Here is a 144,179-nt window from a genome sequence, read left to right on the forward strand (position 1 = left end):
TCTTGGGAGCTTGCAGCCATTTTAGACTTCATTAGCATATATGTAAAGCTGCTAGGTTGTTGTTGTTGTTGTTTTAAAAAAATCTTAATCCCAGTGCACATCATATTGCCATTATGCAGCCCAATCATCCTGCCTGGAAAATCCTTTTACCAATGTATGTTTACTTAGAAGTAAACCCCTTTTAGTTTAGTTGGATTTAGGCCCACATAAGTGTGTATAGGATTGCAGCCTTAGAGTTTTTTACAGCCTGATTAGGATTTCATAATCTGACCTGCAAACATTTGGCTTCCTCACCTGAACATCCCTGTGCAAATAGCCCTGCCTACTCAGTCCTCAGACTTCCCCTGCAGGGAATTTCTGCAGAGACCTTGCATGATTGGGGAACCAGCTTTATCAGGATTCCCGGTTGTGCAGAGGATTCTACTCATGTTGCCTTGATTCCAGATTATTTATGAATCATCTAACTATCGCAGGACAAATTACTGAACAAACCCACTGGACGATAAATATGATAAATGATAAAAGGGCTTGTTAGTCTGCCTTAGTGGTGCTGTCTACTACTACTGCTGCTCCTGTATCTCTTCCAGCAGCCTGATATATAAATTTATTAGATGAAAGTTTTCCTGACGTGGAAAAAAGCAAGCTGATGGTGAAAGCACCAGCAGTTCTATGTTTGGGACTACTGCAAAAGGCACAGAGGGAAAAAAAGTTGCAATATTGTCTGCCATGCAAAAGGAGAAGTGATATGGTTGTTGCCTCCATTCCTGACAGATACAGAGGATTTAACAGGGACATGACAAAGATGTATTCAGCAGGTACTGCTTTTCTTGTGATGGGAAAATGTGAAGAGAAAGCAACACCTCTTTTCATTTCTCACTATCATGCAGCTAACAAAGGCATAGCAGCCTTTGTCAGGAATGAAGGTGTCACCACAGCATTGATTACAGAAATGTCATCAGCACCATTGTCTACAGCCTGCACTTAATGCTGCTGGCACAGGAGTTTCATCCCCTGGATTGGCCAAGAACTGTTGTGAATGTAGCCCGTCCTACATCCAAGGATCCGAAGGAAGCCTTTATGGGGTGGGTGTGAAATATTCCTTAAAACAACAAAGCAGGTAATCTGAGATATAGTAAGTGGCCCAAGTCACCCAGTGAGTTTCATGGATGAACAATAATTTATTTATTTTACTTATTCACTACATTTATATACAGTCTTTTCTTGCATACATTGTTCTTTCCCACTCAATTTTATCATCACAGCAAATCTGTGAAGCAGGTATGGATGGGTGGATATGTCAATTTTGGCTAGGTCCTCATTTTTCCAATCTTAAGTTTGGTTCTCCACATTTCCACATCAGCTTCCTTAAAAAAAAATGCCTTTGTGAAAATCCGTCAGTGTTTTCCCTACTACACACATGTTCAAATGCAATTTTTGCCTAATAGACACATTTTTGCAAAACATTTTCTCCTTTATGTATTGCCTTTTTTGTATTCTTTGTTCACTAACATATGCATTTTTATGTGCACTTAAGCCTACAATCTACAATTTTGTACACATTCCTTGACTGGAGAATTGCACTGCAAAATTCAAAGAAGTGCAAATTTCAAAGGACGGCTGCATTTGGGTTTGCATATTGTTTTGGAAAATTGCAAATTTGCTTAAGTTTGCTTTTAAGTAAGAATTGAGTGAAGTTTCTTTCCCATCCTTAGAAGTAAGTTAGGCTAAGAGGTGGTGACTAGCCCAAGGTCATCCAGTGAACTTCATGTCCAAGTGTGGATTTGAACACAGGTCCCCCCAGACTTAGTCCAATACTCTAATCCCTACTCCACACTGGCTCTCTGAAGCCGGATCTCCCAGATAAAAGCACAACATCCACTACACCATTAACTCTCCCAGCTTGTCTTTTTTATCCTTCCATTTCCCACTTTTCCTTTTTAGATAACCCCATTAGCTGCAAATAGGAAGATTAATTGGAGTAATTAGCCTGGGATGGAGCTCAGCAAGCCAAGCTCCGCAGCTGGGTATTGCTACTGCCCCATCTATGCTTGTCACTCACTATATCTCTCCAGCTGCTGATTGCTGTAGAGATTAAAGCTTTATTGCCTTTTTTTCAAGCATAAGACAAAAGCATCAAAGAACCCACAAAACCAACAATTTTGAGTTCTACCAGTTAGTAAAAGTGGAGAATATAGCTCAGAATGACAGTTGCATATTTCTTCTATTTGTCTTGATGAAAACAGTTTCTGAGCGCTGCTCTGATGTTCTACTCCATTAGCAGAAGAATTACTGTACGAATCTGCTTTATACTTATTCAGGTCCAAAGGCAAGAGGTCAGCACTATAATGTACAGCACAGCATAGGACCTTGATGGGCATACACACATATATTCAGCTCGGGTCACCTCATATAGATATCTTGAGCTCAAGAGAGTTCTTCAGTGCACCAAGTTGTTGCTGGATCATCTCTACAGGGCAGGAGCAAAACATTTTGCTGCACAAAGCAGACAAGATGGTGTTCATTCCCCATTCCAGGCACAGAAGCTGATTGGATTGGTAGATGAATCTTACTTCAGCACTGATGCTAGGATAGCCTCTTCCGCCATATCTGAGGCAACGGGCTAGTTTAATTGTGGGGAAGTGGCTTGGAGGGAGAGGATCTGTAGCATACACAGCTCTGTTCTCCAATAGGAATGGCTGTGAGGCTTAGGAAGAACAGTTGGAGGACTGATCCTGCTTCCCCCCCATCATTTGCCACTTGAGACGGTTGCCTCCCTTTGCCTATTATCCCTGTGTCTGCATTGCTAGAAGCATGGCATAAATAATTTTGCTCCAGGTTCCTATGTTTGGTAAAGTTTGGGGCTTATACATTTTCTGAAATTTCCTCCTTGGTGGAATGGGCCGTCTATATTAGTAATTGTTACCGGATGAGTGGGGCATGTGGAACTGGTTTGAATCCAAGGATTGTTCAATCAAATTTGTACTGATTTAAATGGTCCTATGCACATAAGGAGGCACTCCCACACCTTCCTCCTCTGAGAGAAGTGGCAACTGGATGCCTCAAATCCAAAATGATAAACTAACGTAAAACTTGGATTATTTCAGAGGAAGAGAAATGAAATGATGTGATGTAGCTGGAGATTCAATGTGACCATTTCCCCCGCTGTGCTGAATATATCAGTGAAATTTCATAACATCAACTAATTATGCTTTTGCTGTTTTCATAACACAGGGGTGGTGAAATTGTTGTCCTCCAGATGTTGCTCAGCTACAGATTCCATCATGCCTGACCTTTGGCCCTCCAGGCTGGCCTAATGAAAGCTGAAATCTGCCAACAATGGGAGGGCCACACGTTCCCCAACTCTGCCATAATGTTTTTAGAACTAGAACAAGAGTTGAGGGAAGGAATGGGAGGAGCTGTTATTTTTTATTTTATCTCTCATTTTCCCAGTCTTAAATTCAGTTCTCACATCTCCAAATCAATTTGCGATTAAAGAAAAAAAATCCTCATGAAAATTCATTAGCACTTTACTACGAATTTCTCCTGATACAATGCATTTTTTTACATTATGTTCACTACTACTCTATGTACATTTTTATGCACACTTTACCATGGTGCATTTTTACATGCACCACTTGGCTGGAGAACTGCATTTGCAATGGTCAGAGAGGCATGGATTTTGATTGATGGCTGTGTTCTGGTTTGTGTATTGTTTCAGAAAGTGAGGATCAGGTAGGTTTGGCTTTAACTGCAAACAGAATCAAATTTCTCCTTCATCCCTAGTTGGGATGTGTGTGTGTGCAGAAAATGGACATCTGGGGAAAAAACAATTTCCTATGCAAGCTGGGAAACTAGCAAAAAGAATGAAAAAGCTAGAAGCTAGTGTGGTGACTGATAGCAAACACATTTCTTCGTGTAGTTCATACATGAATAGCAGCATTTTTCTTTCCTTTTGAGAAGATTAAATATATTAATAAAAGAGCCCCACTTGGGCAGCCTTGTTTGCAAGTGCTGTCAGCTTAACAAGGCTGTTTAACCAAAGCCACATAAAGTAATTTTACATGCTCCCATCAAGACTGTTTAAACTCCAATCATTCATGTTTGCACATCTAGCCATGAAAGGATGAAGCTGAGGTGCTTTATGGCAGACAAATGCTTAAGTAAGATCAAGGGCTACGTCAATTTCCAGGGTGAGTGGAGAAAGGAAAGACTTGGGACTTCAGAGGAAAATATTGAGAGAAAGAGAGAGAGAGAGAGAGAGAGAGAGAGAGAGAGAGCAAAGCATCAGGGGAACTTAGATACTTTCTGTTTTGGAAAATGAAGTTTAAGCATTTGCTCCTTTGTCGAATTTTTCCAAAACCTAGCAGCATCTTCAAAGCTTTTCAGACTCAGAAACCAAAGTCATCTGCAGGAGTCAGTATGATGGTAAACAAATACTGCATTTATCTATGTCCAGACACATGCAGCCACCAAGAATGTTGGGGTGCTTTTTATCCTGTCTGAAAACCTGGAGAGCCAATGCCAGCCAGTGTTTGCAGTGCTGAGCCAAATAGACAGATGGTTTGACTTGGTATAAGGAAACCTCCTATGTCATATGTTTGGGTCTGTGGCTTGAGCCCAAAACTTTACAAAGTTTCGCATCATGCATCTTTCTTTTTGTGGCTTTGTAGAAAAAACAAAACAAAACTGTTCTGTATGTCATGGGAAGTGTGGGTTTCTAGTCATGTTGCTTCTAACTTTTTTGCATCTGACAACATTGTTTCTGGCCAGGAAATCAAACGATGAGTTTTGCCTTGGGGGCTGCGGTGTCCATCCAATGTTTCTCCCTGGTGTGAGACTCAATCCTACCAGTGCTTTTCAATCTTGGTGAGCTAGCAGGTAGCTCCTGATCCTGGTCCCCATGAGCCACCAGTTCTAGTTCCTTTTCTTCCTTGTGCATGAGACTCTCTCCTTGGCTACACTGCATGGATCATTTGAATGGATACTCATGGCTCTCGAATCCTTTCCCTGAGTCACTCATGGGTTCTCCATGCATGCTTCTTCCCAATGGACCTATGTGGTTGGCGAAGCATGATCTGAAGGCCCAACTCTCTCTTTTGCTGTGTTATTTCCATGTGTAAGCTTGGCATGGTTGTCTGAGTTGTCTGGATATGTCTGTGCTACAAAGAAGTCCAAGATCTTTCTGCGGAGAACCCTGGAGTCCAGGGCTATTGACAGCAGCTGTTGGACAACTGTGACTGTTTTGCTACAGAGGTCTATGCTTCCTTGGATGGTGTAGTATCTCTGTGGTTGCCCTTTTGTATGAGTCCTAGAAAAGGTGGCATCCTGGGGTCACTCTGCATCGATCAGTCCCTTCTGTGCATGGCTAACATGGGAGCATTGTTGATGCACACCACCAAGACTGGAGGGTAATAGGAGAGCTGTAATGGAAACCATAACAGGATGCTGCTATGTTATATCTCCTTTTAAATGGTATCATCTGGCTGTCTGCTTTGCTGTTTGAAATCAGTAAGATGAAATGATGAAGCTACACCAATGTTGTGCTGGTGTTAGTGCCGAATAGCACAGCAGACCGATGGGATTGTACTGCCCAAATGTGAGCTGCTCCTGGACACTTTCTTATACACATGTTGGAGAGCATCATGACCACACATGTAACTTCCATGCCATGGGTTTTTGTTGGTGGTCTTTGCATGCTGAGCAGCTGTTTTGATGCCACCTCCATTAATGTCCCTGATGAAGGGATGCAGCTCTAAAATAGGTGTGGCTACATTAGGCACCCCAAGGACTAGGGAATGGCAGGGATAGATACAACAGCATCTTGGCCTTTGGCAACAAGTGTTGCCAAGTGTAGAGAATTATTGGTAACCCACATCAATAATCTCTAAATAGGGATGGCAGCATTCCTGGGTCATCAAAGAGGCAGATTGTTAGAAGCCAGAAAGTGTTGAGCTGATACATTCTGGTAGGGTTTTTATTAGGACTGTGTACTTGATTTGGCCAAGGCAAGAGCCCAGTCAGGCATACTTGGAGGCATACTTGCACCCTGAAGCTCCCACTTACCTTGTGGGGGGAAACATGTTACCGATATAGTAGTGGCAGCTTCTAAAAATGAAGTTGACATGGAGGAAATGGCACGGGATGAAAAGGTTAGCCTGTCTCTTCAGCACCATAGTCCCAATTAAGATCGCCCTGTGCCTGCTTTTATGTATTTATTTAAGCAGGAGATCCTGTTCACTAGTCTTCTGTGTCTTGCCTAGTTTGGTTCTGTTTAGGGAGGTTTTTAATGTATGATGTTTTATCGTGTTTTTAATATTCTGTTGGGAGCTGCCCAGAGTGGCTGGGGAAACCCAGCCAGATGGGCGGGGTATAAATAAATAATAATAATAATAGTAATAATTAGTAGTAGTAATAGATAATGGTTAAATGCCAGTGTGGCCAATGAAAATGTTTGCTTACGCAGCAAATGCACAACTAGCTTGCATGAAAGGAAGCTACAGTTGAGCGGCTCCACTGGAGAAATATGCATAGATAAACAGAGAGACTGTAGTGAAGCTGGCCTGGTTTATATCCACTGAGGCTCTAGACCAGCTGATTGTACACAAAGAGAGCATGTAAAGAACCTCTAAGGATTAAATCAAATTTGGTTTTTTTATGCTACACATGGTGTTCCTAAGAAAGCAGAAATGGATATAGAATGCACTGTGGAGGAACCAGCATACTGACATGGTCTCTTCTGGACCAGCAAAGTAAGAAGAAAATGACAGATATTGGACACCATCACACAATGGATTCAGTTTTTTTATTATTTTGGAGCAGCCAGTGACCCATTGCTCTGTGAGATTTTGCACCATCTTCCCTCATAGCAAGGAAGATGAGGAAACCAGAACTCATCCTTACCCAATAAATAAATAAATAGACACCACAACTTTAGAGCAGCACACATGGAAGCCCAGTGTGTCTTAATTTCACAGGCAACATGCCCTGCAAAGCCCCAAATCCCTTCTCTCCCCCCCCCCGCACATGATATTTAGGAATCTAATGGGTTGAAAGCGGTCCAATGAATAAGAGGCTCATGCTTGCACAAAGTCCATGAGAGCAAACGGCAGTACAATCACTTGTCATGCACAATGGCAAGAACACCAGCTTCTCTGCTGATGGATAGCTTCATTCCCCCTTGCAGTTGATAGCATGGGTTTCTCCTTCTCTTTTGCTGCAGACAGTAGAAGGTCTTTTGATCCTTAGCAATATTGCACACTGCGTCAAAGGGACAGGACACTACACACACAGAAGCCTCAATAATTCATGGTTTGGCTCCAGGCATCTTTTAAATCTTACGGGACAAAGCCCTTAACATAATCATCAAAATGAAGAACCTTTCCTTCTGCATTTTTAAGCTGACTGTTGCCTTCCAGGCTGAAACAGATTACATTTGAAAGCTTTTTTTTTTTTTTTACACCTCAGAGTTGTTAATGTAATATACAGGGAATTGAGTTTTGTTATAAAACCACAACTTGAAAGATTCTCCCCTTTTCTGAAACCACCCTTGGCCATCCAACTTCGACTCCAGACTCCTCACATAAGCTTCTCTGGCAGTGGTCTGTCTCTCCCAAGTATTCAACAAGGCTTCTTTCCCCTTCCTGCAAAGCCTTGGAAGTGTCTCCTGGCAGAAGGGGTTAAACATCATCAGCACTTGGAGCAAGCTGAGTAGTCAAGGCCAGACATCTCAAGATTCCAAAAGAAGAACGCAGGCATCCTATGATACCAGGAGGTTGATGCAGAAAGCTTAGCTTCAAGAACAGTATATGAGGGGTGTTTGGTTGCTTACAAGTTCTTTAAAAAAAATATTTGAGAGAAGCTGCCTTTCAATCTTGGTCTCTTGGGGTCTCTTGAAATTGCACAGAAGTCAATATTACTGAGAACTGCCTCTGAATAAGGGCCTTGGTAAACGTTGAGTCAATTTTTTTGAAATCCTACCACAAGGTGATTATTCACTTCTGTCTTTGTGAAACCACTTGGCTATGGGGACAAGTGCTGGCTTGGGGAAAAGTTGGCGAAATACTTCCAGGAGCAGAAACCAGCTTTGAATGTGCACTGAAAACCAATTTGGCTTTACAAGAGTGCTCCTCAGTGTATTACTTCCCAAATTCTTTTCACATTTGGGCTGCATAATGATCCCGTCCCAATCCTAGCGATCTGCTGGCTTCACCAGGAAGCCAGATATTTGATGTCCCTTCCACAAGTAGACTAACAACAAGATGGGAAAATGTCTTCCCAAAGCTTTTCAGCTCCTTGAGGATATTTCCAGCGGAGACAGTGTGGGTGAGTTAATAAAATCATTAACTCTTCCCCTGCTTCTGGAAACTCATGTTCTTCAGCTCTAGGAAAGCCTTTCATTATTGCACTGCGAAGGCTCCACCAATCCTATCTCAAGCAGTAGTTACACAGAACTGATTTGGCTTCTCACAGCTGAATCCCCGAAATGGTTCATTCACTGCAGTTTTCTTCACAGCCTGGAAACTTGGTTTGCTAGCTGTCCTTCCCTTCATCCCTGTGCAAAGGAATGTGAAGTTCCTCTGTGCCAACAAAAGTAAAGCAGAGCTTAGACTTGTCTCTTCATGAGCTTCTGAGAGTTGCAAATGGTTAGGAGGGCAAAAGCTTAACCCGTTCAACTTTCAACCATTCCAGGGCACCCAGGGATCTCTGCAGAGGAAAGAGAAACACAATCTGGTCAGCTTGGAGTATGGAAGCACCCAAAGGGTGATGTGTCACAGTTAACATTTGTGCTTCTGCCCCCATTCACGACACTGATTTTGGTGGCATCACATAACAACTTCTAATGTTTCTTTCAAACCCCAAACTGGGTCTGTAATGAGAAACCAACATTCAAAAAAATGAGAATCCAAATTCAACAAAAGCAAGACCTCACATACAGGGTTTGTTTGGTCTGCCATATCTAATGCATTGCCTCAACTCAGCATTTCCCAGCTTGGTCCTCTCTGGATGCTTTGAACCGCAACTCTCATCAGCCCTAGCTGCGTTATGGGGCTGCTCCTGCACAAAAAGACATTGACTAAGATTATGAAGGAACTTTCTGAGAGAGGAAAAACAACTGGGTTGAACTGGGTTGGATAATCAATGGTAGGAGAATGATAGAGCACAGGAGTATCGATAGCAGGTTAAATTTAAAAAATTGTGAACAGACCTAATGGCTTACCTAATGACAATCAATGTTTCGGGATTCAAAGCACTTCTATATCATCAATGAATGCTCTGTGCAAGAGGGAAAGGGATATTTTGCACCATATACTGTAGGTTTGCTGTTCCTGCTTTAGGTATGATGTTTGGTATAATTGTATTGAATAGCAGGACAACAAAACCTCCAAGTGTCCCTATTTTCCAGGGACAGTCTCAGATTTACAGAAGCCATCCCATTTTTTGATTGATTTGACCCCGGGATGTCTTCCTCTTCCTTAGGGTGTCCCTATTTTCGTTGGAGAAATGTTAGACTATTTGCTCCCCAAACTGGTTGATATTATGCAGGCAGGAGCTCAAAAGTATAGGAGTTCCAAGGCCATGACCTCTCTGCTGCAGCTGGGTTCAATAGGTCACCCAGAAGAGAAGCACCACTATGATGTTAAGGTTGCTACAATATTGATGCAAATTAGGACATATGCTTGTCAAGTTTATGGAGATAATTAAGACAACCTTTTCATATTCCCCTGCAGCACTACATTGACATCCTGCTTGTATCTTTTTGTGCATTTTAATTAAACACGTTTCTGCTTTAACGCATTCAAGCAATAGCATGCTGGAATCTTGAGTCACGTAATGCAACCGCTATCTGTAATTTCTCAGTATATTACTTTCTCTTTTTATCACTTTCTTTCTCTTTTTTGCTTCTTAATAATTGGACCCAGTCTCATATTCAGTTCTAATAAATTCTTGTCTCAGTACTCTGCCTTCCTTTGTTAATCTTTCTAAGGATTGATTTTCAGTTATTACAATTGTAACAGTGGTCCACATCTGTGAAAGCATTTCATACTTGTGGAAGAGAGGGGTGGAAACGAGTTAATCATTGTTCTCTTCTAATTTCCATATACGTTAGACCAGAGTTGGGGAATCTATGGCGCTCTAGATGTTGCCGGACTACAGCTTCCATCTTCTCCGACCATTGATCATAGAATCATAGAATCATAGAATCATAGAATCATAGAGTTGGAAGAGACCACAAGGGCCATCGAGTCCAACCCCCTGCCAAGCAGGAAACACCATCAGAGCACTCCTGACATATGGTTGTCAAGCCTCTGCTTAAAGACCTCCAAAGAAGGAGACTCCACCACACTCCTTGGCAGCAAATTCCACTGTCGAACAGCTCTTACTGTCAGGAAGTTCTTCCTAATGTTTAGGTGGAATCTTCTTTCTTGTAGTTTGGATCCATTGCTCCGTGTCCGCTTCTCTGGAGCAGCAGAAAACAACCTTTCTCCCTCCTCTATGTGACATCCTTTTATATATTTGAACATGGCTATCATATCACCCCTTAACCTCCTCTTCTCCAGGCTAAACATGCCCAGCTCCCTTAGCCGTTCCTCATAAGGCATCGTTTCCAGGCCTTTGACCATTTTGGTTGCCCTCCTCTGGACACGTTCCAGTTTGTCAATGTCCTTCTTGAACTGTGGTGCCCAGAACTGGACACAGTACTCCAGGTGAGGTCTGACCAGAGCAGAATACAGTGGCACTATTACTTCCCTTGATCTAGATGCTATACTCCTATTGATGCAGCCCAGAATTGCATTGGCTTTTTTAGCTGCCGCGTCACACTGTTGGCTCATGTCAAGTTTGTGGTCAACCAAGACTCCTAGATCATGCTGGCTGGAGTTGATGGGAGTTGGAGTCCAACAATTTCTGGAGGGCTGCAGGTTTCCCAGCGTTGTCTAAGCATGTCTTAGACCAATACAACCTTTCTTCCGAAGGTCTCAAAGACAGTCTCTCATTGAGGTTTTCTTCTCTCAGTGTAGGAATACCCCATGTACATTCACACCCTGCAAAGCATCTTGAGCATGTGGTTTGCTCACTTATTTACTAGCTGTTGTGTCCATGGCAAAGAATGCCTCACCATGGGCTGCTGACGCCAAATTATTTAGACTGGTATAAAGCATCAAAGCAAAGAGCTCCAGAAGAAGCTCTCCAAACTGGGTGCTAATTGGAACAATTAAATGGCAAAAATAGGTAAGCTGAAACCAATGTGCATTGGGCCCAAACATACTAACTTGACATATACACTGATGGGGGGGGGAGTGAGAGTGGAGGCCATTTGCAGCATGTAAACATATGGGTAGGAATGGTGCCAGTTTTGTTTAGCGAATCACCCTACAGGCTGCCACTGAAAGTAAGTCAGTGAGACCTACTCCCAGCTAAGCATGCCTAGAATGGCAGCCTTTGATTCATAAAAAAAATATAGTACTGAGGAACGCAATGACAAACAACATACATTGTGGTGCTCCTGTCTGTGGTACCCAACTTGTGGAATTCTCACCTTAGAGAAGCTCACTTGACGGATATCTTAATCATTTTTAAGTACTATATTTTCCCTTTTCTCATACATTAAACCTCTGGTGTTTCACTTCTTCTGCAACTGTTTTTAGCGCTGTCTTTTACTCCCCCTAACCTCGTTATTGATTATTGCTCTTTTATTGTGTTGTATGAACTATGGTAAACCACCCTGGATTTATTTATTTTTAAATGAAAGGGCAATTCAGAAACGTTTTAAAACAAATACACATTCGGTTATTTTAATCTACTTAATGGTAACAATTGCAACCTCCACTGCAGACTAAGAGACTAGGATAGCGTCCAGATGTTATTTTGGAACAGTAACACTGATCTTACAACCATGCTGGGGCATCACTCCAATGATAGGTAATAGATTTGAGATAGGTCCTTTGTGAACTTGGAATAAATGGATGCTAGTGTAGTCAAATAGCATGAAAGGTTGGGAAAAGTTAACAGCTGGAGCGGCCAAAAATTGAATGCTTGCTGGGTGAACTTAGCAAAGCAAGTTCCCCTTAAGATCTAGGTTTAAGCCTTTGTACTCCTTAGTTTTACATTGCATGTTTTCAACCTGTGGGGTCCTAAGATAAGTTTCACTAGCCCCCGTGGAAATGAAGTCATACATATATACAGTCCTTTATATAGTTGACACATTATATCATCAAATTCAGGAAATATACATAAATTTAATGAAGTATAAAGTTCACAAAATATGCATCAGATCCAGGAAATATAATACAATTCCCAAACTATGCATCAAATTCAGGAAATACACATATTTCTGATGGCAAATCCTGAGGTCCACTCAAAAATATTTGGGGAGGCCTTCATAATCATTCATGCGTCTAGAAATGTTCTCATCAATGCCCTCTATTGGGCCTGACTTATGCTTTCACCAAGGCGCAGCATGCTGGCGTAAACAGATAGCTGCATCAACCTATGTTGGTACAATAAATCTGTTCTTAACGAAGGAAGAGGAAGATCAGTTGACTACCCCACTCTCCAGAATCCAGATTTAAAAGGTAGATATCCAAATTCAGGAAAAAACAAAAATCCAGTGTGCCAGTGAGTTTTGACGCAGAAGCAACATGATTCATTCATTCCGAGCTAAATGCCTTTGTGTCCCAGGGTGCCATTTTATTAAATTTCGAACCTGCCTTTCCTCCCAAAGGTCTTCAGACACTTTGATGCCATGCCTATTTGTATGAATTCCATCATATTAAAGTTTCCCACACCATGAAACTTGTGAAGCAATCAAGACTGTTTTTTTTAAAAAACAAAACAATAATGATGATAACAACAAAAAGGATCAAGCTTTTAGTATTCTAAATTATTTGAAACTAGTCTTCTGTACATGGGCGTTAGTGGAATTATGTGTGCGCGCATGTGTTTAAGGCAATAATCCAATAACTAAAATGATAAACTGTTGTGCCTTGTTGCTGTATATGAATGAAATTGTTTTAGATCTTAAAAAAATGTGGATTAGGCACATTCTGTGTATGCCAATGACATACTACAGGGATGGCCAACTCCCAAGAGACTGCGATCTACTCACAGAGTTGAAGACTGGCAGTGATTTACCCCCTCTTGGGGAGTTCAGGTCAAAGTTATTGAGCTTTTTAGGGAGGAGGAAAGCCCCAGTTTTTTGGGGTGCAGGGCAAAAATGTTGACCTTTTTTTTAGGGGAACAAAACTTGTTCCTTGTTCAGCTTCTTTGGGGTGAGCCAGTGATCTACTAGTGATCTACCACAGATGTCTGGTCTTCTACCGGTACATCACGATCTACCTGTTCGATGTGCCTGACATAATGTGTTTATAGAAAATGAGAATGTTCATTTAAAAGCAAAAGATATCAGAATGATGTGTGGCATTTCTCCAACTTGAGTGTTTTTTTCTTTAAACATTCACCTTTTGGCAGTTTCCTCATATATTTTCAGTTTGTCACACACACCCCTCCTTTTTTGTGCAACGGCTTCTTGTTATTCTTTTTTTAAAAAATAGTTTATTTGTTACAGATCATTGAGTTTGCAAGGTAGATTACAAAAGGGAGAATAAGAAGAAGACAATATTACATAGACAGCTGACAGCTTAATTCATAAGTTAGGTGGGTAAATATAAACTTAGTAAATTTAATGCATATAAATACAAAAATCCTTATATCAGACATTTCAAGCTTCTTCAAAACACAATAAAGTGCTTGATCTGTACTAAATGTATAAAGTTTTCTCTAATGTCTATATGTCCCTTAACAAGGAATAATGGTTTATTTGCTCTTGCACCTTGCATATAGTAGAAACAAACCCCATTTTCCGGTAGAGTTATATTCTATTTGTATGTCTTCTCTTACTCTTATTAAGAGTTGTAACTTTAGTCATAAACAGTGGCGTAGCGTGGGGGGTGCCAGGGGTGCCGGCCGCACCGGGCGCAACATCTGGGGGGGCGCGAGTCCAGAGGGAAGGGACAAGTTCCTTCCTCCGCCGGGCTCCTCGCCGCCACCGCCAGCCTTGCGCCCTAGCGCGCGCGCGCCCCCTGCCGCCGCCGCTGCGGCTGCGCTCCACTCACTGCTCGCAGGAGGAGCAGCCGCTGCAGCAGCGCCGACGCCGCCATCGACGCCTGGCCAGGCACGGGCAGCCTCCGCGCCCCGACGCCGACGCCATCCCCTCGGCCCAGCCACAGGCGGCGGCTGCTTCTGCCGACTGGGAGGGAGGAGAGCTCCGAGGGGCCTCGCTGCGCCCTGTGGTCCCCAAAACCCTTCGAGAGGAAGCCGGCGGGCGGGCGAGGGTCTCCCGCGGAAGGGGGTGCCGCTGGCTCCGTCTCTCAGCGCAAGTCTCAGCCGTGGGGGGGGGGCGAGGACGGAGCGCGGCTGGAAGCCCCCGGACCCGGCCGGGAGGAGGAGAGGCGCTCGCCAAGCCCTCGGCCCGCGGGGGCTCCGCAAATAAGAAATTTAATAAATTCCTGCTGAGCCTTTGGGGGGGTCCTTGGCTCCTTCGCTCGCCCCCAGCCCCAGTGGCATAGCGTGGGGGGTGCAGGGGGGCCAGCCGCAACATCTGGGGGGGCGCGTTCGCAATCGAGTGCTAAAATCCACGGGTTAGGGGGCGCAAATTACTTGCCTTGCCCCGGGTGCTGACAACCCACGCTACGCCACTGGTCATAAAGGTCATTTTGCAAATTTTTGCTGCAGTTAATAAATAGGCTACCAATTTTTGACTCTGGAATGATGCTGTTGAGATATCCAAATATTGTGAGAATAGGAATCATGGGGCGGACTTAGCCAAGGACATTATCTCTTTCTGTTAATACTGACTCCAAAAATAATTTAATAATCGGACATTCCTCCAAGTACATGACAAATAGTCACATTTGGAGCATCTGCAACACTGATTATTTATTGTTGGATATATTTTATGAAGTCTATCTGAAGACAGATACCAATGAGTCATGATTTTATAGATTTTAAACTCCTACAAAGTGTAAATCTGGAAATGTTTCTCCCAGAACCAGGCCCATTTTTCTTGAGATATATTGCTAGGCATATCTGTATCCCATTTTGATTGACATCTAGGATGGGATGATTCCACTTCTGCAGTTATTTTATATATATCTCCTATGATTCCTTTTGAGTGTTTGCTTTTTGAAATTAATATTTCAAACCTTGTGTTTTCTCTCAGTGTACCAAATCTTTTTAATAAACAGGTTATGGTGTGCCTTATCTTCAAATACTGGGGTAAGTTTACCTGTTAATTTTTCAGCTGTCTCGTGTGAAAGGCTTTACATTAATATATGAAAGCTTTAAAAAAAAAATTCCATTGTTAACTTGCTTTGTTTTATTTTTGTAACCATAGAGCTTTCAAATCAGATTTTCAGAAGACCACAATCCCCTTATGAAACAGAGAATGACCGCTAATATTTTGTGAAGGGCTGTTCTGTTCCCCAAAGCATGAAGACCAGGCTGAAAACTAAATGCTTAAGGCCCATCTACATCTAAAATAGTCTAATTGCTATTCTCTCACCCTCCAGGGAAATGTAGGGGGCTATAAATTTTCTCTTTATAGATCTTTGAAGGCATAATCAGCTTTCCTTTTCCCTCAGCTGTCACCTGACAGCAGCCATTCCATCAGACTGCAGTCAAGGGGGGAGGAAGGGAAGCAGGGTCACTCCATTGGCTCAACTGATATACCAACCACATTTGGCTCACGCTCTCTTTGAACTGTTTCCATTCCAGCTTGTTATTAAAGCTTTATAAATAAGAACTAGTGTTTGAGTTGGCTTTCCCTGCTCCTATCTCCTATTCTCTTTTCCCCCTTTGTGCCACTTTCAGATTATAAATCTGAAACCACCCTGGAAGCTTTCTTTGGCTGAAGAGTGGCATTGAAAATACTTTAATAAATAAGACATAATTAGCAGCCTCAGCTAGCTGCAGGTTCTAGGATTATTTATGCAAGTCATGAGTGTTAAACTGGTATAAAAATCAACCAAATTTTGTAGCAGATGTGCCTAGTTCTCTATGTCAGTGAACCATACAATCGTTCTCTGGTTTCGCCTTTTCTTCACTGTATAAAGGGTAAATAAACTATCGCCTTCTCCTCCTCAGTGAACACTATTACCCCGTAAAACTACAGCAAATGATGTAAAAATTCCATTTATTGGATTGTGTTGGAAACAGATTATTAAGAGTTTGACAGCCTAATTATTACGGTATTTTTCTTTTTCTTTTTGCTGTTGTGCATGAACGAGGAATGAAAAGAAGAGATGCAGAGTGAGAGAGCGAAAACACAACAGATGCTTTTGCCCTAAACATCTGTCTCATGAAGCAAAAAATCAGATGTTGAGCTGGAATTCTAGCTATCTGCTGCTCTGGGTAACCCAGTGAGAGATTTAGGTTCCATGACCTCCCATGGCCATGCTTCTTGACCCATGAATGACACTTGGCCAAATTCATTCACTGAGTCAGACCCAAAAACAAAAGCTTGCCTATAGTTGACCACAGATCGCTCCTAATGCAAACCTGCCTTTGCTCTAGGGCCAAATGATCCCTCCCAACAGCAAGGAGCGCAATCTAAAGAACTGAGCAGCATCCAAGAGCATGCATGAAACCATTCAGAACAGCCATAAAGACTGACTCATAAGTACATCTCTCAATACATTTTTGTTCTTCTTGATGCTTGGTCCTGTTCTTTCCCTGTATACTTCTGCTGACAGCATGCAATCCTTTCTGCCTTTAGGACAATTGCTTCCTACACCACCACCACCACCACTCCCTGCTTTCTTCACTCACCGTTCCTTTAGGTTCCTTTTTCAGCCCACTACTGATTCATCTAGATCAGTATGGTCTATTGGCAGTGGCTCTCCAGGGTTTCAGGCAAAGCTCTCCTCCAGCTCTACCTAGATCTATCCTAGAGCTCACCTATCCCTATCTTGCCTTTTCTGCTCTTTATGACAACAGTACATAGCTCCCCTAAGTCTCTTTTCCTCTATCCATTCTGATGTTCCACTTCCCTCACATAAACTGCACACATAAACAAACATTCTATTGCTCAAATATCACCCTGAGTAGTTAGGGCAGGACCAAAGGAACGTCCAATGGAAACTCCAGCATGAAATTGCTGAATTGTCAAAAAGTTCAATTCTATTCATTTGGGTCTGAATAGAGACAATGGTATTCTTCTCTGCTGCTGCTGTTAAATGTACTCAGCAGTGCTAAGATGATGCTGTTATCCCCATCATCACCATTGCTGTTGTGAAGGGTATCTGCACTCACTTTTAATAATTTAAACTCCAGTTGTATTATCTAAGATGAGTGTGGTGTTGCCAGTTGCTGATGCTGTGAAGGATCAGTTTGCATATATTTAACGGAATGGTCACAGATGGAACTTTTTGAATTCATTGTCATTTAACTCCAACTTTAACATTTCTCTTTACACCCTTATGTAGATATATAACTGACCAGCAAGAATTACACATTGTGCATCTGGTGAAGTGGACTCTAGTTTAAAGAAGCTTATGCCATTAAAAAAATGTTCACGTTTAAGGTGTCAAAAGACGTTTTGTTGTTCTTGCTGCAACAGACTAACGTGGCTACCCCTCTGGAATTTGGACATTATGTGACTGTGATATATTGTCAATATATTTAAGAATGCTACTTCCTGTCCCTCCTGAATATCTCAGGGTATATATATACCTCTCATTATTTGACTCTCTCCTCCATTCAGTTATGTTTCAGGCTGAAGCTGGAATAAACATTGCTATTCAGTCAAGATTTTGACGCATCCACCTGATTACAGACACTTTCTGAAAGCTGAGCTACTGTATGTCCCCTGAATCCAAACATAAGCAAGTATACAATAGCACAGCCTTTCTCAAGCTTGGGTCCCCAGTTGTTGCTTGACTACAACTTCCATTATCCCTAGTTAGCAGGATGATGGGAGTTGTAGTGCAACAATCTGGGGACCCAAGCTTGAGAAAGGCTGCTATAATGGCATAGTTCAATCTGGCCAATGGTGGAGAGGACACCAAACTGTTATAATCCTACTGCTGCAAATACAAGATGTAAAGAAAAGAAGTTTAATGGGAGAAACTCTTCCGTTCAGTTGCGATTAAGTGAACGGATGATAGGGCAATGAATGAAGAGAACTTAGAATAAAGTATATGCATGCAAAACTGTCCAGGGAACTTAAGGAAAACCATTCCGAAACAAAAATGGGATCTCATTAATCATAGAGCACTGTTCCAAAAATGTAATTAAGCTGAAAATTAAGCTTGGGCCAAATGCTCCCACTGAAGTGCATGAATGGGATTTGAACATGCTCCGTTCCAGTGGGATTGCATCCAAAGTAGTGTGACTACTTCTGCATTCCCAAAGGAGAGGAAATGCCTCACTAAAAAAAGATGATGAAGATTTGCATATGCCAATTTTATATGTGTACAGATGCAAATTTAGAAATAATTACTATAATTGAAATAGAAATTCAAACAATCTCACCATAATGGGGAAGACAGTGCCCAGATGGCCTTTGGGCCTGCTGAAGTTGCAGGGGAATAGCCACACTATAAATTCAAAGCACATCCAATATGCACTTGACTTCTCCCAAAGAATCCTGCGAACAGCAGTTTATCCCTCACAGAGCTACAATTCCCAGGACCCTGAACAAGCTACAACTAAAAAGATGCTGCCACAGAGAAAGCCAACCCTCCTTGTTGCAGTGGTGCTCTTAGAAAGGCCTTTACCACAGACCATAAGCTATGGTTTGGAGCATATGGAGACTCAACAGCTTGGGTCTCAAGTCATATAGAACTTTATATACAATCACTTTTATATATACGAGCTCAATCATTTCTTCATTGTTCTGTGATGTTCCCCCAATGTTGTTTTATTAATGTCCTCTGGCGGGACATTCTTGGTGTAACAAAAGTGGGGCAAAAAAAATTTAAAGCAAAGTAGCTACGGGGGGGGGGGAGTTAAAGGATTTTAGCAGGATGGTATGGGATACGCACCAATTGGAAATGAAGCCATATGCCTGCCTCAAAATCTTTGGAGGCACAAACAGTACCGAAAGCAGCGTCATGTATAACTGCCCTGATACCACCATAAGCACAAACGATAATAAAAAAGGAGATTTAGAGAGGCCCAAGACTGTTGAATAGTTTGTTTAAATGTTAGGGTTCATTATTGTTCCATAGCGTGTGTACCACTTTAAAAGCCAGAGTGCAAATCCTCTGCAGTATATCAATACTGTCTGTTAAGAAAGGTTTGGGGAAGTCCCCATTCTCAGTTTGAGGCAGGAGACGTTGGCTTGCCATAAAATTCTTATTTATTTACAGTAACTTCCATGGCTCTGCAGCAGAAAACAAGACCAGTTTGTGCGCCATTCAGTTTGCGCTCCTCATATTTTGAGAAGTCGTTTCTTTATCCTCTTCCAAGCATTTAGCACTAATTCCATGGCAGATTAGAACATCACCACTTGGTGGTGCCAATATGCCAGGGAAATAGAAAAAACCCTGCAGACAAATTGAAGAGGGTGGGGGAGGAATTTAAAAAAGACAACAATGTGTACCTTAGAATTTAGAGTTAAGGGATCTTCTTTCTCCCCCATCGACAATAAACAACTCTGTGGTTTATTCAGAATGTGGAACAGATGCAACACAGCAGGGGCTGGGAAAACAGAGTCCCCATATATCTCCCCACCTTGTTTACTGTTCTTGTAGAAACAAAAAGGGAGTCTTACAGCACCTGGAAGGCTAACAGTTTCATTGTGGCATAAGCTGTTGAAGTGGGCTCTGCTCCACACACAAAAATGGTTAGGACTCTATCCAGTGGGGTTGCTCAGCTGATGCCTGTAAGATTTCTATCAGTGGAATTAGGATGACAGCAATTTTGGGGGATCCCCTCTCTTCTCTACAGCCCCCTATCCTCTGTAAATCAGCACCAGATGATTGGTAGCCCCTCTAGAATTTGCTGCCTAAAGTGATTGTTTCACATTGATTTGTGACAAGGCCAGTCTTTGCCTTGAATTTACATTCTTTTTCTTAAAAATGGAAACAAAATGGGGGGGGGATGTCTACTTCCTAGCTGGAGAGAGGGAGAGCACGTAGAATGACTACATGAAGCCTTGCCAGCATCAGCTGAGCAACACCATTGAACAGAGCCTAACAGTATCTTATGAACTAATGCCGGCTTCAACAGCTTATGCCACAATAAAGCTGTTAGCCTTTAGGGTGCCATCAATGCCTACAAGCCACAATGGTTATGCTCTGTCTCCACAGTGGGAGGCAATATGTCTCTGGACATCAGATGCTGGAAGCCACAGGAGGGGAGAGTGCTGTTGTGCTCAGGTCTTACTTTGGGGGCTTCCTGTAGGTACCTGGCTGGCCACAGTGAGAACAGGATGCAGGACTAGATGGACCACTGCCCTCATCCTGCAAGGTGGTTCTTATGTTCTTAAATAAAGCTAATGGATCATAATGTGGTGGTGGTGGAGTAGATGGTTTAAAAAGACAGGGTTTAAAAGAAAAACAATCAATTGTTTCCAAGATACAAAAAAAAATCATAATTTGAGTGACTAGTTGGGAAATGTTACAACACAACACTGTACCTTTGATCATTTGAGAGCTCACACATGCATGTCAATGCCAGTGTATTATTAATCAGCCATTCTCATATATGAAAATCTCTTGTTGTGCTACTGCAGGAGAGGAAAACAACAACAATAATTTTCACCCAAACGGCTTATTAACTTTGCCCGGAAAGGGAAGTTCTTTGTCCATCCAGATTTTTTACCTGCCTCTTTGAAAATACTAGTTCACCCCCCATCTATGTTCTATCCACCATTCAAATGAGATCTGAAACTGAGGGGATGAGGTGGCTGAAAAGCAGTTGATTGAACCAGGAATGTCAGGGGATTAAATACAGTACTTTCAATAGCTGATTATTAGCTCGGAATATTGTTGTGGCTCATATATGAGAGGCTAATTGCTTTCATCTCCTCCTGCCATGGTTACACAGTGAGTCATTAAGTGCCAATTGTCACATTTAATATTCTTGCAAAAAGCCTCCTCTTTGATTACTGCTAGCAACCCTTTGCCATCTCACCTCCAGGCAAGCATTCACCTCCACCTCCATGCTAATAAAACATCACAATGCTTTTGAAGCTGGCTGGGAATGATCATTCTGGAGCAGAACCCAAAGAGACACCTGAATTGCAATTTCAGCCACAGGCTCCTGCTGTTTTTTGCAAACTGTATCAGCACAAACCCTTAGCTAGTGCCACTCAGAATGGAGTGTGATCACCTATGCAATATTACATAATTACCATCCTTTGATTAAACTCTTAACACTTGAGCTGTGTTCATGTTACCAGCTTAAAAACACAGCTAAGACCTTTTCTCAAAGCACAGTATTTCATACATAACAGGATAGATATAGATTTGGCTAAAGTGTGTACACCGCTTCCCAAACAAATGACGGGAGAGCACTGTATGCAGAATAAATGGGAGCGTGTACACAGCTTTATTTATTTACTACAGCATCTATTTACTATATTACTGCTGGTTTTTTAGATTTATTACGTCCTGGTGAATTTTGTATTTTACTTTGCTTCATGGCAACTGCCTGGCGTAAGCTGCATAGCTCTGAAAGGCAGTGTATAATAGGTAATAAATAAAATAATAAGTACTAGACCTTTAGTGTCTATTTGGCGCATGGCAAATTTGGAAGCGCATTGAAGGGAGACACTTTGAATGAATAGCTTTGCACAATTTAAAATAAGAAATTCATGCTGCTACAATCAATGCTTCTTTTTGAGTATCTAGACCAGATCGTTTTGGACATGATGCAAAGAGTAGTGGTAATGAAGAGGGATGAGACGAGAGATTAAAGGATATGAAACAGGGTATCCTTCCTTGCCTGGCATATGAACATTTAAATGCTTGCAATAAATTGTTTTCAAATCCTTCAGATTAAAATGGATTCAGACTCTTAGTGAGGAAACCTTTGTAGACACTTGGCTCCATGTGATGGAAATGTTTCTCCAGATGTAAGGCAATTGTTTGTGGAATTTGAAAGAGCTGTGATTCCCACCGGCTGACTAGCTCCTCTAACCCGTTCTGGGAAATGTTACTTCCTCGTGATCAAACCCCTCGGTTTCTTTCAGATGACATGTTTATGAAATGCTGGCAATCACCAGGAAATCTATGTGAGGTCTTTACAACACAATACTGTTCTGATAGCACTTGTTCTATGGTATGTGTTCCAGGCTCTTGATAACCATTCGTGCATACCTGTTTGCATGGTCTGGTACCAGGACCCCTCCTTTTCCAATTCCCCAAGTTGCTCTACTAGAAATATTTATAGACTTGCTGAGATGCATACCCAGTTTCTTAACTTTTCTCCAGAAGAATGGAGAGTGAATTCTAAGACACTGTCTCTCAGGCATTTGCATGCAGGTATAAACCAAGAGCATAGTGAAAGGGTATTTTGACAACTGCAAATAAGCAGAAAGCATCACGGGAGTATCACAAGGCAATTTACCTCTACATTGCCATAAACTACTATTTGAATGCAATCTCTACAAAACTTCTTACTGCCTTACCCCACTATGTTACAATTAGCAAACAACCCCTTCATTAAGTGAGGCTATGGATGAGGCCCTCCAATCCCTTTCTCCCATCTTACTTTCACTTTCACCTTCTCTGCCTCTCCAATAGGCTCACATTTTTAATGCTATTGGCTGATTGACTGTGATGTCACAATGAAGCATTGTTGGCAGGAGAACTATGAGCTGGATCCAAGTCAGTTGTTGCACTAGCAGATTCCAGTGCAGGTGTCGGCAATGTTTACCTGGCCTGGGCCGGTTCACTCCAGCGGAGATCCCTCCATGGGCTGGACTGCACGCACATGTAAGCACGCGCACCCACGATTTCCAGCATCTGCATCTGCACAGATTCATTTTCCGGTGCCGCAGAAGCAAGTCCTCATGCTGTGCCGTGCCAGTTTACCACAGCGTGCAGAGACTCGCCGAGCGGATAGCTTGGTTTGGGGGTGGCTCGTGGACCAGTTAAATGACCCCTGTGCGTTGCTTGTGGCCCATGGGCCTTAGGTTGCCTACTCCTGTTCCAATGCTACAGGTCCCATTATCATGACAGGACTCTCCCCCTTCTTCTCCCTCACCACACAACTCCTGTGCCCTCCCCCAAATCTTATTGGGAGGGTCAGAAAATCCCCCAGACATGGATTGGGGAAATTGTTCTGTCTGGCAAGCAGAAATGATTTTGCGGATATTGCCTTAGTGCAACATTTAATTCTATCCTGTGACCCTTTTGGTGGTCATTCACTTATCTGCTCTGATGTTACAGATGGCCCACACAGCTGAGTGCTGGGGGTGCATGCTTTGGAAACCCACTCCCCTTCTTTGGCAGGGTGCCACAGGCTTTCCAATGACCACTTGAAGGTCTCACCTGAGGGGTCTCAGAGCCCATTGCTTGTAAATGAGAAGCAATGCTCGGTGCTTATTAGGTAGGATGGAAACAGCAGGATGGAGCCAGCAGAGAGGCTTACTTTATGAAATTTCTATATTGATTGACAGATCTGTCGACACACAAGGTCAGTGCACCATCTACTTATAGCCCATTTTACTAACTCTCTACCACTTGGGAAATCATGGATCCTCTACATGGTGACATTAAGGGGAGGAATGAAGTGGTTTGTGTGTGTTTAAAGCTGTGAAAGGGTGACAATCTACTGCCAACAATTTTGGATCTCAAGTCTGTTGCTACAGGGATGACATGAGACACAGCATACCCTCCTCTTTATGCACCAATGTATTTTCAGAAGAGCCTGGGGGCAAAGAACATGCAACAAAATTACACTTTTAAAACTGGTGCTTTTAAAGTGGAACTTTGTTTTAAAGCAAATATGCGTCCCAGCAAGGATACTGTATTATTAAAGCAGATTGTTGCATTTTGAGTGACAACACTGCCATGATAAACAAAGGCCATTATAATATCAAAAGAGCATTTAGAGTAACACACACAGGGTGGAATCCAATCAGTGTTGCTCTGCTGATAGGAGGCAGATTTTTGGTCCCCCTCCAGAGCTGATTTAGAGGATGGCAGCGGGTAAAAGGGAATTTGCTGAATGCTGCCTCCTTCACCTGCTCAGCTGACAGATGCCTTCTGTCTGAAAATGTGTACACACCAGTATTCAGCACATTACACTTTGTTTCAGGGTTGGCCTGCTCTGTCTTTGAACAAACACATATAAAACCTCCAGGAAACAGTAACGCACAGAATTATAGTCTACTACTACTGGAAAACAAAACCTGTGTGCCAAACAGATGCCACCATGGCATTTAATAGGCATAACTGGGTGGGACTTATTTATATAAATAGTTGCAAAAATTCAGCTTTCGTAAAGCACGTAGAGCAAAGTAAGCTGATAGAAGCCTGTGACACTTTCGGTTGCATGTCAACTATCAGTGGAAGAAACTGCCTACTGTACTCACTCTAATTTCAAATGGTCAGTAGTCAGGGGGATGAGATGGGAGTGCTGAGCTCCCTTTGCAACATCAGCATTTGCTGCTGCTTACTGGGATGGGGCAGGAGCCAGGTCAGGGTTGTGAGGGTTGTGGATTGGCTCTTAAGGTGTGTCCATGCAGCCCTGCCCTGCCCAGGAAGCAGTAGTAATGCCCCAGTCAGCAGCTCAGCTCTATGGCATTGCCCTTCTAGTTCATTGTACTTGAAATAAGCTGCATGCTGCTTTCAGAAATTCAGTTAGTAGGTGGGATAGAAACAACCCACACATATAGATAAAATAAACATCACATGAACAGATGTTTCCCCCTTGTTGATTTTTTAAAAAAGATATGAATATAAGGATTTGGAGTTTGGGTTTTCAAAAAATATCTCAGGCACATGAGTAGCAAGCATTTGCCCTGGCAAATGTACTGGGTTCCAGTTTTCCTGGGAGTGGGAAGGAGGGCTTGACTCAATAGGATTAGGAGAAAGAAGATAACCCTGAAATCTTTGAACCCTTACAGTGTTTTCCACTCTGTGACAGTGCATCTTCCTCTCAGCATTTTAGACTCCAAAGTTTGACTACTCATAATAAAACTGGATTTGTGCAATTTCACCCATATATACCCCTTGATAAATCTGAGCAGGTTAGTCAAGCAAGGGGTGTGGGGATCTTGAGATGAGATTGAAAAGGTGGTTGGTCACTTACGTTGCAAATTTCAGCTGCTGCTCCCCTCTCCCAAGTGACATTTACAAGGTGTAAAACAAGAAGCTACATTATTATAGCGAGCAGGAGGGGCGAGGTTCCTGTCCAATGAAAGACTTGTGCCCAGGACCTTCCCAGAGAAGCTAATTTCTCTTGAAGGAGCAACAAGATTCCACATGAGGCAGAACATAAATAGATGACAGATCTTGGCCAAGAGGAGCAAGGCAAGATACTGGCCAGTGAGACACTTGTGTCCTGAACCTTCCCAGAGAAGCTTGTTACTCTTTAATGAGGAACGGGGTTTTGCATGGAAAATATAATGACATGCGGAGCATAAATAGTGGAGAGCTCTTGACATGCAATGTGGCATGTCCCTCTCCTCTGCATAAATATCATTTGCGTATCATGCAAAAATGCAGATGCATCATGAAAACAAGCAACCGGAATGCTTAAGCCTTTTCTGAACCTCGATAGCTATGAACAGGCATGTGCATTTACATAAGACAGGTTCTCTTTTACAGTCACCACATAATATACTGTTGCCAAAGCCAACCTAGGATGCAGGAAACTTGAAGAACACAAAGCATATGAATCTAACATTTGCCAGCTGGAACCTGTTTGCCCACATTTGAATGGCTGAGTCCTTTCCTTTACCCATCATCCTGAATGTTAGCAACTCATTGATTTGATTGGATTTGGGTAACCAGATATATTGGGATGATTAAAGCATTCACTATAGATTTTTTTTAAAAAATCAACTCTGGAGTTATTGGAAGCATTTTGTTGGAGACCCCACCTGCAATTGATCTAGCTCAGTGTTTCTGAAACTTGTGTCTCCAGCTGTTTTTGGACTACAGTTCCTATCATCCCTGACCACTGGTCTTGCTACCTAGGGATGATGGGAGTTGTTGTCCAAAAACAGCTGGAGACCCAAGTTTCGGAAACACTGATCTAGCTGGAGCTTTCACTGCTCAACAGCGCAATCCTACATATGTCTACTCGGAGGTTGTGGTGCTTCCTTCCAGGTGAGTGCATATAGGATTGCAGCCTGAAATGGGTACTCTTGCAGGATCCATCCAAGATCAAGTCCAGAGGGATTGCTGTTTGGAAAATGGCAGCTGCATGGGTGGATGTGGACTCCTGCTGGGAAAACATTTGAGCCCTAAATCTGTTTGAAGCATTTTTTTAAAAAAGAACAGTGTTGTGCTAATGGAATAGAGACATTTGGAAGAAAGGGACACATAAGATTACAGTGACCTGGGATTGGGTGGGGAATATTTTATATTGTGTCATGGAATAAAAACACTCAGCTAACAAAGCTCACATTCCCCCGTCCTGCCACTTCTTGAAAGCAATGAAACCAGACATGTTTGCCCTCTCTTCATCCAGTCAGCTTGCTCTCCGCAGAGCCACAGTTGGTGATTTTATACAATTTGCACCCCACAAATCTTCTTTTCTTGCCAATGAAAGGATACATAAGTTAAACATTGCTGAGCTGAACAACCGTTCCAGCACAAAAGAGGTTCTAAAGTCTCGCTCATGCCAATCTCTATTAGTATATTATTGCTTCCTTCCCTTTTACAAACAGTTCCCCAGGATCTGGACTGCAGGAAAATTGTAGGAGGAAAGCATCATTCTTTAGTAACACCCTTGTTACAATGTCCTATTTGAATGTTACAGCAGTGGTCCCAAAAGAAAGCCAGTGTTTGTGGTCTCCCTTGCTCCCCTTCCCCATTCCCCCTGGGTGACAGATGGAACCATGGCTATGAGGGAAAGATAGGAGTTTGTGCATCCTAAGTGAAAGATAGGGGTGGTTTGTTTGATCCCCCCTTCCTGTTTGCCACAGGGTTAATAATAATAATAATAGTAATAGTAATAGTAATAGTAATAGTAATAATAGTAATAATTTATTTATACCCCACCCATCTGGTTGGGTTTCCCCAGCCACTCAACAGAATTAAAAGCACAATAAAACATCAAACATTAAAAACCTCCCTAAACAGGGCTGCCTTCAGATGTCTTCTAAAAGTTAGATAGTTGTTTATTTCCATGAAATCTGATGGGAGGGCATTCCACAGGGTGGGCGCCACTACTAAGAAGGCCCTCTGCCTGGTTCCCTGCAACCTCACTTCTTGCAGGGAGGGAGCCGCCAGAAGACCCTCGGAGCTGGATCTCAGTGTCCGGGCTGAATTATGGGGGTGGGGATACTCCTTCAGGTATACTAGGCTGAGTTCAGAACACATATCAAGTGTGATTGATTGGCATTTTGTGATTGTGGCATTTTTTGTTGTTTTGATCCATTTGTATTATTTATTTTTTTGTATTAATATGCTGTATACCTCTGGGGGAGGGGGGCGTCTTTGACCAGGAAGTGGAATATAAACAAACCATAATGTAACACCACACATTTCTACTAAACCCCTAATCCCTTAAAGGGTGGATCTTCCTTATCATTTGCATGTTCCCATACGCAAAGAAAGACAGGAAAAAAGCTCTGTGAGGTGGGGGGCATGTCTTGAGGGGTAGCCCTCATCCACAAGGGTAGGTTTCTGGAGAGGCCAGCTTAATGAACCCTTCACATCTCTTGTCATCTCTCTTCAATGGAATCAAACTCAGAAACATCATTGTTTAGCCTGAACGAGTATGCAGTGCGATGCAGTCTCTCACATCTACTGTCACTGTTGCTTGTGTTTGCAAACGTTATGAAGAACTGTTTGCAGACCTGAAAACTCTCTCCAGCATATCTGCAAACAGGATATGCATAGAACGTACACATATAAATCCTTCTTGTAACTTGCTTGGGGGCTATCAATAGGGATCTAGTGCCACATAAAAGGCCATTTTAAGGACAATTGGGGAAAAGGAAATCACTGACTCTGAATTAATCAAGACTTGCCTTCTCACAATAGTTTCAAAAGAAGTAATTTCCTATCAGTATGTTGGAAAGGGAATCTCAAAAGGCTCCAAGGAGAACAAAGGGAGATTTCCTATGCTAGAACCGAGGCTTCCAGGGGAACTGGCACTCTAGAAAAGTCGAGCCAGTCATTTGCAGGGCAGAGGAGCAAAACACAAATTCAGTGGCTGCAATCCTGCAGTCATGTACATGTGCTTAAGTTCCTTGACTTGCAGGAAGTACACTGGAGTGCTTGCAGGATCACACCCTACAGATGTATCAGGAAGCAGAGCTATGCCAAACATTTTGGAAAAAATGGGTGGGAGGTGAAATGAACCTTTCTTGAGAAATCCCTGGGAGAGGGGTGGGATTCCTTTTCAAATTTGGTTAGAGGGCTGTCACTGACTTTATGAGGTGACCAAGAGATTTCAATTTTTCCCTGGTTTTCTTAAGTTTATGAAAAGCCCTGCACTGCTCCAAGTGGCTCAGCTCTGCTTTCACATGCAAGGATACTGAGCACACTCACTTACGGAAAGCTAAGGTTGCCACCCTAAACACACTAGGGAGCAGGACCCATTGGACGCAGTGGGACAGACTGCTCAGTAGATGTAAGATGGATTACATTGTTCAGAACCCAGCTACCCTATGCAACCTTAGATGTAAAGTCCCACTGAACAAAGTGTAAGTTATTTCAGAGTGAACATGCATAAATTGGGCTATAGCAGACATCCAGAACTTCCCAGAAGCAAGGGGTGGCTGTTTCTAGCCTAAATAGAGTTTCTTCATAAAATGGAAATAAATGCTCAGTAGAGTCATAAACAATAATTTCAAAACTGAACATATTACAGAGCTCGTTTTGCTGGTCACAAGACCAGCAGGCAAGATCAACAACATGGGCTGAGCGGATAATCCTGGTGAGATGCAGAATGGTACCACCTAAGCAAGACTAGACTTCACCAACCTGGTGTCTCCCAAATGTTTTCATCTAAAACTCAACCACCTGCTGATTGGAATTGTCGTCCAAAACACCTGGAGGATTATGGGTTGGCAAAGGCTGACCTAGATTCCCGTATCTGTGATGACATATTTGCACACTGTCCCCAATCTCAAACTACGATAGTAATACATGAACTATTGTGTTGTGCTATGGCTAACAAAGATGGCCTCCTTTGGTTCTTTAAAAAGAAAAGCATCCTTTCATAATTCCATTTGTTGTTTTTAAGAGACAATGTGCGCATTAAGTTCAGAGTTCATTTTAATCTTAGGGGAACCTTACAGTAGCTTTAGTTTAAAGGAGTTGGATTGTTATTGGTGGTGGTGGTGGTGTTACAACCTCTTATTCTTTTGCATCATTTTTATACACACTGCATCACACTATTTAAAGACTGATGTGGGACTTGAGGGAAGAACCAGCTGACAGGATGGGGCGCTTAAGTCCTTACCATACCTGCACATTTGCCCCTGCAAATGCCAAAATAAATAGTGGAAATGTGGGTCCCCAGAAGAAAGTTGGACATTTGGGGGTCAAAAAACCAAGCAAATCAGTGGGCATAAGGGGGCGGGGGTTAAAACCCCTTAATCCCATTATATTTGCAAATGCAGGGTGAGGACCACACGTTTGCCAAAATAATGTCTCAGAACTCTACCCTCATAGCTGCAGAATGCCAGGAATCCAACCGCAGGGACCTCTTGTCAACATAATTATGAAGCATTTTGTACACTAGGAATTATACATAAATGATTTTTAACTGAGGATGAAATACGACTCCCCAGCCTACAGTGACTGTTAAAGCCAACTGGTAGCTATTATTAAGCACTTATTTATTTGGCTTTGCAGCAGTCTGTTCCACCTAAACATTCCTTCTCTTACACACCCATGCACTGATTATGGGTGAGAAACAAACAAACAACCACAATCTTTCTCACAATCACACCTCCTCCAGTTAAATTTTCTGTGGGATGCACAAGGCCAGCCTCTCTCACTCACACTGTGCGTTGTAGTGTGAATAGCAGTACTTTAGGTGGAATTGTTGCTCTTGGCTAATATTACATCTGACAACAACAACAACAACAAAATCAAGAGAGGTCCCGGGGAGCCTCAAATTTCTTTGCATGCTCAGTTTAGTTCTACTCTTCTCAATGATTCAGAAGTCTGAGCTTTCAGCTTTGGTCTCTGCCGCTGTCGGCTGACTTGTGAAACAATTCTGCTTGCTGCTAAGATCACAGGGTTTCCCTTCTGTGTACGAATCTGCCTTCTCAACGCCCATGCTCTATGACCACTGCACCAACAAATTCAGAAAGCAAACCATGGCCTGTGACCTCCTGTTTCTAAATATGTTCTCCTTATCAGAGTTAAAAAAGAGCAACTGCTGTTGTGTGACCGCGCTGGAGTAGCGCCCCCCCTGACCTGCTCCTCTAATTTAATTTGCTTTTTCTACTTGCTGGCAAACAGCCTCTCTCCCTGCCCCTTTTTCCAAATCTTGGCTGACCAAAGAAAAATCTGGTGGTTGCAGTAGCTTTCTAAGATGAGGGAAAGTCCTAGGCTGGGAAGGATCTTTTGCCTGCCTCTATATACCATCAGGTGTGAGATCCTACTGGCGGTGGGAGGAGGGAACACAATTTGTTAAGCATTGATATTTGAATGCAGTCAAACTCCAGTTTAAGGCAGATTTATATTTTCCTTCCACTTGGGTGCAGAAAGAATCCCTATCATAATGTTTACATTTCAGCTGCAGCTAAATCTGTGTCACTAGGGTCAACAAGTAAGACCAGAAACATTTTTTTCCAGACGTCAAGCAAATGATTGACTCCTGCAAATTGATGGCAGGAAAGATACTTGCTGCCTTATGAGTAAGATTGCATTTTGAAGGACTTTGAAGATGCTGTTACTAGGGATATCAGAGGAATCCAATCTTTGAAAACTCTGATGTGGACTGGCCTGATCCACACCTTGTAGCCTACCATGAAGATCATTCTGCTTCCACTTTCACACTTACTGAATATTCTGACACAGCCGTTTGCTCAAAAAATTATCCAAAATATAATTCTGTTTAGAAATACATAAATGTCCTTTTTTGCAGATTAAAAAAAAGATTCATAGTTTTATGTGTAACTAGGACAAGAAGAAAAATGATCTGAGCAATGGCATGGATGGACCGCAGCCAAGATATAGGAGGAAATACTCCTGAATACACTCACCCTTCTCCACTAATTTGTGTCTTGAGGTCCTGGCTACATCACCTCTTCAATATCAAAATGCCAAACCATCTTGCTATTCAGTAAGGGAAACTTATTTTCGTTCTTGACCCTCATGTGATCATCTTCCCAAATCCAAATACAGCCAAACTTCGGTTGTCAAATGTAATCCATTCCAGAAGCCCGTTCGGCTTCCAAAATGTTCTACAACTGAGGTGCAGCTTTCGATTGGTTGCAAGAGCTTCTTGCACTCCAGCGGAAGCTGCGTCAGATGTTTGGCTTCTGAAAAACGTTTTTAAAATGGAGCATTTGCTTCCAGGTTTTTGGCATTCGGGAGCCAAAACATTCCAAAACCTATCCATTAGGGAACCAAGGTTTGACTGTATCTGCCTCTCTGGAACCCCTATATTCTAACGTAGCTCAATGGTGCCATCTTGTCTTGTGGGTGTTTGGGATTTTGGATCCTGAACATCAACTATGAATAAGCGAATATCTGAGCTTCATCTCTGAATAAACATTTGGAGTTAAGCTCTTTTTTTATAATGCTGCATCCAGTTAGAACTAGCCTGCTCTGTTGACTGACACACATAGTGTGATTAAGAAGGTGGAACTACTTTCTAAATAAATTTCTCAGTGCCTCCATAAATCATGGCATTAGAAATGGAGCATAGCACTTAAATGGAGAAAAGAACAATCAGTCTCCATAAAGGGGTTGGCTTAAACAGGTCTCAGATTCCTAAAAATATGTGAGAGTTGGTCCTCCTGGAAACATCTGACCGGAAGTCCAGAACCGCTCTTCTGCAAAGAACTCTGAAACCCAAGACTGCTCAAGTAGCTCACAAGTAGCTAGCTCAGTTAAATGGACTGTATTGATTTTATTTGCAAGCCAAACTGACCCCCCCCCCATAAGTGTGGTTGTTGACTTCCCTTTTCTTTCCCTTCTCTAATAAAATTCTTTATATCTTGACATTTGGCTTCCTTGGTTTTAACAGGCAATTTTCTGGAATTTCTCACTAGAATCTTCCCCATGCAGTTAAGGCTGCATGATTAACCTATGACCCTTCCGTTCTAAGATTATTTCACAAGGTTTTGTTAAGATCTGCATCCACTGTACAGTGGATCTGCTTTGGGAATAAGAAACCAAAACTGTTCTTATCATTTCCAGAACTTGGGCTGGTCATTGGGTTCCTCCTAGCACTTGGAAGTCACAGGTCACAGACCCCCTCTCTACAGTCTCAGCAATACCCCCATTGTACCTACTTTGAACCCTGGGTGTTTTTGCCTGGCTGAAATGTGTCCTTAAACTGCAATAATTCCTCTGTCTTGCCTGGGTGGAGGAAACTAGCTTATTGGACGAAGGTGAAATTTACATCTAATGCTCTTCTATGACCTCACTATGCCCACTATGTGGTCCCTGGAAGGTTGTCAAGAAGATAACGTGGATCCTAGGCTGAAATCATTTCTCCACCTCTGGACTGGCAGAAGTATTAAGAAAGTAGCTACAATAAAGATTTTTCAAATGCACTGTTGGTGTTTGTGGGAAGGAGAGGGTGTTGTTTAATCTTAAAAATAGTTTCAGCTCTGTCAATTGTGGGACAAATAGGGTTTCGATCTTCCGTGAGGGTTTTGCCAAGGCTGCATGAGAAGGTCATGCTCACAAGGAACTTGGCTACAGTACACTAAGCTTGCCTCTCCATCTATTCTGCTGTCATCCCAGTAAGCCAAGTTACTGAGCTGACTTTCAAGTGGCAGGCAGCACCTGTTATATAACAAACTGAAAGCAGCCTGACATAACAGAGCCTGCTCAGAGTCTTAAATATAAACACAAGGCAAGTAATGACCTGAAATTCCTGGGTGGAGCATGTGTAACACCCAGATTTAGGCTTCTTTGGGGCTATAATTGCACCACATTATTTCTAGGTCGCTGGTTTTTTGGCAGAGACATGGAATAATAGGGCTGAACCAATAGCAGAACTCCCCCCCCCTTTTTATTTTTATTTTACAGATTCAAAAATTGCCACATTGTTTTGGTGTGCTGTGGGGGTTCATTCTAAAAGGGGATGGATATCCTTTGTCTGTTGTATGGTGTCATGTTTATTACATGATTCCCTTATTGGAATCACTTTCAGAAGGGAAATGAAAAATGATGTTGAAAGTCAGAAATGGCACTGTACCTGACTGGGAAAGGGCAGAATACTTAGTTATTAAGGGTTCTAGTTGCTGTTGCTATTTTAAAAAAGAAATATTTACCCTCCAGAATAAAACTGAAATAGGCAAATATTCAACCCAGGACTATTTAATAATCACCAGTTTGATCCAGGTCATCTTTTAGTCTGTTGATATAAAACAAATGGAGCGTGGGATGCAGCTTGGCTCGCTGATGACACAATGGTTTCCAGCGAGAGATATAAGAAGGCGAAGCCTCAGAGCAGCCCTGGGATGAGAGGAAAACTTTAATGGAAAGTATGAAACGCATGACGCGTTGCACACCTTCCCCAGGGGCAAAGGAATACTTGGAATACTTCAGCAGGGCATCATGATGCAACATTGCAGCCATGGCAACTGGGTATTTGCTTGGAACATACCCATTCTAGCACCTTCTGTGTTCTCATCCTTTGACTGCTCTACTCCACTATGAAGCCACTATTTCCCCAAACTGCAGTTCTCCCTCTCGAATCTTATAGAGACATAAGACTCATAATTTTCTAATGCAGCTTTCCTGCTTTTGAAGAGTTGGTTTATCTTAGCTAAAACATTGCAAAACGTAATTATAGATAAAGGTTTAGGAGTTCAGAAAGTGGAAGAGCCAGTTTTGCATTGTCTTCCAGTTCAGCTTCCAGTGCAAGAAAAAACACACCACTGAGAGTTTTCAGTTAAAAAAAGAGAGATCACGCTGTTCCATAAAATATTGCTGTTCCTTGGGGCATGCCACAATGGCCACATATGCATTTAAAGCAATATCATACAACAGTCATGGCTTCTCCCAAATAATCCTGGGAACTGTGGCTTGTTAAGGGTGCTGAGAGTTGTTATTCACCTCACAAAACTACAATACCCAGAGTGTTCAAACAACCAATCCTTCTTCACAGGAAACTCTGGGAACTATAGCTTTCTGAAGGGAATAGGGGTCCCTTAACAACTCTCAGATGTGGGTGGCACTGTGGTCTAAACCACAGAACCTAGGGCTTGCCAATCAGTAAGTTGGCGGTTTGAAACCCCGCGATAGGGTGAGCTCCCATTCCTCGGTCCCAGCTCCTGCCCACCTAGCAGTTCGAAAGCATGTCAAAGTGCAAGTAGATAAATAGGTACCACTCCGGCGGGAAGCTAAACGGCGTTTCCGTGCGCTGCTCTGGTTCGCCAGAAGTGGCTTAGTCATGCTGGCCACATGACTGGAAGCTGTACGCCGGCTCCCTCGGCCAATAAAGTGAGATGAGCGCTGCAACCCCAGTGTCGGTCACGACTGGTCATGGTCAGGGGTCCCTTTACCCTTTACCCTTAACAACTCTCAGCACCACTGTTTAAATGATGGTGGTGGTTGTGATTATTATGATTATTGTTTTAATTTATTACACACCCTTCATCCTAAGGTTCCAAGATGGGTTGAAACCAATTAAAATACATTAAAAACAATTTAAAACAACTTAGAATCACAAAGATAGGGTAGGTTCTAAAAATATACCTCTCAGGTGAGAAAGGGCAGAGTTTAAGGCATGGCAGTGAGTTAGCATTTGTGAATCAGCTTTTGCGAATGCATTAGAATTACGCAGCTTTAAACTATTTAAATTGAATTACTGAGGCAAATACACAGCATACCGGCACATGGCAGAAATGAATGCCTAGGAATGTGCAAGGGATATTTTCCATTGTTACAACTTGCAGTAGCAGTGCTGAACAGCTTACTGATTCTTTGGGCATGTGCTGATCCACAGTGAATCAAACAGAGGATTTGGGGGAATAGTTAAGGTATCACAAGTAGTCTGTTCCACACCTCATTTCTATTGCTCATCATTGTCATGTAAAACCCCTAGGGTTGGGCAGCTAGGGTGCAGCCCTTTGGGTTTTGTATGCTGAGTTTCTCATGCATAGTCTAGCCAATTTTTTTTTCCTATTTCCACTTTCGCTCACATAACGCTGCTTTCCTTGAGGCCAGGCTTTCACATAACAAAGAACATGCCACTGCTTCATTAAAAGAACTATCGGAAAGATGGGTGTGAAGGGAAAAGTCACATAAACACAGAAAGCTTTTGGCAATCAACCAATGGAAGGGGCTAGAGAAAAGGCAAATGAGCAGCTGGTGGGGAAGAAAAGTTACAGCTTTTGAGATTGAGATTGGTTAAGTATTGACATAGCTTCTGGAAGATTTCTGGATGACAGGACCAGTTCAAATGGTCTAGCACAAAATCACAGGCGACTAAGCCACTTCCGGCCTGCCCAGGAGGTGGGCTTGCGGGCTTCACGCCCACCCCACGTGAGCGGGGGCTGGTTTCAGCCATTTGGTTTTACAGTCATTTGGTTTTTCGCCTACCTCGTAGCAACTCGTCACAACTTCTCGGCATTGGCGGTTAGGCATTGGTAAGAAGGGGTTTAGAGGGTGGGGGGGAGGAACGCCATCACCTCCCCCCAGAGAATGAAGGGTGGTCCGATAAAGGACTCTGGGGGGCGTGGCCCTGTCCGAAGCCTATGGAGGTGTGGGCCTAAGGCACGCCCCCAAGTGGTGACCCGGGGGAGCTCCTAGTTGACGTGCCTCAGCAGGAGACTCCCCCACTATGGTGATAACCCTTCCCGTGTCTCCAGCAAATGGGCTGGAGCCGGATAGTCGATAGGACCAATGCCTAAGCCAATGCCTCTCATTCCTGAATTCAATAAAGTTGTGGCCTAATTCACCCATTTAACCTTAAATTCTGGTGTCTGGTGTCTTTATTTATCCTTGGGGGGGGCAGGAACTCACCACACAATGAAGTTCACATGATAGCTGCAACCATGCCACACAAAACTGAATGTTTACAGCCACTTTCATCAATTATCTCACAGTCAGTTTTCCTACATGATTACTTCTTGGTGCCTCAGGCAGCTACCCGACATTCAATCTGGAGGTGATAAATCCATCAGGGATTGGCTTTCCCATAATCTGAGAATGCGAATTCACCAAGAAGTGTTTCCATTTGAAAGAAGATCATTCTTCACCTGAAGTTGATGCCTGTGTGGAAGGTGTAGCGACTACATAATTTAAAATCAACTTCATAGATGTCTAGGTTGAACAGTGAAATGTAGTGGGTAGGCGGCTGGAACAGAGTTCAATTCCCCACTCAGCCATGAAGCTCACTGGGTGACCTTAGGCCAGCCACCGTCTCTTGGCCAAGCTTACTTTGTTGTGGAGTGTGGAAAAGCCATGTGGGAAATAGTAGCAATAATAATTATCTGTAAAACTTGGCACACTTAGGCATCTCCTCCCAAGGCAGATCTAAATTACTTAACTGGTGCACCACCCTCCCTCTGGCTCCTCCACCCATGCCACCAGCAACATGGCTCCTATTATTCTTTATCAACAAGTGGTTTCCTCAGAAACAAGTTAGCTGCATTGCTGTCTGCCAGTGTGGTGGTCATTTGCCCTTTTTTCATTATGAGAGGCAGAATAATTTTCTTTTCACCACTGAGCACTGACTGTAATACTGACAGACAGTGACATGTCTGCTCCACGCCCATGGTGAGCATGGACTTGCAGAGAACAAGGAGAAGCCTGGGTGGAAGAAAGTGACTTGCTATTCGTCTTAAAGGGACAAAACCATGTACAACAAAAAAAGGACTGGTTGCAGCTAGGGAACTGGGGAAACAATGGAACAGTTGTGTATTACTGCAGATAACTGACCCTGATAGAGGAACTGGCTCAAAAATTGCTTTCCAGAGACACACAGTCTGTCTTTACACTCACCACCACTCCTTCAGAAAAAAAGCAGGGAGAGGAAGAAAAGGTTTAGAAAACAACCTTCTTTGTTGATTAAAATAGCAAAGTGCAACACAGCTTTGAGGCATTAATGTTCTGAAGTATGAGAAAGCAGCTCCATGAAGAACTGTGCAGACAGTCAAAGTGGGTACAAATGTGGAATAGTATCATGCCTGTTGGTTCCACTTTGGCTTCCTTGGGCTAACTGGAACTTATTCATGGGGCTATGCAAGTATCAGGCAATGTGCATAGGCTGTAAATGTACACTCTACACCCAGCTAACAGGAAGGATACAGATTGTGTATTCAGAGCCTTTGCACACTGGTATGCTTGCACATAGGTACATAGTCACTTTGTGACCAGTAGGGATGGGTGAGAAATTCTATTCAGTTCCCATTTAAAGGCAAATTTACCCAATCTGCATTTTCTGAAACAATACATGAATTGAAACACAGCCATCCATCAAAATTTGCACTTGGATGAATTTGCTTTGCAAACGTGTATATTAGGTGAAATTCACACTTAAATGCTACTGAATTTTCAAGAGGAGTGTGTGTGTGTGTGTGTGTGTGTGTGTGTGTGTGTCACAAACTAATGTAGAAATGTGGAGAAGTGAATTGAAGATTGGAGAAATGAAAATGGAGAGAAATGAAAACTGACAGATTTTCCTATTCCTCCTATTTGATTCACACCAAACTATTTGATTATTACAGTGTCCTAGGCAGAGATATATCACCATCGTATTCTTTATTTGTTGCAATCTGTACATGCCACCATTCTGTTTGATAGTTCCAAGACTTTGAGAAACTTGTGACTTAAGTAAATGACAGCACAATCCTATACATGTCTGCTCAGAAGTGAACACCCATTGAATGCACAGGGATTTATTCCTGGGTAAGTGGTATAGGAAGATGACAACCTGCAGCTTTCACATGCAAGGAGTCAGGACTAGGAGAAGTGGGGAGGGGACAGAGAGCTGCATGCTGGGATACGTAACTGTGCAATGTGAAGTAATGAAAGGTGTCTTCATATGTATTCATGAGCAACAGCCTATCTGTCACTGCGATGAAAAACAGACACCCAGGGACAGACAAGAAAAGCAAACAAACAAGCTTATAAAAGTAAAAAGACCGCTTTGGTTCATATAACCAGAAGTCAAGAAATACAAGCTGCTAAACCTTGTAGTGTTAAACCTTTTGCCCTCCAGCAAAATGGAGTTAAAATGACTGCCCCTTGTTGCCAGAGTTCGAAGTACCTTCAGATGGTTCAGTCAGCACAAGGAAGGAGGAGGGGAAGGACTCAAACTGAGTAACATATTTCTGGCCATTCTGTTACTGGTAGCATCAGAACTTTGTTTTTATGCTAAGAAGGAGAAGAAGGCTATGGTGTATTTGACACAAACCCCAGACACAGGAGTGAAATATGGTTTTCAAAAAGCCCTAAAATGGTTCATCAATTAGTTTACCCTAAAACAAGCAGTGACTTTGAATTATGCCAAGGCAAAATACATGTGACGTTGAGTCCTGCATATGTTTCACATTCACACACACACACACACACACACCAAAGCAGCCACTGAAATTTGCAATGTAGATCCTAACAATACACTGGGAGAGGGGTGTTTAACTCTTCAGTGGCTATATCCCCCACCCCAACCTTCCACTGCAGGTGGCAGCTTTCTGCAGCTGCTTTCCATCACAGGGAGCAAAATAAGGGGAAACATTCATTCTGTTGAGTGTAGCTCATAGCCTGAGCCTCAGTTTAAGCAAGCAAACTGGCAAGTTGCAGAGACAACAGAGAAATGATGCATATGCCCAAGGCACTTAGCAACAAACTGACAGAGGAGTCAACTCCTAGACCATACAGCACCGTAGTTCAGTCTGAGGCAGTGAACGTTTAGTGGCTGTGGTATCACACTAAGGGAACTGTTAGTTTTGGTACGCTTCATGGACCAATGAGGATAGGGAGGTGGAGGTGACTCGGCTGGCAGCTATACCTGCTGGCAGCCTTGTGGGACTCCCTATCCATCCAGCACCATCTGCAGTGCCCACGGTTTATTCATGGGAACAAGCTGTCTCTGACACAGTTCCAGTTTATGCAGATCTTTAGGGGGAAGGTGGATGGGATCAGGGCTGGCCCAGGATGATTTTGCAGATCACTCCTTTTGGAGGATGGGGGTGGGTAGCTGTGGCAGCCATTCCAGCAAGTACAGTGGTACCTCGGGTTAAGAACTTAATTCGTTCTGGAGGTCCGTTCTTAACCTGAAACTGTTCTTAACCTGAGGTACCACTTTAGCTAATGGGGCCTTCCGCGGCGCCGCACCACCGTTGCACAATTTCTGTTCTCATCCTGAAGCAAAGTTCTTAACCCTAGGTACTATTTCTGGGTTAGTGGAGTCTGTAACCTGAAGCATCTGTAACCTGAAGCGTCTGTAACCCGAGGTACCACTGTATGAGCACATCTGAAATGATGACAGTAGGTCAGTCATGCTCTAGGGCCATGACAATTTCTTAAAACTGGGGGTAGCAAAGAGGGTGTGGACGATGACCAGGTAGAATCAAGGGGATGCTATAGTCACAGCAAACACATCAGGCTTTTCTCCCCCACCCCAGCCACTCCTCCTACAGGATCATCTTTTGAGCAGAGAATTGGGCAGTCAGCAACAACCTGGATGCTAGTCACCTTGCCAACACTGGGTGGTTTGCTAAGAAGGTCATGCAGCAGAATGCCTCACCTGTTGTCATCATGTGCTTACGTCTACACATGCCGGTATACCTGTGTTTGCGTGTGAAGCGGGGATATACACATGCCTTTAGCTCAGAATCACAGTGCCACAGGGAAACTTTCTTTTGCACCAGGGGAAATGAGTAATCAAATCACAAACCAAAGCTTGGAATCAAAGAATGTTGGGTTTTAAAGAAATAAAAATTTAAAAGCCTCATGCCACTGCAAGTCCAAACGGAGCATTATAAACCTGTTTTAAAGGGAAAGAATCCCTCAGTCACCTTGTTGCATTCAAAAGGAAGCACAAGCAATCGCAGCCCATTGAAATGTTCCATAGGCAGCTTCTGCAAAGAGGTAGGAAGAAAGAGTGCTTGTTTCGCAAGCAGCGGGCATTTTCAAGAGGGCAGGGAAGCAGTTCAGCACAGTCCTAGTGACAGCAGGTATCCCCACAGAAATGCATGACCCGCAGAAGCAAAATGAAGGAAATAATGCCTTTGTAATAACTTGCAGACTGAAGCAAGTGGGGAGGGCGGCGGCGGCGGACCTGAATATCCAGGTAGATATAAGAACTGAGCAGTGAAGATGATAACCTTAAACCTAAAACAACTATATTCCTGGAAAGCATTTAAATATAAGTCCTTCTGAGTACAGGGAAAGCTCCCAACCTCAAATGAAGCAATAGACAGAGAGCTAGGACTGGCCAGCACTTAGGACACACAACCACAATGGTGTAGGCATAATTCAGGAGCCATTTACCTGGATGGGGTGGGGCTGGGTGGCAGTGAGGCTGCAGCTGGGAGGGCAAAATGGCAGCACTGAGGATCCTGCTGGTGTGCCCACGCAGACCCAACCTCAGAGCCAAACAACACCCCCCTTGCAGCCTCCAGATAAATGGCAGTGATGCTGCTATAGGAAAATTGGCTCCACTATCTGTTGATGCATAGAGGTCCAAGGAAAAAGTACAAAGACAAATTTACTATTCATTGAAAGATGGCCATAGCCTTCTGTGTGCATGAAGAACATCCAGGCTCATGGTTGGTCTATGAAACAGCTGCTGCTCACAACTGTATGAAGAACTAAATAGATTAAACCAGTGGTATCCAATTGGGTCCCCTTTAAATGTTAGTGGACTACAATCCCCATCATCCCTCAGCACTGGCCATGTTAGCTGGAGCTGGTGGGAGTTGGAGTCCAACAACATCTGGAGGCACCCTCTTGGCTTCCTCCTGGGCTAAATGTTTGCCTTGCAACTAAACTGCATACAACAGTAGAGACATTCAGAACAACTGCATTACCTCAGATACTGTATATGTTGTGCGAGTTTCTATGGACTGTTTCAGCCAGTAGCTGGTTGCTCCTGGCAGGTCCTCCTGAAGAGCAGATTGTAGCTGCACAAAATATGTTCTACACTTGGGATCCCAGATGTCCTCTAAACAAACAGCTGCCCACTTTTCCAAGGAGCAGAGTTTGTACAGTTCACTGTTTATGTTCACAGGAAAATAAAAATTTCCTAGCCCAAAGCAAATAGCGAGGCAGAAATATTCATAAGAAAAATAAGAGGCAGTTGAAGCAGTGTGTGTGTGTGTGTGTGTGTGTGTGTGTGTGAGAGAGAGAGAGAGAGAGAGAGAGAGAGAGAGAGAGATCTCCTAGAAACAGGATATGTACTTAGTTCCATGTAATGAGAAAACCACAGAGTGCTTCAGCAGCTGTAATTTTGAACGAAAACATTCACATCCAGTTACTGGAATACTCTCGTACAATACTAGCAAAGCATCTTTTTGCTGCTGCTTTGGAGATAAGTCAAGCACAATCAATTGTCCCAACAAGCACCTGAAAAACTTAGGTTTAAAAAAAATATCTGGGAGACCTCATATGCCACCTTGGAGAAAAGGCTGAATATAAATGTGATGGTATTTGAGGGGGAGCCTAATGCTGGCAGCAGTCTATATGGAGGTAGCCAGATGCTGAAGATTGAGAGCAAGCCACACCATACAGTGCTGGTTCGACAAGCTATAGCAAATAGTGCAACCAGCACAAATGAGCCACTGCAACCTTCCAGGCTCAACATCACAAGATAATTTGATACAGACGTGGTTTCCTTTTTTTGTTGTATTCAAACAGGAAAACACATGTGCACAGTGTCAAGTGTCAAGTGTCATTCTGGAGAGACCTGTTTCTCTGGAAAAGGTCTTCCCAATGGCCTTAGAGTTTGTGTCCAGTGGAAAGTTCTCTCACTGCTAATGATGCCTCAACATCCTGGTTGCTTGTTTTCTATGCATTTATGATACTGTTGTCTTTATATCACCGAAACAAATTAACAGACAATATTGTGAATTGGCTAGTAGTGGGGTGGGAGATCAGTTCAATTTGGTCCACATTTCAATGTGAAGCTCCCTCATTTGAACTTCCCAAACTGATTTGTGAACAGAAATGCACCTATCCTTCAAATTTCGCACTTGTCTGAATTTTGCAATGCAATTCTCCAACTAAAACATGTGCAGAAGAATGACTACACTGGAGAAAGCATGCCTACAAATGCATATAGTAGGGGGGGGATGCATTCTGTTACAGGAAATTGCTTGCATAAAACCATACTAGGCAAAATTGCACACAGAAAGGTGCATATTAAGAGAAACCAAATTGCTGGTGCATTTTCATGAGGATTTCTTGAAATCCCTTTTAAATTCCACATTGCAGAAATTAAGACTGGGAGAATGAGAAAACAAGAGAGATCAGAATCGACAGATCCATCCACCCTTGAGTTTAGATAAAGAAGAAAGAAGGCAGCAAGGAAACCGCCCAAGCACCTCCTTCGCCTGAGGACATATTACTAATAAAATGGCACCCTTGTGAAACCTTTTGCTTTCCTGATTTCAAAACCTAGTTACTTCCTTCTGCCTTTTATTTCTCATGCCTCCCGCTTCCATAAACTGCATTTGCTAGTCACAGAAAACGGGTCCCCTATTCTGCTCTTCCACTTTCTGGCTTTGCAAAGCTAGGGCAGAATACGAAGGCCAGTAAAAGATCTTCATTTGCATGGCTTGCAGTTATTAACAACAGTGGAAACACCCCATTAAAAGCAGCAAAGGATTGGCTGTTCTAAGAGAAAATGGCCAGGAGACTCCAGGGGCGGGTGGGTGGAGGGAAACACCATTAATTTGCCATAATTAATAATGGTCTGTGCTCTCTTTCATTTCTGCATGGAGCAAACACAGCCAGGTCAAACTGGGACGTCCTAATGAGTAATGGGGATAATGCTTGCTTGTAACTCTGTCGCATAGGTGCCCATGCACACAACACATTGGCAAAATAAGGCAGAACTGTTGCCAAGTTTGTCTCTGTGAGATCACTGTTATTATGACCAACAAGTGCCAGGCAAAAACGTTCTGTAAAATTCTCCAGGAAAAAAATGCAAACTTCAATGTTTATCACTTGAACGAGTGTGAAATGAAGCCTGAGGCTGACAAGCTCGAAAAGGCCTACCTGGAGGAGAGTCAATTATGAACAAGGCTGCTGTTTATGACCATTCCCGGAATGAAGTCAAGACAAGGTCCAGCTTGACTCTGCTCCCAGCCAGTGGTGGCTCTTGGAAGATTAACTTATCATTGAGGCATGTCACAGCCTTACAGAGTGTAAGGAAAGAAGGTATTGAAAAGATTCAGTGGCAGAAACAGCAAAGACTAATCAGTCTGGAATCTTAGAATGATCCAGAGTATGTGGCAGATAGCTGAAAAGATGGGCACATGACCAAAGTTTGAAAGAAACTTCCTAAGAGGAAGGCCCATTGTGGCAGACCTAAATAACCCCTGCCACCACCCAAATTTTATGATTACATGGCCAAGTAAGATCCTAACAAAGATGCAGTTAGCCTCCCCGAATATCTCCAACTCTTTGTCAGTAATTTCCTTCAGCATTTTCTTATTGATTTCAAGGTCCAACTCAAAACAGGCATATGATATGGCATTATTAGAATTCTCTGGACCAGCCTATATTGTCCTATGGACTTTGTGTTCAACCATCTCTTAAGCACAGATTAATGAAACTTTTGTAGTCAAAACTTCATGCCAAAATCACAATTGACCCCAGAGGATTCCATGAAGTTGGATAATAGCCATATGTACTACAGGTTTTTTGGGACGCGGGTGGCGCTGTGGGTAAAACCTCAGTACCTAGGACTTGCCGATCGTATGGTCGGCGGTTCGAATCCCTGCGGCGGGGTGAGCTCCCGTCTTTCGGTCCCAGCTCCTGCCCACCTAGCAGTTCGAAAGCACCCCTAAGTGCAAGTAGATAAATAGGAACTGCTTTATAGCGGGAAGGTAAACGGCGTTTCTGTGTGCTGTGCTGGTGCTGGCTCGCCAGAGCAGCTTCGTCACGCTGGCCACGTGACCCAGAAGTGTCTTCGGACAGCGCTGGCTCCCGGCCTCTTAAGTGAGATGAGCGCACAACCCTAGAGTTGGACACGACTGGCTCCTACGGGCAGGGGTACCTTTACCTTCACCTTTACTACAGGTTTAACCACACTGGAACTCTCAAGAGATGTCTATGGTAGTTACTGAGGAATAAGACCATTTAGAAATCAAGGAGTAAGTACATTGCTATCAAAATGGAGATGGAATTTATTTTTATATTGATGGACCATGCTACTTAATGATTTGTCTCATTCAGGAATAATATTGGAGGCAGGTATGATACAATTGCTTTGTTCATCTTGTCATTTTAACCCTTGCATCCTTGAGCCCAATGCTACTCCCTCCCTTCAGTAGGTAGGAACACTTATACTTTTCACTATAATAATGCCTTCTTAAAACAAAAGTTAAAGACAGTTTGATAAGCTTTTGCTAACAGGGCAAATGCTTTTCATTGCAAACTGCTGAACATTATTCAGTCTGGTACAAATTCTACAGAAAAGACTTATAATACGTAAATGCTGGGAGACAGAGAATAAGGAGACTTCTCTTCCAGGAGTAATAATGTCATTAGCATTCAGCGTGAAGCAGCATTTCCTATGTAACACATTGTATATTTATTGGTTTTCAATAGGTATGTGGTGCCATCAGCTCTAGTCAATGTGCCAAGAGTCAGGGATGATGGGAGGTGTAGTTCAGCAACATCTGGAAGGCATCACATTGGCTACACCTGCAGTAGGTTCTCTGGATTAGTTTTAAAAACACTCTTTGTGTACACCTAGCACAAACATCCACCAGTCCACTGGTATCTGACTTAAGCATTCTGCACCATCTGGGGATTCAGTTATCTTGCTCATGGAACCCCATGTAAAGAACCGCAGTCTATCCATGAGATTACCAATCTGTGAATAATTATGGCAAGATCCTTGTTTTCTAGGAAGCGGGTGCAGTTGGTGAACCAGATGCAATGGCTAGCAAGTGCTCCTATCTAGAGCTGCCACCTGTACCTCTAGGAGCACATCTGAGTCCAGGAGGACACTAAGGATGACAGCTATGTATGTATGTACCTAAGTATGTTGGCAGGAACATGACACACACACACACACACACACACCCGAGTGCAGGGGAAGAGTCAGACTCAGAAATTGAGCTAAGTGAACGAGGGATTGATTCTGCAGATGAGAGCTGGCTGACAGTCAAGAAAGGGCAGTTTGACCCTCCCCTTCCCGGGGAAGACTCTGTTAGCTCTCAAGGAGAGGAAGAGTTGAAAGGCAGCCAGAGTGTTGCTAGGCAATCAGCAGATAAGCAGAGGTCTGAGTCTGTGTTGAGGGGGGGAGGAGGGGGAAGGTCAGCCTCTCAGTCCCTGATCCAGGCGTCTGGATGAAATCAAGACGGCAACGGAAGGGCAAGAGGGGAAAGGCGGGAGTCTGGCATCCTTCCTGCTGTGGGAGGGGAGAAACGTCAGACTGAGCAACAAGCGTAAATGTGGACAGGTGAGATGCTGGGCTCTGGATGTGTCTTTTTGTAAATAAATGTACATAAAACTGCTGGAGAGTCATTACTTCTTACTGGGGCTTGCTTGCCTGCCAGAGATCATTGCATATGGTACGATAACCCTGGTCCCTTGAGAAAGAGCCTAATGGGCTACGCAGAAATCAAACACCAATTTTTACCTTCCCATCTCTAGGTGTCCTCTAGCAGCTCCGCATACCTCAATTTCGGGTTTACATGGGAGAGAGTGATACAAAGCCATCTGCATAGATTGCCAAGTTCAAATTCCAGAATCCACTTTGATAGTCATGGCTTCCTTCAAAGAATTCTGGAAACTGCAGTTTCTTTAGGGTGCTGGGAGGTGTAGCTCTGTGAGGGGTAAACTATAGTTCCCATGATTCTTTGGGAGAGAAAGAGTGCTTTAAATGTATGGTGTGGGTGTGATCTATGCAAGTCTTTTTGGTGTTCAGAAAAAAATGGAATTTAGAAATATGCCAAAAGATTCTGTCATCTTGCTCCACACACCTCTCCTCTGCCAAATAAGTTTTCCTAGAAGTACGTGCAGCTCAGATATTAAATAATGACTAGAAGGAATGACCAGGCTGGATTCCTGTTCCTCAGCAGTAGTCAAGTCCTTTCATTGTGGTCAATCACCAGTATCAAAACAAAAAAACCACCAATTACAAAATTTAAAAGCTCAAGGCAAGGTAAAATAATATAAAATCATGTATAAAATAATATAAAATCATGTATACATGAAAGTGCAGTTTTGTGTGGTCATTTATCTGTCAAAAAGGAAACCCTTCTGACCTAGGAGTGTCCATTGGTCAATATGTTCTACTAATCCTGGGTGCTAATCATTATATGTCGTATTTTAATAGCTGCTGCACAAAATTTGGCCTCCTTCTCCAGCAGTAGATCAGGTGGGCTTAGGGATTCCCCAAGGACACCAGCTGGTTGTAGCCTGCTGCTGTGTGTGTAGATCCCTGCTCTAGAATTTTGCAGCAGTTTCATATGCCTCTGGTGGATGATCTCAGTGCAGAAAACAGTGCACATATCACAAAAAAATCCCCTTGTTTGGATCAAGGCACATTCCCTGAGGATTCCAGAGGCAATGCTAGGCTGTGATATCAAACTGGGGGATGTTTGCAAGGCTGGATGTTTATGAAGTTGACAGTGACAAAAGCCAGGATTTTCTCGTGGTGGGTGTATGTTGTCTTTTCTTCGTTTTTGGCTCTCCAAGCCAAAGCAAACTTAGCTGTGCTGAGAAACTGTGTCACTTCCTGAGATACCCGCTACTGCTCTCAAGTTTGTGGCTGTCGAGCGTCAGCTCGTGAGCAAAGTTCCTGACCTTAATTATGCCGTTTTTTCTGTTGTTCAACCCAGCGGAATCACACACCCCTCCCCTGCCCTTCACAGCCACAGCACGGTACTGTACAGTTTGTCATCACCTAGCGTTGCGAGTGAGATCTGACCACAGCTGCCACTTAACACCTGCTAACACGTCAGCTTGCAGACTCATAAGGGAGAAGGGGCCCAAGAGGAACAGCTCACATGTTATTCTCCCAATGGCAATCTAAAATAAGTTAATTGTATTTGATGGCACAGAAGCACATTTATACGGGGCTTCCATTCTGAAAGTACAAACTGTTTGCAAACCATTGAAGTTCCGTCATATGCAGTCCTGTTGTGCATGACAAGACACTGAGATTTTTAGGCACAGATATACATTTTACCACTGCAAAGGCTTCCAACAAAGAGTTGACAGCAACATGCCTTATGGCACAGTGATAGGGCAGATGTTTTGCTTGCAAAAGACCCCAGGTGCAATCCTTGGCATGTCCTGGGGAATAATTCCATCTGAAATCCTGGGGAGCCAGAAAGTGAAGACAATACTGAGGTAATTTGGATGGGCTAATGAGCTGGCCCAAAATAAGGCAGCTTTCTATGAGACAATTGGGGGTCCTGATGCTGAAAAGTCTGGTTCTGGATACGCAACCTGTTACATCTGATCTAGATGTAACCCATGATCCCAGCATCATGCGAATGAGTTCTAACTTTTCCCATGACATGACGCTAAGGCTTAAGCTGCTAGTCCTCAACACTGGTTGCAGTCACCTGTCAGTCTTCTTTTAGCACCCAGTTGCATTTCTAGTACTAGAGACCTACTTCTGCTGCTCTCAAAACCAACCAATAAAACCTAAAGCAGTTATAAAGCAGGGGTCGGCATCCTAAGGCCCATGGGCCAGAAGCGGCCTGCAGGTGTGGTTTTTCTGGCCCATGAGCCGGCCCCAAACTGAGCCACCCGCTTGGCAAGTGCCCACGCACTGCGCTAAACTGGCACAGGGACTCACTTCTGTGGCGCCAGAAATCGTGATCTGGCCCACGGAGGGGGCTCCGTGGCAATGAACCGGCCCAGGCAATGTAAGCCTTGCTGACCCCTGACCTAAAGCAATGTTTCCTTATCCAGGATTCTTGACAGTGAGCAACCATGGGCATCCATTCCTTTATCTTCCCACCCAGAACCAACGTATTGTTGAGCTCCGAGGCTTTTGCCCCAATCATTTCCAGAAAAGGATGGAGAGAGCAGCTAATTCTGTCCTGTTTTGGGTCTCATCGTGGCACTCATCCCTTTGCCTGTTCCATCCTGCTGTGTGCAAGTTCCATTCCCTTTTGTTCTTTTTATTATTTAATTTTACTTATTAATTACATTTATGTCCTACCTGTTTCTCCAAGGAGTTCAAGGAGGCGTACATGGCTGCCTCACCTCCATTCATCCCCACAAGAACCCTGTGAGGTAGATTAGGCTGAGAGGCGGTGGCTGCCCCAAGGTCACCCAGTGAGACTCACAGCTTTGTGGGGATTTGAACCCTGATCTCCCAGGACCTATTCCAGCCACTACATGCATTTTGTGTGCACTTTTTTTAGATAAAATGGAGTTTTTAATGTAAAATGCACACTTTTCAATGCTTTCGTTCACCCATAAAAATGCATTTTGCATGTATCTTTTGCATAAAATGGTTGTGTGTGTGTGTGTGTGTGTGTGCACTTTTTGTGCACTGAAAATACATCACAAAATCCACAGAAGTGTGTGATCCAAAGGGGAACTGCATTCTGATCCACATACAGGTTGGGGACACTTGGACAAGGTCAGTCCACCGTGAAAAGCTGACAAAGTATCTTTCTCACACATCCTTACTCTGGGTGCATAGTAGTGGCACGAATTTTACGGCATGGAGAACAGAAATATGGGCATTGTGCAGCTGGGTGTCTGCAAGGTGAGAACAGCAATTCTTTAAAGTGAAATGAGGAGCTGCTCCTCTTCCCACAGCAGTCACTGATTTTGAGAATCTGTTATAGAAACACAAGACTTTAAATCAGTCTGCCCCAGACAAATGGTTTCAGCATTTCAGCCTCATACTCTTTGAGAAGATCTCATAAGTCCTAGAAAAATAAATTACCAAGAAGTATTGTTTGCCTGCCCAGCTCAGTTATATAAAAAGCCCATCAAATAAATGGTTATAAATAGCTATTGATCATGCTATCAGTTGTGCTACACAGCCCATACTTTCTGAAGTCCACAATCTAATGAGTCTCATTTGTTGCATTTTCTTCAGTACGAACTAATTCTTGATTTACACAGCACAACAAAAGATAACTCTTGAAATGAAAACCATACTGGGGAAAGAGAATAATTCCAGAACCTATCAACCTAAAACATTGCTGTGAAGACATATTTCAGTATCAGTGAGGCAGAGCCGAAGCTATTTTGCTCTCTAAGTGGCCTTTCATAAAAATGAGATTATTTGCTGGTTCTCAGACTGTTTCTGAAGGGAGAGCTGCATTGGGGGGGGGGGGAGTAGAGAGATTTCAGCTGGGGGCAAGGCCTGAGAAAAGTTTGAGCCTTCCCAGTTAGCAAGCTGCTCAAAATATTTGGGATGGACAGCAGCAGGGACCAATTGGAATCATGACACTCTCACCTCCTGAAGAACCCATTTATGGAGCAAAGTAAATCCACTGAGTTCGTCAAGACTCAGTGTTACCAGACTGTAACCTGGAGATTCATGATGTAGCATTAAAAATACCAGTTAAGCAGTCACATTGCAGCTTCTCCCACTTCAGCCCATTCCTTTCCCAGTCCTTCTGCCTGCCATACAGTGGTGGCAGCACATTCAGAAGTGCAGAGTCCCTTCATTATAGTCATAGCCTTGCCCCCTCACAGCCACATACCCTTCTAAGATAAGACAACCATCTAAGATTATACAATTATAGTATAGTTATACATTAAAAATCTTTAGGTATGTATTGCAATGCTCAATGCAGCTCTCTGCTTGTTGCCTTTCAGCTAAATCAACTATTTTCTGTGCACGTACACGGGCAAATGACTCGGAGTGCTCCAATATCTTCTGCTGGAGTGACTTACGTTGTGATTTCCTTGAAGTTCCTTTGTATGTATCAGAACTTGCACACCATTCTCTTGAAAACAAAGACCCTTGTGTCTTCATTGTAATTGCTGAGCTTTGGAACATATAAAAACCTCCTCCGTGTTCTTCCTGCATGCCTTCTCCAGAGTGACCCTAGGAGTCAATCCTCAGTGGCTGATTCATCTCCTTTCACTCTGCTTGGCTCCAATCAGCATGAGAAGACTTCTTCTCAGGGGCTAAAATGCTCCCCTTTCATGCTGATTGTGTGGCTCTAGGTCATTGGGGTTTGGTGTTGCACAGAGCATCACTGAAGTTTGAATTGCCAAGGTCTGCCATTGACTGGAGTCAGAGACCCTGCTGCAGAAATAGTAGTGGGTTTTGACTCCCCACCCCACATCACCTCTGTTGCCATACTCTGCTGCCTACAGGGGCAAGTTGAATTCCAAGAACATGACACAGAAACCAGGTGACAGCTGTAGGGTGGGTGGAGACAAAGGCTAAGTAGGCAGGGTATTGCAGCATCTGCTGCTAAACTGCTAGTTTTAAAATGACAGAGCAAATTGGCAAATTACAATCTGGCAGACCTAACCATGTGCTTTGATATACCATATTTTTTGCTCTATAAGACTCACTTTTCCCCTCCTAAAAAGTAAGGGGAAATGTGTGTGTGTCTTATGGAGCGAATGCAGGCTGTGCAGCTATCCCATAAGCCAGAACAGCAAGAGGGATTGCTGCTTTTGCTGCGCAGCGATCCCTCTTGCTGTTCTGGCTTCTGGGATTCAGATTTTTTTTTTCTTGTTTTCCTCCTCCAAAAACTAGGTGCGTATTATGGTCTGGTGCATCTTCTAGAGCAAAAAATATGGTAATTGCCTAATCCTAAACTTGGCTGCAATATATTCATTGTTAATAACACCCAGACAAGAAAGTGTGGGTTTAAGTGCAGGTAAGATTCATTGGGAAGGACTTCATACTACCAGAATGTTGAGCTAAAGGATTCATTATGCTAAGGAAGGAGAAAGTGCTGCTCATAAGAGGAATACATAACAAAATGCCAGCACTGTTGTATTTTAAGAAGCCCCAAAGCAGTACAGAAATAATGCCAAAATCAAATCGTATTTCCACCTTTTCAATGACATGTTTAGAAATATAGTGTGATAACAATGGGATTTCAATAATGCTTTTAGCATGCAAAATAGTTTACAATGATAGCATTAATCTCTCTTTAATCCTTAAATAGCCCTATGCAGCCAGTTATTTTTAAAAAAGAAAACTACAACACCTTTGGGCATCTGAGTCTGGCTACCCCCACTCCGTCCCCGAGAACCTATGGCTGAGTACTGAATAGAATTCTGCTCTCTCATAACCAACTCCAAACCTCTACTGTCTATATTACTCTAGAATGATTTACCTAGAGCTATGTTTAAAGATTTTAAGGCTGGATTCATGTTTACGGACTGGTCATGGGAAATAAAGCTAAGTGCTTTCCAAAAGAGAGATGTAATTAGAAAGTTGCCAATTGGGTGGGTTTCATACCACCTAATTAAAACCCTTGTGGGTTTGTGTGTGTGTCTTTAGAAGGGTAAGAGTTGAAGTCTGCAAGGAGTGTCTAGGACAAAGGCATGCCTTTTGCAGCTGCACTCCTCAAACTGCTTTCAAGTGGCATGAAGAATGTGAAATGGCTCCACGGTGACACTCAGGGCTGGGTTTCTGGTGAGTAACTAATGCTTAGAGCAAACAGATGCATGCACATGCACACACACACACCCCGCTCAGCAGCTTTGTTTTTACATGGGCAAAACTATTGGTGCTTTCCAAAGGATACATAAAGTTTATTGGCTATCAAGAAGGAAGGTTGTCTGGAATCCCCTACAACAAAGGAAGAACTGCTATCTGCTTGTTGTGAAGCACTAGAAACTGATTTTCTACAAACACCTGAAGGAATAGGCTGTGGATATAAGAAGCTGCCTGAGTCAGAGCCTTAGTCTATCTAACTCAGCATGGCCTGCACTGACTGTCAGCGGCTCACCAAGGTTTCAGACAGGGAGATTTTTCCAGCCCTACTTGGAGGTGCCAGGAATTGAACCTGGGAGCTTCTGCATGCAGAACAGATCCCCCTCCACTGAACTGCAGCCTCCTCTGTAGACTCGAGGACACTTCAGCAATTGGCACATTTACTGTTTACAGTACAGACACTTTATAGTCAAAAGAGCCCATAGCATTTTGCTGCTTCAGAAAATGGACAATATAGTGTCCCTTCGATTTTATAGAAGCCGACCTGGGCTGGCAGTTGAATCTGACTAGAGTTGCCATATTCCCCAAAGTGAAATTTCAGACAAAGTTGTTGAGCATTTTGGGGAACATCTCCCCCCACCCACCCAAAAAAGTGTTTTTTACAGCATTTGTCTTTTTTTTAAAAAAACTGCTCTAGTTCCCATATATCCAGGTTTTCCAAGACATTTTGCTGATTGGGCGAAAATCTGCCCAGATGCCATTTTGACCCTCCAATTCCTGGACGTATCCAGGAAAACCCAGACGTTTATCCGGCCTGTCAACACTGGCGAACCGGACAGCATCCTCCACTGCACCAGAGGGAAGGAGGGAATGCTGGGCAGGCTGAGTAGTACTCACAGATCTATCCTTCAACAAGAGGCATAGGCAAACTCGGCCCTCCAGATGTTTTGGGACTACAACTCCCATCATCCCTGACCACTGGTCCTGTTAGCTAGGGATGATGGGAGTTGTAGTCCCAAAACATCTGGAGGGCCAAGTTTGCCTATGCTTGTTCAACACTTCCACCCACTTCCCAGCATCTGCTGCCTCAGGCAGCTGTCTCCCTCTGTCCAATAACAGGGCCAGCCCTTGAAGAGACAGAAAAAAATGCATGGGAAGGCAACCTGACACAATAATAGAAACATTCTCTTTAAGAATACAATTCAAGCACTAGAAATACCAGTAATAGTCATTATTTGAACACGTGTGAAGCAAATTGGGCCCAACCATACATAATAAGCAATTACCTGCCAGAATTTAAATTTCTTAGCATCCCCCTCCCCTCAGCAGTATGTATGATTATACAAAAGACACAAGAGTAAATAAGACGAGTTTCCTCTGTGTAGTCTTGCTGATTTCCAGCAATATTATACACCCTTTCAATTATAATTCTCTTCTATTGAGAGGGTATAATTTAAGTAAGCTTCCCATTCCACAATAAGGCTTTTCATTCAGCTGAGTTATTAATAGGGTTTTTAAAAAATACATCATACACTGAGAAAATGGATGGTCAATCACTGTTCCCCTTCCCTTATGACTCTAATCGAGTTGTGCTTTCTACTCTAACAACTGGTGCTCATTATCTCCAAAGCTATTCTAGGGTAAGCGGCACTTAAAATCCATGGATTCAGTTTCCCTTCTTTGCAACAATGAAACCTCAATCCGATCTGCCCAGCAGACTGTCCGGCATCTTGTTTTCTGTCTTGCTAGCTTTCAACCATCTACTATGATTGCCATCTCATCAGCAGAGCTTTAAATATTTCAGTGCAATGGCTGATTGTCCTGTCCTGACACTGTTGTACACTGCCCCATCAGCATCATCTATAGTAGTGAGAAGGGCTCCAAGATGCATCACAGAGCAGGGGGGAAAGGAGGTAACCACAAACCAGATGACTGGAAAGCAATATGGCAGGAGGAGCCACTGCTATCTTGTCTCCCACTGAATTGGGAGACTTAAAGGTGTCTGGGCCCCAAGCAGGGATGGGCTGATCTGTCAATTTCAGTTTCCCACAGTTTCTTATTTTCCCACTCTTAAGTTCGGTTCTCCACATTCCAACACCTGTTTGTGATTTATTTGTTTCTAAAAGCCTTTATGAAAATTCATCAGCATTTCAGCTCAAAATTATCCTAATATATATGTATATATTTGTCTAATATAGACATTTTTGCAAACCAATGTTTGCTAATATACTGCACTTCTGTATGCTATTTTCAATAATATGTACATTTCAATATGTGCATTTTTGACTGGAGAATAGCATCACAAATGCAAATGTATTTATTTTATTTATAAAAATATTTATATACTGCAGTTTTATTTTAAAAACTAACATGGTTTGCAACAGTTATCAACATACCCATACGCTAAAAGGCATACAACAATTAAAAGCACTAGCTGACTGTTAAAGCAATTATTTTACTTGTATGCATAAGCCTGGTGGCATAAAAAAGTTATCAGCAAACATTTAAAAGTTACATTAAGATGGCTGTGTTTTGGTTTGCACATTGTTGTTGGAAAGGGAGAATTAGATAGGTTCGCCTTTAAATGTGAACGGAATTGAATTTCTTCCTCATCCTTAGTTGCAAGGGCATAACTCTAGCATCTACCTGTTTGGGAGGCAAAATCATAATAGCAGTCAGCATTCCTATCTGGGAACAGGACACCTACCATTTTGGATTCTCAGTGGGCTGGAAATCTGATGCTGGCATGAACAGAAACACTTCAAGTTGACTTTGATGGAGAAGGCAAAATCCAAGTGGCCAAGATTTCTACTGAGGGACATCTGAGGGCATGTTAATACCGTTTCCGTTTTTTAAAATAGGCTCTCCAAATCAGTTGTGTGCCACAGATTCAATACAAAATAGTTTTCAAATACTTTTTTAAAGAGAGGTTGGTCAGGTAAGAGCAGCTCTAAGGAACTTATGAGGGCAAGCAATGTGGTGCCCTTCAGATGTTTAGAGCAGCAACTCCCATCAGCCCCGCACAGTGTGGACAATGGTCAGTGAGGATGGGAGTGGTGCTCAAAAACCTCTGGAGGGCACCACTTTGACTATCCCTGACATCAAGACACCAGGGCTCCTCCAGCATTGCATTTCTTACATGCTCAGTAGACTCTGCAAGGGAGATGTGTTAGCCCATGAAAGTTTGCTTAGGACACTTTGTTCATTTTGAGAAAAGTGCAAGTGATGGTGTCTTGGCAACCTAGCAAAGGTACAGTGTACAATTTTTTGTTGGGGGCAGGAAAGGAGTGAGTCTAATTTGGGGCAATGAACAATCTGTCCCAAATTAACTTTCGTCATAAGGGCTGGATAAAACACACAAGTTAAATAGAATCACATAGAACATATGATGAAGGAAATAAGATATGGTGAAGGGAATGTGATACAGAAGACTGGAGCCTGGATAGGGAAGGACAACGGCGGAATGGAGAGTTCAGAAAAGATTTTCCTTGATGCCTCATTTCCGAATCGCTTATGTAATCTTCAAAACCAGGAGTTAGAGGCTGGAAGCATGAGATTAGCATTGCTTCTCATGCAATGGCAGAAGTCTATTCATTATTGAAGCCCATAAATAAAGACACAGATCAGGTGTTGGATAAGAGTAGAGTATTATTATTATTATTATTATTAATTGTCCTCGTCATCCTGGCATTTTCGTATTTTGTTTTAATAATTTTTTAAAATAATAATAATAATCCTGGCATCAAGTATTTTGGGGTACCAATTTTGTCAGCAATTCTTCGCTCAGCATTCAGGCTGCTTCTGATACACCTGTGGACTTTAGGCGAGGCTTATCTAACAGCAGGGGTGCTGCTCCCAGAGAAGATGAAGCTCACATCACTACACTTTGGTAGGAGGCCTATCCATACTATGCTACATTTAACTTCTGTTAGCAGCTTTAGTTATCAGCAGTTGTTAGCAAACTTGAGTGAGTATTATTTGTTTATTTAATGTATGCTCAAGGCAGCATACACAGTCCTCTCCTAAATCAATTGCATAAATTGGTTGTTGAGACCCTTGTGTCAGACTCAATAAGACATTTTTGCCCGTCACATACCTAGACCATTTGACCTCACACTACATGTGTGTGCCTCAGTGGGATTTGACACAGAACCATGAGCTATCTTGGGCGCTGATGAGAGATGGCTGAAAGTGTTCTCCCTGCCTCCTTTCATAAGCACTTGGGTCTCACTTCTGCCCAAGCTTAGAAAACAGCATAAGGGAAATATGGTGGCAGTCTTCCTAAGTGTCCCCTTGCAGAGCTGGCCAACCCAGACTGGCAGTTGTGGCAGGAGAAGAGAAACGCCTTTCTTTTCCTGTCCTACTGTTCTGGAATTTAGAAATAATGAAATACACAATTCAAAACAAACACAATGCACAAAATAATAAAAATAATAATAGTAAGGGAAAACTAAATTAAAGGCAACTGTTGTAAGAGCAGCAGTCACCCAAATGCCAGTCAAAGATAAAACTAAACATTAAAGAATAGCAATAACTAAACATTAAAAGTATTTAAAACACTGACATGCAGATGTCTTCAACAGAGATCTTAAAAGAGGCAGAAGGAAGAAGCTTGACAAGTCTTCATTTGGAGGGCATGACATGGCTCTGGTGCCGGAACCACACAGTAGACCACATCTCTTATACCTTCCTACCTGTTCCCACATGGGAAAGAGAGCAGGACCCTGACATTGATCATAAAGCAGGTGGTTCCTATGTGCCTGAATTCAACTCCATAAACCCAGGAAAGAAGTTCTATAGGAGGGCAGAGAAACCTTTTCAGTCTGAGGACCACACTCCCTTTTGGGCAAGGGGCTGCATGCCAGTGGTGGGCTGGGTCAGGAGCAAAAGGAGGAAAAGCAACACATGTAAATTTCACCTTTGAACAGCAAGCTAATTTCTTCACACACCCTTCACTAGGCTCCATTCAAACAAGCAAGATGCACTAGCAGAGTTCAAAGACACATTGCAACCAAGCGTAAGCACTCAAGGAGTGTGCAAAGCAGAGCAGGTGAGGAGTGTGGCCTGGGGAGAGAGGGTGTGGCTGGAGAGCAAGTGTGACATGGCATGAGACCCAAGGACCAGATAAGCCTGCAGGGCTGCATTTCCTCTCCCGCCCCAGCCTGAGGTCCCCGTCAATTTGGTATGGACTACAAGCACAAGATTATACAAGGTTCACGTAGGATTCAAGCGACAGAAGTTGTGGACTGAATCTCAGAATTTAGGGTAGCTGAGATAGCACAAAGGCTCCATGCGCAAGCTGATCCAAAGCGAAAATTGGGCGTAAGCATGTAATATGCTGACAGCACCAACTTGCCTCTTGCTACTGAGTCAGCTGGACAGATTTCTACAGTTTCCCATATCTTCTGGAATGTTTGCAAGCACTGTCATGAGGGCAGAAAACTCACAGAGCGCAACAGCTCAGTATCCTGTGTCATCAAAATGGGGCGCTCCTGGAGTGATAACTTCAGTAAACTGCAGCAAAACATGTTTCAGGAAGTTTTTAATTCTGCATACTAGGCCGCCACCAATATTAATGTAATATTTTCGTTTACCAGCAATTCGCTCAGCAATAAAAAAGATTAAGTCATGTGAAATATTTTCACATAGTTTACAGACCCAGTCATGCAACAACCACAGATCGGCAACCAATGGCCGTGTTTGTACATAACAATAAGCCAGACTTTTTGACATGTCATTGTTTATTGTGTAAGAGCATCATGCTGGTACTCGCTGCCCAATTTGCTCCTGCTTCACTCCTCCCCAGCAGGAGCATGATAAGCAAATCAGAAAGCTTCAGCTTCCTGTTATGTTTGAACCAGAAATCATGGTTTGTTGCTCCCCAACAAGCCATGGCTACAGGTTGGCCAGTGATCGTGGCTTGTTAGAGAGAAATAAACCACAAGCTCTGATTCAGACGTAGCACAAAGCTAAGGCTTCCTCGGTTATTTATCCTGCTCACATCAGAGGAGGTGAAGTGAGTGCACCAGCATGCTGCTCACTCTAGATAAATCACTGTAAGACAGAAAGTCCGGCTTACAATGTGCAAATGTAGCCAGAGTCAAGCATAGCCTTGGTGCAACCTCAACCCAAAAGAGCCAAGCAATCACACCAAACTACAGCTCTAGGTGATGGTCAATCAGAGTAGAAATATACACAAGGGAAGAGTACTGAAGCTGCTGGCCTTACTTCCCAGGGAATAGGGGTCTCATAAGAACTCTCAGCACACTTAACAAATCCAGGATTCTTTCGGGAAAGTCTTGACTGCTTTAAGAGGTATGATACTGCTTTAAATGCATAGCGTGTGGGTGGAGCCCGGAAGTCTGTTTTTATTGCCGTCTCTAATGAATATATAATTTCTGTAAACTACTTAGAATATTGTTTTTTATTAAGTGGTATGTTAATCTTGTTAAACAAATAAAAAAATATGTGGCATAGTGGTTAGTGTGTGAAACTGAACCTGGGAAGACCTGAGATCAAATTCCCACTCAGCCATGAAGGTCACTGGGTGAGCTGAGGCCCGTCGCTCTCCCTCAGTCTAATTGCAGCTCATGAAGTTGTGTAGATAAAAGGCAACACGGTGGAGAAATATGGGTGTTGCCTTGAGCAACTTGGAGTTAAGAGAGGATACAAATGTAATAAACAATTCTATCTATAATAAAGACTGGTTCTGACACCTTTGTCTGCAGGTGTGTATTAGGTTGCAGTCCTAAACTTACTTACCTGGAAGTATAGTTTTGTATTCTGAGTCTTCTTTAGGGAATCCTGAAATACTGTTGGCAGAGTAAACATGTTTGCATTCCAGTGAATGTGCTGTACTGCATGCTAGTCTCCTGTACCTAAGCCAGTGATTTGGTCTCTCTGGAAAATTTTGAATTGGGGGGGGGGATTGCAGGAAAATGCCCTATTCAAATCAGAGGTATGTGCCATAGAGTAATTTGCAATGTTTTTAGTAAGCAAATCTAAAAAAGTTGAAACTGTTAGACCTGCTTAATATTGCATCTGAAGTGGTCATCCGTTCATTGATATTAATGAGCTTATGAAACGGAATATTTTCTGTGGAAAAATAAAACGCCTGGAAATTTTCCCAAAGCGTTTTTCATTTTGGAATATTTTCTGCCCCACACCACTGACCTAAAAGCCATATGCTGTGTGAAACAGGCTTCATTAGCAAACATCATCTGATTTTGCCAAGTCCCCTGTGTCAGGTTTCACAGTGCTAGGACAGTCTGTTAATGTTTATCTGAAGAGAAAATGTTTTTGTTGACTTGTTGACTTTTCTCAATTGTGTACCCTTCTAGTGCCATTTTTCCACATACAGTACAGCCCTGAGATGTGGTCAGGCTTCTTACCAAGATGAAGCAACACACTGGGCCTGCTTAGGACCTCATAATAAGCAAGAAGAGGGGAGGAACCAATCAATAACACTAAAAAACAAAAGAAAAACCACAATGATCTGCCTGCTGTTTGAGTACGATGATTGGTATCCAGCAAGCATAAGGCACCCAAGAACATGTCATGTGGAGTACTACTAGGAGAAGCTCCCTCAATCTAAACTTCATTTTTCTAAACACTGAAATATCTACTGAGTTTGAATCTACTTTAAAACATACTTCAAGACCCAAGATACACTTCATTGCAAGGAGGCTGTAATAGTAGTGTTTTTATTGCTTTCTCTTCTCCTTCCACACTTATTCAGTTTGGAAAGTCCATGGGACGCGGGTGGCGCTGTGGGTTAAACCACAGAGCCTAGGACTTGCCGATCAGAAGGTTGGCGGTTCAAATCCCTGCGATGGGGTGAGCTCCCGTTGCTCGGTCCCTGCTCCTGCCAACCTAGCAGTTTGAAAGCATGTCAAAGTGCAAGTAGATAAATAGGTACCGCTCCGGCAGGAAGGTAAATGGAGTTTCCGTGCGCTGCTCTGGTTCGCCAGAAGCGGCTTAGTCATGCTGGCCACATGACCAGGAAGCTGTATGCCAGCTCCCTCGGCCAATAAAGTGAGATGAGCACTGCAACCCCAGAGTCGGTCACAACTGGACCTAATGGTCAGGGGTCCCTTTACCTTTACCTTTAAGTACCTCACCCTTCAGATTGTCCAAATTACCTGTGCTCTTGATTCTCCACCAATTTCCCTCCTTCATGGGGACCTCAGTGTTAAATAAGCCCCCCAACAAAACATGTGTTTCAAAAGGGTGGGAATAGTGCAGAGCGTTGAGTTTTACAGTATCCCAGATTCGTTGTCCTAGAAGGTTCCTCTCCTTACATTCTGTTTCATAGTGCTCTGTCCATTCTTGGGCCAGAAACCCTAGTCTGAGCTCAATGGACCAGTGGTCTGATTCCATCAAAGGCACCTTTCTGTATACAGGAACAGGAAGCATGTTCCATAATTACAACACATGTTTACTCAGCAGTAAGTCCCACTGTGTTCATTGGTGTTTACTCCATTGTAAATCCATTTAGGATTGTAACCTATGGGTAAATGAAGAGATACAGGAGACAATCCATGATTGCTTTCCTATCCTGTTTGGAAAGAGAGCTGCTCTGAGCCTATCCCTTAAGTGTACTTGACAAGCAGGAGGGAGAATTGTCAGAGTTCTGCCAGTAGGATTTCCCCTCCAAAGCTTGCAGCAACATGTCCTTCCTCTTGCATCCAAGTTCAGGAAGGGCCGGGCTTTTGAGTCCCGTAATAACTTGACCTGAGTAAAAACAAGCCTCAAGCCTGACGGAGGCACAAGTTGAAAGGTTTATGAAGGTGCATTATGGGACGGGAAATATGAATGTGGAAAAAATGCTTTTGAACTGCAGAGCTTTTTTAAAAAATTAAGCAAGCCTTGATCGTATAGTGGTTAGTACTCTGCGTTGTGAACTGCAGAGCTAAGGGGTTTGGCTGTGCTCAGAAAGCAGAGGTACATGGAAGAGTTTTGTGAAAATTAAATGTTGCACATTTTGCAAACAGCATTTCTCATGGGACTCAGCAAATCTTTCACTGGTTCAGCCAGAAAGGAGACAGGCAGGCAGGAGTCTTCTTCTGTGTTTCCAGAGAAAGGAACTTCCCTATCAAGCATGTGTTGAATAAAGACACACCAGCCAGGGCATGCCGTTAATGAATGAGTGATGCCCACTGTGGTGTTTGCTAAGCAAAAAAAAGGGAGTGTAAAACAGCAGAAAGTCCATCAGTGCTTTAATATGTACAAAACAAAGAGAGGCAATCCCAAAGATGTTTTGAGCACAAACAACTCTCCATACATTCCGGTCAACACTATACAATTCATACCACTTGCTCTCACTTTCATTAAGAGTTGTTTGCAGACTTTCGTTCTTGTTTTGAGAAAGGCTTTCAGCCTTTGTTTGTTTGTTTGTTTGTTTGTTTGTTTGTCACGGTGATCAATGTCCGGCCTGCAGACAACACCGTGAACTACCTTACCACAAAAAGATTGCAAATGCCAGTTTCATATCACAATGCAAAGATTGTTCCCTCCCCCCCATACATCATACATGCTTCTCATTACTTTACAATTCTTTTAGCAGCCCCTTGCTTGAAATTACATTGTGTCAGACAATAAACAAAATATAAGTCCATACATATTTATATAAAGTGCTTTGAGTGCGTCCCCAACACACTTTTTTAAAAAGTGAGGCTAGGCCTAAAAGAACAAAACAAGTCCCTCCCCCCCTTCCCCAATGTTTTTCCCATCAAGACACTATTCTAGGAAACTTCTTATTAGAATTCTCAGGGTCTGATCCAAATGTATTTACTGGCTGCCGGCAGCATGAAAGACACCATGATTGGCCAGTAGCTATTTCAAGCAATTAAAATAATAATAATAATGGACAAACACATTCAAAGATATTGAAACAACAACAGTTCTGTGCTAACAGGAAGTCTCTGATATTAAGAGAGCCAAGGAAAATGGCTTCAACTTCCAAGAAGTTGACCTATCACTCAAAGCATCATTTCAGAGAGATGGAAGAACTTTCGCTTTGAATGTCACATGACATGAATCAAACCCAGGCAACTATCTTGGCCCCTTAGATATGCCTGCAGGAAGAGGGAAGAGGCAAAGAGGTCTGCCCTGACACCACACAAGGTTGTTAATGTAGAAAGGGGACAAGAACTCGTTGAAGGAAGACAAGGCATTCTCTGATGCCTGGGATTTCTAAACCACTGCTGCTTGAGTTTTGAAGTTGGCTTGTTTCAGCAAACCATAGCTAAGATTAACCAGTTTAGAATTGGGGCATAATGCTAAACTGCAGTAACTAGAAATGGATGTGAAATCTTCTCATCTCCTTCTCAGGGATGTGCCAGAGGAGGAGAGGTGCACAAACCGAAGGCAGCTCATTCCCATCATCATAAACCATGGTTTACTGTGATTTATAAATTTATCTGTGGTGAACTCATGTCCTTAAAAGTGCTGGGGGTGGGTTTCAATATTGCAAACATAAGAAATATATATATAGTATTATGTTTTACTCGTTGCAATTTCCCTGATGTTTACAGCGGGGGTAGGGGTGGGGGAGGGAATCTCTAGTTGTTCTGGGGAGCTTAAAATAGCACTCTGTTCCCAAAAGATTGGGAAGGCCTTCACTTCAGCTACCCAGATGCTAAGTGGAGGAATTAGAATAATAATGAGCAGATAGGCAGACAAACAGGAAATGAAAATGTGCCACTGCCTTGTAGAGAGGCAGCAGATTGCATTATATCCTCTGCTGTGTCAGTCTTGGGCACTTTCACATCCCCTTGTCAATCATGCCCTGAAAATAAAGTTGTGCATGGAATGGGGGAGGGTTGTACTCATGTAAAACATCAATAGTTGGATCATCTGCAAGTTTATTCTGTGTCCTGACAGGACCAAAGACCCTGACGACATAACTTGGCACTTGTCTTCCACCCACTGCAGACTTCCTACCCCCCTCTTTCTTGCACCTGTTGACTCATGCATCATATCAGGTTCCCATCTGACAGCCCTGGAGCTGACATAAAGGAAACTCAGAAGAAAAGGAAAGCAACATGTCAGAAAATCTAGCAAACCAGAAACCAGGGAAATCAAAACCAGGCTGAGCTGACTCAGCGTTTCTCCATAAAAAGGGATCCTATGCTCCAGCTCCCAGGAAGCTGGGTATAGGACTGGCAGCCTTAGAAAGTCTTCTATGGAACATCCAGCATTTTATAGAGAACTATCAATTAAGGAATTTCTATAGGCTGTTTCAAAAGTGTGTCTAAAAATACTGAATCCTTTGAAATACAATGAATCACAATCTTTGTTGCCATGAGCCAAATTAATTTGGAAAAAAACAATGCATACTTCCTTCTGTCTGGTCCCTTCCAACTCCACGATTCTATGAGTCTTCTCCTCTCCCAAGTACGTTAGAAATTAATGGGAGTTAGGCTTTGGTTGCCAGGTGAGGGAGCTCTGTGCCAATGGAAGAAACACAAATGGATTTTTAGGAAGCTGCCTTATATTGAGTCCGATTGGTCCATCTAGCTCAGCTCTGGCAAAGGCACTCCATGGTTTCAGACAGGATTCCTCACCAGCCCTACCTGGAGATGCTGGGACCTTCTGCAGATGCTGCCTTTCTCCATTATTTCATTTTGTTATTCTGTATTTCACTACATCTATGGGTTATGCACGACAGGTCACTGTGTCATATACTACAACCGAAAGAGGCTCACATCCAGAAGTTCACATGGAAGGTGGCCAATGTTTGCTGGCCCACTCATAATGTGTGTGTACACCACAGAGAGAGAGAGAGATACCCACTAAACTGAGTCGGACAGCCTCAGGGAGATGATTGTGCATCCCCAGCAACAGTTTCAGCCTTATTAGTAAAGCTCAGTTCAGATGTGAAAGCAAAAACATTAAGAATAATATTTCAAGAATTATCTCCTGCTTCTAGAATCCTAACAGTTTGGCATTTGTTGTCGTTGTTTGAGATGTTTTTATCTTTTTCGAATCAAAAAGTGACAAGAGTTGTACACCCTACTCAGATCAGGAAACAGGGTGAGTTTGATAGACACAGCAACAAGCTTTGTCACGACACACTTTCAGCTTTTGTTCAAAAGCAGCAGCACTGATTAGTTTTGCAGAAGAGCACAGAATGATTTATGGGCCCAGAACAGAAAAGGAAGGCAGTCTTTACAGAGAACCAAAAGGGGCAAGATGACTGAAGCTGCAAGGGGAAGTGGCTATACAGATCAGTGAACCTGAAATACAAATGGCCACATAAACCCTTTACTTCACCAAAACTCCTCCAGGGCAGGGATGAGGTAGAGCATCAAGCACACTGGGTACTAATTTGACAAATGAAGGAAGAATATAATAGGCCAGGTCAATCCCAGATCTATCCCAGAATTCATTGCCTGTGGGTTCTTGTGGGCTGTGTTTTAATCAAACAGAAAGAGTGGAATTAGTGAAAAGGGAGTGATTACTACCTTAATTATAGTTTTAATGGGTTAATGCCTTTAAAATCATTCCATAAACTTAACTAGTTAGTATGTGGGGGGGTTCCTAAATGAGAACAGCTTGCTAGCTACTTGTTGATCCAAAACCAGCAAAGCACTGCTCTGAGTAATAAATACCTTTACCTTCCTGTCATTGCTGGGCTAGAAGTCAGAGAAGGGCAAATGAAATCATTGGCACAGCAGGTGATTCATCTCCTCTGCCCTTAGAAATGAAATGCTGCTTTATACCCTAATGCAAACTAGGCTTAAACGTATTTCACTTCTAGCTCTCTTGCTGTCACTTTCTGGGTTATGGCAACGGCAGCAAAAAGTTTGGGTTAATGATTTTACAAGGTTTAATGCACACAGGTTCCATGTCATCTAAGCTGACGCCCAGTCCATTTGCCAAGACTCTAATAGGGAACAGTGAGCCCCAATGCAGGACACCAGCATATTTTTGCCTTGGGGAAATTATCATAAATGAACAGCGAGGGAGGACTGGTTTCACTGGAAAGCAACACCAGGTACTCCTTTCACAACTCCATAAGTATCTGGCATTTGAATAGTGCCGGCTAATGAAAATGAGATAAGATCAGGGTTGTGTGGGTAGAAAATAAATACAAATCTAAATTGAAGGGGAATTGAAAGGGTTTTTTGTGCTAATATCAACAAACATCTGACATTAGTGAGGATTTCAAAGGTAATGCTTGCTGCAGCGAAGAACATGTTCAGGAAACTTGGTCACTACTACGGACAATATTCTGAAAACAAAAGTAAACACTTGACTTTACAGATTCCTAAGCACTCTACAGCCAACCCTAACTTCTTGCCTTAAAACAGTCTTTAAAGCTATTGTTTTCCGACGAAAGGGTGAGCCATCAGTAGCACCAAATTCCTTCTTGCGTGTAGGGATTTCAGTTTTAGGAACAGCAGCTCAGTTCAATATTATTCCTACACCTGTGAGGTAGATGAGTTTGGTAACACTACATCACAAGAATAAACTCCTTTGTAGGCTAACCCCTGCATTGTCTTAACCCTTGGTGGAAGAAGGGGGCTCTAATATGCACATATACAAATCCACGGATGCCCATCCTTAAACATTTCCATAGACTGCTAAACTACAGGGAAGCTCCCACATTCTGGGTAAACCTTGGCTTGAGTGCGGCTGCCAGACAGCCACTACATTCTATTCTCTGCACTTTGCAATGACAACAATCACGACAAGAGGGAGTCCCCTGTGCTAGGCTCGGTCTCCTGGGAGTTAATGCTACCATGCAAGACAGTACCTTTACAGTGCAAAAACTCTTCCCCAGCATGGGGGCTTCCTTCTTCGCACAGCAGTTCGCTAGCCTTCTCTTGTCCCATATGATAGCCATTGTGATCCCCATTGAAATCGTTTTTCCCATTGCTGTTGGAATATCCATTGACGTACATTTTCAGGGCAGACCTCCGGAAGCAAAGGATCTCCTGGAAAGCATACCTGAAGTCTGGGCTTCGGCAGTAGATCAAAGGGTTGAAGGCCGAATTGACATATCCCACCCAGTTCAAAAAGATGTACACAAATTTGGGGATGACATCCTCCGAAACGACATGCACAATGTTGACGATGAAGAACGGGAGCCAGCACAGCGTGAAGGTGCCCATGATAATGCCCAGGGTTTTGAGCGCTTTGTGTTCCCTCAAGCAAAACTTGGATGCCCTCCTGTGGATTCCCCTTCCAGCCTGCTGCTCCTGCTGTGAGCTTTGCTGGTGGAACCTCCCTTCGCATTTGCCTATCTTCTTCAGCTGCTTCTGGGCCACCTGGAAGACCCTGGCGTAGACAAAGACCATGACTACCAAGGGCAAGTAGAAGGAGATGATGGAAGAAGTGATGGCATACTCTTTGTTGGTGAAGAAGTCGCAGCAAGTCTCATCGTCATAGCACTCTTTGGCCTTGGAGTCCGTGGCTCTGTACCAGTGCATCTGGATGGGCAAGAAGGAGGTTAGGATAGAAATGACCCAAACCAACAGGATGACCATCCTGGCTTTATTCTTGGTCAGGAGGCTTTGGTACTTGAAGGGGGAGGTGATGGCGAAGTACCTGTCCACGGCAATGACGCACAGAGTCTCGATGCTGGCCGTCACGCACAGCACGTCGATGGCGGTCCAGAACTCGCACCAGAAGTTCCCGAACTTCCACGTGAGCTGGATGATGTGGCTGGCTCCGAAAGGGACCACCGCCAGCCCCATCAGCAGGTCCGCGCAAGCCAGCGACGTGATGAAATAGTTGGTGACCGTCTGCAGCCTCTGGAAGCGGGCGATGGCGGTGATCACCAGCACGTTGCCGAAGACGATGGCCAGCACTATCAGGGACATGAGGATGCCCATGCCCACCACCCAGCTCTCTTCCGAGCCGGTGGAGTTGCCCGCGCTCTGCCCGCTGCTGCTGCTGCTGCTGTTGGCGCCCAGCGTGGCTTGCAGGGCGCTGGCGGCGCTCACCGCTTCCATCGCGCTCGGCCCCTCCGGGAAAGCAGCCGCGTCCGAGCCCTTCTTGCGCGCCGCTCTTACTTGGAGCGCCTCTCGGCAGGTCCGCGCGCGGAGGGTCTGTCCGTCCCGCCGGGTGTGACCAAGGCTCCGAAGCGCCCGGCCGCTGACCCCTTTGCAGGCTCTCTGCTCTCAGTGGCCGCTACGGGCGCGCTGGAGAAGATCCAGGCTTGGCGAGCGCACGCGGAGCTTGGCGGGACCGGGAGCCGCATGCAGCCTGCCGCCGCGGAGGCATTTGTCTGCTCGGACCCTCCTCCCTTTCGTCACCTCCCGACTGCCTAGAACTTGCCCGGAGCCCGTTATGTTGAGAGTGTGGGGGAGTTATAGGAACTCCCAATTGTGACGTCGGGCACCTCCCAGCCAATAGGCGGGAGGGAGGGAGCCACACACAGAGACGGAGCGGCACAGTCGCGGCGCGGGCACCGACGGGCGGCAGCGGATCGCGGCGCCTTCCGATGAGCTGCCCCGCGGCCGCCGCTTGCAGGTGCACGCAGTGAAGGCTCCGCTTTGGTCCGCCGCCGCCGGCAAACTCCCCGGTCCCGCGATCTACCAGCTGATGCCGCTGGCTGCTGTGGCTGCCCCTCGTTTGGGGCGCCTTGTTCCCCAAGCAGCGTCGGCTCCCGAGAGCCGAGAGCTTTGGGAAGAGCAACAGGAGAAGGGCCCGGGTGCGGAATTGTGCGCCACGCCTGGTGGAAAGTGAGGCTCTTGGCGGGAAGGAGAGAGAAGATCCGGACGAGCCGACGAGCCTACTGTTGGGTGGCGGCGGAAGGGAGACTAGAGAGACACACTCCGATCTCTTTCTCTGCAGCGCGCACTGTCCTCAGCCACTCTGCTTTACAGCAACGCTGCCCACCGCTACCCGAATTCAGACCCCATACATACCCCTGCTTGGGAAACACACCCCTATTCCATAATGTTTGCAATCCGCAACAATACCCTTTTGCCATCCCTTCTAAACCCGATGGTCGGCTTGTCCCTAGTTCTTCCAACTCATCCCGTTTTCTTGTGTTCGCCTCTACTGAAATAATGGCCCTATTTTGACTACGGGAGAGTTCTGTGTTAGAGCGTTGCTTTGCACGCATGGAGTCCCAAGTTCATTCTGCAGCATCTCCAAGTAGGGCTTGGAGAGGACCTTTGTCTGGGATGCTAGCGAGCTACTGCTAGTCAGCATAGTAATAAAATAAAAAAATACTGAACTGGGTGGACCACTGATCTGACTCATTAACAGGCAATTTTCCTATGAGCTGAGGCAGGGCTTAAAATGTTACTCTACTACACATTCTGCTGGTTTACCAAAGCGAAGCATTGTTTGAGATTCCAGTCCTTCCCTTTGAATGGGGTGGGACTACCCAGATAGTAAACATTACTGAACGTGTTCCAGTTGCTGCTAAGGAATAAGAAGTGCAAGCAGATCCACTGTGAGTTTAAACCATTTTTAAAAGGGGGGAGAGGAAAGGAAACAATTAAGGTCACTTGGCTAATGGTTAAACAGTTAAGTTCAGTTGCTAATGCGAGTGGCTCTGTGGTCTAAACCACAGAGCCTAGGGCTTGCTGATCAGTGGTCGGCGGTTTGAATCCCCGCAATGGGGTGAGCTCCCGTTGCTCGGTCCCTGCTCCTGCCCACCTAGCAGTTTGAAAGCATGTCAAAGTGCAAGTAGATAAATAGGTACTGCTCTGGCAGGAAGGTAAACCGCATATCCGTGTGCTGCTCTGGTTCTCCAAAAGCAGCTTAGTCATGCTGGCTGTACGCCGGCTCCCTCAGCCAGTAAAGCAAGATGAGCGCTGCAACCCCAGAGTCGTCCGCAACTGGACCAAATGGTCAGTGGTCCCTTTACCTTTACCTTTTGCTAACAGAAGAGTCACAATGGCTCTGTGCCATTTCCAAGATTGGAGGCAGCATGCTTCTGAATACCAATTGCTAGGAAAGAACAGCGAAAAGGGACTATCCAAACTGCTGTAAAGGTACTTGTAATGTACAATCACCTCACAAAGCCCCAAATAATATCCACTCTGTTTTCGGCAGAGAGAGGTGCTGCTATAGTTCTCACAGTTACTCCATACGAAACTACTGCCTCAGGCAGCCGCAGCAGTGCTGCTATGCATGCTTTGCCGAGAGTAAACTTTACTGAACACAGTGGGAATTACTTCTGTGTGCTCTTAAAGAGGGAACATTTTCCAGCCTAGGAGGGTATGGCAGTGTCATACACTGGTCTATCTAGTCCACTATCATCTGCTATTTTGACTGGCAGCAGCTCTCCCAAGATCTCTCATGTGGAAAAGATCTTCCACATTCATAATAATGGAGATCCTGCAAAGCATGTTCTCTGCCCCTGTGTTATGGCTCCTCCCCAATCTCTGTTTTCCTTGGTTGTGTGTGTGTGAATGAAACTGTAGAGAAAACACTACAGGGGGTAGAAGGCCACCCAATGGCTGCATTCACACATTAATAAGCCAGGCTTTCTGGGTGAGAATGGTGTATTATGAATGAGTAGCAAGCTGGAGGATGCTGCCTGATCACTCCCACTTTACTCCTCCTTTGGCGTGAGCAGGATAAATAAGCCAGAAAGCCTTGACTTTCTCTTATGTCATGGTTTGTTGCTCACTAACAAGCCATGATCAATAGACCTGATGCCACTGTTTGTAGTTGGTTTGCTGGATGGTCGTTCCCCATGCCTAGCAGCAGTTGCCTGTATGCCTGCCATTGGAAGCAGAATGGTGAAGTAAATGGACTTTGATCTGGTTCAACAAGGCATGTCTAACATTAATGGCGTGGAACAAAAAGTCACCTGCTCTGCATTCCACTTTGCATTGCTGTTGCATAACAAATCGAAGTGGGATAATGTCTTAGCTGTAGACATGTAGAGTAACATAGCACCAGAAAGAATCTAGGGGGGCCCTTCATAATATGGAGCTGCAATTCCCCACAGCAAACAGACATAGTCCAGCTGGGAAATATGCCCCTCGCCCCCGTTCCAGTGCCAAGTAAGGGTCTCACCTGCAACACTGGTGATTATTTATATAATTAACCTGGGATGAAAGGTCAGGCGCCATTGCAACTTGGACTGAAACATGCAGAGGAAGGGGCAATATTTAGAAGCAAGAAGGAGGAACTCTCCTAAAATGATGACACATTCCTCAAACTTCTGCTTACTTTCAGTGATACTGCTGTGGCCCTAGAGAACCTTTCTGCCATATGTTAAGCATATCCCATTAACAGTAACATATGGATTTTATCATCATTTGGATAATGCTGTCTTTCACATTTTTAGGGTATATAGAAGGAAGGGTTTTCTTTTTAAAAATTCTTGAGAGAATAATGAGCAAGGAATCAAGTTTGGAAGTTATGTGATACATTTTAAGGATGTTGTTGTTCCATTGTGTTCTAGGGCTAAATTAAGTAATACAAGTAGAACCTGTTTGGCTGCCTCCACATTAAGAAGAGAGATAAATAATCATATCAAAAAGTAAATGAATAGTGTGGTATTTAACTAAATTTAACTCAGAGCAGACCCATTGAAATTAATGGACCTAACTTCATCATGTTCTTCCATTTTAGTGGGCCTACTCTGAGTATCACCCTCTCCTCTCCTCCCTCTGCTAGCCTGTATGCTCCTCTTTGTTGTCACTGCTGTATTTTGGTGTTGATATAAAGTAAATACAAGACTCATATTTTTAAAAAACAAAAACAAAATTCTCAGAAGGAAGTGACATTTGTACTTGGACTGAAATATGCAGAGGAAGTGGCGTTATTAAGAACCATGAAGGAAGAAATGTCCTAAAGTGAAGGTACATTACTTGAACTTTTTTGCTTGCTTTCTAACAGACCAGTTATGCAGCTAAGGGCCCAAATAACCTTTTTATCCAATTGTAAAGAGATTGTAAGGTTGGGCAAGAGGTGATTAATTGAACAGGGACTGCCTAATACCTTCCCTTCATTAGAGTGGCTGATTTCTCTCAATAGCTGGCCCACGGTGATTAGGAAATAGTTGGAGACTACTCTGAAAGGCTGAGCTGCTTTGGCAAAAGAGCATACTTGTCCTTCCACTCCGTAAGCTAAGGTTGATAATAATCTGTGTGAGAAGAGAAACTGCAGCTGGGTTGCCTTATTATTATTATTATTATTATTATTATTATTATTATTATTATTATTTATATACCGCCCTATACCCAGAGGTCTCAGGACGGTTCACAGAAAAGATCAACATAAGAACCACACTATATATAATCAAAATAAAAACAACAACCCAATCACACACACGCCACACACCTGCTGACTTCTAACTATAGATCACTATTATGACTCTCATTTTACATACCCATGAAAAAGCGGTTGTGTCCACTAGCCCAGAGACAGTTGAGTTTGGGCTCTGCAAGCATCTTACGATACTGGCTGTCCCTAAAAGAGATCTGATGTGGGAGCTGTGGATTGCAGCTGCCTAGTGGAGTGCTTCAGCTGCGAATCTCCACCTGTGCTCAACCAGCATATTTACAAATAAATGCAGACCAATAAGCTTCCAGCGACCTTCCAAAGGAAATGAAACCTGGGTAAGTGCTGCACCACTGGAACTTCTCATCACTGCAGAAATCCCACCCTAAAAGCTATAAAATCACAGGCATGTAAAAGCCCCCACCTCCCTTCCAAAAAACCCCATTTAGTCAAACCTCAAGCATATTATTATATACATACATATTGGTTGTTAGTGGCATGGACAGCACCTTGTGCTCTAGTTAGACACAGAGCTAGACTCGGTGATATACCCACTCAGAAAGGAGACTCCTGTGGAGGGCTGGGTGTGGAATTTGGGGTGTGGACCTCCAGTTTCATATATGTTGGCTATTTAGAACCCAGAGTTTTAAATCATGTGTGGAGCTTCCACAAATACAAAAGGCTCCCTACCTCAGAAGTTCACCCTCCAACTGATGGAGGGCAATGCAGGCAGCAACAGAGGGGGCAAAGCTTAGCACGTTCATCCCTGCTACTTGCATGAGTAGGTGTTGTGGGTATTGTTACAATGCCCAGAGAGGGCAACAGTCATCCTTCCCAGCTGCTATAATGTGAGTATTCTAGAATGTCACTATGTAGCCAATAGCAGAGAGAGAGAGAGAGAGAGAGAGAGAGAGAGAGAGAGAGAGAGAGCAGGCATTTTTTATTTTCATCCTCTTGTATCAGTTTGGGGCTTAGCACCATATCTAGTTAAGGATCTTAAGCTTCTTGAAGGATAATTAAGACTGAAGTTATCACAGCTATTTGCAGCAAATAATTAAACATAAAAGGAAATATATCCTGTCCTGGTAAGGTAGCACATTCTTCTGGGAAAATCTACTAGATGCTATTCCATTTCTCAACCCAGTTGGTATCATTGACTGTAAGAATGGTGACATCCAAAACCACCAAACACCCAATGTTGAACAATCATGTACTTTGTTGTCACTGCTGTCTAATAGCTGGAGTCTGTTATGTCATCACATGGGACAGCCAGGAACATGTCTTGCCACAGTCCCCTTAACTTCCTCTCCTCAGCTGATTAAGCAGTAGCAGTGAGCACATGCAAGTGGTTTTGCTGTAGCAAGTTTTGATAAGAGAGCAAAATGAATCTGTTCTACTCCCTAAAATTGCAGAATTGATCACAAATGTAACCATGGCATGTAAAGGGAGAAGTCCAGAGTACCACAGGTCTACTTCAGAAAGCTGCATCTTCATCATCCAGCACAGCAAGGAGGTGGTGTGTTTTCATCAACTGCTCACCTTGCCAGTTGGGCAGGTTGTTTCTGAAAGGTCTTAGATCTGCCGCTTCATGTGGACATTGTGATTCCACTCCAAACATGCTGGGTTCTTTACATGCTCTGTATCTGCAGTTGGGGACAGTCTTGTTTCTGGATACCAGTTGCTAGAAACTGCAGGAGTGGAGAGTGCTGTTGTGCTCAGATCCTGCTTGTGGACTTCCCATAAGCAGCTGGTTGGCTGCAGAGAACAGGTTATTGGTCTGTTCCATCAACCTTTTCTTACATTATTATCACAGATTTTGCTGCAGCAAAATCCAGCCATATCCCTATTCCAGTGGAGGCTGGTCTATTAGGGCGAATGGGACATTGCTCCACCTACCTCAGCCCAGCCCCCATCCACCTGCCTTATTACAACCAGTCCTTAGCTCAGGGTTGCTCTTGTAGAACTCAGCAGAGAGGATGGTGAGAAGCCTAGAATTTGTGGAATCCTCCTGTCCTTAGCTCTGGCTCCACATACTGTTGACCTCTTTGCCTTCCACTCTGCAATGTGCACCAACCACCACTGCCATGTTAATTCTCCAAGCCACAACTTTGGTCTGAAGTAGCCCACCAAGGGGAACTCTCTCCCTTGTATTTTGCCTGCCTCTGCAGTGCCTTATCTGATACCACTGTGGGAATATGTAGAATACATGCAATAGCACCTGGTGCAGGTGTAACACAGTAGATGTCTCTGAAGCAGGTAGCAAGACCCTCATGATAATCTTCTACAGTGATTAGAGTGTTGGACCTGGGAGACCAGGGTTCAAATCCCCACTCAGCCATGAAGCTCATTGAGTTATCTTGGGCCAGTCACTGTCTCTCAGCTGAACATACCTCACAGGGCTGTTGGGAGGATAAAATATAGTGAGAACTATGCACACTGCCTTAAATTCATTGGATGAAAAGATGGTATATAAAACCAAGAAATAAATGAAATAATAAAATCATAAGCCTGGAAATGTCACCAGTGCATCCATCCCTGTGCTATACATAGAAGTTTTCTCACTTCAAGCAAAAATGAGTTAGTAAGATATGACAAATGCAGGAAATTCAAACATGACCACAATTTAACTAGATACCTTTACTTATACATTGAAGAGAAACTAAATATACTGGCAACTTTTTTGTTTTTGCGAAAGGCACACTCCCCTAGCCACCATCACCACCACTCAATGTAATACTTCAATTTTTAAAAACCAGGTCCTATAAAACAGGTATTGCACAAGGTTTTGCAAGTCCAAAGGTGCAACTTCTGGCATGACTTTGTTTACACTCAGTCACAAGAGAACAAAATGGAGCAATACTAGTCTTCACATAAGATGGATTTCAGGAATCCAGGAATCCAGGCCTGCTGTCATTTGAAGAGAGAGACTGAAGCAGTGCTGTGTTGATTGTGTCTCTTTACTAATTAATGTTAGTTTGAACACTCTCAATAAAACACAGGGAGGTAGCTCTTTGCTTGCCTTTATCAAGCAACTACTTTGCTCATAATCATAGTGCCTACTGGTTTACAACAGCCTAAAGAATTGGAACAAGCCAGGACATTCATACAGTAGTCACATGTTTCAGGAAGTTATCTTGTGGTTTTTGGAGATTGTGCTCAGATGGTACTTTGTGTCCTTTGCCTGTTGTTTGTTGGGCTTCATTGCCTTGGCCACTCATCTGAAAATGCAAATTTGCTCCCATCAGGAGCCAGGGTGACTTGATGATTAATATTCTGGATCTTAAAAGGTAAAGGACCCCTGACAGTTAAGTCCAGTCACGAACGACTCTGGGGTTGTGGCGCTCATCTCACTTTACTGGCTGAGGGAGCTGACGTTTGTCTGCAGACAGTTTTTCCAGGTCATGTGGCCAGCCTGAATAAACCAGAGCAGCGCACAGAAATGCCATTTACCTTCCTGCCAGAGCAGTACCTATTTATCTACTTGCACTTTTTGGCATGCTTTCAAACTGCTAGGTTGGCAGGAGCAGGGACCGAGCAATGGGAGCTCACCCCGTTGTGGAGATTTGAACCACCGACCTTCCGATCAGTTTAGACCACAGCGCCACCCACGTCCCATATTCTGCATCTTGGTGCCTGGTTAAGTTCAAGTTTTTAAGCCTGGTCCCACAGAATAACCTTGTGGGGGGATCATTCTGATGGTGATCAAGTCAGTGGTCCCCTCACAGTGATCCCTCTGCATGCAAAAGGTCTGGCTCTGACATCACCTGTTGTATGTATATATGCATGTATTACATTTGTATCCCACCATTCCTCTGAGGAGCTCATAGTTCTCCCTCTTTCCATTTTATTCTCTCAACAACCCTGTAAGACAGGTTAGGTTGAGAGACAGTGAGTGGCTCGAGGTCACCCAGTGAGCTTCATGGCTGAGTGGAAGTTAGAATGCAGGTTAGTCCAACCCATAGCTGTCAACATTTCCCTTTTTTTAAGGGAAATTCCCTTATTCCGAATAGGATTCCTCACAAGAAAAGGGAAAAGTTGACAGCTATGATCCAACCTGCCTGCCACTCTGCCACACTGGCTTTGGTAGTTCTTTATTGTTACCTGCAAATCTCTCAAAGTTCACTGTGTTTATTCTTTTGAAAGAACGTTCTCATTAACAAAGCTGCTTAGGGCTCCACATTGCACACATCCACTACTTTGGACGTTCCCAAACTCATGGTGGGTTGGGCACAGCTGACCGAAGATCCTGGTCCTGCTGTCCTCAGGACTTAAATTAGCTTCCTCATTGATTTCACTGAAAGTTCTGCAAAAAGGGAGTGCTATTTTAAGTAGTCGTACATGTGACACATACAAACAATACACAACAGCTTGATGAGAGCCAGTCGAGCTTTCTGAGCATTCCTGTGTAGTGGCTGAAAAAGTGTCAAATGCTTTTGGGTGTTGTTAAGGATTTGAAAGGAAGATTGGGAAAGGGATCTGGATTTTGCATAGCTCCCCCCCTACACACACACTCTCTCACACACCCGTTCACTCACCCTAACTACGATAAGAGTGCATACAACTCAATGCTGAAAATGATGCTCTTGAGCAGGCAAGTATCACAGCACGATCACCAGCTTTTACTCAGAAATATGCCTGTCTTTGTGTTCCAGTGCTGGTTACCAACCCACCCCATCCCAGTTCACAGAGGTCAGGGTTTGGTTTGGTTTGTTGAGGGGCTGGTAGAAGCAGATATAGTACAGTGATAGGGATGGACAAATCTGCTCATTTCAGTTTCTCTCAGCTAAGGCCTAGTACAGGACAGGGATGGGTGAAGAGGTCAGTTTTGGTTTCTCTTGTTTCTCATATTTCCAGTCAAGCACAACGGTTCATGTTTCTACACCACTTTTAAAAAAGAAGCCCTGGTGAGAGTTGGTCAGCATTTTAATGCAATTTTTTCCTATATGCATTTTTAGATGCATTTTTGCCTAATATACATATTTTTGCAAGCAGTTTCCCCTAAGATAATGCATTTTTGTATGTTATTTTCAGTAATATTTTTATTCTCACTTACGAACACATTACTTGGCTAGAGAACTGCATCCCAAACTTTGGAAAAGTACAAATTGTGAAGGATGGCCCTGTTTTGGTTTGCAAATTTGGTAGGTTTACCTTTAAATGTGAACTAAGTCAAACATCTCCCCCACCACCTTGGACCTGAAGGAATCTGCAGCTGAATTGAAATGGCCAACTGTTTTCAAGTGCAAGGAGTTTGTGTGTTTGTTGTTTTTCAGGCCCCTCACCACTGAAGTTCCTTAGCAACATGACCAGTTTGTAAAACCAGATGAATGATCTCAAAGCAATATAGGAAGTTGCAGTAGCAGTGTAGGCACTGGGTAGGCCACAGTATCATATCTGCTTTCACAAGTCACATTATAAAGGCATATATGAACAAATCAGAAACTATTAAAATGAGAGAACAAGGGAGAATTATACTAAGAGGTTTAGAATGCTATATGTTTGACAATAAGGTTTGGTATGTTTGCATAGCAAAAAGATTTAACAGGATACAATCATTTTGACAGATTTATAAGTCTACCAAAAAAAAAAAAGTTTTCCTTTCTTGCATGTCTCATGAAGTTATGGATTGGCATAGACCAGGGTGGGTGGGGTTGTTGCACAGGTCTTGGATTAATGAACCTTCTGATCTTTCTAGATCAGGCATAAGCAAACTCCGGCCCTTCAGATGTTTGGGACTACAATTCCCATCATCCCTAGCTAACAGGACCAATGGTCAGTGATGATGGTAATTGTAGTCCCAAACATCTGGAGGGCCAGAGTTTGCCTATGCCTGTTCTAGATGCTGAAACCTACTTACCCGGTATCACTCAGACTTCCTTATTTTCAAGAGCTGGTTTTTCACATGCCTTGATGTGTGGCTATAAAGTAACTGATGCCATGAAACTATCCCTGGAATGTTCAGTTCTTGGCAGCAACACAAGACTTGAACATCAAGTCCAGCTCCTGCTTGACATGGAAGGGAGTGGGGTCAGACAAATGAAATGGCTGGAGATTTCCATTTGCACTGCTTTCCCTGCTGGGAATTGGTAGCCTCCGCTGAGACATAAAGGCCAGGAGATACCTCCCACCTCTGCTGTCCTTCTTCCCACAAGTGTAGCATGCAGCATTTAAGGGGCTTGTGGAAACATTCGGTTCCTAAGTCCAAAAATTTCAAGAAATTTTGGATGTCATAAAATCTTGAGGTAAAATCCAGGTGTGGTAGCGACAGTGAAGAAGACTTTCTTTACTGCCTCTATTGCATCTGCAGAAAACAGCAGCAGGAGACTCTTTCAGGTATTTTGCAATTTAGTGGAACCACCTGCTCCATCGGGGCCCAGTATGGGCCACATGATCTCCTGCAATGATTTTGCAAAGTTTTTTGCAGATAAAGTCACTCAGATTTGGGAAGAGGTAGACTCCACAATGGGAGTAGGGCCGGGGCGGGAGAGTGCTAGAGTCCTGTCTAGTCAAGTTGCGTGGGATCAGTTCCAATCTGTTACCTCTGAGGATGTGGACAGGCTGCTTGGACAAGTGAAACCAACTACCTGATTCCTTGATCCTTGCCCATCCTGGCATATAAAAGCTAGCTAGGAAGGGCTGGGCAATGGGCTTCTCGGGGTGGTGAATGCTTCTCTCTGTGAGGGAGCCTTTCCAGACCTGCTAAAAGAGGTGGTTATCAAACCGCTTCTTTAAAAAAATCTTTAGATGCGGCCAATATGGCCAACTATCGCCCAGTCTCAAATATTCCATTCTTGGGCAAGGTGATTGAGCAAGTGGTTGCTAAACAACTCCAGGCACGCCTGGAAGAAGCGGACCATTTGGATCCCTTCCAGTCGGGATTCAGGCCTCATCATGGGACTGAAACTGCCTTGGTCGCACTGGTTGATGATCTCTGGTGGGCTAGGGACAAAGGTGAGAGCTGTTTCCTAAGTTCTGCTGGATCTCACAGCAGCTTTTGACATCATCAACCATAACATCTTTCTGGACTGTCTAGAGGGGCTGGGAGCTGGGGGCACTGTTATACAGTGGTTCCGCTCCTTCCTCTTAGGCCGTGTTCAGAAAGTGGGGCGGGGATGAGTGTTGAGACCCCTGGGCTCTCACTTGTGGGGTGCCTCAGAGTTCTGTCCTCTCCCCCATGCTTTTCAACATCTACATGCAGCCGCTGGGAGAGATTATCAGGGGGTTTGGGCTGGGTGTTCATCAATATGTGGATGATACCCAACTCTACCTCACTTTCAAATCAGAACCAGTGAAGGCGGTGAAGGTCCTGTGTGAGTGTCTGGAGGCAGTTGGAGGATGGATGGCGGCTAACAGATTGAGGTTGAATCCTGACAAGACAGAAGTACTGTTCTGTACTGTTCATTGCGAAGCCCATTACCCATTGTTCTACCCGGACACTGAGGTCCAGCACCGAGGGCCTTCTGGCGGTTCCCTCACTGCGAGAAGCCAAGTTACAGGGAACCAAGCAGAGGGCCTTCTCGGTAGTGGCACCCACCCTTTGGAACACCCTCCCACCAGATGTGAAAGAGAAAAACAACTACCAGACTTTTAGAAGACATCTGAAGGCAGCCCTCTTTAGGGAAGCTTTTAATGTTTAATAGACTATTGTATTTTAATATTTTGTTGGAAGCCGCCCAGAGTGGCTGGGAAAACCCAGCCAGATGGGAGGGGTATAAATAATAAGTTGTTGTTGTTGTTGTTGTTGTTGTTGTTGTTGTTGTTGTTGTTGTTGTTATATTCTGTAAATGGACTAGTTTTGTGTTCCCAAAATAAAGAAATGTTCTCCAGATAATGTAATATGAGATAATGATTGGAGTAAGCAAGAGCAGAATCGGAGTCTCTTTTTCCAGAAGGGACATTTTCTGTATTTCCTGGAAGCTCAGATTTCTGTTGTGTGCAACCTGCTATGGAATCCACACCAGATTCTGAGAAGGGATTAAAGTCATAATGAAGATACCCATAGGCCCTGTGTCGCATAAACAAATGGTTTTCTTCTAAATGGATGGGTGACTTGACTGCTGATTGTGAGTTTGTCTCACCTCCAAACAAAAGAGCTGGGCAAGGAAACTGTACCTTCTTGTGACTGGTTGTTGCGGTAACATAACAATCTTGCCAAGTGTACCTCTTTTGTCCTCTCATTTCTTCTTTTCATAAATATTAGGTGGGGCCACTTGAGATTACCCGAAGCTGTGAATCACTGAAGAAGGAACGCTATTTCTATTTGTTTTTAACTGTTTCCTAGAGTCTAATGCTGACTACACACTATACCTTTAGAGGACATTCAAAGCACCTTTTCCTTCTCAAAGAATTCTGAGCACTGTAGTTTGTCAAGGATTGCTGGGAATTGTAACTCTGTGAGGGATAAACTGCAGCACCCAGAATTCCTTGAGGAGGAAAACGTGCCTCAAATGTGCTTTAAAGGTATAGTGTGTATCTTTTTTTAAAAAAAATATTTTTTATTAATTTTCCAAACCAATTTTATACAGTCAACAAATTATTTTGTACTCATTCTTCAATTTTTGACTTCCTCAGTTTCTCTGTCAATCTTTCGTGAAATTTCTATTTATTAACGCATTTCTGAACATAATATTGCCTTTCCCAACTCCTTTTCCTCTTACTCTCTTTTTTGCAATATCTCTTACTATCTCACAGAGTCTCTTCAAAACCAACAAGCGTTGTCTGTACATCACATATATTTTTCAGATATTCTGTAAATTTCCCCCAGTCCTCGATAAACTTTTGGTCTTTCTGATATCGAATCTTCCCGGTCAATTTGTCCAATTCTGCATATTCAGTCAATTTCCTTCTCCATTCTTCCACTGTTGGAATTTCTTCCTGCTTCCATCAAGGTATAGTGTGTATCAGTCTAATTAAGAATTAGACAAACACTAATTCTACACTCTTAACCCAAACCTCCTAGGGCTCATCCTCCATGAAAAGAGACATACAGACACAGATAATCATCAACAAGAAGCCTGTAAGTAAATATGCATGATCTCTTAGCCAGTGTTCTTATGCTCATGCTCCTATAGACCTTGGAACACAAGCTGAGTCGATGTGAGGGGCACAAATGGTGAGACAGTCTGGTAAAGGTAAAGGGACTCCTGACCATTAGGTCCAGTCGTAGCCGACTCTGGGGTTGCGGTGCTCATCTCGCTTTATTGGCCAAGGGAGCCGGTGTACAGCTTCCGGGTCATGTGGCCAGCATGACTAAGCCACTTCTGGAGAACCAGAGCAGCGCACAGAAATGCCGTTTACCTTCCCGCCGGAGCGGTACCTATTTATCTACTTGCACTTTGACGTGCTTTCGAACTGCTAGGTTGGCAGGAGCAGGGACTGAGACAGTCTAAAGAAAAGTGTTCACTGATCATTGAAAGCCCCAAGTCTGAAACTGCTCCCTAAACAGCTAACAAACACTGTTGATTCATTTATTCAAGCAATTCACTGTTATCAGCTCGCATGTCGTGGTTTGGGGATTGGGTCATTTTGGAGATGTTTTAATTGTACATCAGTCATTATAAACTGGTTGCTTAATGGTCATGTTTTTAGATTTATGAGACAAATAAGTACTTTAATATTCTTTCCAAGATATTCCATTATCCAGCATGATTGCAGTCTGCCCTTCCTCATCCTGATCATAGAGCCCTGCTGAAGTAGCTCTTTGCAACTGATAGTATGAATGAGCGGTTGGCATATAAAATATCATGACATTTTCAACAGAATGAGATGTAAAGATACCGTTCCACACTGACTATAAATATATCTTTATCTATATCTTGACCACAGCTCTATGTGGCACATCATGTCTCAAAGTACTTATCTCAGACACATTTCCGCACAAAAAGATAATGGTAGCTTCTACCAGGAAGGTGAGTTACAGGTCTCCATTGTGCAGAACTGCACATGCAAATCTTGATTAAATTTTTGCAAGTTCCCCTAAAGTGGCATTGCTTGAAAAGTTTCATGTCTGAAACATAAACACTCAGAGTGGTCTTTGACAGCAACTTCTGCTGAGTCATTGATTTGGGGCTCATCTTGCCACAGACTTTCTGCAGTTTTCATTTTACTGAAACTTTCAGTTACACCACAAATTTTCCAGTTATGTTGGTCTCTGTCAGTGCTTCTAATGAAGTAGTTCAGATAAACAAAGTTCACTGAATTAGTTCAGAAATCCCTAAACAGTACCTGAAAGTAGTCCCCATAATTGCCAGGTGAACTGAACATGAACTAAGTTTGCTTTGGGGTAGAATTTTAGACCATTTCTAGTTCTTCTTCAAATTCATTCTCTTATCTGTTTGTTTGCTTGCTTGCTTGCTTGCTTGCTTGCTTGCTTGCTTGTTTTAAAAAAACTTTTTAGACTCTTTGGACGTTTAAGCTTAAAGATCATCATCATTGGGGAAAATAAATTAAACCATTCACATTCCACTGTGTATGTGTCTTGATGTTTTCTTAGTCTTAAGTATATTTTATACATATACACACACACACAGAGAGACAATTTTATTTTTATGCTGCCTTTCCATAGTTCAAACCATGTTCAAGATGGCTTACGATATGAAAAAATACATAATTACAACATAAGAAATGTAGTCATAAATAATAAATAAAACATCAAAAATACACAAGCAAATTGAACTATTTCCCCATACAGTAATAAGATACAAAAGAGATACAAAAAAAATCTGTAACAGCAACAGCATGGCCACCACAAAACACACTAAACAATACCCCAGCCCAAGTCTGTTGAGCAGACTCAGCTTTTGTAGTGGGAGTCAGTCAGTGTCCCACCCTCCCAGGCCAGGTGGGAAGAGGTCTGCAGGGCAATGAGCAGGTCTTGCAAGACTCACAGTTGTTTTTCAGCTATTTTTATGGGGAAATGGCAAAAATGGCACTGCTGTCATGGGCTGCCATGCATCTGGATTTTCCCGGACATTTGGCCGATTTTCACCCAGACACTACTGCCGACTGCAGTATTCTGGATATGTCTGGTCTGTTTCAGCATCATAACATATTGGAACACTCTGAATGCTGCAAAAATAAATAAATGCCAGGGATAATTAAATTAAGTTGAATTGAACTGTGAACTGAACTAGTTCATCTTGTAAATGCATGAACATGAACGGGAATCAGTTGCTTTTTGAACATGTTGAACCTGAACTGGTTCCTTATTTTAGGATCTATTCTTGGTGCATAATTAATGTGGCAGAATGGTATCAATCCAGGTCCATCTATACTACACTCTCTGTGAATGAAATACTAGTTTGTAGTGTCATGCAATAAGCCTGCTGAAGAGCAGGGGGGGGGGGGACCAGAAGAAATACAGACATGCAATTGCTTTTGCACACATTTATTACTTCACTGGCTTGTATTTGAGATAGATCTGGACAGTTTAATCTTTGATTCAACCAACAGAGACAGTGACCTTTCTAAAATATCACCTACAATTAGAGACTGTAATATTTCTTTTTATCACTTGCGTGGTTAGCAGAAATGTCAAATGAGTGTCCAAGTCTATTTTTTAATGTGATTTGCTACCCATCCCCACAAATCAAATCATACAAAGACATGGGCCAGTCCACACTGCACTCACCTCCATACCTTGCCAATGCCACCTATTAACTTCTATTACCAAAAGCTGAATAAAGCTGCTATATGATCTCGGGGCCCATCCAACAGTGCCACTCCACTTGCACAGCAGAACTCCCCTTCCTCTCTTATTCCTGCAGCCCACTGCAGAGGGTTGGAAGACATGGGCAGTGGAAAGGAAACAGAAGTCCCATGGCACAAGGCAGTGGATACAATAGAACCTCTACTTACAACCATAATCCATTCTGGAGGTCCGGTCATAACTAGAAATGTACATAAGTAAAGGTAAAGGTAAAGGGACCCCTGACCATTAGGTCCAGTCGTGACCGACTCTGGGGTTGCACGCTCATCTCGCTCTATAGGCTGAGGGAGCCGACGTTTGTCCGCAGACAGCTTCTGGGTCATGTGGCCAGCATGACTAAGCCACTTCTGGTGAACCAGAGCAGCGCACAGAAATGCCGTTTACCTTCCCGCCAGAGTGGTACCTATTTATCTACTTGCACTTTGACGTGCTTTCGAACTGCTAGGTTGGCAGGAGCAGGGACCAAGCAACGGGAGCTCACCCCGTCATGGGGATTCGAACCGCCGACCTTCTGATCGGCAAGTCCTAGGCTCTGTGGTTTAACCCACAGCACCACCCGCATCCTAAGACAGTATTGTAGATGAAAAAATTAACATTTCTTCTTCTTCTTACATGCACTGAGGGTGGGTGGGCTTACCTGGCTACAAGCTGGGGGTGGAGCAAGGGTCAGTAAAGAGCTGATTCACTTCTGCCAGGTCACTTTTTTTTCTTGCCAGGCGGGGTTTGGGGCTGCAGTGCGCCCTGCTGTGCCTATTGCAGGCACAGCTCTTCCACAGCTTCAGGGGTGGGGTGGGGGCCCTCTCCCTGGCAGCAGAGTCCTCAGTGCTGCTCCGCAGCCGGTGAGGTGAACTCCAGCAAACCAGAGGCCTCTCCCCAGTGGAGGAGGCCCCAGCGCTGCTCTGCAGCCGGCCAGGTGAGCTCCGGGCTGCTGGCAAGGCCTCTGTTCATATCTAGAGGAAAGTTCATAAGTCGAAGCACCTACTGAAGGTCATAACTGGAATCGTATGTAAGTAGAGCCGTACGTAGATTGTTCCACTGTACAACCAATCTGGAACATGTTTTTAAAGGCATATTGCAGCAGATTCACTGGGAGCATATAGGTGTGTTCAAGCCAATCTGTAAACTTATTTATTTCCAAAAGTCTTTACTGAAAATACGTCTGGAAAAAGAAAGAAAATATGCATGGGAAAGAGCAAAAAATCAGTTCTGGGACAGTGCACTGAATGCAACGCATACCCTCGCAGCAAATTGTTGGTCATTGGTAGGAAACAGGATATGCTAAAATAGATCTTCTCGGTTAAGAAGCATACAGTCTGCTCACATGATGCAAGAAGTTTCTCTGCTAATTGCTAGAGAGTGTGAATGCACAGGCCAAGGGAAGGGTAATGGGAGTTCCTAAACTCTGTAAACAGGTGCAGGCTTCCTCAGTTATCATCTCTTGAAAAGCTAGAAACAAAAGAGAATGTAATTTAGAATACATACCTGTCTGTAGCTACTGTTGCTAGTCTTGCATCACTGATGTATTTGAACAGATGGGATCATGGGGGGTCATCCTAGTTGATGGCTAGTGGGTATCCAGCCTGTCAGCATGCTGGTTAGCCACAAAAGCACAGCCATCACTGGAGAAAACAGACTTCTGGAAGTTTCCAAACATGCCATTTTATTTACAGAGTTGCTTTGCATCTTGTCCTAGATATTGACTTCAGCAGAGCACAGGAGTGCTAGATTGTTGAGTTAAACTTGACCCAAATCAGGAAGAAACTAGGAATAATTAGGAAGAAGTCCTCAGTTTTGTGGTTCTGAGTTACCAAGGCTGCACACGCAACCATTTAGAATGCAAAGAAGTAGCTTATCTGAATGCAGAATTGTTCATAGCCATGCTCAATATGCTGCTTTGCATCTAGATCAGGTGTGGGGAGCCTTTGGCAATCCAGCTGTGGCCAAGCTACAACTCCCATAATCCCTGGCCATTGGGCCATGCTTGATGGGACTATTGGGAGTTCCAGTTCGGCAACCTCTGGCTCTCCACACCTGATCTAGATGTACCGTATTCTAGATCCTGCCACTCACAAGAGTGAGTGTGGTTGCTTGAGATGCAGGTGTGGAGCCACGCACACACATACACCACTGCTGTAATAATTTGTGATATCAATCTTTGGTTTTTTGCTGTGCTTGATCAGAGGAAGAATGACTGCTGAGAGGAGTGCAGAGAGAAGAAACGCCATGGTGTTTCTGCAGCAGCACAACTGGACACCGTCATCTGCCCCAGCTGCAACAAAACATATCTCTCCTACATTGGTCTCTACAGCCACAGCAGGCGCTGTAACCTTCCAAGAGTTTGACCTCCCCTGTAAAGGAGCACTCCTCCATTGCCTCCCAAGACAGACAGATGCCAACAACAACTATCAATGTAGAACAGGGGTGGGGGAACCTGTGGTTTCTGGGATGTTGTTGTATGCCAGCTCTCTAGAGCCTCAGCCACCAGGGCTAGTAGTCAGGGACGATGGGAGTTGTAGTCCACCAACATCAAGAGTTTCATTAGTTTTCCACCTCTAATACAGAGGAAGAGGTAAATGAGCTGATAGAACTGAAAGCTTTGAAATTCTGCTAGTTAAACCAAAGTTCAGGAGGAGTAGAACTCAGGAGAGAATGAAGAAGGGGAACAATAAAGGAATGAAACGTGAGAAATCATCTTAGCCCTACATTATAGCAAAGGACATCTGTTTACTTGGAAGCTTTGAATGGAAGCCTTCTAATGAATAGGGTGCCAAAAACTGCAAATGAACTAGGTAATGAAAGGTAATGGATTCAGTTGACAATGAATTCAGTCAAAGCACACCAAATTGTTTTTTCCAGCAGCAACAGTTATTGGGCAGGTGTAATTGTAACAGTAGCTAGATGAGATCTACATTATTAAATGTTATTGGGTCTGACTCACTAGAGACACAACTATGACTTTTTTTGGGGGGGGGGTAAAATCTCACACATCTCCAAATAGCTTTTCTGTGTCATACTAGTCCTCAGTAACAGTGCTGTAGCATGGGTTGCCAGTGCCCGGGGCTGCACAGAAGTGGGGTGGGAGGAAGGGAAATGGATGGAGTATGCATATGTGACACAACTGCAGAGATGATGCAGAGGTCACTTCCTGTTTCACAGGGAGAAGCCACTTTCAACAGGGCCCAGCAACAGAAGCACACAGCTGTATTGAGGCAGCACCTAGTGTTGAAATGTTGCGCTCCTAACAACTTTGCACCAAGGGCAAATGCCCCTGTGGCAGCCCCCATGCTACACCACCAATCAGTAAACATCTCTAAAGTGCAGTTTATCTCTGATTAAATCTAACTCCTCTTATGATAACAAACCCTGAAGCAATTTTTTTAAACATTTTAAGCACATAACCTCCCCCAAAGAATCCTGGGAGAATCCAGCATGCAATTTCTGGATTCTGGCCTCCAGTGGATAGGCAACACTGCAAGCAGTATTTTATATATTGACTCCCTGCCCAATGGTCCCCAGCCCCGCCACTTAACTGTCTATATGATATAGTATCAGTTGGCTTGGGGACTTAGGAATCTCTGATATTCGTTATTTTCCAGGACAATGTAAAAACGTAATCAAGTACAAAAAATATAAAATAAATCATCCTGCAGTAGCTGATTCTCCTTATATAACCTCTAGTTCTAGTACTGAATATAACTGCTACATATTAGAAACTTATCAACTTTTAGCCAAATGTTGCATTTTCCTACATAAATCTATGCATGTGATTAACAGAGGCTAGAAAATGGTGGGAGAAACAGGAGCCAAACAGATAAAACAAAGGCAGCTCAAAATATTATTTACAGATTTAAAAGATTAGGGGGGTTATTTGATTTAAGATAACTTTCTATTATTATTTTATATTTGAGGGAGGGTTTGTTTGTTCACTTGCTGTGCTTCTTAGGCTACAACCAAGAACCTACTAACTTCAGAATTAAGCTGCAGAGTTCCACAGAAATCTTAAAGGAATGAGTTCAGGGTTGTAACTTCCCTTTGCATTAGAGGAAGTCAATGTAGTACCCTCCAAGACCCATGCAGTGTTATATTTCTGCAGCACAGTTTTAACAGTGTGCACCCAAGCACATATAAATACACACAGAGAAAGAGAGTTACATGCAATTTATTGTATCTGCTTATGTGCTGATTACTTTAGGAAACCAGAATGTACATGCATGTGAAAGAACAATGAATCATAGAATTGTAGAATTGCAGATCATCTTGTCCAACCCCTCCAATTCAGGAATATGTGTTGTTTGTTCGTGTTTTTTATTGAAACTGATTAAAAAAAACACAACTCACGTCTCATTGAGATCACAGAGTAAGATAGGAATTAGGAAAATAAATGTGCAGATAGGCTCAATGCTAAGATTTTCAGGAAATCCCATCTATAGATGAGGTAGTACTGGTGCTGTCTTTGTATTATTTATATTCTTTAAAGGTAAAAGTAAAAGTAAAGGGGGCCCTGACCATTAGGTCCAGTCGTGGCCGACTCTGGGGTTGCGGTGCTCATCTCGCTTTACTGGCCGAGGGAGCCGGCGTACAGCTTCCAGGTCATGTGGCCAGCATGACTAAGCCGCTTCTGGTGAACCAGAGCAGTGCACGGAAATGCCGTTTACCTTCCTGCTGGAGCGGTACCTATTTATCTATTTGCACTTTGACGTGCTTTCAAACTGCTAGATTGACAGGAGCAGGGACCAAGCAATGGGAGCTCACCCTGTCGCAGGGATTCGAACTGCCGACCTTCTGATCGGCAAGCCCTAGGCTCTGTGGTTTAACCCACAGCACCACCCACATCCGTTTATATTCTTTACGAATATGTAAAAGGAGCAAACCAACTTTCCTGAAAGGCAGAAGCTCTGTTGCCCCACATATATCCAGAGAGATGGGAAGAGACACCCAACACCCCAAGATGCTTCACTTCCAGCCAATTCCCAGTGCACCCTCCCTCCCACCCTCCCTCTCCCTGTTCAGGCATTCAAAGAATGTGTGAGGCAATGAAATATGCAGGGGACATGGGGCATATGCAACCCCACCATCCAATGTCCCCATCTGCAAGCCAAGACATAAAGCAAAATAGTGCCAGAAGCTGGCTGGATTGGCAATTGACTCTTACTTCCATCCTTGTGACAGGAGAGCATTTCCTTTGGCTCCTGAAGGAAGCAGGCTAACTTAAGAGTTTCAGAGAAGGCCAGGCCACATGAAACAAACACCTCTGTCCTCCAACAACTCGTTGCCACCTTTCAGTATCTACTGCAGTAAAGTGGCTGCTTCACTCTACCTAATGATAGGGCTGGGCCCCTGACTGACTACCTGCTCCATCACTCTCATTGATGAGAAAGGTGTAAAGGGGGCTTGTAAGTTTGTTTAACTGAATGTTGGTTAGAAGCCTCTCCGTGATCAGGAACCCTGTAATACAACCCTGTACAATCATGCTCTGACATGCTTTCCAGCTCAACACAGCAAAGTCAGGGGTGGAACAGACAGGGACCGTTTGGGTTGGACCTGGGAATGTGTGCTCCTGTGATGCCTCCACCTTTTATGCCATCATGCTTTTTCTGAATGCCCAAACAGGCCTAAGGGCTTTCCAAATTCTAAACTGCCAAACTGCTGTTTGTCAAACATATATTTGCTCAAACACTTGCCCTCCAGTCCTCTGGAGGCAAATTGCTCATTAAGGGGAACATGCACAATCATGGAGAAACCCTGGGATATTTTTGCCAGCTCATTATCTTGTTCCAAGTCAAATATATGTTATCCTTTCAATATGATTATATCTCAGACTTGCTCATAATGTAATCAGAATGGTGCTGAATCATAGGCTGGCCAGCCCTGAAACCAACAAGAGCAATGTCAGATGTTATCAAGGGCAGATGTACATATATCCATATATTAAAGGGTTACAGTGCAAGACAATAAATGTCTATTCAGAAATAATCCCGACTGAGTTCAGTGGGGTTTACTTTCAGGTAAGTGTCTCTAGAATTGCAGCCAAAGTAGACATGTGTAGTACTGCACTGTAAATCTCCCCTGGAGATTGCTCCTATGGTTTTCCAGATGTTGGCAACACATTATGCTATTTGCAGATTTCTGCAAATAAATGTAGTGCTACACAGTGCTTTAAACCTGAGGGATTGGGGGGGTTCTGCTGTTTTCAAGAGAGCTGGATTTTTATTTTTATTTTTGTGGACTGAAAAAAGATAAATTACAAGTGGGTGGGAAAGGATGCTTGCAATCTGATGAAGCCCTATAAAAAGTGAGCGAATGAAGAAAGGCAATTCCAGAGTAAATGCCTAGCATGAAACTTACCAGCTAGGAACTTTCACTCAAGGAACTTCTACAGTGGAAGCAATCAGACATTGGGTCCATTATGACTGGAGAAAGCAACCTGCTTCTAATTAGGATTGAATTAAGTGTATTCTAAAAAGCGGGTGGCACTGTGGTCTAAACCACAGAGCTGAGGGCTTGCCGATCGGAAGGTCGGCAGTTCGAATCCCCACGATGGGGTGAGCTCCCGTTGCTCGGTCCCTGCTCCTGCCAATCTAGCAATTCAAAAGCACGTCAAAGTGCAAGTAGATAAATAGGTGCCGCTCTGGCGGGAAGGTAAACGGTGTTTCCGTGCGCTGCTCTGGTTCACCAGAAGCGGCTTAGTCATGCTGGCCACATGACCCGGAAGCTGTACGCCGGCTCCCTCAGCCAGTAAAGCGAGATGAGTGCCGCAACCCCAGAGTTGTCCACAACTGGACCTAACAGTCAGGGATCCCTTTTCCTTTACCTAAAAAGCTCCCACAAAAGCCTGATTTTTCCCAAGAAAGAAAGAAAAAGGTAACTTCCAGGTGAAAGATACTACAGCCTCTTTCTGCTCTCCACCTTACCAACTCTGTCTCCCTCTCCCCACTCTTGCTAGCTGGTCACCATTTGCAAAATATCCCCTCCCCCTTGTCCCTCCTCCATTCACTCCCAGCATTCAGTAAATGTTCTGGTATCCTGATAGTTCCATCCCTGGAAACAGGAGCAAATAGGAAGGCTGGACTCAGGGAAGCAAATGCAAGATGGTGCATGATTAAATGTCCCTCCTGGTTAATAGCCAGCCCAATAAGTGTAATTAGCTACTTTACTGAAGAAGGCGAAATCAGAAGTACGGGGGGCAATGGGGATTAAGACCTATTGCTCAAATACAGCAGCAATTTTAATAAGAAAGGCAATTACTTATGGCAATTTGCAAATGTGCTTGAACTGGAATAACTACACTGTAGTCCTTCCAATTTAAAGAAAGAAAGCCACCAGCTCCTCCTCCTCCTCCTCTTAGCATAGTTTCACCTATCTAATGCTGGGAAATGATTAACTAAAAAGCAGTTTTGACAAAGTTGTGGCAAACCAGGAGCCACTTTAAATCAATTCAAAGGAGAACACTTTTATGATGGAAGACTGCAGCTCTAAGCAGACTTTCTTTAATTCTGGGTAAACATTCTTAAGATTTTGTTGTATGGGGGCTAGTCCAAGCATAAAGCTTTGTGCCCACTTTAACCTTTATCTTAGGGACAGAACATTGTGAGACTACAATGAAGATAAAGCTCTTGTCTACATGCAGTGTGACCCTCCAGTAACAATGCCACTTCCGGCTCATCATAAAAAAGCAACATTTCAATAGGATGCTATCCTGGAAGCACTCAATGATTTTTAACGCAACATGTCCTCTGTTTTTCTTGAGCAAAGGCTTGTATAATGGGCCTTTTTTCCACGTTTTTCAGATCTTTGGAAAGGTTTCTGAATAAGAGCTCATAGCATAATTTCACACCCTGAAAGCAACACCTCTAATTCCTGAATCACAAGAAAAATCAACACCAAGCATGGGAATGTCTTGAGGTCTACTGCCTTTGGGGCTAAGAAGCAAAGAGAGCAATGGAAATATCCGGTAAGTTTGTCACCATCGATAGAGTAATTTTTCTGCATGCATCATGGACGCCATCTTTAGTAGCAAATGGAGAGATGGGGCAGCAGTATTTGTCTGACCTCGCAGCCATGGGGTTGCTGCTAATTACCAGGAGAGAGAATGGGAGGGGCAAGGGGATTGGCACGGTGTAACAAGATGGTAGAGCCAAAATGGTCCTTCTGCCAATGCATCTACATAACACTGACCTTCCCATTGCCTTACCTCTCCCACTCTCCATCCCAGTACTCAGTGGTGACTCCATTGCTTGGGAGGTCAGGTAAGCACAGCTACCCCACCTCGCTGTCTGCTACTGCCCATCTGTAAAATCCTGGTACAGTTTCATCCACTTCACAAACCACTCTGAGATCCTCATTTGAAGGAGGCATAAACCAACACATTCCTAGGCTCAAACTACACGTATGTCTGATGCCAGCACATCCTTTTGTTTAAACCAAGATATGTCCTATCATGTATAATTTTAAGAAACAAAGAAGCCTAGAGCAGAACAGAACACTGTCCATTCCTGCAGTTTGCCTACACAGCCTGTTGCCTACATTCCTTTCCTCTCCCATTTCCCTATAGTGGAAGTGAATTTATTTTGCCCCTGGTGAAAAAATGGCTGGATATTGATTGGCCCTGAGAATGTGCTAAGCCAAATCACTGATGTCAAACAGCTGTGGGGAAAGAGGCCTTCCTAATATTAGGAAAGCAACTTGTTTAATTGAGTTATAGGAAAAGGAATGTTATGTGCTCTATTCTTCTTTGAAAGAAAATTAATTCTCAGAGAGCTTTCTTATTAAATCTCCTATCAAACCAAAAATAGCTTATGTGGTCGCTATTAGTCAGATAGAGTTTTTTCTGGTCTGTGAGGTTGCTCCAAAGCACTGAGGGTAGATGAAATGGAGACAGAGAAATTTGTGACATGTAGAATGGGAATACGATATATTGTTTTCTTTGATTGCGAGATCAAGCTACTGGGTGTGATCTGGTCTTATTTTGCATTTTTCCATTGCTAATGACCGGAAACTGGAGATTCTTAAAACAGCCTCCGATTGTTTTCCATGTATGGCCAATTTGCACAATTATTTTTGAAAACGTTGCCCCAAATGATCTTTCCTCCTTCATTTTTACAAGGTACAGTTGTCTTCCAAAAATATTCCCAGATCCCCAGTTTTCTTGTCCTATAAATTACTAGACTGCTAACATTTCTGGAAACTTTTCAGTTTTACTACATGGGGGATCTTTTCACAAAACCATGTTAATATGGTATGTAAAACTAAAGGGGAAAATCACCTCATGGTAACATTTTTTAACTCAACCACCATTATCCCAATCAGCTGTTATTTTTTATGGATATATTTTTCCCTGAAAGTGCAATTCCCACATTGGTTATATATTGTGATATAGCCACCCTTTGTTCACTAGCTTTCTATGAGGTGCAATATTGTGATCAAAACATCTCCCCCCATGTTCAGCATCTGTCCCTGTGCCCCGCCCTACCCTAAGAGTACAGAAAATCCATCATTTTTTAAAAAAATACCATAGAAGAGTGATAACATTTCCCTAGGTTTAGATGGCCTGTCAGAGAGCCATTCAATAATTACCCTGACCAGTTGTGCCCTAGATAAATATCTCTAACCATTTCCTTCTCTTTGGGCTGTATCTCCTCTCTAAAAATCAGCTGTAACTCTTCCCTTTCCTTTATATCCATTTCTCACTACCACCACCACCTAAATTGCAGTGGGGGCAGCCATTATCTTTCCTGGTACCCAGTGGTCCCAATAACAACCTCCACCCTTTAAAAAATGGGACTAGGGAAAGGAAGAGTGCCCACCTGGCTACTGAGGCAGGGCACTGCAGCACTTTGAGCGAGTTCAGGTTATGCAGGAGCTCAGGGTAGCTTACATAATAATGGTGGGTGGCTGCCAACATTCATGCCTGTGCAGAAAACATCTCCCAAATGCATAAAATATAACACATAGAAGAAAATAAAACCAAGCACACATTTATTTATTTTTGCCTGCCTGGCCACATCTTCAGGATTGCCTTGAGAATGGGGAAAGAAAGGGGCATGGATTAACACTCCAACTCACATTCATGTCATAGCAGAGGGGTGGTTGAGAACATGGCCCAAACTTGCAAGCATGTTTCAGTATAGCTACTGCAACCATACGGAACAATACTGCCTCTGTAGTGGGCCATTGTTCACCCTGAGGATGTTGCCACTGCCACTGTGAAAGTATGATGCCAAGGACCACCCTACTATGTGCTCTTCAACTGTTTCAGACTTTGTACCAACTGATAGTCCTCTTCAGCCCAGATTTGAGGACCTTTTTTTTTTACCCTGTATGTCCACTTGCCTCCTGTTTTTTCCTTCTCTCCCTTCTGAGTCTCTTTTTTTTTCTTCTTCTGAGTCTCTTAAAAATACTGTAACGAAAACCGATAATGGTTTCACTAGCGAAAGTTACCATCACAGTCTACCAGTGGAAAACCAATGCTCCACTTTCACCCTGGTCAGAATGACTCCAACGTAGCCTATAGCATTTTCTAGCACAGGAATAGCTAACCATGCTTAGCCTGAGAGTTACCGTATATTCATCTTTGGATAACTCTCTGGGGGCTGACAGCAGTGGGTGTGTCCACTCCACACTCTTGCATGCACATTCTTGCATGGAGACAGACAGGCACACAGTGCCCACCCCCGTCAGCTGATCCATGTAAATCAGCTGAGATGGGGGGATTATCACTCCCTCACCACTTACCCTATGATCAATCTGATTGCCAGACTACTGAGCTCTGCTCTACCCCTTCAGTGCTGTGTCTACTTCATTTTTTCTAGTTACAGAAAGGTAGCCGTGTTGGTCTGCCATAGTCAAAACAAAAAATTTTTTTCCTTCCAGTAGCACCTTAAAGACCAACTAAGTTAGTTCTTGGTATGAGCTTTCGTGTGCATGCACACGAAAGCTCATACCAAGAACTAACTTAGTTGGTCTTTAAGGTGCTACTGGAAGGGGGAAAAAATTTGTTTTCATTTTTTCTGTTATTTTTGCCCCGCCAACAAAATTGCTGGGATCTTGCAAAGGCAGCAAAATTGCTTAGGGCTGCAGGTCAGCCCCCCACCCCTACCTCAAAATGGTGGTTAACCACCCCTGCTCTAGCAAAACACTGTTTTGTTAAGGGATAAAGAGCCCAAGAAGAATCAAACCAGACATTTCCTTTAGCAACCTGCTTTATATAACAGCTGACTGCTGAGAGCGAAAGGCCCCATGCCACTGGACCCAGTGCCCTTATCAGCCCAAACCTATTGTATCACATCAAAACAACTGGTTGTGCACAACTCCTTAAACAATGACAACCGGCCTGGGATTTCCTGTTCAATGTGGCAACCATCAACATTAGAATATGTCTTAAGTACTGTGTCGTCCTATAATTGTGGTGGCAATAGCCCGCGCCAGATTATATCAGGAACTGGTGTGTGTTTTTTAAAAGCCATCTGATATGTTTATGAGTTGATGTTATTCTTGCTAAAACGTCCCCTCCCAATGAACTAGTTCAAAACCTTTCAAAACCCAGTAATCCTGCTTGCTATTTTTGGAAGTTCTGTTCCTTCTTTTCTTTGGATCCTGCTTTGCAGTCTTCAGCTATCACTGCACCGAGTCCCTGTTGTGTTTCTTCACTACTTGGAATCCAGGTGAGTGCCCTATAATGAGAGCCACACATTTCACTTTCAGACCCTTTAATATTCTCCTATTTTTCCAAGGAGTTCCAGAAAGTGTACATGGTTTGCTCTCTCTTTTTTACCCTTTACAAAAGCCCACTAAGAGAGGTTAGGTTGAGCGACAGTGGCTTGGCCAGGATCACCAGCACATCCATGGCAGAGCATCCAATGGAAGTTTGAACCCAGGTGTTTCTGGCACAAGTCTAACACTCTCTCAGCTGCACTATTCTGTGGAACACTTGGGTGCTCTTATTCAATCTAGAGTGCCTGTTGGAATGCTTCAGTTTATAATTTCACCTCATCATTGGTCCCCACTCTCCACATGGTTTCCATTCTTCAATTTTAAGTACTTATGGTAGTCTTCCCCAACCAATTGTCATATTGGTTATAGTATGACAATTGTCCTCCAGTTGTCATACTATAACTCCCACCATTACTCTGATCGTGGACCATACTGGCTGTGGATGAATTTAAGAAGGATATTAACAAACTGGAACATGTGCAGAGGAGGACGACCAAGCTGATAGGGCTTGGTTTCCAGACCCTTTATGAGGAATGGTTGAGGGAGTTGGGTATGTTTAGCCTGGAAAAGAGGAGACAGAGAGGAGATATGAGAGCCATCTTCAAATATCTAAAGGGCTGTCACATAGAAAATGGAGCAAGCTTGTTTTCTCCTGCTCTGGAGGGAGGAGGAAATTCTGAATAAACATCAGGAAGATCTTTGTGACAGTAAGAGCTGTTCGACAGTGGAACAATCTCCCTCTAGAGGTGGTAGACTCTTCTTCCTTAGAGGTTTTGAAGCAAAGGTTGCATGGTGATATCTCAAATATGATGTAGTTGAGATTTCTTCATTGCAGGGGGCTAGAATAGATTACCCTCAGGGTCCCTTCTAAACTCTACAATTCTCTGATTCTATGGACATCTTGAAGGCAACAGGGTGGGGAAGACTACCTTATAGATGAGCGACTTCCCTTATTGCTTCACTGAAACCTCCAAGCCAGGTAGAAGCTGATATGTAGAGAACAAAAGGCAAAGTATTCCCTATAAAAACAATAGCAATAATAATGTTCAGTGTGTTCTGGCTTCCTGGCTCATGCCTAGTATTAAAATAAGAATGTGTGATAGATATCATGTGCTCATAAATATGTATTCTGTGAATTGGTTCTTTCCCAGGTTCTGGCTTTCAGGGGGGAAACAAACTGTTTTCATACAATATTTCATGAAATATTTCCTTTGGTGGAAAGCAACACCTTGTTAGAAACTGTAGATCCATTTGATTACATATTTTCAAAATTGCAAGAAGTTGTCTCTGGAGCTCAGAGGTGAAGTGAAATATTGAGGATGGGTGGCTTAATTTCTGATTGTGGAACTAATCACACACCAATAGCAATGCTACTGTAGATCCAAGCTCTCCTCATGTGTATGTTTGGCTATTACCTAGATACAAAAGAAACATGGAGTCATAGGTGTTGACTTGTCATTATATGTATATGCTACCTGCAAGATCAGAGGCACCATTCCAGTTACTGGGAAACAACCATGATGAGAGATGGCTATTGCATTCATATCCTACTTGGGGGCTTCTCTCTGGTTGACTGCTCTGGGAAATGGGATGCTGACTTAGATACATCCTTGGCCTAATCCATCAGGGCTCTTTGTATGATATTTTGTAGCACCCCTCGTCAAATCTGGACCCTGGTTTTCTGTCCCCTTCCATGACCAGCACAATTTAACCCAGTCTGCTACTATTTCCCAATATATGACTAGTATCCCTGCCAACTTTTAACTTCTCCACTTCTACAACTCTCAGCTGTCTGAAAGGCTCATGTTCCTTAACCATTCATCCTTTCTGCCAACTGCCTCCTATGCCAAGAACTTCCTCCCTGGACCTGGCACCATCTCTCTTCCTTCAAATCCCTTGTCAAAACCCATCTTTTTAGCAAGATTTTGGGTTTCATCTCTTAATCCCCATCTGTAGCCTAGTTTAAATAAGTGAGACTGCAGTTGTACACCTTCATCCCTTGCTACCCTTGTCTCCCTCTCCTTCTGTCACCTTCCTTGCTGTCTTATTTAGATTATACACTCCTTAGGGAGAGGAGCGTCTCTCTTATCTACAAAACTCTAGTGCAATGTACATTGATAGGCTGATGATGGCGTTGATGCAAAGGAATCTTTGGCAAATCCACTGATTGCAGCTCACATTTTTGTTGCTGCTGCTATTGTTGGACTACAACTCCTCCTATCCCTGACCACTGGCCTTTCTGGCTGAAACTGATAGGAGTCACAAGTACCCCATCCTGGATATAAATTCTGGACTGGAAACTGCAGGCAGGTGTATTGTGATTTATTTTAATGGGATTTAATGGCAGCAGAACAAGGTTACAGTTCAGTTCTAGAAGTGTCTACTCAATAACAAGGAAAGTGGGTATAAAATTGCATCCTTAGAAACATGACAGTGATCCTGTACAAGGGACTTTGAAGAAGAGGCATTTTGGAAGAAGGTTGTGCAGTTTCTTAGTCTGGGCATGAGTTCTGCCAATACTCTAATGTACTGATACTTACTTAGGAGTTACTCAGGACTGATACTTACTTAGGAGTTACTCATCCCATATTACTTCATCTGTTTTGCAATATACCAAATAGCAACCTGATTATAATTTGGGCACATGGGATAATATTCACCTGCTTTGCATATATTTGTTGTAACTGACAAGCTCAACCCAAGCAAGACAAGAGTTTGGCATTTGCAAGAAATGCTGATGATTTAAAACAGAGTTGAGCATGGCAGGTCTTTGCCTGAGTGTCTGTGTGAGTGCACATGTGGGTGGGGTTCCCAAGAGTGGAATGCCAGAGGTTGGCGCTTATAAGCATGAAGTATGTTGTCAGTTCTGTGCCAAGGCCCTAAACTGGAAAAACAAGGAAGACTGTGGGTCTGGATTAAAGTATAGAAGTATGTAGGATGAAAATATTTTATAGCTCCTGCCCACCTAGTATACAAAACTGTCTGCCTGGTTTCTTAAATTTGTGAATACTAAATTTGTACCAAATTACATTCAGGAGTCTTAAGGATATGAGCTGATAAAACTTCTTTTAAAGAGTCAGTGGCTTGCGCAAATGAATGATTAAAGAGCTCAAAAACACTTACCTCTGGTAATTAAATGTCAAACCCAATTCTGCTTGTAATTCAGACATCCACTGATCTACAGCAAACATCAACATGAGTTATGATTTTTCACAGACACACCTCTTCTGTGAATAAATCACCACCAAGTGGATTCCAGCACCTTGGGCTTGATGGCTCTTGATATACCTACAGTTCTATTATTCTATAAATATAGGTTAAATGCCAGAATCTCTCTTTGTTTACATGTCAGTTCCTATGACAGTTACCATGGCTATTTGGATGCATTTCTGGCTGAGCTGTTCAATCTCAAAATAGCCAGGGCTCCTCTTCCGTTAGGCAAAATCATATGAAACTCTTCCTTCATCCAATTTTTTACAATGCATTGTGGTGGATGCGAAACATTGGAATACAGCAGTTCTGAAATCTACTTTCCAAAGCAACTAATAAAGGCCAGGTAGGATGAGTGAAGATTTGCCCGATATCAATCTTGCAAGACAAGCCTAACATTGTCTCATTGGCTATGTGTTTCTCCCCACTGCTCAGGTCCAGAGCTGCTGCTTCCTGCACATTACTGCCCCAAATAATATTTTCTCTCCTACCTCAAACCCCTTGCATTTCCTCAACAATATTTAATACACATTGCAAACTTTTGTCCTAAAAAGAAGACAGGGCCAAATGGGTCATTAATCCACTCCAGGTGAGATGAGGTCTATTAGTTGCCACCAATTTTAAGTGAAAAACACCGATAAATACAGTGGTGGAAGTACAGTCGTACCTTGGAAGTCGAACAGAATCCATTCCGGAAGTCTGTTCGACTTCCACAATGTTCAGAAACCAAGGTGCGGCTTCCGATTGGCTGCAGGAAGCTCCTGCAGCCAAACGGAGGCTGGATTGGATGTTCGGGTTCCAAAGAACATTTGCAAACTGGAACACTCACTTCTGGATTTGTGATGTTTGGGAGCCAAAATGTTTGACTCGCAAGGCGTTCAGGATCCAAGGTACGACTGTAGAGGAAGGAACAAATATACGAGTCTTCATAGATAGTTTGTGCCTCATCACAGTCTTCACCAGAAAGTTTGTAACTCTTTAACACTTTTGCATGTGCTCCTTAAACTGTCATCCTCCCTCTGATCAAAGTTTACTTATCTACATTGTTTTAAATTGTGCTTTCTCCTTCAATATCCTTAGGTAGGCTGCCTGGTTAAGTAGTATAATTTGTTGCAGGGTGACTTGAGAGAATTATCTCCCAGAGCAGAGCATGCACGCTCTGCACATTTTATAAAACATTCACTTCCCCTTTTCTTGACCTACTTTTATTGAAATATTTATACAACAACAATGCAGCTAGTGTTTAGATCTGGCTTCAGTCTTAACAAATGAAGGTTTCAGAGGCTGACTGCTTAGCTATGCATTATGTAAATACTTAAATAAAAAGTAAATTATATGGTAGAAAGAATAGTTGGGCTCACCTACATCAACACAACTTGATAAAGGGAGGGTTGGCTGTACTTGCTGCAAGAAGGCATCTCCCTTGCCAACTAACCTGCTGATTACTATTGGCACTGAACAGGAGATTGGTCAACCCCAGGGCTTCCCTTGAATTAAGGGAGCTTGGCTGCATTCCTCACTCTGTCTAGTCTGGACAAAAGTATAATGCTGATGACAGATCATGATTAGAGATGTGGTGGGAAAGGGAGGGGATGTAAGAGCTTTGCAAGATGATCCACCTCCTACAGCTTTTCCTTCCATTATGTAATTTTGACACACCCAACACAATTTCATGTGGGAAGAACATGGAAGAAGGCTCTAGAGTAATGCATCAGGCAGGTGGACAGGCAGGCAGATTCCGGCGAGACAGCAGTAAAAGGAACTGTTCACTTTCTGCTAAGTATTCAGTAGGGTATGGCTCTCTTCAAGGAAGGAAGGATTACAGAAATGTCAACAGTTTGTGAATCTGTGTTGCCCCAGAAACCAGATAACTTGGGCAGTGTTCCTGAATCAAAGTAGAGCTCTGCTGTGGGTAAGCAGGGCTGTCACAGGTTCCCACAGACCCCAAGCCAGCTAGAGGGCTATTCACTTTGCAAGCCACCCAGAGGAATATCTGACTGTACCCTGAGTCAGGTGGTTAGACTCCTCAAAGAACCCAAATTTACACATCCATTACATTTCCAAGTGCCCAAGGCCCTTTCACTCACCCATCTGGAGGCCATCCAGCAAAGTTGGAGTACCAAGCTCCAATCCAGGCTTCTGCTCCTTCAGCGCTCTTGCTATATCTTAGCTGAGGAGAAAGGCTTGAAGACTCAGTAGGCCATTGACTTATTGCCTACTGTAGCCCTCTGTCCTTCAAGCCACATGCTCCCCTAAGGTCTCTGTTTCTCAGGAAGCAAAGGCCTTGGAGAGAGACGTTTGTTTGTTTTTTAAAAAATGTAAGCATTCCAGCCCAAACCACAGAGAAAATGGTCTCCTGTCCAGAACTTCAATGTCACAAGGGATAATACCACAGAATACGTTTTTCAAAAACCAGCACTGAGTCCTGGAATACATGAGGAGAAGTGCCTCTGCAATTTTAGAGAACTTATTTTCCTCATGACTGCTTAGATGTCCACACACACACACACACACACACACACACATTAACTCTTATAATTAAGTATGGAAGTCTAACCTTTATATGGCATATGGCATGATGACTGTTACATATGCCTGAGCCCAGCACCCATGGTTTTTTAGAAGCACTGTCTTCACTTTCTATACCAACCTACTGTGCAGTCAAATCATAAAACTCAACTCTTCTCCAGAAAAAGCCTAGTTATCAACATTATACTTTTGACTGCATGTGATACCCGGTTTGATTGACCGCTGATCATCTGTTGTATCTCACATTTCCTGCTGCAGCAGCATTCAGAGATGACATCAAATTAGAAATCAACTCTTGTTTTCACACCCAAAGCAGGGAAATGGAAAGGGAACAGGGGCAGCAATTAAGACAGAAATAGAAAGCCATGGTGGTAATCAGCAATGTAGCAAGGAACATGCCAATAATTCTCCAAATCTGATTTCCAGGAATGAGGTTTCCTGAGTGTCCAGGGTTTCCTAGGAATTCCATTTAAACATCTGTTTCCAAATGAAAACTAAGAGGAAAAGAAGTCTGACAGAATGTAAGCAAATACATGTGTTCTTTTGTGATAATGTGCAATTTTATTGTCCTGAAGGTTTGAATCTTGTCACTGTTTATTGGTAACATGCATTTCTTACAAAGGAGGAACAACACATATGTAGCTCTGCAGTTCTTTTCGAGGCGAGACCTTGAGGTGGAAGACCAGTCTGGGGAGAAAGGGGCTACTTATCCCTTTCCTCATGGGCTATTTTTCCATTGAAAAGTGCACCCAAACAGCTGCTTTTATGGTTACCTCCACCAAGAGAATGAAATGATTACTCCTGCCTTTATCCAAACTGGGAGAAAAGCAGTACGTGTGGGCAATTTTCAGCAGCAAAAAGCAGCATGAGGAATAAGAGATAAGGAGCTCCTCTTTCCCCTGTACTCAGTTTTTTCTTTTCAAATTATGGCCTCGGTAGCTGCACTGTACATTTTAGAAGTCCCACCAAAAGACTCTCACTATGTATTGTTCTTCTTTTCAAAGTCACATTTGTCCAGACAAAATTCACCATGCCCAGGAGTCTGGAATTGCTACATTTTTTAAGGGGATATAGGATAGTCGAGAAGATAAGTAGGACAGAGGCATCTGCATAGTCATGGACTGAACACAAAAGTGACAGATGTGATGTGCGGGTGCCTTGGGATTTTACCAGCAGCAAAACAGACACATCTATTGAAAACCTTGCATATGAAATAGTTCAAAAGGTCACTAACAGAATCCTCACACCAATTATCACAGAATATTCATGAACGGTCTAGGGATAAGTGATGGAATGCTGACAAATTGTAGAGCTGCTATCATGGATGGAGGTTGTCCTGGTTGGTTGAAGGAGCTGTAGTAGCTTCAAATTTCTAGGTTAAATTAAATATAAGGAGGAGGAGGAGATGAATCACACCCCTTGCTGTGGTGAAGGTTTAAACACTAACTATATCCAATCTCAAACAAAAGCCATGAAAAATCATTCAGGTTAAATATGTAACTAAACAAACAATTTGCTATCAGCTAATCCCAGTTTAAATAGTTTATGTGTATCTACTGCCAATCCAATTAATCTGGTCCATCACATCTTTCAATGGAAGTGTGGCGCTTCCTCTACTGTTCCCTGAGAACTATGAAGTTGGTGCCAGGATCAAACAGCAAATCTTTACCAAAAGGGGGGGGGTATTCTAAATGACCCATCAACTATTTGTAATGGACAGATAAAAGTATTTCAGTTCATTCTGTACTCCGTTTTCTTTTACAAAGTGATTTACACCTGCAACAGAATGAACCTACAATAGATTGTAGGTTGCAGGTGGAAAAACCCACACTTGAATCTTCCTCCATGTAAAAATAAGTACCGTATTTTTCACCCTATAGGACGCACTTTTTCCCCTCCAAAAATGAAGGGGAAATGTGTGTGCGTCCTATGGGGCAAATGCAGGCTTTCGCTGAAGCCTGGAGAGTGAGAGGGGTCGGTGCACACCAGCCCCTCTCGCTCTCCAGGCTTCAGGAAGCTATCCGCAAGCCTTGGGAGCCCGCGGGAGTTCCCGCCGGGCTCCCAAGGCTTGCGGAGAGCTGCCTGCAGCCCGAAACCTGGGGAGCACAGCGGAGCATGCCCCGGGCTTCGGGCAGCTCTCCGCAAGCCTGGGGAGACCGGCGGGAAGTCGCGCCAGTCTCCCCAGGCTTGCGGATAGCAGCCTGCATCCCGAAGCCTGGGGCGCGCTGAGTAGCGCGCCCCGGTCTTCGGGCAGATATCCGCAAGCCTGGGGAGATGTTCAAGACCCTTCCAGTTCCTGGGGTCCTGTATCCAGTAAGAGTTGGCAAGGGTTGTAGTTTACCTCCCAAGTATGGTTATTAATATAACAAAGGTGGTTGCTCTGTTCCAGAGGCCAAATGGGTGTGCCTGCTTCCTCACCTGGCTGGTTGTGAGAAAAACAAAGGCTGGGGCAGTGGAATGTGTATCAGCTGGGCTAGAAGCCAGACAGTAAGAGCCACACTTGGTTTTTGCTTGAATCCAAGGCTGTGACTATGGTAGAAGCCAAACCTTCTGGAGTGTTAATGCTGTGGGCCCCTCCCGTAGGCTCAGGTTGTATGTATGTGTAAATAAACCATATGTTATAAAGACACCACAGTCTCCACTGTCCCTTATTCCAAGGAAATTGAACCCTGGATAAGCATCTGGAACCTTGTGCCACTTGGAGATGGGAGTGGCATGCAACATCATCATCATCATTGTTGCTTTTCAATTTCTCCAGCCACTATTAGCTGTTTCTTCCCAAAATTCCATGCCTCTTTCCTTCAAGTCCTGCTACAAATCCCTCTATATTCCATGACCAATACAGCCTCTAGGTAGAGGCGTTACAGAGAAACAACTCACATGGCCTAGATGGAGCTACATGTGGCAGAGGAATTGTGAAGGCATGGATGACAGTGGAGGACTGAGGAGCCAAGAGACCAGAGAAGGAGGGGATAGGTTAAAACATTAGCAGAGTCTTGGTAGATAAACCAAAGGCACATATAGTTAGTTCAGCTTCCTGTTCTTGCAGTGGCCAACCAGATACATATGGGAACCTACAAGCAAGATATCAACACAACAGCACTCTTCCCACAAGAAAATTTGTATGCTTTAAGAGGGCCAATGAGACTGGAAGCTTGGGAGGCAGATAGGCCAACACACCCTCCAAGTGTCCCTATTTTCCAGGGATGTCCCTGATTTAGAGAAGCTGTCCTGGTTTCTGATTTGATCCCAGAATGTCCCTCTTTTCCTTAGGATGTCCCTATTTTCATTGGGAAAATGTTGGAGAGTATGGCGTTATCTGGCCCCCGAGCAGTCTGAAGGCAATCCTGATAGGGATTTTTTTTTATGTTTAATATTTTCTTATGTTTTTATATATATTGGAAGCTGCCCAGAGTGGCTGGGGCAACCCAGTAAGATGCATAGGGTATAACTAGTGAAATTTTCATTATGGAATCAAACATCTCTATTTTCATCAGAAAAATGTTGGAGGGTATGGACCAAGTCCTGGAGAACTATAAACAAGGAGATGAGAGGAAATGCCACATAGGACCAAGGAATGGGCAAGGTTGTATGTTGTCAGTTGGTTAGGGAAACAGACCAGCAGCAGGTTGAATTTCAGATATTAATTGGAAATAACCAACCAAATATTTACCACAGGTTTCTAGTAAAATAAATATATCTGGCTGCAACAAAACATATCTCTCCCATATCATTCTCTACAGCCACAGCAGGCACCACAACTCTTCAATGCTTTGACTTCACACCTGAAGGTGCACTCTTCCATTGTCTCCTGAGACAGACAGATGACAACCAGTCGAAGCAAAATAAAAAAATTCCTTCCAGTAGCACCTTAGAGACCAGCTAAGTTTATTATTGGTATGAGCTTTTGTGTGCAACCAGAACAACCAGAACATTCAATCACCTGAGAACAAAATACATTGTATAACTAGAAGATGGTAGAATCATACAAGTAGGTCCTTTCAGCATTTTCTGACCAGCAACTCAGAATCAGAATTAAGGTACACATCAGGAATCCAACAGTAAAGATTCCCACAAAACGTTTTCTTCTTCATATGCTGGCTAACCCAAGCTCTGATCCATCTCGACAGCATGGGCACCACGAGATCTCCTACCTTGAGTATGCCAGTGTCGATTGCCAGAGGCTTTCCCTTAATTATACAGGGCGTGTTCCTGACACTGAGAAGGGCTCAACCTTGCCCTGAGGCAGCAGCTACAAAACACCACTAGAAGCATGATGCTAGATCAAGATCCATGCCACTTTGATCTGTTGCAGCAAATCATCTGGGCCACTCCCTTGTGTTTCTGATTGCACCAGATGTCCGCATGGGACCCACCCTAGAGATTTACAAGAGTTCCCAGCAACAGGAAGAAAAAGGAAAAAACCATCTCAACAGTGGTGGGAGAGGACATGATAAAACAGCAACAGCCTCTTATGAAATCAGATCTGGAATGAAATAAGGTGTCAAGGGACAGACCAGTCTATATTTTCAAGATGAGCTTGATTGTGAAGTTGTTTCTTTATTAGGAGTCTAGAAAGCTGCCCAACAGCAAAGCAGACCACTGCTCCATCTAGGTGAATATCACCTGCTTGGTACACCAACTGGTAGCAGTTCTTCAGGATTTCAGATAATCCTTTCCCAATCCTACCTAAAGATGCTGAGGATTGAACTCCAAAATCTACCAGCTCTACCGCTGAGCTACATGTTGAGGTCTGTAATTTATATATTAATTCTCTAAGGAAAAGATCTTGGGATGGCGGGCACATCCCTCCCTTATTTATTCTCACAACAACTCTGTGAGGTCAGTTCAGCTGAGAGATAGTAACTGGCCCAAGATCACCCAGGGAGCAGAGATCAGAACCTGAGTCCAATACTGCAGTCCTAAACTCCCTTACTAAAGAGTGAATGAGCCCCACTGAACACAGGGGGACTTAGTTCCGCTGGCCCCCCAAGTAAGCATGCATGGAATTGTGCTGCAATGTTCTGTCCATCGCAGAGCAAGGGTCACCCTGTCTCAGAGGTTAGACGCTCAACCTGTACAGATCCAAGTGTGCCCTAAGAGACGCTCTGCATATGGATGTCTTTAAATTAGAATTTGCAGAAGGATTAGTCATTTTCACCACATTTCACCCTCAGCTCTCTCTTTAAAAAGCCATCTTTCTACTGCTGGCAATAAGTTGGAGCTGACTCCGCTTTGGGCTGTTTACCCTTATTCTCCTTTCTTTTCACAGGGTCTCTGGCATACCTAGTGCATACCAGGGAGATGCATTCATGTTCTTGATGTTGTTGTTTAGAAGGAGTGGTAGTCAACAGATTTTTACTCAGAATAAACTCATTGAAATTAATGGTCATTACTAATTTAGGTCTATTCATTTCAATGGCTCTGTTCTGGGCAAAAGTTATTTGAAGACAACCCAGAATTTGAATAGGGATTTTGACCTTTCCAAATGAGCTTGGCTACACTTCTTCTAGTCCTCTTCACACATTCAGTGCCTGTGGGGTGGGGATGTGATTGTGCAATGTGCATACAGCCCTACTCCCAGTCGTCATGCATTCAGCAGGAGGTTGGAATACAGTCTGTGCATTTATTGTAAAACATTACTGGTATATAAAATAAAAATAATGAAACAGTATCATAAAAATAGAGATACAGCGATAAAACAGTGACTTTTCCCCCTCTATCTTTTCGATGCCAAGTGCCTTCAGTGTCCCAGCTTTCAAAGACTCCTGATGAGACCCTTCCTCTTATGAGATCAGAAGCTACCCTTCACAAACAGTATTATAAAAACAGAACTTTAGCAATAACAGGGACAAGTCTTACAGGTCAGTGAAAGCCTGGGCAAAAAATGTTTTTACAAGACATCTGAAGCAATTGATGGGTAATGCTTCACGTAGATAATGTTCATGTGTAGGCTCTATTATTATCTCTAGCAGAACGTGCTGAGGTCAGAAGTGGGGCCTGCCACCACCATGTCATTGTTCTCCTTCCATGCCTTTACATTATTCCTTTTGTTGTCTGAACGAGGCTGATCTTTCAAAACTTGAAAAGCGGCTGAGATAGTGACTGGACAGATCTGACAAATAGCCTAGTAGAGAATGATAAAGATTGGGGTTTCTGAGGCTAGGATCATGAGTGTGCACATGTGGTTGCGTGCAGAAAGCAGCAAGGAGGGACAAGATAAATCTCTTATTCTAGTCATCGCCAGTTGTCTGGACCAAATGGAATAGTCAGCTTCGATAACATATTGGCTTCCAATACCAGAAATGAATCTATAGCAAAAAGAGAAGTAGTTGTGGGGCAGAGGGGCGGTGTCAGGAACCAGCACCACCTGCTCACACACTCCTTTGCGCGCGCACATGCCCTACTTTGCACATGTTTTGGATTTTAAGCCCATGAGTCTGCCACTGTCATATGCAATGGGGCATGCTAAGAGCAACTCCCAGCCACCCATAATGCATACGCTGCTGTGTACTTCTCTTTGGAGAATGCTATTGATGCTGTCATGTCTCATAGCATTTCCCTTGCACTACTTCTGTGAACTGTGCAGGGCTGGCAACAAGGCTAGCTGAGCAAAGGGCCTCCACCCTTGGCTCCCTCTCACTTCCCTTGGAAGCTTGCCAGGGTCAGAACCTGGCTTCTCTCAGGCAATACAATATAAGGTGTATTTGTTGAGATTCAGATGAGGACTTATTTCTAGATCTTAGGAATGTTGACTGTGTTTACAAAACTAATGGTGGAAGGAATGGGTGGGTGGCTACATGCATTACATAACTGGAGTCTTATTGTATTTACATCGCCGTAATCCCATTAAGAGTTCTCCTGCTTTATCTTGGTGTGTATATATAATAGAGCCCTCAGTCCTTGTTTGACATCAGTGGCACAGAGCCTAAAGTTTTGTAAATCATGGTGAGATGGCTCTGCTTACAGTTTTGTTGTCTTTAATATATCAATAAAGTTACAAATATCAGGTGAAGCTCAATGGGAGCCATGTCAACAAGAAGCAGGGAAATAACCCAAGCCTTTTGGATTCTTGCTGCCTCCAGCTAATTATCTATTAACCACAAACTATGGGAAAGAAATTAGAGGGCTGAATCAATACAAAATGTATTTGCACCATTTATATCAAGATAAGCCAAATACCCTACTGTTAACATTGCACAAACTCAGGTCCAATCAAAAGAAAACAAGCCAGGTATCCATTTGCATCAAATCTGTGAAAGTAAAATTAAATTTACATGTTGAATTTAGAATAAAATCACACCTGCTGATGCTTGCCTCCACTAGTGTTTTAAGTCTGAGATGAGGTTTATGATCAAAGATGCCTCTACACCTGTCTTTCACAGATTTATTCACTGAGACAGAGGAACAAACAAACTGAAAGCTGAAAACCTAGTACATTTTTTAACAGCACAGTACCGTTAGAATTAATATATCCTGCTCCTAATAGTATAGGTAATAATATATATGCAGCTTGCTCTTGGTCTTCCTTCTCTCCTTATCTGCTCAGTTGCAGATTGACTCTGATGCAGACTTTTAATAAGAAACAGTCACTGATGCTTCTCTGGGAATGGACTGCTTTGAAGATCACTCTCACATGACGCTGCTGTGAAGATAAAACTCACATAAAGTTTGGGCCTTCTTCCTTCTCAGATCCTTAAGCCCTGCTGGCAGCTGAACTCTGCTGTACTTTGCAAAAATGCTGAGCAATTTGCAAACTTTGCTTTGACCAGCCTTAGTGAGAGAGCTGAACCAACAAATTAATTCACCTGGCGTATACTCATCCTATCCTCCTCTTTAATTTAAATGACTCTAGCAATCATTTCATGGATGACTTATCATTAACTGTGTTTCTATTTTGTGTCGCATAAAAATGCATGGCCCTGATCTTGTGGTACCTCAGGCACCTTCCTTGTCGTCAACTGTGTATTTCCTGAAGCATTGGTGTCAGCAAAATACCCACATTAACTGTGGTGTGTGCACCCACGAATGCTGGGAAGAGAAGGCCTATGTAAATATTTTGGTATTTACTGAGAACAATATGGTGGCTCCTGTCTGCCTAGTCTTCTACATCTTGGTCACAATACTATACTATAAATGCAAATAACTATCTGTTGGAAAGGCAGCAAGATAATGAATGTTGTGTACTAGCTAAAGTTGGGGTGGGGAACTTCAGGCCCAGTTGCCAAATGCATCCTTCCAGGTCTTTCTCTTTGACCCTTAGAAATCTCTCCAGACCCCACACCCCACTCCCCCAAGGCACACACCCCAATGCTCCTGCTTTGTATCCCAGTTGTTTTTGTGGGATGGGTTTTAATGGGTAGGAGAGGATATATAAATTGTCATTTATTCCTCTAGGTGCCCACATCTATGGGTTGAACAGTATTTCAAAATCCCATCCTCGGCAGCAAACTTTAAAGCATAGTAATTAGGCTGTGAAACGTAGTTTTGAGTAAGTCCAGCTTTGAAGTAAGCTACCTTGCCCCTTCTTACCCTGTTTAACAAAGAATCAGGCAAGAACTTGTAAAGTAAGTAAAAATAAGATTTACTTATATAATCATGCATTGGTGGCAGCAGTAAAACCTATGCAGTATAACCAGCTTCAGGCATGTGCCTAAAACTGGAGCATGCAGAGATATGTCTGCATCCAACACTTGCCAAAGGATGAGAGAGAGGGGTGCGAAGGGAAATACTATTTGCTCCTTCCTCTCCAGAAGAGGAGGGGAAATGACATCACACAGAGCTCTCTCTGTCAATTCTATTTCTATGGTCTGAGTATCTGCCTATCTGCAAAACAGCTTTATGGCAGGGTTACCCAAATTTGGGTGTCCAAATGCTTTTTAGGACTACAACTCCCATCATTCCTAGCTAGCAGGACCCATGGCCAAGGATGATGGGAGTTGTAGCTCAAAAACAGCTGGACACCCAAGTTCAGGAAACCTTGTGCCATGGAATTAGCCCCTTGTCATGCTAACTAGCAAGAATATGCATTTGTTAGGCTTGGCTGCTAACCTCTCAGAGCTTTTGCCTAGCTGGAATGTATCTTTGAACTCTGATAATGTCTCTTGTTTGCTTAGGTGGAAGTTAGAACGGAGTGAGTGTGTGAGTGTAGAAACTAGCCTAGTGTACAGTGACAAACATTTGCATCCATTGCTCTACCCACGTTTGCATCTGGCCCCGCCTACCACTGGCACATGACCTTACGAAGGTTGCCCAGAAAGCAATGTAGTCCTCGGTCTGCGAATTGTTCCCTGTCCCTGGGCCAGACTGTTGAGCTTGGACTTAAAGTACCCAGATTCAAATCCTTGCTCAGATATGAAGCTCAAATTTCAGCACATCACTGTCTCTCAACACAACTGCTTCAGTGTGTTGGGGCCTTGGGGAGTAGCTTTTTTTACCTAGAATGGAACCCTGTCATTTCTCTGAAGGCATTTGGAGCAGAGACTTAGCCTCACAAGAATGTTAGGAAGTAGTTATGCTGTGACAGTTTCACTAACTTTTCGAAGTTTTCACCTGACCTTCACAGCCTAGGAAGGGTTTGAATCTGGTTATCTGAAGTCCGAGCTGAACACTCAAGCCAGTCTGCCATGTTGATTGTCTTGCTGCACTTCCGCTGGATCTTTATTTATAGTATCCTTTAGCAGCTTTTTCACAGGTCTCTCTTATAAGACAACTTAATACTCAAAATATTCTTTGTGACTTTCATAATAAAGTTGGTTCCTGAACATCACCCTGTGCTCCTTGTGCAAGATTAGACTACTGATATCCCACAGAGGAAGGAAGAGGCAACAATCTATCACACAATCACACCCTTTTCTAGTTAGGCTCTACAAATGAATCAAAAGGAGTAACAATACAAAGAAGGCAATAATTATTTGCAGGGTGGGCAGGCTGTGAGTAACACCAGTGGCTCTGAATTAGCTATTAATACATTTAGGCTGAAATTAGAAGAACGTGGCTCAGAATGCTAAGTGCTACATTCTAGAATAAGACAAAAACAACCCTGCTTCCTCTCCCCCCCCCCCGCCGCCTTTGCTCTCATCCCCCTACTCTCTGTTTTGGTTTTCTGCAGCTGGTCCTAAGTGAGCCTGGAAAAGTTGAGCTGAATGAGTGTCCCCTCTAGTCCAACAATTCTGTTTTCAAAACTCCTTGACCTCCACCTTGCTAAAAACGCGTATTGCTCAATTATCTGACAAGGAAATTTTTGTGGAAACCAGATTGGTTGAGAAGTGACTTTCCTTTGGTAAATATCAGTGAGGCAGGCATGGCTTTAAAGAACTGTGAGCCTGCTGAGGAAAGACCAAAGTGACAAAGTATGCACGCCATTCAAAATGGCATCTATGTGACAGGTCTATCAGCTCTTCCCCATAATATTTAGGCTCACTTACCCTGTGATAAGTCTAGAACACATTGTGAAATTCTGGCAGACAGTGATGGAGAGTGGGGAGAAGGAAAATAACCATCTGAAAAAAAATAGTAAACCTGTGGATTGTTTTCTCTCAGCCCAAACTAGAATATGCAGGGCTTGAAGATAACCTATCCCTAGTCTACACCTGCCATTTATGAATGACATGTTCAACCATATCTCTATGGTTGTCTAGCATGTATTCACTTTCCATTAAGGAAACCAATGACTAGAGGGGATATGTGCTCAGAAGTCCTCCATATATGCATATACATGCATGTGAATAAAATACAGTGGTACCTCGGGTTAAGAACTTAATTCATTCCAGAGGTCCGTTCTTAACCTGAAACTGTTCTTAACCTGAAGCACCACTTTAGCTAATGGGGTCTCCCACTGCCGCTGTGCCGCTGGAGCACAATTTCTGTTCTCATCCTGAAGCAAATAGACCTGAGGTACTATTTCTGGGTTAGTGGAGTCTGTAACCTGAAGCATATGTAACCTGTAGCGTATGTAACCCGAGGTACCACTGTATAGCCATATCTGTGTGAGCTAGTTTGCTCCTGTTTGTCAACTGTAAATCAAGTGTTCCTTATGGCAAACTGTCAGTCAGGATCCCCTCAAATACACTTGTCTAATGTTGCCTGAGCAAACTAAGGAGTGTCACCTTCCAACCCATTATTAAAACAATAAAAACATTAAACATTTTATTACAGTGCTAAATAGCATTAAAAAGTGAGATAAAACATAACCTATAAAAATAGCTGTAGAAAAACACTCACAATAGCATCAATTAACACCTCATCCCAGAAGAATAAAGCAATATCAGAAGCCTGTTAAGCAGGGTTAACCTGGGCCCCTCCAGATGTTGTTGGACTTCTACTCCCATCAGTCCCAACCAGCACGGTCAGTAGTCGGGCATGATGGGAGTTGGAGTCCATAAATCTTTAGAGGGCTACAGGTTCCCTATCCCTAACGTCAGCCAAATGCCCTTCTAGTGAGAAAAGTATTCTTCATTCAGCAAAATGTCATAAGGAAGTGAAATTCCCACAGTTTGCATGTTCATCTTGTCTGTAGAAAGGAAAATATATATAAATAAAAATGAAGAATTTCCTGGATGTCAAGATCCAGGTTTGAGGCAAGTACTCTTTGGTGAGAAAGTCCCAGCAGAAGTTTAGAATCACAAATTAGGCATCAAAGTCAAGCATGGAAATACAGGCTGTTAGACCTTTAAAATATGCCCGTTCCTTCCAAAATTCCCCTCTTCCTCCAGCAGAGAAAAGTAAAATTTCCAAGTGATTGCATTTATGCAACCACTTTTAAGCTTGTTCCCAAATGCAGAACATTTTATCAGCAAGAGAACTCTGACACCAGCTATTAGGGAAGAACAATATTGATAAGTAGGATATCCTATGAGAATTCACAGTCCTGGAAGTTCTGTCACACAAGTACACTGCCAACTTCTTTAAACATGACATATATTTTCAAACCAGTGCTGGGGAAGATCAAATGTACACTAAAATGGTAAGTCACGCTGTAGAGAGCATACATTCAAAGGAAAAAGAAATAATTTTTTTTCTTAATCCCCAAAACACTATTTCTAATTCTTTAGAGAGTGTGTTTATGCAAGAATGATACTCTCAACATTGGACATAAACCAGAGAAAGATTCTCAATATGAGTGTTAAGATAAGGAAGCTTGTGTGTAGCCAAGAAGAAATTATTTTTCCATGTAAAGGCAAAATGTAGATAGTTGCATGCTGATGCATAATTAAAAACCAATATCTAGGCAAAGTTTATTTCTAGGGATTAAGCATATTATAATACAAAGTCTTCATTTCTTCATTGGCTGAAATTGAGATGATAGCTGCTCATTTATCTTGCGCCCATGGAGTAAAATATCTGAGTGACTTTTCCAAAAGGGGGCTTTTAATTTATTAAAAAATAATAATTCAGTATCCATATTTTTATCCCTCCTTTCTTAAAAAAAAACCAAGACTCCAAGCCAAAGAAACATATATTTGATGCCTGCCTAAAAGTAAATTGTGATAGATCCAGGTAGACCTTGGGAGACTTGGGGACTACAGCTGAAAAGGTCCCATCTTCTATATCTCTGACAGGAGAATGGAGAGACCCAAAGCAGGACCTCCAGAATAAGACTCAGGATGTGCCTGAGACATGGGAAGGAATATGGAGGATGCTGTATACTGTGCCAGACCACTGGCCCATCTAGCTCGATATTGTCTATATTGACTATCGGTGGCTCTCCAGGGTTTTAAACCCGATTCATTCCCAACTTTACCTGGAGATGCTGGGGACTGAACCTGGCATATAGCTTCTGCACGTAAGGCATATGCTCTACCATATGTCCTGCCTCATATGTTTGCTGCCTGAGGCAAAAGACAAGATAGTGCCCAACCTTTCCATATACAGAAGCCAAATGGGTTGGCAGTTGAATATTCAACACTGGCAATAGGATAGCACAGCTGAAGGACAGGTCACATGGCACAGACAGCTCTTCTAAGGTGGCCACATCACTCTCCTAGGGTGAGTCATAAAATAGGATGAAATTGCTGGGAAGGCCTCTATGGAGTAGAAGCTTGTCAAGATATTCTGCTCCTAGACCATTTTGGAGCTATTTTAAAATAACACAAATAACTTTTTAATAAAGTTTTACATTTGGGAAGAGGTGACTGAGGAAGGGATGCGATGAGGAGGAAAGGTGCAGTGAAAGTACTGTAGCCCACAAAATGACCATCTAAATTAGACTCCCGATGTTCTTGGCTGACTGGAGAAATGCTTGAGTTGCAAGACAAGGAACTGCATAGATGACTCATGAATCTGGCAGAGATGGAGATCTTAAATCCAAGGAGTCACACAACAACAACAACAACAACAACAACAACAACAACAACAACAACAACATTTATACAGGCACTCTACTAAAATGAATTATTGTGAAAATAAGAACCAAATTTTGCCTCACTCAGGGTGCCATGTTACCAAAATCCACTCCTGAGACTAGTGGCATTCATAAGGAAAAGCCTACAGTTTAATGTTGGGTGGGAGGTGGATTTGTCAATTTTCCCAGATCAGGAAGGCTGGAGCTCATTGTTGCTTCAGCAAGGAAGCAGCTGAGTCTGAGAAACTGGAACTGGGATGGGAGCTGGAAACTCCAATCCCTCTTGCTTCTCAGCTAGGCATTAACCTAGGCAGGTTCTTCTGTGCATTCTCCCTCCTCCTGAGTAGGCAGCTGGGCACTTTGGCAGCAGCTCTCAAACTTCTGTCTGGCTTGCTGTCTCTCTGTTGCTGTGGTCCTTTGGGAGAAGAAGAGGGTGTCTGAGAGCCAGCCAGGAACCCAGGCAGCTGATTTGGGGACCTGGAGTCTTGAAACAAAGATATCTGGATCCATTAGCTCATTAAAGGCAGTGGTGACGTGGAGATCTGCTGGAGGGTTCAGTTCTCCTCAATCCTCTTCTCAAGAGGTCTCAGGTTCAAAGTCTGGACAGGGCTGAACCCTGACCACACCACATACAGCAAACATTAGAATGTCCCTGACTGTCTTTCAGCCTGATATGTAGAGACCAAGCCCTGTTAAATTTGCTTCTATAATGATGTAAACAGAATCCCCTCAGCAATAAAGATAAAAGGCAAAAAGACTTTCTGGCTCAACCTAAAACACTATGAAGAATAAACAGAGTTATTCTGTATAGATAACTATATACTCTCCAGCTGACTTCTCAGCCATATCATGGTTTTTTTTATTGTGGCTCTGCTTCACTGAAGTCTCTTTTGGGGATATTTTATGCAGCTGCATTGATCTCCAAGAGTATCCCAGCCGTCAGAGGGCAGGAGGGTTCTGTTATAAGGGATGGGAGAGAAATTTGTTTCATTCATATGTGAACCCACTTAATTTACACAAATAGTGATTGAAACACAGCTATCTTCAGTGTTGTGATACAGTCCTCCAACCAAAATACATTTTTAAAAGGAAGTAAGGGGAAGGTGTACTCAAAAACACTTGTACCAGTGAAATTAATGCCAAAAAATGCATTACCTTACAAAAACTGTTTGCAAAAATGCATATATCACACAAAATAATATGCAAAATAAATGTGCATTAGATGAAATTGCACAAAAAGGTGCTTGAATTTGCATGCGGTCATCTTTTAAAAAGTAAAGCAAATTTCAAACAGATGTGGAAATGGGGAAAACTGAAGACTGGAAAAATGGAAAGCTGAAAGAAACTGAAATTGAAAGGTTTGTCCATTCCTAGTCACAAACAGCATCTCTGGTGCCCACTTTTAATGCTTTTAAAATTCATTATGTTTTATATATTGTCCAATATTGTTGGAAACCACTTTCAGAAATCTCTGTCCTCCCAACACATGATAAATAAGTGAAGCGAAAAATAGATAGATAAATAAATAAATGTAGGTATATTGGGTGCCAGGTTAACACATTTTTATTCTCTCAGGAATTCTACTAAGCTTCTGTTTTCTGCTCTGTTGTTTCAACCTTTTATTGATTTTTAATAGTTTTATTACATAATTTAGTGTTCACTTTGGATTTCATACTGCACTATAAACTTCCCTGAAATAAATGTTTATGAAAGACAGTATCTCTCTCTCTCTCTCTCTCTCTCTCTCTCTCTCTCTCTCTCTCACACACACACACACACACACACACACACACCCCTTCAAATAAATAAATGACCCTGCCAAATTTAAGCACTTCACTCTGGATTTTGATGAGAAAAATTAGGCTGAGGACTGAAAGCTTAATCAACTGACTGCTTTGTTGAAAGGAACTAGAGACCAGGGACATACCTAGGGGTTGGTCAGATTGGCCTCCACCAAGTATGCAGGTCAAGGGGCTGCAAAGATCATGCCTCTCCACTCTAGTTCAGAGTGGCTAGGAGCCCATCCATCTACCAGTGTACTCCCTGAGCAATCCTCTGTTGCCCTGGGCAGCCAATATCTTACTATGGACACGAGGGAGCCTCAGTAAGTGCTGGATACAAGGTGGAGACAAGCAAAGACAACATGGGTTTCACATTAAGGATCAGTACTATCCTGGATGCTGTTCCAGTGAAGGCTATGATTTTGCCACTCATGCGTTTTCTTTGCTTCTAGGGGGTGGGAAATAGGGAAAACTTTCCGGCAACCTAGTAAGATTTGGCTTCAGCTGGCCTCAGAATGAGACTCTGAGTGGGTTGGACAAGGCAGCTTTATGGTCTAGAGTATCCCTGCTCCCCAGCTCCTCACTCAAGATTCCCTGGATTGAAGGAATTTCATATTTTGTCAACATCATGAACCACAGTGGTTACAGAACCTCGAGGAGTCATGAATGCTCTAGCTCCCTTGTTGTGTTCACACAGGCAAGCCAACCATTTCAATCCTGAATTACATGGATAAATCTCCATATTGTTAACTGGGCTGTACATGCAGATACAGCATTTACCAGGCAGCAGGCATTGACTGTGGTCATGGTACCTGGGAAAAGATTTTGCCCCTCATCATAGAAAGAGCAGTCCGATACTTTAGCCTGTATGGTCTAGAGTGGCCATGTGTCCTAGGCCATGTTCACAGTGAGCTGTGCATTTAGAGCGCAGTGAAGTTGTGCATGTTTTTGGCACATTTCACAGCTCTTTCCTCATCCCCCCATGTCAACATCAGGAAAACTTCATTAGTGTCAGATTTGTTTGTTTGTGTACACACCAGGAGATGCACTCCTTGGCAAGAGATGGATTAGGAACGACTTAAGGATCCTGATCGATGTGAAGCAGCTTTGAGAAACAGCACACCAAACAGAAGTATTTTATAAAAATACATAATATAAGGATACATATGCATTTTGGATAATGTTGTACGAAAACTCATTAAAAACCCAGTGCTGGAAATGCAGGGAGTGCACAGCAAATCGGAGTGTGAACACAACCCTATCTTACACAGGAGAGAGCAGGGGCCATGAAGTAGCCCATCAACAGTCACACCATCCCTGCTATTTGTTGTTGTTGTTGTTGTTGTTGTTTAGTCATTTAGTCGTGTCCGACTCTTCGTGACCCCAAGGACGAGAGCACGCCAGGCACTTCTGTCTTCCACTTCCTCCTGCAGTTTGGTCAAACTCATGCTGGTAGCTTCGAGAACACTGTCCAACCATCTCATCCTCTGTTGTCCCCTTCTCCTTGTGCCCTCCATCTTTCACAACATCAGGGTCTTTTCCAGGGAGTCTTCTCTTCTCATGAGGTGGCCAAAGTATTGGAGCCTCAGCTTCAAGATCTGTCCTTCCAGTGAGCACTCAGGGCTGATTTCCTTCAGAATGGATACGTTTGATCTTCTTGCAGTCCATGAGACTCTCAAGAGTCTCCTCCAGCACCATAATTCAAAAGCATCAATTCTTTGGTGATCAGCCTTCTTTATGGTCCAGCTCTCACTTCCATACATCACTACTGGGAAAACCATAGCTTTTACTATACGGACCTTTGTTGGCAAGGTGATGTCTCTACTTTTTACCCAATCTCTACACAATCTCTGCTATGGTGAGCAGTATTTCTATGCATAAGCAATTTTTATGCTGATCTGTGTCTTCTTTTGTCTCTCCCCCCCCATGCATATCTTTTTTTTAACTAACGCATAAGGAGCTACCCAAGTACAGTCTTGCCCACATTGAAGTTTCTCTACATTATCTACCCAATGTTGTTGTGGTTGTTGTGGTCGTTTTTAAAAAAGTATCCTGCTCACATCTGAGAACTAGCATTGTTAGTTTCCCCTCCACTTCTCCAAGTTCTCTATCTATCTATAAAATTCTGGTCATAGAATTGCAGAGTTGGAAGGGACCACGAGGATCATTGAAATTCTTACCAACAGAACCATCCTGTTCCTTGTGCTAATTGGCTTAATTGGCTGAGGTAGCCATGTACATTTTCCCAGCTCATTCCCTGTCTACAAGCTTCTATTGATGTCAGCCACAATGTCAAAGTGTTTCCAAGTTCCAGAGATGAAATACAATGGAAATCACACTATCTATGCAGTAAGCCAAACATAAAACAGAGAGTGTATTCATTCCAGGCAGCCCTCACTGGACTGTGAGCTGACAAGTGACTAACACTGTAATGATTCTTGAGCCAGTCTTATCAGCTGTTGGATCACAGTGATGAAGAGGAAATGGCTACGGCTTTCAAAGATGTTTAATGAGCTGTGGGGCTTCTGTCAACTAAGGTGCATTCCAGGCACTGCAAGGAAACACCAGTTGTTCCTCTTACACACTGCTTCACTTCAGCCAGCATTTGAGGTTATTGCACTGACCACCGCAAATACAATGTAGCATGGGGAGGGGGTACTCATGTAGCCTCTTTTTCTGAGGGGACAGTAAAATATGTTAGGCTTTATTAACAGTAACCCTTCTAAAAGGAGATTGTAAGAAAAACACTGGGGCCTAATTTGAATAATAGAGTGCCTGGTATCTGGTGGGCAATCTCCTCCTTTATTTCCACACTGTGGCTGCAGACCAAATCACCTGTCAGGAGAGCTATGAGATTCAGGTGAGGGTCATATGCCTTGTCAATCCCAGCAGGTATATAACAGGAAGACCAGCCTGCCCAGCGTTACAGCTTCATTTTCCTAAGAAATAATGATTATTCTACAAAATGTTTCCAATTTCAGTTATTGCAAAAGTTTTTGAGTGTTAATTTTATGCATTTTTTTTAAATCACAATGTATTTAACATCTTATGTCCTTTAGAGGAGAAATTGTGAACTGCAGATTTTTAAATTCCCGTCGTCATCCTTGGCTTCCCTCAATTTTGTTTATAACACTCTTCCATGTTCTTCTATTCGTGAGGGTGGGGGATGGGGAGGCGCCTCACAAGTGGAATAGCCTAGGGCCTCTCTTCATCTAAATCTGGCCCTGTGTATGAGGTGGCTGGGGCTTTCTTGCCACACTTTTTGGAGCGGCTCTGGAGCAACATAACCATGTATTGTGTTGCATCACTCTGAAGACCTAAGATGTGTAGGCACCAATAGAGGGAGTGAGTAGAGCCCAGAGAGGCTCACACCACTGTGAGGGATGTGAGCTCCTTTGTATTTTAAAGTTGTTGTTTTTTTAAAAAAAGAAAAGAAAAATGCAGAATGGTTTTGTGTGTGCATGCTGAAAGGCACCAGGTCCACCACGACCCCCACCCCCCCAAAAAAAGCCTGGTAGAGCCTCTGGGAATCTTAAACACACTCACCTGGGATCAACTCACCTACTGAACATAGTGTAACTCACTTCCGAGTAAACATATATAGACTGCATTGCTGAGATTTTCATTTTCAATTAGAGAATGCTTGTAAAGTGCTGGGCTCCACACCACATAGCATAGAAAGTGTAACTGAACACGGAAGAAGTTTTGGGTGGAAAGGAAACACAAATCAAGGGCAGGCTAGACGTTAGACTTTGCTGCTCACTCAACTCAAACAAAATAACTGCTGTGGAACAGCTGAGCAAACCTTATATAGCAAGCCTCATACGGTTCACAGCATTGTTTCTTGTTAACTTGACATGGAATGTTGTGTCACAGAGGAGAATGTCCACACAAGTCTAAAACATGACCAAGAGCCAACTGCTACTCATCCGGTATTTTGTGAAGGTGGGTCCAAGTCAAATCATTTCATAAATGAATTTGACAATTTATCTACCCAGAAGTATAACAGAGAAGAACAGAGCTGCAGAGGCAAAGTACACACACACACACACACACACACACAGAGAGAGAGAGAGAGAGAGAGAGAGAGAGGCACATGCTGAAATGTCTCCCATTAAAACAGATAGCAGCTGTTAAACCATCTTAAGTGCTTCCGTGGGAGATTGATGCCCCAATGTCTTTGTTTTCCAAATAAAAGATACAAACTTTGGGAGATATCCAATTTAGAAGAACAAGTTTGCAAATGGATAAAATTGTGATTGGTGCCCATTCATCACTGAGTAAAACAAGATCTGCAAATAGACAGGTTTTCATTGGAAAAAGCATATCTTTACCAGCCTTTGCAAACATGGTGCCCTCCAAATGTTTTGAACTACAACTCCCATTAGCCCCAGTCAGCACTGCTGCCCTGGGACTGATAGGAGTTGTAGTCTAAAACACATGGAAGGCACAAGGTTGGCAAAAGCTTGTGCATACTGCATAACTTTTCTTACCTGTCGTCTTTTTATTTCAAAAGAGACATTCCTTTCCTTTTGAGACAGATTATGATGTCAAAAAAGCCAACTGGTTGAAAAGGTCATTTGACTACCCTACCCTACGACAACAACAACAACCTACCCTACCCCACCCCATTTTCTTGCTAATTCACTGTATTCTTTGCATTTCCAAGTGCTTTGACTTTAGCTATCAAGATGGGACAGTTCAGAGATTTCCAACAGTGCAAGAGTTCAAGGACCAGCAAGCACAGCAGTCTGACATTTATGGAGGCCTTTGCACTTTGGCAAACTCTTCTGCAGCCCTCTTCTGCTTTACAATGGAAAACACGGACTTTAGTCATGGGGTAAAGAAATGCACTAAGAGAGGGAGCCTGATGCACATGGGAAATCTATACTATTTGAATGTTGGGCTAATTCTTCATAATTCCCAAGTCAGAGATAGAGCTTTTTTTCACTGGAGTGCTCTCTGGTGGGTGCCTTTGCAGGCTGGTGCTCCTCTCCCCCGCCCCCCCAACAGCTTTTGCTTGTCTACATATTTCTGAGAAGCCCAAAACGAATATTTCTAGTCAAAATGGAGGCTGGCCAGCATGTGTGAGTCTACACTGTTTTTTAGACCTAGCTCTTAGCCACTCCTAGCCATGATTGGTCAAGCTACAGGGTGGGGGCAATTTGTATTTCCTTTTCTTCAATCCTTCCTGTGTAGCGGTGGTGGGCTTTAAGCTTTCCAGCCAGGTCTCTATCATTGCACACACACACACACACATTTGCACAACAGCCCTTCAGAGCTGCCCTAGCCACCTGCCTGAATCTAAGAGAACAAGAGAACAAGGGAGGCAGGGGCACATTGATTTGACCTGGATCATAACCAGGAGCAACTCCCAAACCAGCTAGGGCAGGCATGGCCCTCCAGCTGTTTTGGGACTACAATTCCCATCATCCCTGACCACTGGTCCTGTTAGCTAGGGATGATGGGAGTTGTGGTCCCAAAACAGCTGGAGGGCCAAGTTTGGTCATGCCTGAGCTAGGGAGACAGCTTGATATAGTTTTTAGCACCTCTGTGAGCAGCTGTGAATGAGGCTGTTGTCAAACCGGCATCTGTTCAGCGTTGTTGAAGAAAGAAGGTCTTCAGTTGGTGATGAAACCAAACTAGAGATGGCATGTGGCTGATATGTGATGGGAGGGAGTTCAAAAGGGTAGGTAATATAACAGAACATTTGACTGGCTGAAGACAATTTCTGAGGCTTTGAATACTCAGGTTACTGCTCCTGGGAAATGTCATAATTTTCTCTCTGTGGTTTCCTTCCCTAATTCAAGAGGCTTCACAATGCTGCTGAATGTAAACACCATCAAGACACATAGCTAGCAAACTAGGCTCTTGCCAGATGGTGTCTGAAGACTTTTAAAGTTAACCGTTAACCTTTTAAATATAAGTCTACAAAAGAATTTCCGTGTTTTGCCCTGACTCATTTTTAGAGTTTGTTTCTTCTTTCCCTCTGCCCGCTTTTCTTTTCAGGAACAGCTCTTTTGCCTTTAACAGCTACCTCACAGATGGAAAACCAACAGGTGAGCCTTTTCTGTAGCTGACAAGCCCACTCACAGTTCATTATAGGACTGGGTGGGACCATGCTTATTTTGTTAGCCTCTACTTCTGTTATATAACATGGAAAACCTTCATCCTCTAGACCAGAGCTTTCCAAAGTGTGTGTCGTGATATATTAATATGTCGGCTGCGGTGTGTGTGTTGCGCAAACACTCCCTGCGCTCCTCCTGGGGCTGGAAAGGGGTTAGTTTAACCTCCAGTTTGCTAATAAAACTGAATTACTGTGTCACAAAATGACGTGTGTCTAAAAAGTGTGTCACCAACATGAAAAGTCTGGAAAGCTCTGCTCTAGAGAAAGTGAGCCAATGAACAAAAATATCAACCCACAACACTAAAGGATAACTTATACAAACAAAAACAGAGTGTCATTGTCACATCACAGTTATTACAGAAGGGTGTAAGGCATTTGCTGGTAATCACATACATAGCTCCAAGGCAGACATAAACACAAACGCCAAATTTACTTAGTGAAACATAACTGCAGATTCATTTAGACATATTCAAATATTTAAGAAAAAGCAAGCTGCTGCTTTTTGCCTTTGATGCTCATGCAGGAGTATGTCAGACCTGTTTAGTCTGGCAACTAAGTAAAGGTAAGGGGGGATACATTCCGGACCAGGCCCCTCCTCTACTGTATTTCTTCTGATTAACGTTTGGTAGAGACATCAGCCATCTTGCTCATCATTTCCATGTTTTCCCTCCAACTCGTTTGCTGTCACCTGCAGGGAGTCAAGATGTGGATGTGACAATGTGTCACATCACACACTTCTTTTATCAAAGCTTACTTGGCATGAGGTGTATGATGCTGGTTGGCGGCACCTACACATTGCCTTTAATTTGTACTTAGTCCCCTGTTTCCCAATACTGGTTGCTCTGCTTCAGAATAAAAAAATGTAAACATGAAGTTTAACTAGATATGTAAAGCTTAATTAATCCACTTGCACGGAAAGGGTGGACATCAGGATAAACAAAGAGAGTTAGACCCATAAAAGACAAGGGATAGAAGCTGTGATCTATGAAGCTCTATGAATGCAGTACAAAACAAACAACAGTTTGTTTGCACTTCTAGTTTGCAGTTGCACAAGCAGCTGTGCATTTGCCTGCCTTAAAGATTAAATTAAGACCAGAATTAGGTCACGCACGCACACCACTACTCATTTAAAGCACATTTAAACACAAGGCTTCCCCAAGGAATCCTGGGAACTGTAGTTTATTAAGGGTGCAGGGAATTGTATCTTTGGGTGATTATCTACAGTTTAAATGAAGAGTGTGCACACTGGATCAGATGGTTCAGAGCACCCTGAGCAACTGAATTCCCTTCTAGTGGATCAGGACTCCTCAACAGGTGACCTGCCACACCAAGCCACAGACAGTCCATCAACCTAGTGCTTGACAACAGGGACAATGTTATGAGAGTGGTCCATGGGCATGAACTGCAGACCTTTGGTGCTGGGCCCTGGGATCTCCTGAGACTTGCCCTCTATTTTTAAACTTTTCAAAAAAGAAACCACAACCAGCTACCATGTTAATTCGCTCAGAGACCTAAATGTGCATTTGTACATATAAATAAGCATATGCCAGTTTTGTGTACATTTGTATGTCTTTTGGGTACCTGAAAACACCCCTGCTTGCTGATCCACTTGTTTTTGCAGTTCCAGGCAGACAGGAGTACCAGGTACTTTATCAAGTCCTTGGTGAACCACAATACATGCCTCAAGTGGTGTGCTCAACTTGGCCAGTCACAAATTGGGCAGGTCTGCTGTAGATGTGCTAGTTGTAAACTGAGACTTCAACACAAATATTTCATGAAACAGATGATTACCTCTAAGTCATCGTATCTGATGAAGAAAACAGCAGTGATTAAGAATTCTATATGAAGATTTAAAGAATGAATGTCACTAAATGAGGCTTCTGTGCTGCTTAAACAAAGGCATAGTGTCTTAAATGATTTATGGTGGAGTAGCAATAAATATTTCTTCATTTCCATTTTATGCACCAAGAATAAACAACAGATCTGTTTATTTATTCCACCTAGTATGTGATCCAGGTTTTCCATGAGAGACAAGCCAGAAGGCTCCATTGTCAATGCTTTTCTCTGTTTCTATTTGGAATAGTAACACCAAACCAGGTTAACGGCTAGAAACTATTGTCGTTGCTTGATGATGGAATATGGAGGTAAAGGTCCAAAACAGCTTTTTAAAAAGGAAATGCAGATTGCTTCATTAAAAAAGCAAAACTTTTTATATCATGATATAGGAGGTTGACTATTATGTTGAGTACCAAGCTCCCACCAGCACACTAAAGCAATATGTTTTACCTGTAGAATATTGGCCCTCCTTGTTTGCCATATCAGATAGTGCAGGAAGTTCAGGCCTTAGGCACTGTGCTTTCAGTTAGTTGGCTAGAGGGATTTTTCTCTGTGAGTCTCTTGTCTTCCTATAGACATAAAAACGTAAGGATGTCATCGCACAACCCCCATTGGAGGATTCATAGTGCTGCATCACAATCCTGGATTTGCATGAAGGCAGTGGGAGGAGACGAAAAATGGAGAAGTCAGGCTTTTAAATGGTGGCTGAAAGCAATAGCAGAAGTTTGAACAAAACAGAGGTTTGAATAAAAGAATCTGAGAGAGAAAAACTGGGGATTCTAAAAAATGGCAGAATCATGAGTAGAATAAAGGCAGAGTTCATCATGCAGTACAAGATGCCATTGCTACAACAGTGGCACTGCTTTCACTAACAGCTGGTATTAAAAATAATAACAAAATTATGTACCTTATCTGGTTAGGCAGAAATCAATTCCTAACCATGTCTACTCACCAGTAAGTCCCATTTGAATCAATGGTGCTTACTCCGAAGTAAATCAGGTTAGGATTCCACCCTTGCTGCTTTGTTGCTTTTTTACTTCCACTAAGTAAATATCACAGAAAAATTCAGCCATCTCTTCTCTCCAATCCTCCCTGCCATTTTATTGTTTAATTGAGAAAACTTTTTTAAAAAATGCATGTGTAATTTAAAAGGGACAGGAGCAGAAATTGCTCTGTTGGTATTGTGCAAAGATGAGAACAAAGACACTGCAAGACAAACTACAAAACCCTAGGCGGGGCATGCAAGTGGGTACTTGGTGTTGGTGGGCCGTGACTAATAGTGGCAGAACCAGTAGAAAAAGTCCATTGTGCTGGGAGTTCTTGCAACGCAGCTGGGCAAATCAAAGTCAATGACATCATTTTCTCAAAATGCAAGAGCGGGCTGCAGTGACGCACATTTTATGAGCTGTGAATCAAAATGAACTGAGTTTATGCAAAGACACCACAAGGAAAAAAGAACCAACCAGTACATGACTGCAACCCTCCACTCTAGGCATAGGTGCTGGAAACTGGAACCTTCTGCATGCAAAGCAGATGTTCTGCTACTGAGCAATGGCTCTTCAGCACTACTGAGTGGAACCCTGGACTTCTGCCCTATAAGTCCCACCCTGATGGCACCTCAGTGCTTCAGAGGAGGAGTCAGGGGGAAGCAACAAACCAAATGCAAAGGGGATGGGCAGACATGACACTTGGGATTCACAACTGAGGAAGCAGGAGAGAAATTACAAGGATGGGTTTCATTTAACAATTAAAACTTTCTCTCAATTTCCAATTCAAATTTGCTACTCAATTTGAATATCCAACCATTTGAAGCACCTGACTGGCGTAAACTTGCAATCTAATCTCTTTTGCCTTTTGGCTGACTAGGAGTGGGGAAATTGACTCTCTTACCAGATGGGAGATTCTGTTATGACATTTCCCTCTCAAAAGCAGTGTGAGAGCAGATTACTCACAGCAAGGAGATTTATAAGCAAGGAGTGCCTATGGGCACATCATGTTTTGGAAATAAACATGTATTTATTATTACATACAGAACCTCTTAGAAGATGAGATCATCTTGTAAGTCTTTGTGGTGGTGTCAGAAGTACTCGGCTTCCTCCCGGTATCAGCAGAATTGGCCCGACATAAAAGCCAGAGATGGATGACTAGCTAGCACCACTTCAGGCTCTTCTCACCCACTCACAAGAGAGAATATTTCTGCTTATTAAAAGATAAAGCAGCACCAGCAGCCAAGGGGAATTAGAATATCAAGCCACAGATCAGGAAAAACAAATACATATTAGATGCTGCGATAAGAGCTGAATCAAGGACTTTTCTGTGCAAGGGCTGGTGATTATGTCAGCCCATGTTCAAGTGGATATTTAGAATTGCTTTGCATGTTGGAAAGTAAAGGCAAAAGAAAATGTGTGAATGACTCAAGGGAAAGAGGGAGTTGTGAGTTATTCACACATCTGAATCTTATATATCTTGGCACGTAGATGAGATATCCCCATCAGCAGTCTGGAACAAAGGGTGAAAAAGCAAATTCACTCCTGCATCCCACATTAATGCTAATGTTAGTACTTGTCCAGAGTTTTCCTGAAAATCTTCTTCTTGGCCAGTTTGGCACAGGCTTTAAAACTTGATGTTCTGTGACATTTTCTACTTTCTATATATGTTTTGCTAATAACCTGTCCTATGATTTATTCTGTGGTTTATCCTGCTTGATAAGAGCTTGAGACTCTTAATCTCAGGGTTGTGGGTTCAAATGCCACATTGGGCAAAAAGATTCCTGCATTGCAGGAGGTTGGACTAGATGATCCGTGTGGTCCCTTCCAGCTCTACAGTTCTCTGGTTCTTTTTGTCATCTGGGAAACCTCCAAGATCAGTCAGTTGTGTGCAGGGATGGAGAAGAAATCTGACACAGTTTGCATTCCAAAGCAAACCTACTGAATTCACACTTTCCAAATCCACACACAAATGGAAACACAGCCATCCTTTCACACTTCTCCAAATGTGGCAATTCAGTTCTCCAGCCAAGTAACGTGTACAAAAATGCATACAGTGGTAGCTCGAGTTACAGACGCTTCAGGTTACAGACGCTTCATGTTACAGACTCTGCTAACCCAGAAATAGTACCTCGGGTTAGGAACTTTGCTTCAGGATGAGAACAGAAATCGTGTGGCAGTGGTAGGAGGCCCCATTAGCTAAAGTGGTGCTTCAGGTTAAGAACAGTTTCAGGTTAAGAACGGACCTCCAGAAAGAATTAAGTACTTAACCAGAGGTACCACTGTATTCTAGGGTAAAATGTACATTAGAATGCATACATTAGTGAAAATAACATGCTAAGGTCCATTCTATTGGGGAAAACTGCTCTGCAAAGTGAAAGCATATATTATACAAAATTGCATAGAAGAACTGTGCACATTAGAAGAAATTGACACTAAAATGTTGGTGAATTTTCATGAGGGTTTTGTAAAAATAATAATAGTTGCAAGCTGGTGTGGAAATGTGGCGGACTGAGTTTAAGACCGAAAAACTGAACTGAAGACTGGAGAAAAATGAGAGAAACCGAAACTGACAGATTCACTCATCCCTCGTTGTGTGCAGCAAGGTTTCCCATGGAGATATGCCAGGTCCCGGAGTGTGGACTGCCAAAATCCTCATTTGCAAAAGTCTACATTTGGAGCACATTCATGGAAAGCCTCTGCCATCCTCCCTGGTTGGAAGGAAAGAGAATCCCGTTTTCTCTCTCTTGCACACACTCAGTGTACAAAGCACCAATTGAATATCAAAGTCAAAAAGCCAGGTCAAGATTAGTAGTCTCCCAGACCTTTGTCCCCTATAAGCTTTTCTTTGCTCAACTGGAACAGCCACCCAGATTCCGCCAAAACCAATACTTTGGAGGTCAGTTGAACAATACACACTTTCATTTTGCTCTGCCTTTGCTTGCTGTCTGCTGTGTTACTGTTTCATGCTCGAGCCTCCTTATCTGTCTCAGGGGTCTAAGATTTCTCAACAGCCTGTTTCACGAAGATTTTTCTCCTTCTGGTAATGAAGGAGAAAAAGGAGGAACAGCAGGCTTATAACAAGGATGGAAGGGTACAAGGAAGGACTATGTAGTTAGAAATGTACAACAGACAGCAGAGCTACTCTGGCGGCTCAGCTAGAACCAGCTGCCATGTGGTTTCTTCCTTCCAAGAACTGTCTTTCACTCAGACAATTTACCTGGTGATGTGTATAACAATGATTAGGGTTCTCGACAGGCCATTTCATTCTGCCCCCTGGTTTTGCTCCCTCTCCAACATTCAGAAAACTTTCCATGCCCACTGAGCCTGTTGAGTGCTCAATGGTCTGCTTTGGGTTCCCCCCTCCACATTTTAGCCTTTCCCCATCTTTTTTTGGGGGGGGGGAGGCTGCAGGTGGTTAGATGCACTGACTGCACAATCCCCATGACATTAAATATTTGATTTCACCCTTAATCTCTATGGGCAGCTCTCAATTCCATCCCTGGAGGACATTTAAAAATAACTTCTCAATGTGAATATTTACTCTTGCCGTCTCATTTTTGACCACATCCAACTTACCCAGGTTCATGGTTCTTACATTCCAGGTTCCTATGCAATATTTTTCTTTACAGCATTGGACTTTCCTTTCACTTCCAGGCATATCCGCAACTGAGCGTCCTTTCTGCTTTGGCCCAGCCGCTTCATCAGCTCTGAATCTAGTTGTACTTGTCCTCCGCTCTTCCTCAGTAGCATGTTGGACGCCTTCCGACCTGAGGGGCTCATCTTCCAACGTCATAACTTTTATATGCCTGTTGTCTTTGCCCATGGAGTTTTCTTGGCAGGGGTACTGGAGTGTCTTGCCGGTTCCTGCTCCAGGTGGATCACGTTTGGTCAAAACTCTCCACTATGACCTGTTTATCTTGGGTGGCCCTGCACGGCATAGCTCATAGCTTCTCTGAGTTATTCAAGCCCCTTCACCACGGCAAGGCAGTGATCCATGAAGGGGGATTGACCTATTAATCTTAAATTTTGGGGCAGCCACAGATGGAAATCAAGCTTGGTTCTTGTGCAAAAGCAGCACTAACACCAGCACCAAAACAGCCATTCAGGGACCCAGCCTCTTTTGCAAGGCGCTGTGGCTTTGGCTACAAAAGCCTGAGCACAGGAAGACTCAAATCAATATTGGATGTGGGGGGGAGAGAGAGAGATGCAGAGTGGAGAAAGAAGCAGCAGCATTTAAGAGCTAGTGCCTACTTTTACTTATGTCCCTCTTCCTTTCTACTTTCCTTTCTCTTTTGTACTATGTATGCTATCCTCTTAAATTATAAGCCATCTAGACTATGTTACTGGCCTTTTCAAATGATGTTGAAGGTATATTGAGTTTTTGCCTTTATATCCTGGCTGAAAGTCTCTGGAGACTCATCCATTCTTCTGCTATGGACTTAAGATGCTTGTAACAGCTGCCATTTATTAAGTCTTTACTGTCCCTTGAAAGATGCCTGCCTGTTTGGGACTTAATCTTCCAATTACATGAGGCTTAGCCGAGATCCATTCTAGGGGATCCAAACATCTCTCCTTTAGATAAAATAAATAATGGAGGGAAATTACATTTCCACCACAGCACTGAAATAGCAGTGTTTTTCGCCTGCAACATTGCAATTCTCTTCTATCTAGCACTTCATTTGGAACTGTAAATGCTGTTTGGAAAAGCATTTACACAATTGGTAGGGAAACCTATTGGAAATCACTCACAGCATCTCCGCCTATGAGTGGTGTAAATCTTTCCCCAACACCTGCATGATTGTGTGGGCCTTTAATGCATGTAAAAATAGATATTGACTTTAAAAGCAGAGGGTCCAAGTGCTGTATCAGATGCATGAGATCATTTATCTAATTATGGTTTTAAATATTGTGAACACAAGCAAAACTACCTTGCTCACACCAGCTCCAGCCATTTCATGGACTTCCCCTTCCTCTTTTTTCACTCTTTGGTTTTTAGAAAGCTGTAAACTCTTTCACTTCCTTACTTCTGACAGCAAAGGAAGTTGACAAAATTATGAAAGGAAGAGTTTTCCACCTGCACCCTCTAAAATCAGCATCCTAACATACTATCTCTTGTGTGTTGTTGTTTCTCCAAAGATCAGAAAGACTTGTTGTTTGTCTTTTACAAGCCTCTGGATGTCCATACTTTCTGGACTTAACCTATAAATAGCATTGGAATTGCTTCCTGCAGGCGTGACATTTATCTATCAGAGAAAGTGTATACAATTTCTATGCTGGACTTGGATTCTTAAATTAGCCCAGCCAAGAAAAAAAGTGCAAAGTTATATAACCAAAGAGGCGGTCACTGTACTCCAGGGGGAGACACAAAAATGGGTGTTGTTGTATGATTTTGTCAGTGTTGTGCAAGATAAGAAGCATCAACCTGAATCAAGTAATTGTTTTCAGATCACTTCAAATCAGTGTTTCCAATCTCATTTCCTCCAGAGAAGTTAGCTGGTGTCTCCCAGGCATAGTTCACATCGAAAACAAATATAGGGAACAAAACCAAATGCCATCCTTCAATTCAACATGCCAGCGCTTCTCAAGAAGAAAAAGGAGAGGGTGGTTGATGGCTGGGGCTGATGAGATTGTAGACCCAAACATCTGGAGGACAAGGCTGGTCACATTGGCCTCAAATGGAAGCTCCCCCAGTTAGGAAATAGGGGAGGCAGACACAAAGGGTGGAATTCAACATCACACCATTTCCAACATTCTGTTGGTATCAGCGTTTCAGCTTGCTAGACGGAACATTTGTTCTTCCCTCCCATGTCTGCTGCTCCTTGGTTTGCCCACCCCACCCTGAGCCAATTTCCAGTGTGTGCAGCGGGGACACGTGCAACAGCCCTCTTGTACAATGCAAGCCCTGCCAATTTGCTACATGGGGGCTGGCAGGCAGATGTTGGGGGACCTGGATCTAATGCATGCCAGTGGCTATTTTACTGATATTAGAAGAAATCATGTCTTAGGAGATGCACCTCCGAAAGCTGGGTCAAAGCAAGCATCTGCTTAAAAAAAAATGCCCTGCTGGATTATTATTATTATTATAAAAAAAATTGATTTTCCAAATTTATAACAAACTTAAACAAACAAACATAAATCCTAACTATAATAGTTCCACTTTTGTTAACATTGTTAGGTTACTTCCTCGAATCCCCCTGGTTGAGTTTCAATGTATATCATTGTAACAGTTTTCAAAAACCAATTTCTCATAAAATTTACTTAGTCAATTAGCATCTTTCTTTGTTTTCTTTCTTTCTTAACTTTAGACATATTATTCTATAACATCACATATTTAAATCCTAAGCCTATTTGGTATTTGCAAGTTTTTCTGTTTAAATTATCTTAACATATTTAACTAAATAGTCTGTGATGGGATGGTGAGCTGCTTGTGCGTAAAATCCTAGTCCCTCAGAGTTTGGCTAAGTCCACAAACCTCTGTCTGTGACGGAGCTCCTTAAGCATGGCTCCATCAGTCGCTCGTTGAATCGGACAGTGGGCGTTTACGGAACTTCTTCCAGCATAAAAGCTCCTTAACGGAAACGCGTCTTCTGGACTCTCGGCGTGACAGTTTCCGGCGAGGAGTGGGTGTCCCTATAGGAGGTCCTGAAACCTCCCCACTGTTCTCGCTTGAAGTGTCTCTGAGCCCTCCCTCCGACTCACTTTCCCTTGGAACTCCACTTCTCCCCCTGCTGGTTCCCTCCTCAGCTGAATGGTCTCTCTCACCCTCCGTGAGCCCTTTCACCTCCTGCGTCTCAGATGGCAGTTCCCTGACATCCACCTCCCCTCCAGGGCCCCCTTCACCCCCTTCCCTCCCCTCCTCTGTGGGAGGCGAGGGAGCAAAACCCCTGAAGGAACCTCCCTCATCTTCAGAAGTTTCGAACACTTCCCTCCACCTGTTGCTGTTTCCGGTTTCCAAGTACTCCTCCTCATCGGAGTCTGTTCCTTCTTCCAACTCCGATTCCCTGAATCCTTCCAGTTCCTCCTCATCGTCGGTGGTGCCAAAGTACTCCCTCCGGAACCTCGCTACTGGCTGAGGTTTCCTGGGGAACCTTTGGTGGAACGTTTCGATCAAGATCTCGTCACGGACCTCCTCTGCCGTCACCCAGGTGTTTTCCGACTCCGGTTCCCCTTCCCACGCGACCAAATACTCCACCTGATTACCCTTCCACCTGGAGTCGATGATTTCCGCCACATGGTTGCTGCTTTCCCTTTCTTCTATGGCTGGCCCCCGTGTGGATACCCTTTCACCTTCCCCCCTATATGGTGACAGTAATGACCTGTGGAATACTGGGTGCAGTTTCATGTGGTTCGGTAACCGGAGTCTGAAAGCCACTGGGTTGACCTGTTGGATGACCTCAAATGGTCCCAATTTTTTGGGTCTCAATTTCTTGCAACCCCCCTTGAATGGCAACCCTTGGGTTGATAGCCAGACCTGACTCCCCACCCTAATGGTTTCACCTTCCCTTCTGCTCTTGTCTGCCTGCCTCTTATATTCTTCTTTGGCCCTTTCTAAGTTGAGTTGGAGTTGACGATGGATCGCTTCCATTTCTTCTACAAAATGTTCAGCGGCCGGGACACTCCATCTCTCCCCTCCTCCCCCTGGAAACGCCCTGGGGTGGCACCCATAATTAGCCAAAAAGGGGCTCATCCCGGTGGACACATTCTCTGCATTATTGTAAGCAAATTCCGCTAGCGCCAACTTTTCGACCCAATCGTTCTCTCTGTCATTGACATAACACCTCAGGTATTGTTGGAGGATACCGTTTGCCCTCTCCACCTGCCCATTGGTCTCAGGGTGCCTGGCAGTCGAAAAGTTGACCTCTACGTGCAACAAGCTCATAAGTTTCCTCCAGAATCTGGACGTGAACTGTTTCCCTCTGTTGGAGACCACCCTCAAGGGGGCGCCATGCAGCCTAAAAATATGTTCTACAAACAATTTCGCTGTCTCTTCCGCCGTGACTGCATGTGAGCAAGCTACAAAGTGACCCATCTTAGTTAACAGGTCTACTACGACTAGTATGGCGGTTTTCCCCTGGGATTTAGGCAGATCAGTCATAAAATCTATCGATACCGCCTCCCACGGTCGTTCTGGTGTGGGTAACGGTTCTAATAACCCCGCTGGCGCCCGCCTTTCTCCTTTGGCTCTCTGGCATTGGTCACACCTTCTCACATACTCCCGTACATCCTCCCTCACCTTGGGCCACCAAAACTCCCTGGTCACCAACCACATGGTCTTGTGTTGCCCAAAATGCCCCGCTGTGGGGTTGTCGTGCAGCTGTTTGAGTACTCTCCCCCTCAATTCCCCTTCGGGTATATATAGTGCCCCTTTGTAATACAATGCCCCGTTTCTTTCTTCAAAACCTCTGGGGTCTTCTCCCTCTCTCCTTAAACCTCTGAGCTTATCCTGGGCGTATTCATCATTTACCGTTCCCTCTACCAGTTCTCTTTGCCCCACCCAGGCCGCCCCACACACCCAGTGGTCCTCTGGGATAATATGTCTCTCTTCAGGCGCTCCCTCCCCCTCCAAATATTCAGGTTTGCATGAGAGAGCGTCCGCTCTGATGTTTTCTGGACCTGGCACATAGCAGATTTCAAAATGGAATTTGGAGAACTCCTGGGCCCACCTCACTTGTCGTTGGTTGAGCACTCGTGCCGTTCTCCAATACTCCAAGTTCTTGTGGTCCGTACACACTTGCACCTTATGCTGTGCGCCAATTAGTAAATGTCTCCATCTCCGGAACGCTTCGTGAATGGCGAGTAGTTCTCGGTCATATACGGTGTAGTTCCTCTCGGATTTGTTCAGCTTACGCGAAAAGAAGGCACACGGTCTCCATTCCGACTTATTGCTCCCTGGCTGAAGCAGCACCGCCCCCACCGCCCGGTCTGAGGCATCAGTTTCCACTCTCATGGGTTTTTGTAAATCCACATGCAGGAGCTGTTCTTCCGAAGCGAATGCCCTTTTCAATTCCTCAAATGCTTGCTCCGCCTCCGCCGTCCAAACGAATTTCTTCTTGCTGCTTAGACAGTCCGTGATGGGAGCCGTTAAGTGGGCAAAGTTCTTGATGAATTTACGGTAAAAGTTCCCAAACCCTAAGAACCTTTGCACATCCTTTTTCGTTTTCGGTGTCTTCCATTCCAGCACCGCCTGGACCTTGCCTGGATCCATGGCTAATCCCTTGTCTGATAAGCGGTACCCCAGGAATTCCACCTCCTTGGTGTGAAACTGACACTTCTCCAATTTCACCCACAGCTGGTTTGCTTGCAGCTGGCTCAGCACTTCCCTGACATCCTTTACATGCCGCTCCTCATTCTCTGAATATATCAGCACGTCATCGAGGAAGGCCACGCAATTCTTGTAGAGCAAAGGTCCCAGGACATGGTTCATGAGCAATTGAAAACAGGCGGAGCCTGATTGCAATCCGAATGGCATAACTAAATATTCAAAAGCCCCCAAAGGGGTGAACATGGTGGTTTTCCATTCATCCCCTTTCCTTATTCGTATCAGGTTGTATGCCCCTCTCAGGTCCAGTTTCGTGAATATCTTTCCCTTCCTCACCCTCGTCAAAATGTCATCAATCCTGGGCATGGGGAAAGTCACTGGTTCAGACACGGCATTTAGCCGCCGGTAGTCCACTACAAGCCTGGGTTTATCCGTGTTTTTTTTGTCCACAAAAAACACTGGGCTCCCCGCCACCGCTCTGGACTCTCTGATGAAGCCCCTCTTCAGGTTTTTATCAATAAACTCCCTTAACTCCTGCATTTCCCTGTCTGACATGGCGTACAGCTTGCCCACGGGGAGCTGGGCCCCAGGGACCAGGTTAATTTGGCAGTCAAAGTCTCTATGCGGTGGTAGTTTATCTGCTTCCCTTTCGCTGAAGACCTTGCTCAGGTCAGCGTATTGTTTGGGCACCTTCCCTTTGTCCGCCACTTCCGTCCCTGCTATAAAGGCTTTTGCCCCTTCTGGCACCTTTCCTTCTCTGCAGTGTTCCAGGCAATGTGCTGACCCAAAGGAGACCACTCTCTGATGCCAGCCCACTAGCGGGTCATGCAACGCTAGCCAGCTCATTCCCAAAATGACGGGAGCCCCTCCCAGGGTGGCCACATTGAACGCTATCCTTTCGGTGTGCCTGGCCACCCTCATAACCATTGGGACGGTCTGTAGGCTAACTTCTCCTCCCAACAGCTCCCTCCCATCGATCGTGGTCACCTGCAGGGGGTTGCTTAAAGGGAGTATCTGTATCTGGTGTTCAGCTGCAAACTCCTTACTCATAAAATTACAGGAGCTGCCTGAGTCCAACAGCGCCTTTGTCTTTAGTGGGTATCCGTTTGCCAGCTCTAGCAACACCTCTATTACTAGGGCTGGTCTTGGAGGTTCCGGAGTGGGCACTTTTACTGCTCCTTGGCCTGGCTGCAGTGCCCTGACGGTGGCAGCCAGGCGTTGGCTTTTACTGGCTCCTGGACTCCCTCCTCCTTCCCCCCAACAGCTCCCGCCATCCCTTGCCATTCCTTTCTTTGCGGGCAGACTCTGGCAAAGTGACCTGGCTGCTGGCAGAGATAACATTTCTTGGCGCTCTTTCCCTCCTTCTTCCTCCCTTCACTGGGATTTGAAACTGCGCGCGCGCTGTTCCAACTTCCATCGGCTCTCCTGGCAGGAAACTTGGCTCTGGAATCTCTGGAATGCGGAAATCCCTCCAACGCTCTCCTTTCCCCTCCCGCTTCTCCAAGGCTCTTGCCTCCTGGCGCGCTCCAATGGTCAGCGCTGATTTGGTCAGCTGGTCCATAGACTCCGCCCTGGGCGCCCGGGAAAGTTTGTCTTTCACCGCCGAAGAAAGCCCCTCTTCAAAGAGCATTTGAATGGGTTCCGCCGATAGGTCCCACCCCAATTTATGTATCAACATTGTAAACTCAGTCCAGTACTCACGAACCGATCGGCTACCCTGTTTGCAAGCCATCAGTTGTCTGCGCACCAGTCCCTGTTCAATCTCGCTGGAAAACATCAAATCCATGGCGCGAAAAAACTTCCTCGTGTCCTTCAGCATTTCACTATTCCCTGCCATCAGGGGTCTAACCCAGTCTCTCGCCCCCCCTTCGAGATGGCCAATCACAAACGCCACTCGCGATGCCTCGTCGGGAAAGTCGTTAAACTGCAGTTCGAGAGCATACTGCATCTCTGTCCTAAAGGCTTGGTAGTTCCTGGGGTCCCCCCCAAACTTCTGCACCAATCCTGGCATCTTTCTTGCTAGTGTAGCGCCTTTTGCTTTTTCTGCATCCTGCGCCCTCCTTTCCTCTAGCCTCGCCGTTTGCAGTGCTAGCTGGACTTCCAACACCCTGTACCTTTCTTCCAGGCTTGGACCCTCTCCAGCTCCTCCTGCTCCCCCGGCTCCGGCTGGGTTGCTCATGATGCCTCTCTGCACAAGCTGCTTTCAGGGACTGTCCGATTGCTGTGATGGGATGGTGAGCTGCTTGTGCGTAAAATCCTAGTCCCTCAGAGTTTGGCTAAGTCCACAAACCTCTGTCTGTGACGGAGCTCCTTAAGCATGGCTCCATCAGTCGCTCGTTGAATCGGACAGTGGGCGTTTACGGAACTTCTTCCAGCATAAAAGCTCCTTAACGGAAACGCGTCTTCTGGACTCTCGGCGTGACAGTTTCCGGCGAGGAGTGGGTGTCCCTATAGGAGGTCCTGAAACCTCCCCACTGTTCTCGCTTGAAGTGTCTCTGAGCCCTCCCTCCGACTCACTTTCCCTTGGAACTCCACTTCTCCCCCTGCTGGTTCCCTCCTCAGCTGAATGGTCTCTCTCACCCTCCGTGAGCCCTTTCACCTCCTGCGTCTCAGATGGCAGTTCCCTGACATAGTCTTTAAATTTCATCCTTTCCTCCTGGTACTCCTCCTCCTTCTGGTCGCAGAGTCTTCTGGTCAGATCGGCTAGCTCCCAAAAGTCCATCATCTTCATCTGCCATTACTCCACTGTTGGCACTTCTTGTGTTTTCCAATTTTTAGCCAACAAAATCCTAGCAGCAGTTGTGGCATACAAAAACAATCTAACATCTTTCTTGGGCAATTCCAAACCTATTATTCCAAGATGAAAGGCCTCTGGTTTCTTAATAAATGTATATTTCAACATTTTTTCCAATTCATTATAAATCTTCTCCTAGAAGTTTTTCACTTTGGGGCAGGTCCACCACATGTGATAAAAGGTACCTTCTTTTTCTTTACATTTCCAACATAGATTATCACTCTTGTGATGCACTGCTGGATTAGACCAAATGCATATCTAGTCCAGCATCCTGGTCCTTGCAGTGACCAACCAGATACCTCTAGAAGCCCATAGGCAGGGCATGAGAATAATCCTGGAGATGGCATATAGCAGTCATGACTAGCAGCCATTGATAGTGACTGAGAGGCCAGAAGCTGGACAGGCCTGAGTAGACATTTCCCACTAGCACCATATATATTTCTTTCCTTTTCCTTTTTCCTTTCATGAAACCCCTCCCTTTGGAAATTGAGCCTTTAAGAAGAGTTTCCATCTAGCTTTGGTGGCTTTTTCTTTCCTATCTTTTTCTATTTTAGTACCTGTTTTATGAGGGCTCCAGGAGAACCCATGGCTTAGCCTGCCTGGATACCCCCACACGCCTTTCATTCCGGAGAGTTCCATACCATACCAGGCTTCAGAAGGGCCGAGCAGCTTAGCTGTGCCTGTTTTACAGTGAACCTTTGAGGGAAAACATACCTCTTCCAAGATGAAGTGAGTGTAATAGCTGTGTTCTCCTTACCCTATTCCTTGCTTGTTTCTCTTCTTGCCTGCCTAAGTTGCAAAAAAGCTGTGTCACATTGGGTATCACTGGTTATGGATCCATTCCGTAACCTATCTCATCTTCTGTCTACTTTACATCTTTCCTCCCTTTTCTTCCTTATTTAGTGATAGTTGTAACTCTGTATCAGGTCTTCCACAGTGCTCCTCACATCCTAGCGGTGTAGCAATAAAATTATTAGTGCGTTTGCAAAGCAGGGCCCGGTATGGTTTCACATTGGATGGGGGACTGTGTGTTGAGATTCCTGCATTTCAGGGGGTTGGGCTAGATGCTCCTCAGGATCCCTTCCAACTCTACAATTCCAAGACTCTACTATAGCCCAATCTTCCAAAACGCTCCCCTCTAGTAGGCTTAAATGTCTGTGAAAATCAGGACATATGGCGAGTTCCCTTAAAAAAACTTTTCTGTCTGGATTGTCACTCTTTGAAATATGGCAACCCTACTATTGTGCTAACCCAGTCATTATCCGTTTTTTACCTATGTGCCTTTGCCACAGTGTATTTGGGTGCCCTATTTTCTGATTATTCTCTCCTTATTTATTCCTCCTTTTGGGAATCTTAATTCCTTTGTGGCATCCAGGAACTCTGGATGAGAGAAAACTTTAGGGTTTATGTGTGTAGTTCTATGCAAATGTAAAGAAGGATGTGTGGTAACAGCACAATTACAAGGCAGTAACTGGGGATGCCTCTGAGATTCTGTCATTTTTCCAGAATTCATTGCATTTCTTCACTTTTACAATCTGTTCCTGGACTGTAGCAGTTCAAATTGAATATAGAGGGATCATGTGCTGGAATAAAAAAAAACCACCTGTAGTTATCTTCATCTATCCTGATACAGAGACAGCGTAGTAGCATTCTCCTTGCTTTATCAAAGGAGTGGTGTCTGAAGTGTCATCAGCACAGTCCTATTTTCATAGCCCAAGTAGTATGCAACTGAAACTTGGTTAAAACCACTGTGATTGTGCCAGTTTCTCCACAACGGGACAACATGTCAGTTTCCAAGATGATATTTTATTCAAACAGCAAGGGGAAAGAAGAAACAACAACTGAACACTGAGTCTCTTGCACCATCTCCAAATGGGTGGGTTTAGTGCGTCTATTCAAGCCAGCAGGAAGATGACAGTAGCTTATGGGTGGACTGGTCATTAACTGGGACCAGGATAGAGACTGACTCCATTGGGCTACCATTAAATGGAAAGGTAATCTTCTCACATTGCAGATTAAACTACCTGCAGAAACTTCTCCCTCCATCCCTCATACCTCCCTAAGCACTTTTCATTACCAGTTTGCACTAGAGGGTTACTCTTGTCGTGGTTGCTGGGCACAGAGGCAAGAATGGCCTTATTCATCTTCCTGCCTGGGCTTCTTCCATAAGCATCCTTGAGACAGGCTTTCCTATATCTATCATTCATATAGACATATTCACCACATGGAGAAATGTTAACTTTGGGTCCAGCTAAATAGCCCACCTAACCATTTTATGGTTAGGGATCTGTGGGCGGGGTTTTGTATAGGAATGGTTTTAATAGGGCATAGAGAGAGAAGCAGCTATTAATCTGGACTAAAAATGTGTGATTCTGCAAATAAGCGATGAATTCACTTCAAATTCCTGCCCTGTGTGCCACATCACTCAGAGGCGAAATTTCAAACCGAAGGGTTAGACCCAATCTCTCAATTGAACCCATATCCAAAGATTTGCTAGATCATTCCAGAAAGAAAGCAGGTTGTGTGTTTTTTTAGATACCTATGAAATTCCAGGTTTCCATGTTATAACTGCTCAGGGTAATACATGAACTCTGGCAGAGAAATGCTATATTCCCAGTTTAATTGCTTTAAATCTCTTGCCCCTCAAGTGGCATCTCTCCCAAGAAAGTAACGGATCTCCTTTTCTTCCCAGGGAAGCACAAACAACATCCATTCAGCCAGTTTACCGGGTGCCAGTGCTCTTTCTGTCCCGTTTCTGTCTGGCAGCTGGCTTTTGTGCCAGTGCTCAAAAGGCAAAGGGGTGGAGAAGCCTGGCAGCTTTTTCATTGGGGAGAGAAATCCCTTTCAGCAAAAGTTTAATAGAAGCTTGATTAAAAGAAACACATATGGCAGCATGCCAGGCTTATGGTGGCCTATAGAATCTGGACAAGACAAGCAGTTTCAGGCTTGGCAAACCCCACACATAAACAGAATCTTGCCTTAGGCATTGCCCATCAATGTCCACAAGCCAGCAGAATAATAAAATGGAAATCAGGAGAAAAAAACATAACTCAGTCCATTTATACTTTTCAAATTTATACATTTTCATTAGTTTTACAATCAATTTAACATTTCAAAATTTGACTTCCTTCACCCTCTTTCTGCAGTTCCTTAAATTCATTTTATAATATCTTCTGCATATCCAAATTCATTTAACTTGCTCATTTAATTATCTACTGTAAATATATACTCTTATAAATCTGTAGGTTATTACAATAATCCTGCTAATGTTTTTATCTGTTTACAATTTATCGGTAAATATTCAGTAAACCATTTCCATTGTTTTATAAAAAGTATGTTGTCTTGATTTCTTATTCTTCCAGTAAGTTTCACCATTTCTGCATATTCCATAAGTTTTTTTTATCCATTTTTCATTTACTCAGTCCACCCTAGTTCCTTTTGTTGCTAAGGTGCATCTGATCTTCTTTCTGCAACAACTGTGTGTTGGGCATGGTTGCCTGCAGAGAAATTCAAATGTGAGAACACCTATTTACCTATTTATTCAAGGAAACTGAATGCTGGGAGATTCAGGACTCTCAGGGAGCAGTACTTCTTCACACAGTACCTAGTTATATAAATTCCCTACCACAAGATGCAGTGAGGACCACTAACTTAGATGGCTTTTAAATGTATTTTTAATATTTTATGTAAACTGCTTAGAAGCCTTAGAAGCTTTAATGATTAAGTACTATATACCGTATTTTTCCATCTAAAAGCAGCCCCTATGTATAAAATGCCCCCTATTTGGGGGGACTCCAATTTAAGAAAATGGGGGGAGATCTAGCCATGTATAAGATGCCCCCAAATTTTGGACATTATTTTTTAGGGGGGGACCTAGTCTTATACAAGGAAAAATATGGTAAACCCTGTTGAATAAACAAGGCCACCAATGGCTGCAACTCACAATGGTTATCTCCACTTTCTTCATTGTATGCCTCTGAGAACCAGTGAGTAGGAATCCAAAGTGAGGAGGCACAATTGCACTCAGGTTCTTTATATAGACCAGAGTTCTTGACCAAAGCATGTCCATTGTCACGCCATAACTGGAACAGAATGCTGGGCTGTGGGACTTCTATACCTTTTGTCCCATCTGAATCAGCCTCAAAGGTACTTAATCCATATCTATCTTGTATAAATCTTGTCATTTCTTATGAAATACTGCATTTTGATGTGTTTCACCCCAAATCAGCTTTGATCTGAATGGAGAAATGAACAACCTTGCTGTGTTTTAAGTCTGAGATATTCTAAAGGCAAAAACTGAGTCATTGTGAAGGGGGTTAATTCTGGATTTTTTTAATAAAAGCATAAATGTATGCGGTTTGAGAAATGATTTTGAGATTCAGAAGGGTTAGGCTGAGTGGCAAAATTAAATCACATTTAATATTAAAAGGGCAACATCTTTTCTTAGAATATTATAAATTAACAAAATTGCATTTAGTTAAAATGAAAGAATATGAAAAAGATCAAACACATATAACCTTTATTTTGCTAAGGATGGTACTTAATTATTTTATAACAGCTAGTTCCATTACACACATAGGTGCTAAAGTCTCAAAATGTTAGAGTGAACTGAAGTTCTGGAACAGGCTTGTCTAGGTGATGCAGACTACACATTTTTATGAGCAAAACTAACGTCACATCTTTGCTCATGGAAAGCCCTGGCAGTAATAACCCCAAATACCTTATGTTTGAGCTTTGGCTCCAGTTCCTGGTTTCCCTGAAGCATTAAAAAAAGACATAGAAGAATGAACCAACGTCCCGTTTCGTAGTCACACCCTTCCCTCTTCCTTTCTTGGTATAATTTCAGCAAGGTTCTTGAGTATGTTAACAGTCCATGCTACATCTCTGACATCTTTTTATGTCAGGCTCTCCATCAATATGTTGCTGTGGAATTGTGTGTGACAGAATGCTCCAATAAGAACTTGGGGGATTGTACGTATGCGATCTTTGTGATTTACTAATAGAATAGGGAGCTGGATATTTATGCATGTCTCAACATAGGCCACTAGGTTATAAAGAGTTCAAGGAAAATTCCAAAGTGCTGAATGGAACCACTGAAGTTTTGCATGACACAATTGCAACATTATGGAATTAAGATCCTGACTGTCCTAGGATTATCAGTGATCTTTTTCCTTTATGCTTGTCAACTTGCTTTGTTTTCCCACGGGGCTCCTGTTTTTGAAGACCTAGAGTTCCACATGGTGCTTCCATCCCCAAATCATGGAGAATGGCAGGAAAGGTCTTCCTGTTTATGAGAAAATAAAGGTACTTAACTTCCAGTTCTTACCCCACCTTCCCATTTAGTGAAATTAATAGCCATAATTGTTTTTCCAGGCAACAATGTAAAGACACCATTTTCCCTCTCACTGATGATATGAAACAAGGGAGCTATTCGCCGGGATACAGTGTGTGAGGAAATACTTGGACTGAATCCACAGTTTAGCACATAAATTCTCCTTCCTGCTCTGTCAGATTCTCTATGTTGACAGAGATCCATTTTTGGTGTGAATTGCAATAAAGATCCATTTATAAGCTTTGCTCTGATCCTACTCAGAAAACAGAAACAAATGTGCATTTGAAACGTGCACCCTCTAAGAGGGGTAATTTGCAGCAAGGAGATGGAAATTGGCCAGATACTATCCCATGGTTTGTGGGAGGATACTCACCGTGTGAGGAAACTTTGCAATGAGTCTTCCCTGAAAGCTAGAAGCAGCAGGAATCAGAATAACTTCAATGGCTTCTAGAAGTTGCTTTCCATCTTTAAAAGGGCCATTGGACTATATATATACATACCCGCATGCAACAGGCACTGGATTGTACTGAGGTATGCTGGATTGTACTGACGTATGATTTTTGGCTTATTCTTACAGTGCTCATCTTGTAAGTGAAGTGGGCAACATATGTCCTGATGAATGAGCAGTTTGGGGGGTATTTTGTCTATTGCTCATACACAAACACGGTTTTTTAATGTTAGTTGCATTATTTATTTGCATGTTATGGCTTTGTAACTCAATGAATTAATAATAACAATTTAATTTTGTTTTTAAAACAGAGATATTTAAAAAGCTGACTTGAATTTCAAGACCAGCTCATATATTATCTCAGGGCGGGATTTAGGTTTGATGAGGCCCTAAGCTACTGAAGGTAATGGGGCCCTTTATATGTCCAGCTGTCCTTTGTCAACAACAAATTGTTGCTGTTTTTTGTGTTGAATATGTGCTATATGGTAATTTATGGACCTAATATGTATCTCCCCTTCATGGATCACTGCCTTGCCGTGGCGAAGGGGCTTGAATAACTCAGAGAAGCTATGAACTATGCCAAGCAGGGCACCCAAGATGAACAGGTCATAGTGGAGAGTTTTGACCAAACGTGATCCACCTGGAGGAGGAACCGGCAAGCCACTCCAGTATCCCAGCCAAGAAAACTCCATGGACAAAGACAACAAGCATATAAAAGTTATGACACTGGAAGATGAGCCCCTCAGGTCGGAAGGTGTCCAACATGCTACTGGGGAAGAGCGGAGGACAAGTACAAGTAGATCCAGAGCTGATGAAGCGGCTGGGCCAAAGCCGAAAGGACGCTCAGTTGCGGATATGCATGGAAGCGAAAGGAAAGTCCAATGCTGTAAAGAAAAATATTGCATAGGAACCTGGAATGTAAGAACCATGAACCTGGGTAAGTTGGATGTGGTCAAAAATGAGTTGGCAAGAATAAATATTGACATCCTGGGCATCAGTGAACTAAAATGGACAGGAATGGGTGAATTCAGTTCGGATGACTATCATATCTACTACTGTGGGCAAGAAACCCGTAAAAGAAATGGAGTGGCCCTCATAGTCAACAAAAGAGTGGCGAAAGCTGTACTGGGATGCAATCTCAAAAATGATAGAATGATCTCGATACGAATCCAAGGCAGACCTTTTAACATCACAGTAATCCAAGTTTATGCACCAACTACTGGTGCTGAAGAAACTGAAATTGACCATTTCTATGAAGACTTACAAGACCTTATAGAAGTGACACCAAAGAAGGATGTTCTTCTCACTATAGGGGATTGGAATGCTAAAGTAGGGAATCAAGAGATAAAAGGAACAACTGGCAAGTTTGGCCTTGGAGATCAAAACGAAGCAGGGCAAAGGCTAATAGAGTTCTGTCAAGAGAACAAGCTGGTCATCACAAACACGCTTTTCCAACAACACAAGAGACGACTCTACACATGGACATCACCAGATGGGCAACACCGAAATCAGATTGATTATATTCTCTGCAGCCAAAGATGGAGAAGCTCTATACTGTCAGCAGAAACAAGACCTGGAGCTGACTGTGGCTCAGATCATCAGCTTCTTATAGCAAAATTCAAGCTTAAACTGAAGAAAGTAGGAAAAACCACTGGGCCGGTAAGATACAATCTAAACCAAATCCCTTATGAATACACAGTGGAAGTGAGGAACAGGTTTAAGGATTTAGATTTGGTGGACAGAGTGCCTGAAGAACTATGGGTGGAGGCTTGCAACATTATATAGGAGGCAGCAACTAAAACCATCCCAATGAAAAAGAAATGCAAGAAAGCAAAGTGGCTGTCC

General features: G+C 43.4%; 1 protein-coding gene across 1 annotated transcript; it reads right to left on the reverse strand.

Annotated features, from left to right (window-relative positions):
- Positions 1 to 8,454: 8,454 nt before the first annotated feature.
- ADRB2 (adrenoceptor beta 2) lies at positions 8,455 to 67,352 on the reverse strand. The gene is made up of 2 exons (XM_053376600.1): positions 65,828 to 67,352; positions 8,455 to 8,703 (listed from the first exon to the last, which is right to left on the reverse strand). The coding sequence occupies exons 1-2, from the start codon at positions 67,026 to 67,028 to the stop codon at positions 8,669 to 8,671; spliced, it is 1,236 nt and encodes a 411-aa protein (XP_053232575.1). The 5' UTR covers positions 67,029 to 67,352; the 3' UTR covers positions 8,455 to 8,668.
- Between the last annotated feature and the right edge of the window lie 76,827 nt (positions 67,353 to 144,179).

Source organism: Podarcis raffonei, chromosome 2, assembly GCF_027172205.1.
Source record: "Podarcis raffonei isolate rPodRaf1 chromosome 2, rPodRaf1.pri, whole genome shotgun sequence".
Classification (NCBI taxonomy): domain Eukaryota; kingdom Metazoa; phylum Chordata; class Lepidosauria; order Squamata; family Lacertidae; genus Podarcis; species Podarcis raffonei.

Bases quoted from the DNA above. Each gene is read 5' to 3' on its own strand.
- ADRB2 (XM_053376600.1), bottom strand. From the start codon at position 67,028: ATGGAAGCGGTGAGCGCCGCCAGCGCCCTGCAAGCCACGCTGGGCGCC. The intron at 8,704-65,827 runs GTACTGTCTTGC...TTTCCTCTGCAG, and splicing joins AGAGTTTTTGCACTGTAAAG to AGATCCCTGGGTGCCCTGGA.